We start from the raw sequence: 121896 nt of genomic DNA on the forward strand, positions 1-121896 counted from the left end.
CGCATTGACAAGTCGACGAGCATGCACCGCGGAGGACGACACCCATGAATCTTCGTCAACTCCGTAGCCCTTCCACCGGACAAGATACTGTAAGGAACCACGATGGATTCGTGAATCTAGAATCCTCTGGACCTCGTATTCCTCTTCACCTTGTACCAGAATGGGATCAGGAGTGGTAAGAACATCCCTCAGGAAAGGGTCGGAGTGGTGGGGTTTAAGCAATGACACATGGAAGACTGGATGTAGTTTCATGGTAGGTGGAAGTTTCAATCTGACCACGTTTTCGTTGATAAGCGACAATATACGAAAAGGGCCAAGGAAGAGTGAACTCAGTTTCTTTGAGGGACGGTTGGTGACAATGTTTTTTGAAGAGAGCCATACTAGATCACCAACCTTGTAAGTAGGGGAAGGTCGTCTACCAGTATCGAAAAACTTTTTCTGAGCAGATGATGCATTTTTAAGGTTATCACGTAACCTGAGGAAGAGGGCAGACATGAAAGAGTTATGGTTGGAGACGTATGGATTAGAAGAAGGAAGTCCTTGATCAGGAAATGAAGAGGGATGGAATCCAAAATTTGAGAAGAATGGAGTCATTTTGCTACTAGCGTGTACCGAGTTGTTGTATGAGAACTCTGCCATTGGTAACCACGTGATCCAATCATCTTGTAAGTGAGAGCAATAACACCGCAAGTATTGTTCAACACATTGATTAACTCTCTCTGTTTGTCCGTTGGTTTGGGGATGATAGGCTGAAGACAATTTACGTTGAATATTGAGGGAGGAACACATCTCATTCCAGAATTTGGAGGTGAACTGTGTTCCTCTGTCTGATATGATTTCTTCAGGAAGACCATGGAGTTTCACGATGTTATTGATGAATATTTTTGCAAGTTCAGATGAAGAGGGTAATTTCTTCAAAGGAATAAAATGGGACATCTTGGTGAAACGGTCTACCACTACCAGAATGGTGGTATGATGTTGCGAAGGAGGGAGTTCTACCAAGAAGTCCATTGAGATGGACTGCCAAGGTCTTTCTGGAACAGGTAGGCTTAATAATCGACCGAATGGTGGATGATGGTCAGATTTTGATCTCAGACAGGTTGGGCAGTTTTTGACATAAGATTCTATAGTTCTGTCCTGGCGAGGCCACCAGTAATATCTTTTAGACAGCTCCAGTGTTTTCCTTGTACCAGGATGACCAGCCAGAGGGGAATCATGAATCAAAGAGAGTATTTTATTCCTAAGCAAGGGAGGAATGTATAACCTGTCTTTGAAGTAGTAGATACCGTCCTTTTTTGATAGATTGCTTTGTTTGGGAAGTTCAAGATCTTCTTCCTTAAGATGTTTAATATCATCTATTAATGACGAAATAATACCTATGATTTTAGGTGGTTGAGTTTCGTTTACAGGAAGATCTTGGTGAATTCTGGACAGGGCATCTGCCTTTTTGTTTCTGGATCCAGGTCTGTAGATGATTTGAAAATTGAAACGGGAAAAGAAAAGATTCCAGCGTACTTGTCTGGCAGAGAGTGTTTTGTTGGAATGAAGATATTCAAGGTTCCTGTGGTCTGTATAAACAATTACAGGAGTGCGTGTGTCTTCAAGTATGTGACGCCAGTTTTCGAATGCAGCTTTAATACTTAATAATTCTTTTTCTCCTACAGGATAATTTCGTTCAGCAGGAGACATAGATCGTGAAAAAAAAGCTACTGGATGGAGAGGATCTTGAGGCGTTTGGTGTTGAGAGAGGACAGCCCCGATAGCTGTGTCAGAAGCATCTGTTTCCATGACGTAGAGAAAAGCAGGATTAGGTAGTTGGAGAATGGGAGCACTTGTGAATCTCCGTTTTAATTCATCAAAGGCTGCTTGAGCCTTATCGTTCCAAGCAAAGGACCGTTTACTGCTATTGAGCAGGTTGAGGGGATGAGCAACATTGGAGTAATTTTTAATGAACTTCCTATAGAAGTTGGCAAATCCCAGAAAACGTTGTAAGTCTTTAGTATTAGTAGGAGTAGACCAGTTGACAATGCAATCTAGTTTGGAGGTATCCATACTTATTGAATGAGGGGAGATAACGTATCCCAAAAAGGTGATTTCATTGACTTCAAATAAACATTTTTCTGGTTTTGCGTATAATTTGTGTGTTCTTAATCTGGATAATACCCATCTCACGTGTTTTCTGTGTTCTTCAAGGTTGTTGGAGTAGATGAGAATATCATCTAAGTAAATGATGACACAAACGTCTAGGAGATCTCGGAAGATATCGTTAATGAAATGCTGAAAGGTTGCAGGGGCGTTACAGAGCCCGAAGGGCATGACAAGATATTCGTAAAGACCATATCGGGTCCTGAACGCCGTTTTCCATTCATCATTGGCCTTGATTCTAACAAGGTTATATGCCCCACGAAGGTCAAGTTTAGTGTAGATGGTAGCTGTTCTTAATCTTTCAATCAACTCATTGATCAGGGGAAGAGGGTAACGATTCTTGATAGTTATTTTATTTAAAGACCTGTAATCGATGATTGGCCGTATAGTCTGGTCCTTGTTTCTTACAAAAAACATGCTGGAAGCGGCTGGTGAACAGGAAGGTCTAATGAACCCCTTACGGAGGTTTTCATCCAGGTATTCCTTGAGGGTTTTTAACTCTGATTCAGAGAGAGGATAAATATGTCCAAAAGGGATAGGAGCACCAGGAACAAGGTCAATCGGACAATCATAGGGTCGATGAGGAGGAAGTGTCTCTGCTTCCTTTTTACTGAACACATCAGCGAACTCCGAATAGCTGGAAGGTATAGTGGATTCCCCAGTAACTTGCAAAATGGGGATGTGTTGTAGACATGTTCCCTGGCAATATGCAGAGTTAAACGTGAGAGAGAAAGGAGCCCATGTAATATGTGGGTTGTGAGTCCGTAACCAGTCTATTCCTAATATTATTGGATAAAGAGGAGAATTTATGACATCAAAAACAAGAAATTCAGAATGGATATAATTAGTAGTAGTCCTTAAAGGGACAGTTTCAAGGCGAATGGGCCCCGAGGAGATTAAGGAGCCATCAATAACTCTGACAGAGACGGAATTACGTTTTTTAACACAAGGAATTTTATTTTTTGTAACAAAGGATGAGTCCAGGAACACCCCATTAGCACCGGAATCAATAATGGCCTCAGTCGTAATTCTTTCTTTGTCCCACTGTAATATGAGAGAAACAGAGGAGAAATGAGAGATTGGTTTAGAGGGAAGCACACTCATAACAATTGTGGTGGAACCATGCCTACCACCTCGGGGACGTTTCAATAGGGGGCAGTCTGGGACCACATGTTCTTGTGAAGCACAGTACATGCAGAGGTTCATTTGTCTTCTTCTGGTTCTCTCTTCTGGAGTAAGAGGACTTCTCACAACCCCTATTTCCATAGGTTCAGCGGGAGTTATAGGTTTCTCCGGTGCCCTTGAAGAGGTGAAGGGTTTTTTCCATAGGGAGCTAGTGAGTGATTTCTCAGCTTTTCTTTCCCTAAGTCTTCTGTCAATGCTGATTGACAGTTGGATAAGTGTATTCAGTGTAGTAGGTAGTTCAGTTCTGGAGAGCTCATCCTTGACAGCTTCAGATAACCCAATACGGAACTGGTTACGTAGAGTTATGTCATTCCACTGAGTTTCTGGTGCCCATCGTTTGAATTCAGCAATGTAATCTTCGACAGGCCTGTTTCTTTGCTGCAGTGTTCTAATGGTTAAATCTGCAGTCGCTTGTTTGTTTGGGTCTTCGTAAAGAAGAGACATGGCTTCAAAGAATTCATCCAGAGAATCCAATATGGGATCATCATTTTCAAGAAAGGAATGAGCCCAGGCCATGGGTTCACCTCTCAAAAATGAAATAACAGAACAAACTTTAGATCTTTCAGTGGGATATGATCGAGGTTTTAATGCAATCAACAACTTGCAAGAATTGATAAACTCTCGGTATTGGGACCTGTCTCCAGAGAATTTTTCGGGGTTGGAGACAGCAGGGTCACTAGCCGAGTGTGTAACTGTATGAGGAGTATGTGTTTGCAAGTCCCTTACATAAGTAAGGATTCTTTCATTGGTGATCTGTAGATCTTGCATGCCTTGAGTAAGCGTATCCACTCTTTGGTTTAGTCTGGTGATTTCAGAAGTGAGATCTGCTGTATCCATTAATTAGGCTGGATCAATCTGTAATGCTCAATTGTTGACAAGATGGAAACAACTGCAGATTTCTGAAACTGATATTGTTTATTGCTTTAAATAAAAAAGATAATCAATTTGAACTGTCTCTTTAAATCCTGGCAGGTTATAAACAGCAGCGGAGTTGAAGTTGTTTTAAGATAAGGCAATTTTAACACAACCAGCGAGAAGTTCCAAATTAGGATGCAGATGATTAATTAGTAGTTGTTGAAACAAGGTTAAGAGTTTAGGTGGAGCGGATAGCGAACCACATAGAATTAGGATGGTTATATATCCAGCTTGAGCCAATCTGGTTTACTTAACTTATGAAGGAGCGATAATCCAATTAGAGATTCCACAGAGAATCGAGGTTGCAGCAGGCAAGAGAATATCCAAAAACAGTCCGAGGTCGTAGGAGAGGAGAAGGAGGGTAAACGATTAAACAGTCCGGGTCCGATACACAGTAGAAGTAATAATAATTCAGTTTGAAGTTCGCGGGAGCTTTCGAGTTGATCCAGCACTGTGGTGTTGACGCGGTCTCTCTATGAATCCTGGGAACGACCGCGTCATAGGAGGGGGAGTGGCCGCGCTCCGAGAACCCGGAAGTCCACGGTTAGCGAATGCCGGAAGGTCTGACACATGGTTTTGGTAAGGGGAAGGTTAAGGGTAAAACCATTAGTGACAGGTGAGTGCCAACACACACACACATATATATATATATATAATGTGTGTGTGTTGGCACTCACCTGTCACTAATGGTGCTGGTATCGAGATTGACCTGCAATAAGCCGCCTCCAATATATACCAAAAATTTGAAAAATGATACTGCCCACAAACATTTATGCAAAAACAGGCAAGTATTTAATATCTGAAAATCCAATATCTGAAAACTAGCATCGGTAATAACACATATACTTCACTACATCAGAAACAAAACAAATAAAGCAAAACAATACTTAATATAAAAATAATAATCAATTATAGCATGCATGTAGATATACATATGCGTCAATGGTACAAAAAAACCTAATAGACATGCTTCCTATACCCCAAAACCACAATCCTTGTGCACAAATCTCAGTCCTAAGAGTTAATAGCCACAGTATGATGGATGGATCCACATAGGAAATCTTTTCATGGGCCAATGGCATTACTTTGTAGATACCAAGTATTGTGTACAGTAAAAAAAAATGAAGGTATAAGAAAAAAAAGGAAAATAAAAATTTGAAAAAAATGTGTAAAAAAAAAAATTCCAATATGTAAAAAAAACTATTGTATAGTAAAAGTGAATCAAAACAAAATATCTACTGCTTAGAGAAATCCTGATGGTCAGATCTCACCACTCTTGTAGGGCTTAAAAACGTCCATGGAGTCCTTTGATGTAAATGATGTGGCCACGTAAAAGATGTTTGAGGGCTTACTGATGTGGTTGAACTTTGTTGCAGTGTATCTCAGATATATGGTTCTGAGGCTGGTGCAGCTTTAGGAAACGCCGGGGTTGTGCGCTTGGGACCTCTGTCGTCCTCTTCTGAAGGGCCTTCTCACAACTTGCGTGACTGAAAGACTTTTGGTGCCAGGTGGACCAGGACGTGTTTAGAATGTCCAGCATGAGGGGGATCTATACGATATTAAGCATGTAGTTTTAATGCTGTGGCTGATCATTTTATAATAAACTAACATATGTGTGCTATGTACAACAAATAGTCAGCATGGTCATTATAATGAACAAACACTTTTCTACACATCACCAGTTACAGCATTATTATTTTGTAACCACCAATTTCTTAAATAAATACAGAGAATAAACTGTGTCTCACTGGAAGGAGATATAGAAGAATAATTGTTATAGATTCGGCTGGGTCTACAAAGTTAAGGAGATTACCAGTCTTAATCTTTTGCTATCAATGCTTTGTACCTTGTAAAACAATTAGAAATTATTTGATTGGTCTTGTATAATCAGCTACGATAAGAAGACCAAAGAATGAATCTAAGGACACAAAAAAATTCATTCTCACCACTTTGAAACATGGATCAATAACCTTATTGGAAACTTAACAAAACCTATTTTGCAGATATGGATTGATTAGCAATGTCATATCAGAAAACACACATACAAGGCTTCTTCTGTTTCTTCAATAAACTTGTGTAGGCAATCCATAAGTTGCTGAACACTGCTGATATGGATTTATTATTTAAAATATTGGTATTGTAAGCCTGAATCCAATACGGACTGCTCGTGTGCCATGGGTAATGGGATACAGCCTCTGTTAATCAGAAGGTGCATCAATCACGACCAGTCACCATGAATTATAGCATCTGCTCGGCTGATGTATAACGCATATCTACTCGTATGCAAAATATGTTGTGCTTTACAAATAAATGGATAGAATGATTGATAATGTATATCCATGAGGACGGACAGACATTAATAGTGGCTTATATGCCTATGTGCTTTATTTGTGTTCTTGAAAACCAGTTTTCCAAAATACAATAGTTCTGTATTATTTTCAAAGGAACACCAACACCATTCACCATAACCACACAACAGCCCTTTGTAGTCATTATGGTGCCAGGAGTGTACTGGTGATCTCAAAGACTAAGAAGTCAAAGAATGTAAGGATGGTTAGTTAAGTTACATGGGTCAAACCAGACATCCCCCACAACCTCCAGGTCCAAGGAGGTGCAGGGTCAAACTCACTGGCTGAGAGTGTCAGCTGACTGTATTCAGCTAATGGCCAAGCTTAAAGGAAAACTATAGTGTTAGGAATACAAAGTTGTATTCCTACCACTATAGAGCCATCTGGTCCCCCTCCCTCGCACCCTTCCTAGCACATTAAGGGTTAAAAAACCCTTTATTCACTTACCCGAATCCAGCGCCAATGTCGCTCAGCGCTGGGGGGCACTCCGCCTTCTCCGATGTCATTTAATTGGGTGAGCACTGTGCGCACATTAGGCCTTTCCCATAGAAATACCATTGCCTCAATGCTTTCTTATGAGGTTTTCTCTGACACTAGATATTCACATGCAGAGCGTGACGATGTCCAGCGTAGTTTCACAGAGTCAAACTCCGTGAAACTCTATCCACTAGAGGCAGTCTTAGTACTGCAAAGTATTACATTAATGAAGTGGTCTGGGTGCCTATAGTGTCCCTTTAACGCAACGGCAGGAGATTCCGCATGAAACTGTTAAAAGCAGCAGCAGAAACTGCACACTCATACAACTATTCATAAAAAAACAAAGGGTAAAACGTAATATATCCAATCATTCATTAATTAGTGTTCATTCATTACACACAAATAATTCTAGAATATCACTGAATAATTTGAGAAGGCTTAGGGAAGGTTTTAAATGCTGCTATTATAATCTTTCTAACTATCTTAGCATTTCAGTATAATCATTAGCAATTGCTATTAAGAGTAGAAAAAACATTAATAATCAGTAGAAGCACAGGAGCTATAGATGCATAAGCGAGTAGATTAGGATTGACAGTTAATTCATAGGACACAGAAGATAGGCACCTTGCAATCAAAACAGTTCAATAAGAAAATCACTTTGCTCACTGGCCTTTGACCAAATCAGTGAGTCATTCCTTGCTTGGGATGTACTTTTATTGGTTGCTATGTGATCACTATTTACACTAATCTATGGGACCATTGAAAGCCTATAGTAATCCTATAATTACTGCTCTCCCATATATAGAATTTACAGTAAAGTTCTATCAAGAAACAAAATGCACAAATGTAAGAAATATAGCAAGGATCCAGTCTCCACATTTTACAAAGTACTTTTGAATAAGGGAATTGGGCAATTATATTAGAAGGTCATGCTTAATTTCAAACAATTTTAATCATACATCCTGCCCTTACCTCTTGTGGCACTTTAAACTGCTCATTCAAGAATGTAAGTTAGTTTGAGCAGGGCCCTCGATACCCTCCGTTCCTGTGCATCCAGCTCGTCTTGTTGCAATCATATGTCTGTTAGTCCACCTATTGTACAGCGCTGTGGAATTTGTTGGCGATTTATAAATAATACGAATAATCAAGGGGCAGAGCAATTAACCCTTAATTCCCACATGCTATCTCAACATAAATGTGACTTCAATTCAGCCAGGACTCATCGTTGTCCTGCATCTGAATTCAGCCCGGGTTCATTGTCGTCCCAAACCTTTACATAAAATAACTTACCTGCTTTAACGTGCAGGTTGGGTGTTGCTCAAATTTAGGAAAACTGTAATTCCTGATTCCTGATCCATCTTCCAAATCCAATAGAAAACACAGTAATAGATTGTATTATAAGAGATAAGCATAGTCATGCTTATTAAATATTAATGTTATTGTGTAGAATTAGTACTTATGTCTTTATCTCCAACATCTATACATTCATATATTGTCCTACTACAAATTTGATTGCAGTAACTAAGGGCCTTTAGTTTTGTTTTTATTATGATTTATTTTTATGTTAAAGGAACACACCACTGATATTTTAAATGTATTTCATTTACAATTTAGTAGATATATACATAATGAAATCATGCATGCATTTATTTCTGCCGTTTTTCTTAGGGCTATGTCTAAAAACAGCTTACAAAAGCTGCTGATCTCATGTCTGCACCATTTTGTGTTTTTACGGCTAATGTAGGGAAGGCTAATGGAAGAGAATGAAAGGGGGGAAGCCCAACAGAAGAGGAGAAAACCTACCTGGCTGTCTGATTGCCAGACAGGGGCTTGTTTGTGCCCCTCAATATAAAAGTGCTGATATCTGTTGAAATCTGCACTTTTGTGAATTCTGACAAATGGGACGGGCTTCAGACACATAAAACACACGAGCAAGCTGAAGTGCCTTATGTGTTTGAAGTGTCCCTTTAATATATTGTAATTTACACAGTGGAACTCAAATACCGAAAATTGAAAGCACTGCTGCAAATACAAAGATTGACTAAAGACTAAGGAAGACCTCAATTAATAAAACGCATGTGTAGAAAAGCAGGCACATCGTGCAAATTTTGGACTATAAATCAGGAAGTCTTTGGAGGGTGAGCTATACCTTTGAGAAAAATCTAGACTAGATGAAATGGACTGGGCAAGAAATTAGGCTATTCTGGCTATTGCATGCATTATTTCCACTGTGTTTTTTTTATAAATGTGAGTTTCATTCTTCTAAACCTTTATAATAAACCCCTTTAAACGTTACTCTCTCTATGTACTGTATTTTCTGTCATAACTAGGAAATCCAGAGGAAGTCTATCCTACAAGTAGAGGACCAAAGACTTATAATTTAAGTTAAAGGATATAACATTATGTAACGTTTTTTTCTTTTTTCATGTGCCCCTTTATTTTTTTATATACTGTTACAAGTTAATTTAGTAGTGATCAGTTGTCCAGTTTATAATAATTTGGTGTCATAAGTACATATTAACCCAACAGTGTACAGTGTATAGTGGTGTAAGACCTACACCAACCTTAACCACAACTAATGCTAACTGTAGCCACAGTCATGTAAATTTTAGTTGAGGATTTATTTTTGTTATTCAAGCTTTATTCTGTATATATATAAAAAAAAAAGAACAAGAATATTTTAGTGATAAGTAGAGACAACAGCTATCTATCACCTGAATAACAGAAATGTGATAACCATATGTTAATATTTAAGAACATGTAAAAGCAAAGCAGCAGATTAAAGAAACTCTGCAAATGACATTGCATGATATTGTGGTTATGGTGCTGGGAGTACCCTGGCTCCACCTCCACCTCTTCACTGACCTTTAAAGGAGGTGTGCCAGGACACTCTTGGTATCATAACCAGTGGTATATTTTAGATTTGTGCTGCCCTAAGCATGACGACACTCGGACACCCCCCTTATTTAAATTTGTCCCACCCGTTCCTGTCATGGCACTGACATACACTCAGTGACAGATACAGTCATTGGCACTCACACTGTTTAACCAACACAAACTTTCACTGACAGACACACACTGGCACACCCACTCACTGACAGGCGCACACAGTCAGCTACATTGACATACACTCACTGCCAGACACACACAAACATACACTCACTAATTTGACACAATCTGACAGACACACACAATCACTTAGACCAGTGGTTCCCAACCCAGTCCTTATGTCATGCCTTAATTATGATATCCTCTTACTTCCTGGTTCCACGGAGCTTAGCCACACCTCTTTATGACACGGTCTCCCTATTTAATCTGACCGCACCAGCTGATCGACGCTGGATTAATGAACTACGTTCCGTACTCACGAACCGGCTGCAACATCGTTGTGAAAGCCCTCTGTTACCGGACCGGACTGGAAGACTTCAAGTTCCCTTCACCTTTCCTCATCCACGACTAAAGCTGAACTCTCACCATTCAGGATAAACCGCCTCTGAGGAGATCTCGGGAACCAGTGTTCTATGTGCCGGAAGCTAAGTAAAACCTCTGTGATAAGCGTTGCATCTCAAGCTGTTATTTCCTGTCTCCAAAGTCCTTCGTTAAAACAAACCCGTTACAGCTAACTCCAACTCATACTTTGTCTCAGTTAGCTGCATCTGTCTTGCTTCAGTCAAAGTCTGTGGAACAGCTATTGTAACTTCTTATCACCTAATTAATTAATACTACTAAAGAACTCTTTCTGCTTCAGTTATCGTTTACTACTTAAAGCTACAGTGCCTATAATTGTGGACTTCAGTTATCGTTTACTACTTAAAGCTACAGTGCATATAATTGTGGACTTCAGTTATCGTTTACTACTTAAAGCTACAGTGCATATAATTGTGGACTTCAGTTATCGTTTACTACTTAAAGCTACAGTACCTGTAAATTGGAATTAAAGTCAATACCTTTTACTTTTTATAATAAATATTCAAACTATAAGAAATCTGCAGTTGTGTTCCTTCATAACAAATGTTTAGACGTGACAGATTAATCCAGCCATTGTAATGGATCCAGCAGATTTCGATTCTACTATAACTACGCTGAATCAAAGAGTTGATACACTAGCCCAAGGTGTGCAAGACCTACAAGTTACTAATGAAAGAATTCTCACTTATGTCAGAGATCTACAAACTCATACTCCTCATACTGTTCTGCACTCGGCTAGTGATCCTGCTGTATGTAACCCTGAAAAGTTCTCTGGAGATCGTTCAAAATACAGGGAGTTCCTCAACACCTGCAAATTATTAATTGCTTTGAAACCTCGATCTTATCCTACAGAAAGAACTAAAGTTTGTTCGGTTATTTCCTTTCTAAGAGGTGAACCTATGCATGTACTGTGCCTCTCAAGATCATCTGGTTTCTGATTGTCCCTTATTAAAACGGACAAGGGCCGGTAGGCAAGCCTATACCTCTGCGATCTTCAGTGCACTCCCCTCAACACCGACCACTCCGTTCACACCTATATCCCTTGTAATACAGTGGGATAAGGTGAGAATTGTTACTGAAGCTATCATCGATTCAGGTGCAAATGGAGTATTGACGAAAGGAAACAATACACAATATGTAGGAAAAAAAGTGTTAGCAACCAGTGCTATAAACCACCTGAGTGGGAACCCCTTATACCACTCTAAATATCAAAATACAAATACATACAATTGGTGGAACACTTTAGGCGGATCTGTAGGAGAAATATCACATAGAGTAATATTGTAAAGGAAAAATAAAAATAGTTAAGAATCAAGAGTGAATACTCACAAACATGGAGCCAAATATAATCATAAGGCTCTCATGAATAGCGCAGGAGGACTCTTTCAGGACGTCCCCAATCCTCTTTCCTGATGTATATGGTGCAGGTGATAGATGAGAACAGACGTCTTTGTAAACGAACAATTCTTTATTTGTAAAAGCATGCACCTACATATAAGTGCTGATGCTGGTAAAATGTCTGTGGGATATCTCTATATGGGTACTGTCTGGGAGCCAGATCAGACCCAATGGTGAAAGTCCCAAACAAAAAAACAGTTTTTTTAAAAAGTCCAATGGGTCATATAGAAGTCCAAATGGTACCTTTGGTAGCTTCTGTACCAGTGCCGATACGCGTTTCGCCCCTATGGGGGCTTCCTCAGTCGGTGGTGTGGTGTTCTGATGAATCCTCTTCACTTTATAGGTCTTTTTGCCGGCGTTCATTTCCGGGTTTTCCTCTCCTTACTTCCGGGTTCTGGCGTTGTGCGCACGTGGAACGCAACATGCGTTCCAACTTGTACGTCGTGCGCTCCACTTCCGGGTCGCACAAAGTGACGTCTTAATTTTCGCGACCCTTGCGTCCCTGGAACGCACGACGTATCAACTGTGCGTTCCAGTACATGATCTTTATTTAGATGGTATAAAATACATATAGTACCATTAAGCTTCAAACGGAAAATAACAGTGAAGGGCATATATTCTTATAAATGGCAGTTCTTAATAACTGCCTCTATATATTAGAAACCATATCTACTTGATATTCATAAAATATACCCCAATCATTGCTAAATTTATACAATAACATCTGTTCACATTATAATCTTCTCATATGGGAAAATATGAATAAAATATAAATAAAATCTAAAATTTATACTATTTTAAAAAAAATATAAATAAAATCTAAAATTTATACTATTTTAAAAAAAATGACACAATTCAAAATCCGAATTAAGACCATGTGGTATTAAAGTGTTAAAATTGAAAATAAACTTCATTTCTTCCTTCCCTAGTTTATTAATATAGTCTCCACCTCTCCAATCTTTTTTCACTAATTTGAGGGGACAGAAAAAGAGGTTTTCTGGGTTTTGGTTATGATGTGTCTTGAAGTGGTTCGAGACGCTGTGAGTCTCTAATCCCTTTTTAATGTTCCTAATGTGTTCTGAAACTCTCACATTAACGCATCTGATGGTCCTTCCTATGTATATCAAATTGCACGGGCACTTCAAGAGGTATATAACCCCTTTTGAATAACAAGTCAATTGATCCTTAATGGAAAAGGTGATGTTCGTAAATTCTTTAACTTCTGTTATATGCCTTTTTACGCTCTTTGTGGTTCTGCATGCTAGGCAGGACCCGCATCCAAAAAAACCTTTTGTTTGGTTCATAAAGTGCTTGGGTGCATGGGGTTCCTTACTACTGTGTACTATGGTTCTCTTCAAATTTGTGGCCCCCCTATAAGTAATCTGAGGTTTCGTAGGTAACACTTTCTTAAGTATTGGGTCGTCTTGTAGGACGTGCCAATACTTCCTGATGGTTCTATTCACTTTTTTGCTGTTACCATTAAAATTGCATATAAACCGAGCATTCTGTGATGTTTTTTCTTTATTTTTCTTTGATTTGTAGGTTAATAGTTGTTCCCTCGGGATTTTTTTCACTTCCTCTATCGCTGTGGTCAGAAGTGAGTCATCGTATCCCTTCTCCATAAATTGGCTTTTTATCTTTCCTGCTTGATTTACAAAGTCTGTATCCTCGGTACAATTCCGTTTTATTCTTAGGAATTGACCTTTCGGAGCATTAGTTAGCCATGGTTTGTGGTGACAACTATTCTGATCAATATATCCATTGGCATCAACAGGTTTAAAAAAGTTTCTGGTCTTAATCGAATTATCTTCTATAAAGATCTGAAGATCTAAAAAATTAATACTTGTTGAACTGTGGATCGTGGTCAAGATAATTCCCCATTCGTTATCATTAAGAAAGAGTAAAAATTGTTCTAAAACTTCAATGGAACCATTCCAGATCAAGAGGATATCATCTATATACCGGCGATAGGACACCAAATTCGCCACCCATGAATGTTTCGAAAAGATATATTCTTCCTCCCAGTACGCCATAAAGAGGATATAGAGGAAGAAGAAATAGGGAACAAGGGAAAAAGAGGGAAGAAGTAAATATGGACGGCATCTTTAACCTCTCAGAACATGTATTTAACGAGGAGGAAATAAAAGTTCTGAAAAAAGGGTTAAAATTTGCCCCTAGTTGTGACTTAAATAAATTTGATTTTTTTGTTGATCTAAATAAATTTATGAGACAACTAAGTTTGAAAAAGTTTTTTTTCGGGAAGGAAGAAAACACAGTAGAAAATAAAGATACTGAATATATTCATACAGAATTAAAAGACAAATCAAAATTCTACCCCAAACACATGATCTCGGACGAAATGAGAACATTCGAGACCATGGTTATGAAGGACATTAATAAAATTAAGAAACTAAACAGATACCAACAGAATATGACTGTAAAAGAAAAAAAGATTCTAAAGAACATCCAAGACAATAAAGAGTTAATTATAAAACCAGCGGATAAGCGGGGTGGTCTGGTAGTCCTCTCCGAGACTTTGTATGTACAGGAATCGGAGAGAATCCTATCCGACACCACAACTTATCAAAAATTAACCTCAAATCCAATTAATGAAATTAAAGAACAATTTGCAAACTTCATACAGAAGGGTCTCGATAAGGGAATTTTAACTGAGAAAGAAGGCAAATACCTTTCTGTCCCGCACCCCAAAACCCCAGTTTTCTACTATCTCCCGAAAGTCCACAAGAACCCCCTACACCCCCCAGGTCGCCCAATAATATCTGGGATTGATTCTATTTCATCTAAAATCTCAGAATACATCGATACCCTGTTACAGCCCCTAGTGAGTCACACTACAGCACATTTAAAAGACACGATTCACGTCTTACAGCTCTTGAACACGATCCAATGGAAAGACCAATACCATCTAGTCACAAGTGACGTCACATCTTTATATAGTATTATTCCTCACGAGACAGGTCTTAAAGCAGTCAGGCATTTTTTAATCAAATCCCAATTTAAAGATGACCAAATAGAATATATTTTAGAAGGAATTTTATTGATCCTGACCCATAACTATTTTTGGTTCCAGGACACTTTTTATTTACAGATCAGAGGCACGGCGATGGGCACCAAATTCGCACCCAGTTACGCAAACCTCTTTATGGCGTACTGGGAGGAAGAATATATCTTTTCGAAACATTCATGGGTGGCGAATTTGGTGTCCTATCGCCGGTATATAGATGATATCCTCTTGATCTGGAATGGTTCCATTGAAGTTTTAGAACAATTTTTACTCTTTCTTAATGATAACGAATGGGGAATTATCTTGACCACGATCCACAGTTCAACAAGTATTAATTTTTTAGATCTTCAGATCTTTATAGAAGATAATTCGATTAAGACCAGAAACTTTTTTAAACCTGTTGATGCCAATGGATATATTGATCAGAATAGCTGTCACCACAAACCATGGCTAACTAATGCTCCGAAAGGTCAATTCCTAAGAATAAAACGGAATTGTACCGAGGATACAGACTTTGTAAATCAAGCAGGAAAGATAAAAAGCCAATTTATGGAGAAGGGATACGATGACTCACTTCTGACCACAGCGATAGAGGAAGTGAAAAAAATCCCGAGGGAACAACTATTAACCTACAAATCAAAGAAAAATAAAGAAAAAACATCACAGAATGCTCGGTTTATATGCAATTTTAATGGTAACAGCAAAAAAGTGAATAGAACCATCAGGAAGTATTGGCACGTCCTACAAGACGACCCAATACTTAAGAAAGTGTTACCTACGAAACCTCAGATTACTTATAGGGGGGCCACAAATTTGAAGAGAACCATAGTACACAGTAGTAAGGAACCCCATGCACCCAAGCACTTTATGAACCAAACAAAAGGTTTTTTTGGATGCGGGTCCTGCCTAGCATGCAGAACCACAAAGAGCGTAAAAAGGCATATAACAGAAGTTAAAGAATTTACGAACATCACCTTTTCCATTAAGGATCAATTGACTTGTTATTCAAAAGGGGTTATATACCTCTTGAAGTGCCCGTGCAATTTGATATACATAGGAAGGACCATCAGATGCGTTAATGTGAGAGTTTCAGAACACATTAGGAACATTAAAAAGGGATTAGAGACTCACAGCGTCTCGAACCACTTCAAGACACATCATAACCAAAACCCAGAAAACCTCTTTTTCTGTCCCCTCAAATTAGTGAAAAAAGATTGGAGAGGTGGAGACTATATTAATAAACTAGGGAAGGAAGAAATGAAGTTTATTTTCAATTTTAACACTTTAATACCACATGGTCTTAATTCGGATTTTGAATTGTGTCATTTTTTTTAAAATAGTATAAATTTTAGATTTTATTTATATTTTTTTTAAAATAGTATAAATTTTAGATTTTATTTATATTTTATTCATATTTTCCCATATGAGAAGATTATAATGTGAACAGATGTTATTGTATAAATTTAGCAATGATTGGGGTATATTTTATGAATATCAAGTAGATATGGTTTCTAATATATAGAGGCAGTTATTAAGAACTGCCATTTATAAGAATATATGCCCTTCACTGTTATTTTCCGTTTGAAGCTTAATGGTACTATATGTATTTTATACCATCTAAATAAAGATCATGTACTGGAACGCACAGTTGATACGTCGTGCGTTCCAGGGACGCAAGGGTCGCGAAAATTAAGACGTCACTTTGTGCGACCCGGAAGTGGAGCGCACGACGTACAAGTTGGAACGCATGTTGCGTTCCACGTGCGCACAACGCCAGAACCCGGAAGTAAGGAGAGGAAAACCCGGAAATGAACGCCGGCAAAAAGACCTATAAAGTGAAGAGGATTCATCAGAACACCACACCACCGACTGAGGAAGCCCCCATAGGGGCGAAACGCGTATCGGCACTGGTACAGAAGCTACCAAAGGTACCATTTGGACTTCTATATGACCCATTGGACTTTTTAAAAAAACTGTTTTTTTGTTTGGGACTTTCACCATTGGGTCTGATCTGGCTCCCAGACAGTACCCATATAGAGATATCCCACAGACATTTTACCAGCATCAGCACTTATATGTAGGTGCATGCTTTTACAAATAAAGAATTGTTCGTTTACAAAGACGTCTGTTCTCATCTATCACCTGCACCATATACATCAGGAAAGAGGATTGGGGACGTCCTGAAAGAGTCCTCCTGCGCTATTCATGAGAGCCTTATGATTATATTTGGCTCCATGTTTGTGAGTATTCACTCTTGATTCTTAACTATTTTTATTTTTCCTTTACAATATTACTCTATGTGATATTTCTCCTACAGATCCGCCTAAAGTGTTCCACCAATTGTATGTATTTGTATTTTGATATTTAGAGTGGTATAAGGGGTTCCCACTCAGGTGGTTTATAGCACTGGTTGCTAACACTTTTTTTCCCACATATTGTGTATTGTTTCCTTTCGTCATTTATTGTACATATCCCCTTACTGTACACATTGTGGGTAACACACGGGTGGTACGGCAATATGGCATTCTTAGAAAATCGAAATTACACTGTGAAAGATATAGACCATATGTTTGCTACTACTGCTGAAATAAGATCAGATGATAACTATGTAAATACAGATAAATGTAAAATTAATCTTGAGAAAGCACTAATTCGAGAAATGAAGATTCAGTGGGAAATAGCGACCCTCAAAAAATATGTCAGAGAACAAATAACCCCACGAGGGTTAAGGTTTGAGAAAGATCCAACCTTTGATAAAGAGGATCAATGTTTTATGAATGGTTGGAATAAACTGTTAGAGGGTTTCTCTTTTAGCATGATTGGATACATCGTGTCTAGAAGAGAAGAAAATCTAACACAACTAGACATAGAAATTACCACATGGAAACAGAAGTTAAGTGAAACAACCAATCCAGAAACATATAACAAATTAATAGAAGAAATCAAATCTAAAGTAGATAGAGCAGAAAAGAACACAATAGACATTAAAAAAAGGAAATATATGAGAGATATAAATGATTATAAAACCGGAAATATAAGATTTCCTAAAAAAATGCAAGGAAAGAGACAGAATAAAATGCACAATGACAGAATAGAACAAAGACAGACAAGAGAATGTCTTAGGACAAATCATTACGATAAATATCAGAGGGAGGACAATCCTCACTACAGAAGAGAGAAAAAAGATGCACCAAGAGAGAAACAAACCTTAACGGGCACATTAAGACCATATCAGACCACTAGGAGCTATAGTGATGTGGTAAAATCCCATAACCAGGAAGAAAGAGGAAGACACCCTCACAATATGGGAGAACCACGAGAACAAAGATTGACATACAGAAGAGATCAAGAAAGAAACTCCACCAGAAGAAACTACAGAGATGTATTAAACCACCACAATCCCACGATGACAACTAGGAGCCCAAAAAAGGCTGATCTAAGGAGAGAGAATGTGGGAAGAAATTCAAGAGAAAGTCCGAAAAGGAATCTGAGAAATAGTCTCACAAGAGACGGTGAAAGGGATATGAAAAGAGCAAAATCCCTTCCTAAACAGAGAACGACAAAAACTTCAACAATGGAAGAAGAAAATAGAAGATGTAGGGAACAACAAGAAACTCCTTCTACCTCTACTTCTTTTTTTCGGAAGGACCCAACAATAGGGAACCTGAAATGGCGAGAGAAACCGCAGTCGTGGGAATCTCCGGGCAAACGCCAAAGATCAACAGAACACGAAATAGAGGAAGAAGAAATAGGGAACAAGGGAAAAAGAGGGAAGAAGTAAATATGGACGGCATCTTTAACCTCTCAGAACATGTATTTAACGAGGAGGAAATAAAAGTTCTGAAAAAAGGGTTAAAATTTGCCCCTAGTTGTGACTTAAATAAATTAGATTTTTTTGTTGATCTAAATAAATTTATGAGACAACTAAGTTTGAAAAAGTTTTTTTTCGGGAAGGAAGAAAACACAGTAGAAAATAAAGATACTGAATATATTCATACAGAATTAAAAGACAAATCAAAATTCTACCCCAAACACATGATCTCGGACGAAATGAGAACATTCGAGACCATGGTTATGAAGGACATTAATAAAATTAAGAAACTAAACAGATACCAACAGAATATGACTGTAAAAGAAAAAAAGATTCTAAAGAACATCCAAGACAATAAAGAGTTAATTATAAAACCAGCGGATAAGGGGGGTGGTCTGGTAGTCCTCTCCGAGACTTTGTATGTACAGGAATCGGAGAGAATCCTATCCGACACCACAACTTATCAAAAATTAACCTCAAATCCAATTAATGAAATTAAAGAACAATTTGCAAACTTCATACAGAAGGGTCTCGATAAGGGAATTTTAACTGAGAAAGAAGGCAAATACCTTTCTGTCCCGCACCCCAAAACCCCAGTTTTCTACTATCTCCCGAAAGTCCACAAGAACCCCCTACACCCCCCAGGTCGCCCAATAATATCTGGGATTGATTCTATTTCATCTAAAATCTCAGAATACATCGATACCCTGTTACAGCCCCTAGTGAGTCACACTACAGCACATTTAAAAGACACGATTCACGTCTTACAGCTCTTGAACACGATCCAATGGAAAGACCAATACCATCTAGTCACAAGTGACGTCACATCTTTATATAGTATTATTCCTCACGAGATAGGTCTTAAAGCAGTCAGGCATTTTTTAATCAAATCCCAATTTAAAGATGACCAAATAGAATATATTTTAGCAGGAATTTTATTGATCCTGACCCATAACTATTTTTGGTTCCAGGACACTTTTTATTTACAGATCAGAGGCACGGCGATGGGCACCAAATTCGCACCCAGTTACGCAAACCTCTTTATGGCGTACTGGGAGGAAGAATATATCTTTTCGAAACATTCATGGGTGGCGAATTTGGTGTCCTATCGCCGGTATATAGATGATATCCTCTTGATCTGGAATGGTTCCATTGAAGTTTTAGAACAATTTTTACTCTTTCTTAATGATAACGAATGGGGAATTATCTTGACCACGATCCACAGTTCAACAAGTATTAATTTTTTAGATCTTCAGATCTTTATAGAAGATAATTCGATTAAGACCAGAAACTTTTTTAAACCTGTTGATGCCAATGGATATATTGATCAGAATAGTTGTCACCACAAACCATGGCTAACTAATGCTCCGAAAGGTCAATTCCTAAGAATAAAACGGAATTGTACCGAGGATACAGACTTTGTAAATCAAGCAGGAAAGATAAAAAGCCAATTTATTGAGAAGGGATACGATGACTCACTTCTGACCACAGCGATAGAGGAAGTGAAAAAAATCCCGAGGGAACAACTATTAACCTACAAATCAAAGAAAAATAAAGAAAAAACATCACAGAATGCTCGGTTTATATGCAATTTTAATGGTAACAGCAAAAAAGTGAATAGAACCATCAGGAAGTATTGGCACGTCCTACAAGACGACCCAATACTTAAGAAAGTGTTACCTACGAAACCTCAGATTACTTATAGGGGGGCCACAAATTTGAAGAGAACCATAGTACACAGTAGTAAGGAACCCCATGCACCCAAGCACTTTATGAACCAAACAAAAGGTTTTTTTGGATGCGGGTCCTGCCTAGCATGCAGAACCACAAAGAGCGTAAAAAGGCATATAACAGAAGTTAAAGAATTTACGAACATCACCTTTTCCATTAAGGATCAATTGACTTGTTATTCAAAAGGGGTTATATACCTCTTGAAGTGCCCGTGCAATTTGATATACATAGGAAGGACCATCAGATGCGTTAATGTGAGAGTTTCAGAACACATTAGGAACATTAAAAAGGGATTAGAGACTCACAGCGTCTCGAACCACTTCAAGACACATCATAACCAAAACCCAGAAAACCTCTTTTTCTGTCCCCTCAAATTAGTGAAAAAAGATTGGAGAGGTGGAGACTATATTAATAAACTAGGGAAGGAAGAAATGAAGTTTATTTTCAATTTTAACACTTTAATACCACATGGTCTTAATTCGGATTTTGAGTTGTGTCATTTTTTTTAAAATAGTATAAATTTTAGATTTTATTTATATTTTTTTTAAAATAGTATAAATTTTAGATTTTATTTATATTTTATTCATATTTTCCCATATGAGAAGATTATAATGTGAACAGATGTTATTGTATAAATTTAGCAATGATTGGGGTATATTTTATGAATATCAAGTAGATATGGTTTCTAATATATAGAGGCAGTTATTAAGAACTGCCATTTATAAGAATATATGCCCTTCACTGTTATTTTCCGTTTGAAGCTTAATGGTACTATATGTATTTTATACCATCTAAATAAAGATCATGTACTGGAACGCACAGTTGATACGTCGTGCGTTCCAGGGACGCAAGGGTCGCGAAAATTAAGACGTCACTTTGTGCGACCCGGAAGTGGAGCGCACGACGTACAAGTTGGAACGCATGTTGCGTTCCACGTGCGCACAACGCCAGAACCCGGAAGTAAGGAGAGGAAAACCCGGAAATGAACGCCGGCAAAAAGACCTATAAAGTGAAGAGGATTCATCAGAACACCACACCACCGACTGAGGAAGCCCCCATAGGGGCGAAACGCGTATCGGCACTGGTACAGAAGCTACCAAAGGTACCATTTGGACTTCTATATGACCCATTGGACTTTTTAAAAAAACTGTTTTTTTGTTTGGGACTTTCGCAAATGGAGTATTCATCGATTCAACCTTTGTAACAAAGAATAAAATTCCTTGTGTTCGAAAAACCATTTCTGTTCCTATTAAAGTGATTGACGGCTCCTTTATCTCCTCGGGACCGATTCTTCATGAAACCATCCCTCCAAAGGTAACCACCAATCATATTCATACTGAATTTCTAGTATTTGATGTTATTCCATCACCTCTCTATCCCGTTATAATAGGGATCAACTGGTTAAGGAACCACAACCCTCAAATTTCTTGGTCTCCTTTCTCTCTCACCTTTAACTCACATTATTGTAAAGAAACATGTCTACAGCAAATTCCTATTATTCAAATCTCCAAAGAACCAACCATACCTTCTTGTTATTCAGACTTTTCAGATGTCTTCAGTAAAAAAGAAGCTGAAACGCTCCCACCTCATCGTTCCTACGATTGTCCTATAGACCTCATACCTGGTGCCCCTATCGATAATTCAAAAGTCGATTGTATCATCAACTGGCCTGTTCCCTCTACAGTAAAAGAATTACAGCGATTTCTAGGGTTCGCCAACTTCTACAGAAAATTTATTAAAAACTACTCTGAGATAGCTCACCCACTCAATCAACTTAACAGTAAAAAACATCCCTTCAATTGGAATGAGAAGGCTCAAACTGCCTTCAATGAATTAAAGAGAAAGTTTACAACAGCTCCTGTTCTTCAACTTCCAAATCCTTCATATCTTTATGTCCTTGAAACGGATGCTTCGGAAATTGCAATTGGAGCTGTCCTTTCTCAACACAAAACTCCTCAAGAACCTCTTCATCCTGTCGCCTTCTTCTCACGATCATTATCTCCTGCCGAAAAGAATTATCCTACAGGAGAAAAAGAATTATTAAGTATCAAAGTGGCTTTAGAAACCTGGAGACACCTTCTTGAAGGCGCTCAGAACTCTTTAATCATTTATACTGACCATAAAAATCTCGAATATCTTCACTCCAATAAAACACTGTCTGCTCGACAAGTAAGATGGAATCTTTTTTTTTCCCGGTTCAACTTCCAAATCGTCTTTAGACCTGGGTCTAGAAACAAAAAGGCTGATGCCCTTTCCAGGATCCATCAAGACACTAAAATTGAACCTCCTTCGCCTAAAGTCATTGGAATCTTATCTTCTCTTATTGATGACATTAAAGATCTCAGTGAAGATGCTCTCGAACTTCCTAAATCAATTAAATTATCCAAGAAAAATGGTCTCTACTATTTCAAAGACCGGATTTACGTACCTCCCTCTTTCAGAATTAAAGTACTCGAATTTATTCATGATTCTCCTCTGGCAGGTCATCCAGGTATAAAAAAGACCCTTGAATTGTCTAAAAGATACTATTGGTGGCCTCGTCAAGACCAAACTATTGAATCTTATGTCAAATCTTGTTCTGTATGCCAAAGATCAAAACATGTCCATCATCAACCATTTGGTCAATTATTGAATTTACCAATTCCTGAACGACCTTGGCAATCCATTTCTATGACTTCTTAGTAGAATTACCTCCTTCTCATCATCATACCACCATTTTAGTGGTAGTAGACCGCTTCACGAAAATGTCTAATTTCATTCCTTTAAAGAAGTTACCTTCATCCTCTGAACTTTCGAAAATATTTCTTGACAACATAGTTAAACTTCATGGACTGCCAGACGAAATCATTTCAGACCGAGGAACTCAATTTACCTCCAAATTTTGGAATGCATTATGTTCCACTCTTCATATCCAACGTAAACTATCATCTGCATATCATCCTCAAACAGATGGACAAACTGAAAGAGTCAACCAATGCTTAGAACAATATCTACGATGTTATTGCTCTCACTTACAAGACGATTGGATAACTTGGTTACCTATGGCAGAATTCGCATACAATAACTCTTTTCATACCAGCAGTAAAATGACTCCATTTCTATCCAATTATGGATTTCATCCTTCCTCATTTCCTGCTCAGACAGTTTCTTCATCTAATCTCTCCGATTCGAATCAAATCTCTCATATGTCCTCTTTATTCAAGAAATTGCATGAGAATCTAGAATTGGCCTCCTCCAATCAAAAGAAGTTTTTTGATACAAAAAGACAACCTTCACCTTCTTATAAAATAGGTGATCTTGTCTGGCTTTCCTCAAAGAACATCTCTACAAATCGTCCATCAAAGAAGTTAAGTTCACTTTTTCTTGGTCCTTTTCCAATAATATCGGTTATCAACCGTAATGTTGTTAAATTGAAACTTCCACCAACTTTAAAGCTACATCCTGTTTTTCATGTGTCCTTGTTGAAGCCTCATCATCCTGACCCTTTCCAAAGAAATGTCACTACTTCTCCTGATCCCATATTGGTCCAGGGTGAAGAAGAATACGAAATTCAAAGTATACTGGATTCAAGGATCCATCGTGGCTCCTTACAATACCTCATCAGATGGAAAGGATATGGAATTGATGAAGATACATGGGAAAACTCCTCTGTCGTTCATGCTGACAAATGAATTTCCAAATTTCACAAGCGTTACCCTTCTAAGCCAAGTCAATAGCACCCAGAGGTTGCTCATTAAGGAGGGGATACTGTCATGCCTTAATTATGATATCCTCTTACTTCCTGGTTCCACGGAGCTTAGCCACACCTCTTTATGACACGGTCTCCCTATTTAATCTGACCGCACCAGCTGATCGACGCTGGATTAATGAACTACGTTCCGTACTCACGAACTGGCTGCAACATCGTTGTGAAAGCCCTCTGTTACCGGACCGGACTGGAAGACTTCAAGTTCCCTTCACCTTTCCTCATCCACGACTAAAGCTGAACTCTCACCATTCAGGATAAACCGCCTCTGAGGAGATCTCGGGAACCAGTGTTCTATGTGCCGGAAGCTAAGTAAAACCTCTGTGATAAGCGTTGCATCTCAAGCTGTTATTTCCTGTCTCCAAAGTCCTTCGTTAAAACAAACCCGTTACAGCTAACTCCAACTCATACTTTGTCTCAGTTAGCTGCATCTGTCTTGCTTCAGTCAAAGTCTGTGGAACAGCTATTGTAACTTCTTATCACCTAATTAATTAATACTACTAAAGAACTCTTTCTGCTTCAGTTATCGTTTACTACTTAAAGCTACAGTGCCTATAATTGTGGACTTCAGTTATCGTTTACTACTTAAAGCTACAGTGCATATAATTGTGGACTTCAGTTATCGTTTACTACTTAAAGCTACAGTGCATATAATTGTGGACTTCAGTTATCGTTTACTACTTAAAGCTACAGTACCTGTAAATTGGAATTAAAGTCAATACCTTTTACTTTTTATAATAAATATTCAAACTATAAGAAATCTGCAGTTGTGTTCCTTCATAACAAATGTTTAGACGTGACACCTTAAGTACACCCTTACAGTCCAGGAATTAGGGATCACCCAGATGTGTCTAGGGTGTTTTTAGAAAAGAAGAAAAAAAAACACTTTAGAAACAACAGGGTAATCCCTAAATCCTAGACTGGTACGGGGTACTTGAGGACTGGGTTGGGAACCACTGACTTAGACACACGCTGATAGACAGACACACACTCACTGACTGACAGACACTCACTGACAGACAGACATGCACTCAGTGACAGACAGATGCACATGCACTCTGATAGACAGACACACTTAGTGACAGACAAACACACATATTTACTGACAGACACACACTGACACACACTCTCTGATTTGACACTCTGACAGACACACACATTCACTGACAGACATATACATACTCACTCATAGACACACACTGACCGACACACACTCACTGACACACACACACACACGCACAGACACACTGACAGATATACACACACATTCACTGACAGACACACACATTCACAGATATACACACGCACATTCACTGACACACACGCATTTTCCCCCAACACTTACAAATTATTATTATTATTTTTTTTTATTTTAAATCAACCCAGTCTTCCTACATTTGGCAGAGCTGGGTGAATTATTTAGCTGGTGTACAGGTGTCACATCCTGTTCCAGTTGCGGATCATTTCTGGCTTTGGCTTCTGGTATCCATACAATTCTTGTTTATTTTTCTTGGTTTTTCTGGTTCTCTGTTATGTCTGGTTATGTCTGGTTTTCTTTATGCTGGGCTTTCTGGGTTCATTCCTTTATTCCGTTCCTGGGAGCCAGACTGACGTTATATTCCAGCCCCCGGCATCACTGCGGGAGCTTAGCAGAAAAAACTCACAGATAAGCGCTTCCTTGCCACTCACCTGGAATACAACTGGCCGGCTGCCTTGGGTGGGCCCACAGGTGTCGCAGCCAGCCAGCTCTTGGGCCCCCTTAAAACAAGACTGACAAGGCATTTGCCTGGGCATTTGTGGGCAGCATTTTTTTGCTGCCCCGTGGAAAGTCCTGCCCAAGGAAAATGCCTTGTTGGCCTCACAGTAATTACATCTTTGACCATAAGCACTACAGCAACAGTGGTTATTGTGTTTGTTGTATTCATTTAACAATACAGTAATGTAGCTGTGCTCTTTTGACTGCCATCTTAATGTCACCTAAAAGAACCTCAATACTTAAAATTCAGCATTTAGACAGCACCGTTTTCAATGCATACCACCCCTATGAAGACATTACCACTATTTTATTGATCATATGGTGCAAAGTCCATTGTCCATTGGTCCAAAGTCCATTGGAGTCCCTAAATAGCCTTTGTTTTTTGTGTTTAACATTGGGGAATGGCATTAAGCTCAATGGATAACCACATCTGATGTTAAAAACCTTTTTTTAACATTGGTGTATTTTTTCAAAAGTGAACTATAGATAGTATCAATACTTTATACCTGCAGGAGATTCTATCTGTCAACTGCCCTGTATCAGATTCAATCTGTTTATCTTTACTATTCCGATCTGTTCTCTTAGCTTGTTGACACTGGCAAGACTTCATTAACATTTGTCCGCTGCTTGTCAGATATGTACTGTTTTATTTATTTTTTTCTTCCCCTTTTTTTTATTGTAGATTTCCATCTTTTTCAAACCAGCTAAACTACATTGCTATTATAAAGTTCACAGCCTCGGTGCAATCCAACAAAGGACCGGTTTATTGACTCAACCAAAGATGAGCAGAAAAATAAATATATGATGTACCTTGTAAAATACTGAATAAAATAAATGAGGATCACATTGTTCCTTGTTTAAGAAATACAGTCAAAATTGGCAAATATTTGAAACACCGCAAACAATTCAAAAATATAGGTGAGAGTGCACAGATACATGCAAAAGTTATATTACCACTTTCTTGACTTATTTGAATCTAGAACAAATAGATAAAATACAGACCATAGTGTGGTATATATAAATTCAAACGTACACACAAATATTTGTTAAAGGAGCACTATAGGGTCAGGAACACAAACATGTATTCCTGACCCTATAGTGTTAAAACCACTATCTAGCCCCCTTTGCCTCCCTAAAGATAGTAAAATCTTACTTGTATTCAAGTCTGAAGCTCCTGCCTCTGCCTGTGAACTTCCTCTGACATCATTAGAAGTGGTGGCCTGATCCAATCACAATGCTTCCCCCACAGCCCTGGCCAATCAGTATCTCCTCATAGAGATGAATTGAATTAATGAATCTCTATGAGGAAAGTTCAGTGTCTGCATGCAGAGGGAGGAGATACTGAATGTTTGGATGCATTTTAGGCAGCCATGACCCAGGAAGGATCTCTAACAGCCATCTGAGGAGTGGCCAGTGAAGTTATCACTAGGCTGCAATGTAAACACTGCATTTTCTCTGAAAAGACAGTGTTTACAGCAAAAAGCCTGAGGTAATGATTCTACACACCGGAACAAATTCAATAAGCTGTAGTTGTTCTGGTGACTATAGTGTCCCTTTAAGTATCCAACACACATATCCCTGAGCCACATAGAGTTGGCTCAGACTTTAAGTCAAGGTGAGGATACAGGTTGACCTGACTTAGGAACATTCACCGACAAAATAATGAAACAATAAATAGCAAGGAGAATTTACGTTCAAAAGTATGGATGCAAAACATTAGTTTTCATCATAAAAAGTTTAAAAATTCTGTTTCAGTCAAGTACAAAAGAAAACAAGATAAGGAGAAAAATGAAACATAAAAAAAGGAAACATAAAAACAGTCAATCAATGTACAGTATGCTTTTTAATGGGCCGTGACATTTTTGTCTGGCAGTTTCCTATTATAATTTTTTCTTTCTTATTTTTGTTTATTTTTTTTTGTTTTGTTTTTTACTGATGATGGTACTTACTGGCAATGAATTTAAAATGTATGTTTTCATCCAATCTTTTTGAGTGTCTCTTTTTTTTTACTAAAACAAATGTAGATAACCACCAGATATTTCATTATGACATTTCCCATGCACTTACAGCAATATATTTTTATATTTCACCTTGACAAATAAGCACACTTTGGTAAAACAAGTCACATGTCTCTGCTAAGTATCAATCAATCAATTCTACAATGATCACCCTGCAAAGTGTATGTATTATTTATAAAGCACTGGTACCTATTAGACCAGCAGTTCTTAACCATTTTTGTCTGGGATCTAAATAAAACACAAAGCACGATGACCCATTTTATAAAATTAGTTCAATATCAGTAACCCATCCAACCATCCACTGTAGTATAATATACAAGAAACTAATTTCTGCAAAATTCCTTCATTAGACTATTCTCAGTATTAGAGGGGTCTGCAACAATTACAAAATGGATTGGAAGCAATTCCCTGAGCCCTAATGAAAATGAAATATCTGACCTAATCAATGAGAATTCAATGGAAAGGCACGGAAATGAATGGTGTGCTCTAACACAGGGAATCACTATATAAAAGCCAAACCCTAACGATTACTCCTAATCCTAATTTAACCCCAGAAGTAACCTCACCTCTATAAATGAAGAAACAAGAATCTATTTCAAACATGACATTTTACTACCATTTCCACCACTGTGAATCACTATCGCAGGGACATTCCATGGTAATTAGTTGCGCATTGGCTGTTTTCCTGGTTATTACATAAACCTATAATTATTTCAATGTTTTAACCCTATGAAAGCCAGTTCAGTGAGCAATGAATTCTGTTCACCTTTAAATGGAAGATTTGACATTTCTGTACTGTACATTATATTTTTAAAGATTTAGAAAGTATGCACAGACATTAAAAAAAAAAGCCATACTATCAAAGGAGTTCCGAGAACTGTGTTGGCAGAAGCACAGCTTGTTCCCATGCCTTGGAGAACATACTGAGCAGACAATACTAAAATATATCAGTGGCATCAAGTGAATGACAAAGACTTCCTTATTAACAGTAACACTGTTAAAAGCAGACAATTCCCTTCCTTTAGTCAGGGGCATCTTTAAAGGAGGGCAAACGGGGCAGCTGCCCGGGCCCAGTTACTCCAGGGGGCCCAAGGTAGCTGCCCCATGGGCCCCCTGCCAGCATCCAAACCCTGTGCTCTGCGGTACCTGATGTAATCAGGGGCCTGGCCCTTTAAGAGTGCTCTGGCCTGGGTCCCTTTCATGTTGCCTGCTGGGAGGAAGTGGAGAAGGCATACACAGGAGGAAGAAAGAGACTGTGGAAGTCAGACTCCCATCAGCCTTGGCCATCCATCTCCCACTGGACCCCAGTAAAGCCAACATTCTGTACCCAAAAGGTAAGGAGATAGGAGGGTGTCTAAAATATGATGTAAATTGATATATGTGTGTGTACCTGGGTCTGAGTCAGTGCATCTGGCTATATGTGTTTGTATCGGACTGTGGGTGTCTGTGTGTGGGTGTGGGTGTCTGGCTTTGTGTATGTCAGTGTGTGTACATGGCTGTGAGTGTGTGTGGCTGTATTTGTCAGTGTGTGTATCTGGCTATATGTGTCTGTGCATCTGTGTGACTGTATAACTGTGTATGTGTACTTGTGTGTGTGTGTATATATATATATATATATATATACAAATATATACATATATATATATACATACACACACACACACACACACACACGCATACACGTGTCAGTATGTGTAAGTGTGTATCTATGCGTGTGGCAATGCATTAATCACAGCATTCCAATGCCAACACTGCACACACATATGCTAACACTGCACACAAATACACTACTGCGTTCCAACAACATGCATGTGTGTCTGTGTTCCTGTGTGTTTCTAAGTGTTTGTGTGCGGTGTTGGCGTTGGAATTCTGGGATGTATGCATTGCCACATACACACAGATGCACACTTACAAAAATACACCCCTGCATGTGTACCTGTGTGTGTGTGTGTATCTGAGTACATATCGGTGTCAGTGTGTATCTCTGTGGATGTGCCAGTTTGTGTATCTGTGCTTGTGTACCAGTGTCTGTATCTGTTAGTGTGTTTGTGTGTATATGCCAGTGTGCTTGTGTTAGTATGTATTTGTGTGTCAAGTTGTATGCATGTGTCTAGGTATGTGCATGTATCATTATGTTTGTGTATGTATATCTGTGTTAGTATGTATGTGCATACATCCAGGCAATCAAACACACCGCTGCAAACACAATCATATACAAACACACCCCTAAATTCAAACTCCAAAATTGTATGCAAACAAACCCTTCACACCAATACTACACACAAATGTACATCTGCATTTAAAAGACAACACTACATCCAAACACACCCCTTTATTAAATTATATACAAACACCATCTCTACACACAAGCACACCTGCATTTAAAAGCCAACACTACATACAAACACACACCCCTACATTCAAACGCACACACTACACACGTACACCACTGCATTCCAATGGTAACTTTACACACAAATACAACCCTACATGCACACACACATACTACAGTTGCAAGAAAAAGTATGTGAACCCTTTGGAATGATATGGATTTCTGCACAAGTTGGTCATAAAATGTGATCTGATCATCATCTAAGTCACAACAATAGACAATCACAGTCTGCTTAAACTAATAACACACAAATAATGAAATGTTGCCATGTTTTTATTGAACACACCATGTAAACATTCACAGTGCAGGTGGAAAAAGTATGTGAACCCCTAGACTAATGACATCTCCAAGAGCTAATTGGAGTGAGATGTACGCCAACTGGAGTCCAATCAATGATATGAGATTGGAGGTGTTGGTTACAGCTGCCCTGCCCTATAAAAAACACACACCAGTTCTGGGTTTGCTTTTCACAAGAAGCATTGGCTGATGTGAATGATGCCTCGCACAAAAGAGCTCTCAGAAGACCTACGATTAAGAATTGTTGACTTGCATGAAGCTGGAAATGGTTATAAAAGTATCTCCAAAAGCCTTGCTGTTCATCAGTCCACGGTAGGACAAATTGTCTATAAATGGAGAAAGTTCAGCACTGCTGCTACTCTCCCTAGGAGTGCCCGTCCTGTAAAGATTACTGCAAGAGCAAAGCGCAGACTGCTCAATGAGGTGAATAAGAATCCTAGAGTGTCAGTTAAAGGCTTACAAAAGTCACTGGCAAATGCTAACATCCCTGTTAGCGAATCTACAATACGTAAAACACTAAACAAGAATGGATTTCATGTGAGGATACCACAGAGGAAGCCACTGCTGTCCAAACAAAACATTGCTGCACGTTTACAGTTTGCACAAGAGCACCTGGATGTTCCACAGCAGTACTGACAAAATATTCTGTGGACAGATGAAACCAAAGTTGAATTGTTTGGAAGAAACACACAACACTATGTGTGGCAAAAAAAGAGGCACAGCACACCAACATCAAAACCTCATCCCAACTGTGAAATATGGTGGGGGGGGGCATCATGGTTTGGGGCTGCTTTGCTGCGTCAGGGCCTGGACGGATTGCTATCATCGAAGGAATAATGAATTCCCAAGCTTATCAAGACATTTTGCAGGAGAACTTAAGGCCATCTGTCTACCAGCTGAAGCTCAACAGAAGATGGGTGTTGCAACAGGACAATGACCCAAAGCATAGAAGTAAATCAACAACAGAATGGCTTAAACAGAAGAAAATACGTCTTCTGAAGTGGCCTAGTCAGAGTCCTGACCTCAACCCGATTGAGATGCTGTGGCATGACCACAAGAAAGTGATTCACACCAGACATCCCAAGAATATTGCTGAACTGAAAAGAGGAATGGTCAAGAATTACTCCTGACCGTTGTGCAAGTCTGATCTGCAACTACAGGAAACGTTTGGTTGAAGTTATTGCTGCCAAAGGAGGTTCAACCAGTTATTAAATCCAAGGCTTCACATACGTTTTCCACCTGCACTGTGAATGTTTACATGGTGTGTTCAATAAAAACATGGCAACATTTCATTATTTGTGTGTTATTAGTTTAAGCAGACTGTGATTGTCTATTGTTGTGACTTAGATGATGATCAGATCACATTTTATGACCAATTAGTGCAGAAATCCATATCATTCCAAAGGGTTCACATACTTTTTCTTGCAACTGTATATACAAAAACATGCATTCAAATTCACAAACACTGCTCACAAATACAACCGGACAAGAATTGCCAAATGGTAGATCCCCAGCTTTCATGGTTATCTATCTTTTCTCCACTCTTGTGCTAGAAGTGAGATCCAAAAACAATTCTTGAACCAGGCACTCTCTACATTAGTTCCATCACTAGGTTGGGGTGGAGGCTGTGATTGCACGCCAGGGAGCTGGGGATTGAGTGGGGAAGAGGGCAGGGTCCAGGGGGCCCAAGCAAATGCTTGCCCAGGGTCCAATCAATATTAAAGACGGCCCTGCTTTAAGTAAGTGAACGTGTTGCAAATCTGCCGGGGTATATAATTATTACTACTGTCCACCGTTTTTACTGATCATTTGCAGCACCAACGACAACTTATGCATCAGCATGCAGTGGTTTTAAATTACCGGGTACATGCAAATAAATAAATAAAAATAATATATATAAGCAATAATAGACTGGTGTCTACCGACTAAAAATACTAATGTACTTTTTTTTTTTTGTACTAAAAATACAAATGTACACAATAAAGCATCCTGCATTAATTTGAGTAGGATCAGATATGTGCAGTGTACATAAGAGATTAGTATATTCGATTATACAGCAGACACATTTGAAATTTATTCTTGAAACAATCTGAAAACCCTAGACTCTGATTAATATATTTTTGTGAAGTGTACCATCTATATTACCTATCCACATCAAACAGAAGCACATGGCTAAATGTGTGTACCTGCTGCTAAGAGGGTATTTTAGCATACAACACAAATATATTCAAATGGCTAACAAAGTTATTGGACAGCGCGGTGTGGGAGAAAATGTTTTATATATATATTTATATTCCAGGCTGATGATTGTATTATATTTGAGAAAAAAAAGTCAAAATTTAATTACACATTTTGGTGTAAAATTTTTAATTAGCTTTTTAGTTAATAGCCCTACTAAAAGGTTACTTTATATCCATTCATATTAGAGTAGAAGAAACACTGCAAATCAAAGGTTCTGGGCTTTGGGTCAGAGCATTTTTGCCACATCAACAGAACAGAAATATTGTTTTTCTTTATAAACAAGCAGAAACGTGCTGAGGTTGCACAACTGTCTTCTTGAGCAGTGTTTTTAGCGTATCTGTAGCTTGTTCTTCCAGTTAGAATTTCAGATACTTCACTCAAATTGTGAGGACAAGGGCAGATTGTCTGTCATTATTGGTGTAAATAGTTTCTGTAAGTACCGTATATACTCGAGTATAAGCCGACCCGAATATAAACCGTGGCCCCTAATTTTACCCCAAAAAACTGGGAAAGCTTATTGACTCGAGTATAAGACTAGGGTGGGAAATGCAGCAGCTACTGGTAAATTTCAAAAAAAATTAGATCCTAAAAAAATTATATTAATTGAATATTTATTTACAGTGTGTGTATATAATGAATGCAGTGTGTGTGTATGAATGCAGTGTGTGTGTATGAATGCAGTGTGTATGAATGCAGTGTGTGTATGAGTGCAGCGTGTGTGTATATGAGTGCAGTGTGTGTATGAGTGCAGTGTGTGTGTATGAATGCAGTGTGTGTGTATGAGTGCAGTGTGTGTATGAATGCAGTGTGTGTATGAATGCAGTGTGTGAATGAATGCAGTGTGTGTATGAGTGCAGTGTGTGTATGAGTGCAGTGTGTGTATGAATGCAGTGTGTGTGTGTGTGTGTGTGTGTTGCAGAGCCTTGGTGGGGGGTGGGCAATTTTATTATTATTATTTTTTAATTATTTTTATAATTATTTTTTTATTGTTATTTTTTATTTTATTTAATTATTATTATTATTGTTTTATTAATATTTTATCATTTATATTTTATTTTTTTTCGTCCCCCCTCCCTGCTTGATACATGGCAGGGAGGGGGGACTCTCCTTCCCTGGTGGTCCAGTGGCATTGGCAGTTCAGTGGGGGGGAGGGGGGCTGGCAGAGAGTTTACTTACCTCTCCTGCAGCTCCTGTCAGCTCCCTTCTCCTCGCGCCGGTCCGTGCAGCTCCTCTGTCAGCTCACAGTGTAAGTCTCGCGAGAGCCGCACTATGACCCCGCGGCTCTCGCGAGACTTACACTGGGAGCTGACCGAGGTGCTGAACGGACCCGTGCGGAGGAGAAGGGAGCTGACAGGAGTGGCAGGAGAGGTAAGTAAATGCTCTGCAGCCCCCACAGCCCCCAGTCTGTATTATGGCAATGTAAATTGCCATAATACAGACACTGACTCGAGTTGGGGTTTTTCAGCACAAAAAATGTGATGGAAAAACTCGGCTTATACTCGAGTATATACGGTAATTCAGAGCTCTAAACAGCAAGTCTAGGGCAGGCAGTGTAAGATTGTATTTATGGCAGATGTCCAACCATCCCGAGTTTGGCGGGACAGTCCAGGTTTTCGGGTCCTGTCCCAACTTAGTTCCCGGTTGTCCAGCTTTTGGTGACAGAAGGGAACTGTCCCCAACCAGCGTAGCACACTTGTTCAGGGCATTAGGAAGCTGCAGAGAGCTATGAAACAGTGCACCATGCTGGGTTGGCCTCAGTAGGTCAGCCTGGATGATGGACAATCCCTTTCTGGTGCCCCTTCCTGATTTGCAGGATGCCAGAGTTTTGAGGAATGTTAGGGTCTATCCACAGTATGTTAGATGTTTGATGAACAGCAAATAGTGGTGAACTCAAAACCAAACTGAAATTTTCAAGCAAAAGTATCAAATTTGAGACTATAGCTGAGCTCTGGTCTTTTTCTAAGTCTTTTCTCTGATTCTCTGATTAAAATGCACTGTTTGTATAGCAGCATTTCAAATAAATATACCTTACTTATAATCGGGTGAATGCCATCTCATCTGTAAAGGCAAAATGCGTCAGGCAAATTTGCTCCTATAACAAAATAGAACATAACATAGTGTAATACAGCATATACACAACAATAAGCGCCTACATTTAGATGAACTCATAGGATTGCGGTATTTCATCGCATCATGGGTGCCTCCCCCAAAATTTTGGGGTTCTAATATATCCTCCGAATCCGCTTTATTTCTTGCCGCAACTGTATACTGTAAAAACAAGGAACTCCAGCAGGGTAGAAAGTTGACTTTATTTGAAAATTATAAAAACAGACGCATTTCCTCCCAATTCGGGACATCCACAGGGACCAATATTAAAAACTGAATAATACAAAGTGTTATGTAAAGGTATTTACTAAAATAAAAATTGTCAGGAATTTAAAGTGATTTCAAAGTGAATACAAATTTAACCACAAGGTAGCAGAACTGGAAGAATTATCTAGGTTCACTATTCTTATAATTTGACTATCTAAGTCTAAAGTTGGAAATTTCCCCACAATTCTCCACTGTGATAAATAATCATGTGAAAGTGCCAGACACCCTCAGCCTATTCCATGGAAGCCAGAAGGAGAAATCTCTGCCGGTATTTTCTGCAACTTGTCCTCAAGCTCAGCACACTGATACCGAACACTGCTAATCCTTCTGTATGAGAATGGCGTGAGAATGGTGATTGCAATGCATGCACTGTAGGTCCCCAATTCTTCTCTGTGACAATCTTTGGTTTGGACTGGAGATTATCAGTAATGATGCTCTCACAGCGGGCAGAACAGCTGCACGCGATGAGACCAGGATTCTAGCCCATAGAGCAGAACAGCTAATGGGAATGGACCTTGACATTGCTAGGAGACTGGCATAGAATTGGGGTAATGTTTGTGATTGGCTAAAATAAATTGGAGGTGGAGTTTTGGCTATAGGGGTATATATAGGGGCCATTTTAGATTTGGGACATTTTAATTAATCCTCACTTACTTGTTGTTGTCCCACCCTCCCTCCCTCTGTTTTTAGCTCCTGTTCGGGGGATGGATAGACAAGTTGGGGTGTAGGTTGTTTGTTCATCTGTATGTTAGTTTTAGTTCGCTAAGAACAGTCCGGTTTGGAATGGTATTGGTAGGTTTTGAGCTCGTTGGTAGCTCCAAACTTGGTGTGTGTAGGGTGTATCTCGGTATACCCCAACATTGTGAAACCTGGAAAATCATGCCCTTGGTGGCAATGGTTTATGTTTTATATGTTATTTATATGTTATAAGGTGGTATCAATTATTGTTGGTGTGTGTCATTGTCTGGTGTAGGAATTGTTGTTAAAGGAATTGGGGTTGATATGTAATTTTTAAGTATGTTGAAAATTGTATGTGTTTATCTTTTTACATCATTAAAGCTGTGATAATTCTTCCCAAAACAAGGTGTCTAAGTCTTCAAGGGAGTTATGGGTTATGTAAAGGTGAGTTTTATATATGTACATATTTTTATATTTGCAAAGCTGGGCTGGGCTTGATCTAAACATTAGACGCAGTATACCACCTCTTATAAAAGGTATATTAATATACAAGGTTAGACTATTTCGTTAAAGGACCACTATAGGCACCCAAACCACTTCAACTCAATGTAGTGGTCTGAGTGCCAGGTCTCCCTAGTTTTAACCCTTTGTAGAAAATGCAATAAAAATATGTATATATATAAAACTCACCGAGGGAGCCCAGTGCTGGATTAAGGTAAGTGGCTGAAGGGGTTTTAAACCCTTTAGCCCAGCGGGAGGGGGTCCCGAGGGAGGGGACAACCTATTAACCCTATAGTGCCAGGAAAACGGGTTTGTTTTCCTGGCACTATAGGATCCCTTTAAGTGATATGTAAACTCCCCTATAACTGTTTCAACAATCCCATCAGATTATAAATTTACAACCTTGCAAAGCTATTTTATTTTTTTATTTTAAAAGTGGCATAATAGCCAAGTGTTAGCAAATATCCCCCAATTGTACTTTGCTGGAAAATATATTGTCACTTTATGAGTATTAAATAATAATAATTGTAACTAATAGATCAAAATGCCCAGCAGATACATTGCCCAGTGGAATATATTCTTGAAATTGATCTCACTCAACATTGATATGCAACTTGCAAAAGCATTTAGAGGAGAAGTCATAGCAGTCATCAATTTGTCTGCCTCCTTAAATTAGTCACTGCACATAGAACATAATTAAACATTTGTCTGTTTAGTAAACAAAGCAATAATTTCAGATTATGATTCTCCACCCACAACAGAACATCTCATTCCACTGAACAAGGAATGTAACGATGTCACCGATTTATTTGATGACATTCTCAAATAAAGGTATTTCAGTTGAACCCGTCTTACTCAAAAGGTGTGGAAGGAAATGTCAGCTTGGGTTATGTAGAATATTTAATGTACAAAATATGTTACTAAAGTTGTGTACACATGCATATATTAAAGGATATACAGGGTTATTTACTAAATTGAGAATTCAAAGTGAATTTCAAATTTAAAGGACCATTATAGGCACCCAGACCACTTCAGCTCAATGAAGTGATCTGGGTGCCAGGTCCTCCAGGTTTTAACCCTGCAGCTGTAAACATAGCAGTTCCAGAGAAACTGCTATGTTTACATCGCAGGGTTGATCCAGCCTCTAGTGGATGTCTTCCTGACAGCCGCTAGAGGCGCTTCCCCGACGCTCAATGCGAAAATCGCATTGAGCACGCAGAACGTCCATAGGAAAGCATTGAGAAATGCTTTCCTATGGGTGTTTTTAATGCGCGCGCGGCTCTGGTAAAATATAGTGTTTCTAAGGGGGATCTCATTATCCACACAATATGGGTATATGGGCATGTCCACTTTCGGAACAATGAAACTACTTGCTAAGTCTACCAGTAAAAATGTGAGGAATTTAACAGCCAAGGACTTTTCAAACAACTGTGGATTTATATAAACTTTTAGTTCCTTCAAGAAGAGTACGGCTTCCAATTCTGCAAGTTGTAGAAATGGAACAAAATCAATTAGTCACAAATACAAAATGAAGAAGAGCTTTAAATCTCTAGGATTAGATTTTTTTTTTTTTTTAGAATTAGTTCATGTGAGATACTGGGCTTGCGAATGGCACCCCAATGATTCCACCGAGGCTAGAGTTTGCAACTCTGGCAGCAGAGAGGTTAAACTCTGTTGTGCACTATTTCAACGCGAAATGCTGCACATACAGACTCCAGTCACTATGACCACTTGAAATCACTTAAGTGGTGATGGTGCTTTAATTAACCATTTATTTCCAAATAACCATAATCATCCCTAAAGTGTATACTCCTGTACCCTGCACCATCAGAGAATTATATGCAACAGCATGCCTCCGAACATCTCAAATGGACAAATGGGGACACTTTAATTTTAAGGGTGGGCCTGGGCTATTCTGTGAAATTTTAGGTATCTTTCTAATAAAAATGTATGCAAAAAAAAATGTAAGTTAGACCAAGAACAATGTATTCTATTCCATAACTCCCAGTATTTCAAATGGAAAAGAGAGACACCTTAAATGGATACTATAGGCACCAAAACAATTTAAAGGGAAACTACAATGCTCCCTATAGTGCCCCCTCCAGCGCAATTGGGTGATGCTGGATGTCCTAATGCATAGCTTGAGGAAGTCCAGCGTCAATTAGGCAACCAAAAATCGCCTAACTACCCTGAAGTCCCTCTAGTGGCTGTCATGTAGACAGCCACTAGAGGTGGAGTTAACCCCTGCAGGTAATTATTGCAGTTTATTAAAAACTGCAATAATTACCATTACAGGGTTAATGAACCTGGGACACTGCACCAACACCACTTCATTGAGCTGTGTCCCTCTAAGCTGAATGTTGTGGACATGAAATATTATCCTGATTTATTTTAGTTAGTAAAATGTTAGTAAAATGTCTATTTTACGTGGGATAGATGGTTTGGATGGATGAATGGGTGGCAGAAGACTTTATTCCAGGTTGGAATGGCAGTCCTCACGGTAACAGTCATTTTCCTTTTCTTGACATGCTGCATACTACCTTGCATACAGAAATACTTACAGAAGACGGTAGGACAGACCATTGATAACGTAACTCCCACATTTTTACACCAGGACATTGATGACACAGAATGTGACACACCACACACACCCCTTCAGTCTCACCAGTTCAAACAGACAACTGCTTTCCTATAGGGATAGTCTAGGGATAGCGTCTGTCTCTACGGGCAGAAGTCTCTCGTGGGAGAAGTAGTGGGTTAGCCACTGCGGGATACCCACGGAGTGAAGCGTTCGAGGCCTGTTAAAACAGATGAGCTGCAGCCAGTTAGGGACATATTAGGGGCAGTTGTAGTTGTCTGTTTAGTAAATAGCCATTTTAAGGGGGGACTGTTGTGGACATAAAATATTATCCTGATTTCTTTTAGTTAGTAAAATGTCTATTTACTTTATAAAGCTTTGATCAGCATTTATCGTTTCACATGATTTACTTAAAATGGCCGCTAGGACCAGGGAGTTTCCCTTAGTCATCGAATAACACCCTTACTAACAAGATGGCGCTGGAATCTGGGGGAGACCCGCAAGATGCCAGTGACATCACACCCGGTAGGACAAGCAATGAATCAACCACTTAACCCCTAACCAATTATTGATGTATAAATCAATGTTATCTCTGACAATGCTTATGATGTAATTTTGCTTTATAAGGGGCATGCCACCCCCTCTAATAAAAATTCCTCAAGTTTTTCATTAACCTGAAACTTGTGTCCAGTGTGAATTACTTCAGGGAGCGTGCACACACTGTTTCTTTAATTTGGCCAGGGGCAGATACACAAAATAATCAATTTATTGATTGATTTCCACTTCACTGAATGAAGCAGTTTTGGTGTATAGATCATGCCCCTGCAGTATCACTGCTCAATTATCTACAATTTATGAGTTAAATCACTTTGTTCGTGCAGCCCTAGGCACACCTCCCTGCATGTGACTTGCACAGCCTTCCTAAACACTTCCTGTAAAGAGTCATCTAATGTTTGCACTTCCTTTATTGCACAGTCTGTTTAATTTAAAGTTTTTTATTTCCTGCTCTGTTAATAGCCGCAGGTGCCTCCTGTGTGTAATTAAGGCTCAATTTGCAGAGCAGGAGAGAAAAACTTCTAAAGCAAGTTAAAATATTTTAGGTGACTTACTAAAAAAAATGTATGCTGCTAAAATGTCATTTTGAACAAGAACAATGTATATAATTTAAACAGTCTGACTTCTAAAAACATTTATTGCCATTTAAAAACAAATTACTGTGAATATTACTGCTAAAAGCGATTTAGGATCAATAGATGGACTGTCCCTCCAAAACAGGGCCACTTGGCACGTATAAGCTGAGTACCAGGTGCTGTAATGTCACCTGCACCCTCCCTGCTGCACCATCACCACTACAATCAGCAGCAGGGGTCATGGCGCTGGAGAGTTCCTTTTATTCCCATCCAAACATTCAACTATCATTCAACTGTAAACCCCGCCCACAGCTTCCTCCTCGGTTGCTACGATACTACACACGCCCCTTTTTCCTGCAGCCCCGCCTCCCCTTGTTCTCCTTATCCAATCCGCTTCTTCCTTGCTGGCCGAGTCCCAGCCTCTTACAGGTCCTGGCAAGGTAACTGCACCGGCCGGCGCCGTGACGTCATTATTTACCCAGTAGTCTTTGTAGCGGTCCGGGCTCCTCACTCAGGCTGTGCCCGGGGTCATTCACAGTCACGGCGGCTGACAGCTCGGCACGGGATGCAGGCTGTGAGGGCTCAGGTAAGTTAATATAAACAACCTACCGGGCAGACTGTGCTCTGTGCAGAGCTCTATGACCTTATTTACAAACTGAGATAAAGTCTTCACTCATTACAAGCAGGGTCACTGGCTTTATACATAATGTCTTTATTTTATCACTGTGTGATTATCATGGAGAGCTCAATATAAACTTAGTATTATTAAATACTTGTCTACATATAATTTTATTATTACTATTCTTAAATACTCCTCTACATATAATTGTATTATTACTATTATTAAATATTTGTCTACATATAATTTGTGTTATTATTGATATGACGATAATACAAAATACTTGTCTACATGTAATTGTGTTATTGCTATTGTTATAATTATTATTGATTTGATGATGATAATACATCTTCTGTTTTGTTATGTTGCTGTTACATTTGTCTCTTGATTATCTCTGGACACATTGTAACCTCCTGACAGTCACTGCTAGTTGGGGGGCTGCAATATTTGTAAAAATAAAAATTAATGTGATAGGTTTTTTTTTTTTGGTTTTTTTTTTCGACTTATTGCTCTTTCTTTTTGTATTTTTACATGTTATGCAGTGTAAATTTAATACGCTCGTATTTTGATATTTTGTACAGAAAGAAAGGGTCAGAAAGCTACCCACAGTTTTCAGAGAATAGTCTTGCAAACCAGTGTGCAACATCTATGTATATATTTTAACAGTGCGAGGTTAATGAACACTCCTGCCAGGTGTTTCCTGGAGACCCAGTTGTAAGCTGTTTGTAGCTGGGGATTGCTGGGCGCAGCTTCCCACCTCCTCTGCTTCCTATAGCGTTCAACTGGTTGCTTGCATCATTCTATGCCCAATGTAATAGGAATGGGAAACAGCATCTGGCAGGCCTCCGGTAATAAATCAAATTTTTCTAAAATAGTTTGACAACTTACAATGGCCCTGCCACCATAACCGCTACAGTTTGTTGTAGTGATTATAGTGCTTTGAGTGTTCTTTTAAAAAGATGCCTTTTAGAAACCTGCGTGTAAAATGATACAATATTTATCATACATTTAAAGGGATTCTCCAGTGCCAGGAAAACAAACCCATTTTCCTGGCACTAGAGGATCCTGGAGTTAGAACTGCTTCAGCTACTTAGAAGAGAGAATGATGTGGAAGCTAAAAGGAAACACTCCTAGTGGGGTTAACCCACAATAAACTACCAAAGTAGTAAGAGAAAAGAACAAAGACAATTCTGAGTGCCCCGATAAAATAAAATATAACTTTTATTAATTAAAAATAAATATGTAGTTGCTGTGTACGAAATGCACAGAAATTATCAGCATAAAAATATAATAGGCTGTACAGTGCTATGTACAAACTTATATACCTAAAAATAAAATAAATAATAAATATAGTAGGAAACCCCAAAAGAAATAAATTAGAGGGCTACCTACAGAATGAGAGCCCTGGATATTGGGCTACTACCTATGAGCTGAGCACTGAGAGAAAAGTAAGTGATAATACTTAAAGATGTTATGCCATCAGGTAGTGTCTCTAGATGAGGTTGATATGAGACTGCATCTAATTATGAGAACAAAGAGGACCTGTTCAAAAGTTTTCAGTGTCCTCTGATAGGTCTGAACTGCAACAAAACAATGTTGCAGTTTGTGAAGATGACCAAACTGTAGCAAACAGTAATACTGTACAGGCTGATCTATTTATCTCGATCTAAATGTGAGTCTCTGTGCTCAGTTCCACATCTTTGCTGCTGGTTAAGAGTGCACCAACGTTATAACATGATAAACATTTAGGATGTGCAGAAGGAAATAAATGTATTTGCACAAGCAAAAGTCTACATAGGTGGTGATGTACTAAAATAAGTGCAACGCTGATATTCAATAAACTTAGTGCAAAAGATGCCGATGTGGCCATAACTGAAATATTGCCAAGGTGCCTAATTCGGCTGACCATAAATCACTAACCTGTTAAGAACACTGGGAACCAATTGGTAGGGGGCTGGAAAAGCTTGCCTATGTTAATGAAATATATAAATAGCTGACGGATCAAATATCATGCTCGCCTGCCTGCTTTTAAACAAAGAGGTGGAAGAAAGATATCAAGCAGCCTTAGCCCACCCAGTCCATAACAGGAAAGAAAACTCGGGATTCTGAAGGAAGTGTGGTGTTTACCGGTCAAAAACCCACACGTAAAGCTGTTACAGTGAATCACCGAAGACCCCTGACGCGCGCGTTTCGCCCACAACTCATCAGAGGGTAGCTTCAGCTACTTACCTGAATCCAGCGCCAATGTCCCTCGGTGCTAGGTCAGGCTCTGCCCATGCTCCTCCCCGGCCGACGTCAGTCAGTGGGGGAGACCTAATGCTCATGCGCGTCAATGGCCGTGTGCGCATTAGACTTCCCCATAGGAAAGTATTATTTAATGCTTTCCTTTGAGGAAAATCTGGCACTGGAGGTCCATGAGGAGTCCAGCATCAGATAACGGACCAAAAGTCTGTTTAGATTCTGAAAGCGCCCCCAGTGGCAGTCTGGCAGACAGCCACTGGAGGCAGACTTAAAGATGCATTGTAAACATTGCAGTTCTCTGTTTTACATTGCAGCACTAAGTGCAAAAGGGTCACAGCACCCAGACCACTTCAATGAGCTAAAGTGGTCTGGGTGCCTACAGTGTCCCTTTAATGTTCTTCCTGCATGTATTATCATTCATTGAGCTTCCTGTGTGTGCGCATGTCTTGACTCTTAAAAAAATGATTTCTCCTGCCTGTAAAAGATATTACATTGTTCTCATTTTTGGTGAAACAAATTGCATAAATACTAAAGTTCTCAGGGTTATGCACAAAACTGAGAATTTAAAGTGATTTGAAATTGAAGTATCCATATACTAAAAGCTTAGTTCAAATTTTTCCAGTTTGGCTATTTTGACCTTAAATTTGAAATCCACTATGAATTTATTTAGAATTCTCACTTTAGTGAATGTTTGTTTCACTGTGTGCAACTCCTAGGGGACTTGCTCTGGTTTTCTGTTAGTCTGTAAAGCAGCTGTGTACACCCATGAGCAGCTTCATTCACAAAAAAGCACAAATGTGATTATACAGAAAGCTAATCGAATATGCATGAAAGTATTTGTAGTAGTAAAGCATCTGTACCCATTTACCTTATTCTGTAATGTTGTACATCATAAACACTTTTTTTTTCTGGAATTTTAATGGGAAACATGAAGTTACTTTGCTTGAAGTAATTTTCCAAGTACTGTAACTGTAGCCCTCTGTAGTGGTTATGGTGCTAGGTGTTTCTTGGTGACATCCCACTGTAAGATGATAAATGACGACTTACCTGGGCCCATATCCGCATACCCTGTTTTTGTTGCCCTCCTATAGGAGAATAAAATCTCTACAAAGGTAAGCAGAACCGTGCTAATTGACTAAGCGCACCAGCTGTGTTCTCTCAGTTGGTGAGCGCAGTTGTGAATTTTCAGTGACTTTATTCTAAATAGAGACATCCCGATTCTGCACCAGAAGAGAAGATGCAGTGCTGGCACACAGGGGACCCAGGTAAGTTGTCAGACCATATTAAAATGGTTTGACTACATATCGTGGGATGGTGCCAGGGTGCTGCTGCAACCATTGTGACCACAGTGACTATGTAGTGCTTATGGATATTCTGGTATTCTTTTAAAAGCGCGTTCCTGACATTTTGCCATCTTCAATGCATATTAAGGGAAACCTCAGGAAATGACACCATTGAAAATCATCTGTAATATGTTACAATTTTTATTATGCTGTTTTTAAATGCCATTTAAATGTATGTTAGGGAACACTCCAAGCACCAAAACCACTACAGCCTGCAGTAGTTGATGTGGTGCCAAAAGTGAAAGCCATCAAACTGTTTTAGAAGGGTTTGACAACTTATCTGGGTCCCTCTGGGTGCCTTTCATTACCTCCCCTACAGCTTGAAACTCATGCATGGAGCTTCTGTGAGCTCCACCGTGTTAAGTCCTGGAATTTCATTGAAATTCAAACACCGTGCATTTTATCATCATAATGCGTTTTATCATAAATATTTTCTCATTTTGGATGGGTGACTGTAACGGATTGCCTGGCACCCTGTCTGGGTACCTTCCTTTGACGGATGCTCCTAGTGCTTCCCGAGGGCTCCAAGCACTCCACTAGACACCACGAACCGACGCAGCTTGGTTGGGGTCTCGCCGTCTTCCTCCTACTCTACCAGTAGGCAGACCTCTCCTAAATCCAGAGAGCAGGAACAGGAACAAGCTCTTACAAGAGCTTACTCTGGGGAGTATAGTGATTATAGCAATCCCCAGAGTGTAGGTAGTTCTCCAATCCCCCGAACATGAGACAAAACTTCATGAAGGGTAGAACAGGTCTGTTTTATGCAAGCCAGCACTCACAATTTATACAATTCCTCAGGCCAGAAGCACACCCCCTGGCACACAAAGGACACAAACCAATCCGAACAATACAACAATGTCCGACACTCCCACATAGAGCACACAAGCCCTCCTCTCTGCCTGTGATACAATTAACTAAGACAATGGACTAACTCTAAGCAGAAAAAACATACATTTTTACAAACCACAAAATACAACATATCCCCACACATCCCCTGATAGTGCCGATCTGGGTGAACAACATATCTAAAACTAACCCAGATTGGTTCAGGGGTCCAGGAATTTCCTGGAAGTCTTTATTTTGCCCCACTGTGCACATGGTCCCATGCCCAAAACAGTTCCATACACTCGACGGCAAAAGACTGCTGGACAATTTAAGATGGCCGCCACATGTTTTGAATCTGTTCCAGTTAAAAGCCCAAGGGGCAGAAACAGTGCCTTTGAAAAATCAAATATGCCCAAATAGTGTTTTTTAAAGGGCAATATATCCCAGGGGCCTTAGTCACAGGGCAAGAGGCTGGCAAGCAGGCCTCTCCAAATCCCAGTGATGAAGGTGCTTTCGTCACACATCTTCCCTCCCAGGGGGAGACTCACCAGGTACCTGACCTCCTGTCGGTCAGTACCTGAGTTAGTTGAGCAGCCCACCCACAACCAAGTACTGCACCTGTAGTTCTCGGGTGTCCAGCTGTGTCCTGTCTGTCCCAGGCTGCAGAGGGCACATCCGCCACCCCTGATCTGCCTTGTGATCCCAGGCATGGAGCTGTAGGTACGTGGTGGGCAGAGGCCAGCGGCGCTCTGCCCTGATGCCAACGCTTCTGGTGGGAAAACCTGTAGGCAGTCGGGCTCTGGACCAAGGAAAAGGGGATGGCAGAGGCTAACAGCGCTCTGCCCGGATGCCAACTCTTCTGCTGGAAGGGGGTCAGTGGGTATTGACGTCTCTTCCACTACCCCCAGGACTAGGTTGGGCAGCTGCTGCTGGAGAGGGGGACCGATTGTCCCCTCTCTCTGTAAAGTACACAGCTGCTGAGGAATGAGACCAGTAGTCTCCACTCCCTGTAGGACACGCTGCCGCTGGGGAGAGCGACCGACCGTCTCCTCTCCCTGTAAGATGGACTGCCGCTGGGGGAGAGCGACAGATTGTCTCCTCTCTCTGAAACGCTGCTTGGTGTTGGGTCATGGTAGCGACCATCTCCACTCCCAGTGATGCTTGCTGAGATGAGGGACCGACAGTCTCCTCTCTCTCTAAAACCGGCTGCCGCTGGGGAGAGAGACTGGTTGGTTGTCTCTTCTCCCTTTATAACACACTGCCGCTGGGGAGAGAGACCGATTGTCTCCTCTCCCTGTAACGCTGCTTGGCGCTGGAAAGTGGTAGCGACCATCTCCACTCCTAGTGATGTTTGTTGCTGCTGAGATGAGTGACCAACAATCTCCTCTCTCTGTAACTCACCCTGCCGCTGGTGAGAGAGACCGGTTGTCTCCTCTCCCTGGTAGATAAGCTGCTGCTGGGGAGTCAGACTGATTTGTCTTGACTCCTGGTAACGCTGCTTGGTGCTTAACCGCCTGCTGCTGCTGGGATGAGGGACCGACAATCTCTTCTCCCTGTAATACTGACTGCCGCTGGGGAGAGAGACCGGTTGTCTCCTCTCCCTGTGAGATGCACTGCCGCTGGGGAGGGAGACCGACCGTCTCCTCTCCTGGTAGCTCCGACTGTAGCTGGGGATCTGGGCCGCAGCCCAGAATCCCTGAAGGGCTGGTGGAGAGACCTCGGTCCCATCTCCACCTGCCATCTGGACTCCTCCGTGCTGCCGAGATCAATGTCCTCCTTCAAGGCATCCCATAGTAACCCAGGGCCATCATAATTATTCCCTTCGGGTAAGTCGTGCTCGGCCGTCCAGAGGGTATGTTTGATGGAATGCCACCATAGATCCTGGTATGCGTTGTCGAGCCAAATCTCTTTCCATACCAGGGTCTCTAGTCTTGCCCCACCCACCCATCCAGGGGCTGCTCTCCCAATAGATACATCCACATTGCCACATGCTTCTGTAGCTGCTGCTCATCACTGGGGAGGCTTTCACTTCGCCACCGCTAGGCATTTTCCAGGGCCTCATACCAGACTTCCTTTCTGTCTGCATCCCTGTAGTCCGTGGCCGCCTCCTCCTGCTCATCATGGAACGCTGTCCAGGAACCAGCTGATTCCATGCTGCTGTAGCCAGGGGCGCTGTACGAGTACTAGCGTTGCCCTAATTCTAAATCCACACGTTACCGGTGTCTCCGAGCTGCTTCTCCTCGCACTAGGACGCCATCCCATCACTGCCACCACTGTAACGGATCGCCTGGCACCCCGACTGGGTACCTTCCGTTGTCGGATGCTCCTAGTGCTTCCCGAGGGCTCCAAGCACTCCACCAGACACCATAACCACCGCAGACCCCACGAACCGCCGCAGCTTGGTTGAGGTCTCACCGTCTTCCACCCACTCTGGACCCAAGACCAGGGTCCAGCTTCCAGTAGGTAGACCTCTCGTAAATCCAGAGAGCAGGAACATGAACAAGCTCTTACCAGAGCTCAGTGATTATACCCTGGGGAGTATAGGGATTATAACAATCCCCAGAGTGTAGTTCTCCAATCCAAGAGCCAAGCCTTCATGAAGGGTAGAACAGGTCTGTTTTATGCAAGCCAGCACTCACGATTTATACAATTCCTCAGGCCAGAGGCACACCCCCTGGCACACAAAGGACACAAACCAATCGGAACAATACAACAATGTCCGACACTCCCAAATACAGCACACAAGCCCTCCCCTCTGCCTGTGATACAATTAACTAAGACAATGGACTAACTTGATTAACTCTAAGCAGAAAAAACATACATTTTTACAAACCTCAAAAAGTACCCCAAAATAAAACATATCCCCACAAAAGGTCCAAGGGGCAGAAACAGTGCCTTTAAAATCCAATATGCCCAAATAGTGTTTTTAAAGGGCAATATATCCCAGGGGCAAGAGGCTGGCAAGCATGCCTCTCCAAATCCCAGTGACGTGACATAACCTCTTGAAGGTCAAAATAGTTAAATTGGATACATTCTCTAAGTCTGCTATGTTTTCAGTTCAACTATTTTGGTCTTAAAGGGAAACTCCAGTGCCAGGAAAACAATCCGTTTTCCTGGCACTGCAGGTCCCCTCTCCCTCCCACCTCCCAATCCCCGGTTGCTGAAGGGGTGAAAACCCCTTCAGTCACTTACCAGAGGCAGCGACATGTCCTACGTCGCTGCTTCTTTTGCCGCTCCTCCTCTGCATTACGTCGGCCGGTGGGCGAGACTGATCCAGCCCGCCGGCCGGGGTGAACTAATGCGCATGCGCGGCAATGCTGCGCATGCGCTTAGAGGTCCCCATAGGAAAGCACTGAAAATGCTTTTCAATGCTTTCCTATGGGGAATTGAGTGACACTGGAGGTCCTCACACAGCGTAAGGACATCCAGCGACGCTCTAGCACTAGAGACACAGAAGTGCCCTCTAGTGGCTGTCTATTAGACCGCCACTAAAGGTGGAGTTAACCCTGCAAGGTAATTACTGCAGTTCATAAAAAAAATAAAATAAAAAAAAACTGCAATAATTACACTTGCAGGGTTAAGGGAGTGGGAGTTGGCACCCAGACCACTCCAATGGGCAGAAGTCGTCTGGGTGCCTGAAGTGTCCCTTTAAATGTGGAATTCACTTTAAATTCACCTCCAATTCTCACTTTAGTGAATAACGTTGTTATTCTGAGAGGGTTACAGGAAGTGCTTATGGTCCTTGGAGTGTTCCTTTAAAAAATTAGCAACTGAATCTGTCAGTCCAGGCATAAGTAGTGCACACATTGCATTGGAGGATTAAAAACAGAAATATTGTTTCTGAATCTCCTCCTACCGTTGCTGTTCAATGAGAGAAAAGGGTTGAAGCTATAACAATGCCTGACAGAGAGCCAAGACTGAGGTGCTGATTTCCAAAATAGTGATAAATACATTATATTGAGAGATGGCTCGCAAGATTCTTAGCCTCTCTTTGGTCTTCAAAGAGAGAGAGGATATTGATCAGCTTGCCTGAATTGTTTTAGTCAGCACACATGCAAGACAACTTTAATAGAAAACTTGTACAAAAAAGTGACCAATGCTAACTTAAACTAACAATACTGATAACTTACATTGAGCTTATAACAGATGGACACGTGTCAAAAACAAACTTTCCCAATTAGTTGTTTGTTTAAATAAGCTAGTTAGCTTTGGTTACTTTTTTTTTTTTTTTTTTTACTCTTTATTTTTCATGCGAGCAAGTAAAAGACATTCGTGTTTAGCCATGACAGCAATGACATATTACAGAATAGCATATCATAGGTAATGCATAGCGTCATGGTAATAATAAAAAGGACTGATATTTATAACAAGGGGTGTGTGTTGAGATAAGGAGGAGGGGGGGTGTATGTCAGCCAGCGCATTAGAGCTTGTTGTAGACGTGCATTGCACTCGTCTCCTGGGTCTGGAGCCTGTGAGATGCAGTTCACTATTTAGAAAGATAATAAAAAGCTGCTTTATTATCAGTGTCCTTAATTTTCAGGGTTTATTTAGATGTAAGGGTATTAACCATTTATTATATGCCCCTTAAAGAGTTGGTGATTTGTATAATAATACCCTGCTACTATCTTGATACATTGAGTGGTGATACATTGTATCTTTATATATAGACAAGCTATTGAGTTTAGTACTGCTGGAGCTCAGTTCGAGAAAGGTGACAATTATATATTTTATTTTATTTTTACTTTTTGGAGCGCTCACATTTCGGTATTATTTATTTAGATCTTTAAGTAACTGTATTTGAATGTGATGCAGCCCTCTGATGTACAATTATACAACATATGATGATTGATCTTTTAAGATTTTTTTTTATTTTTCTAAATCAGGTCCTTGTTTTTACATTATTGCTGTTCTTGATGAATAAGGTGCCACAACAGATATTTATGGTTAACTAGAAGGACAGCTGTGACCACTGAAAGTTGGTTAAGGTCGTGGCTCCGCTCTTCTCCCTGGGTCTGAAGCTAACTGTGGTTGAAGGTTAGGCGGTAGTCCTCATGTTGTTGGGGGGGAGTTTCAATGTTGCCAGCAGTGCTGGGCCTTCTTTTGCATCGGTGACCTTGTAGTATTGTCCCTCCTTCGTCACAGAAAGTGCCCCAGGTGTCCAGCTGTAAGCGATTCCTTCTGCTTGTAGTGGTTTGGTTAACAATTGCATATTTTTGCACCACAGTAGCATAGCCATGCTGAAGTCCTGAAAAAATGAGAGTTGGCATGTTTCAAATTCAAAGGTTGTTTTTCCCTTTAATGCAGCCAGCAGTCCTAGTTTGTCTGTCATCATTTGGCACCACAATTTAAGGTCTCGTGGGGCTTCGTTAGGGGCTTGTGGGGATTTAGAGATCCTGTAGACTCTGTCGAATGAGAAGGTTTTAGCCTGTCTTGTTGGCAGCACTGCCGCCGATAGGCGTCTGATAAAGTGCGGTAGTTCTTCTAGCGGTATTGACTCCTCGACCCCTCTTATCTTGATGTCATCCAGTATGTTTACTTGTCTGGCCATGGTTGCCTGAGTGGGTTGTAGTAGTCTTACGTTTCCCCCAATGTGTATAGATCCTGTCTCAGGTCTTTTACTTCTTCCTCAGTAGCTTGTGTGCGTGTGGTTCACCGCTTGCAGTTTGGTAGTTAGTGCCGCCAGATCTGCTTCCCACTTCTGACTAAGACTGTGCTGTAGGCCTGTCAGCATGGCTTGTATGTTGCTTTTTGAAGCTGGAGTGCAGTCCTGTGTGCCCTGTGGGAGCTCTTGGGTTTAAGGGCTCGGTAGGAGGCTGTCATGTGGGTCCCCATCTTCTGATGGCTGTGGGGAGGTCTGGGCCCATGGCACATTAGGCATTTGTAGTATGTGGCCTGTATCACGCTGTCTTTGGGGTGAGTGGGGGCTGTTTTTGCAAACTGTGTCCCATCTCACATTTCTGTGTGCCGGGTGTCTGGTCCTCCGGACTGAAGGTGCTCCATGGCCAGAGCCCTCCGGCGAAGTCTCCCTGCCTCAGCATCTATTATTTTGCGCCCGGGTACTGAAAGAACGGCATCTGCAGTATCCGCAAAATACTATGCAGGTGATGGCGTGTCTGGTTGCCAGTTATTCTGCAAGTAGTGCTTGATTTTTTTTAGTTTTAGGGTACAGATTCTTGAAGCTCTGAGAAATGGTGTCTGCTCCTGTGCAGTGTTAGGCCAGTGTTGGTCACTTTTTTGTACAACTTTTGTATTATGGTAGTCTTGCATATGTGCTATCTCTTTAAAAAAAAAAATAAAGATTGTCTTTTGCTCTTGATTATCTTCTTGTGGTTTGCATACTTTTGCATTTTATATTATCGAATTATACCTTGTTGGGCTTGCAGGCACTTGCCAATAAAAGCTTAGACATCTTTTACCTATACTGTACTCACACCTCACTTTATGCTGTGCATCACACAGCTGGTTAAAACAAGCTTATCACTAACATTGGTCTCACCGAGCATGGATATTTTTTTGTTTTTGAATTTCTGAGACAACTTTTGGCTCTGACACAAACTGTTTAAAATAATTAATTAATTAGATATACATAAGTCTCCCTGATCGCCATCTCATGCCGATTGCAAAGCCCAGCATCCATCTCAATCAGCAGGGGCTCATGCAGTAAGATCCTGTCAGGGTCTTTTCAGACCTGATAGGTTTCCTTTGGACTGTGTGCAGCCTGATAATTACTGCTGCTGAATGCGAACACGGAGCCACAGAGATTGAAATCCCATTTTAAAGGCTGTATGCAACACTCCCTTTCAGCGTTGCATGCAGCTTATCAGTCAGTCTAGGGCCACTAATTATGTCCCCAGCTGACCGAGGGAGCCCCAGGTATTGATTTAAACCTGGTTCTCTGTTGTGAGAAGGGATCTACTAATCAAACTTTTTAAAGACTAGCTGATCCATCTCTACAGCTTGTGAGATTTGTATAAATCCTGTGTAGTAAAAGTTACCTGCTTGTTTACATATCATTGTAACATAGCAAATCTCTGTAAAGTCAGGTGGAGTTTGACCATTCTTGTGTGTCCCATGGTCTGTCCGCAAGTCAAATGGAGGGATTCTCCATTTTTCCTGCTGTAGTGCTGATTGTATTATTTGATCATGCTTGTCTTTCTTTCTGACCGTGTAAGCACAAACGTTTTACTGCTGTTTTAGTGGTTGCTATAATTAAAGAAACACTGGCACTTTCAAAGACATTAACACTGTATGCTCAGTATCTCTTGGCATCTCATGTAAATGAATGGGGGGGAAAAAGCGGTTTTCCTGACACTATATAATCCTTGGGGGACCCCCACCCTCAGGGTCCCCCTCCCGTGGTTAAAACCCCTTCAGCAGCTTGCCTTTATCCAGCGCCGGGCTCCCTCAGCGCTGGTGACCTCTCCTCACCCGTCGACGTCCGCTTCTGAGTGGAGTGCCGCGTGCGCCTTCAAACAGTCCATAGGAAAGCATTTCTCAATGCTTTCCTATGGACGCTCTGCGCGATGGATGCAAAATTCGCACCCAGCGTCGCAGATGCGCCTCAAGTGGCTGTCAGGAAGACAGCCACTAGAGGTTAGATTAACCCTGCTATGTAAACATAGCAGTTTCTCTGAAACTGCTATGTTTACATCTGAAGAGTTAAAACCTGAGGGACCTGGCACCCAGACCACTTCATTGAGCGGAAGTGGTCTGGGTGACTATAATGTCCCTTTAACCCCTTTAAGGACCAACTTCTGGAATTAAAGGGAATCATGACATGTCACGCATGTCATGTGTCCTTAAGGGGTTAAAAATAAAAACAACAAATGGCTAACATGAATTTTAGGAAAAGTGAACAAATTCACATAAAAATTTATTGTAATGGTTTGAAGACTTATTCAAGCTTGTAAGGTGCAGTGAAAATAATCTGTGAGAACTGTAACGAAAGCATATATTTGCCGTTAAAGCCTAGAGCAGTGATATGATTGTTGACTATACCCTCAACGCCTAATGCAGATCTTTTGTACTATATCACAGCACACCCTGGGATTTTCTTGCACCCAACCCCTTATTCAGGTTTTTCATCCAACTGTCAAATTTATTTTATTTACTTTTTTAAAGGCTGTTGCTTTCTGTGACTATTTGTATTTGTTCCAACTCATCGTATGGTAAATATTCCAAATACTTATTTTTTTTTGAATTTCAAAAGAATCCATGTGATTCACAGTGAGAACTGAAATGCAAGATCTTTATGTCCAGTGTCTGTTTTCCGATCAACAGCCGTATTACTTTTCATTATCAGGACTGTAGAGGAAAAGCTGGGTCAGTTAAGCCTTATGGAAAGGCAGGTTTTACTCACAGCAGTAGAAAATGGTCCTTTACCGTGAGAGCAAGGTGTTTTTTTTGTTTGTTTATTTCTTTAGCTGATGTGATTTTACTTTACTTCTTACTTTTTTTTTTTTTTTTATATTACAGCTAATCATTCCAACAAGGGAATGGAAAATAATTATAATATAATTTTTTTTATTTTTATAATATACCAGTATGTTCTAAGCTACTGTGCTACAATATTCCCTGATCTGGTTGTTAATCTAGTATTCTATATTCCTTCAGTTCGTTTGTGACCTATGACTGAGGAAGAGAAGAAATGGAGAAGGAGGCAAGCCGTCTGGAAAGAGCTCATGTCCACAGTGTTTATGAGCAGATCGCTCCTTACTTCAATGACAAGCGCTACAAAGCTTGGCCGAAGGTACAGGAGTTTCTACTGGAGCAGGAGCCCGGGAGCCTGATTGCTGATATAGGTGAGTTCCTAAACATAATTTTAATACAAGCTATAATGTATTGCTCATATTTTCAGAAACTAAATTAAGGAAAAATGCATTAAAACAAGCTTTATTTAATGGCAGTTCCTGAATTCATTATTTAAAGCAAATATCTTTTAAAGTTACTATTATATTTTAATCACTTGTATTGTGAGTTTATTTGTAACTGTCAAAAGTACTTCTTCCACCTGCATCACTCTGGTGTGAAAAAAATGACACACAGACCACCTCTTTTTCATGTCCACTTCATTCTGTTATCAAGACTGAAACTGGATGCACTGAATTCGTGTCCATTTATTGCTTTAACACCCCACATCAATGATGGCATATGTGCACTTTATGGCTGCGTGGAATTGATGTTATCCTAGTTTTTTTACTATTCTGATTTCTGGTATCTCTGATCCGGCTTGTCTGTCTGTCTTCTGGTACTCTTGGACCTTGGCCTGTCTCTGGTTATTCTCTTGCTATTACCTCTCTGGTTGCGTTGTCAGACCAATTTAAGGACTGCTAATACACCTCTGTCCTTTTGTATCTTAGGATAGTGTGGATTCAAGTACTGCGTATTGGGATATTCAGTATCATGACAGACATATTTCAATTGCGTCTCTATGATAGATGTTTCAAATTTGGAGCATTTGTAATCTTTCGTTTCCAATTCTCAGGATGTAAAACAAAACATGCCCAATGTTCCATGTTAGTCCTTTTTACATGATTAAATGGTATTAAATCTTGACATGCAGTTTAGGCATATGATGTGTTTGTGTGTAACACACTGACATTCCAGGCTGATCCAGTTTTGGTTTATATATTGCATAGATATGGTACTGAGAAAAACATGAAAATCCACCAACTTGATAAACAATGTAAAATAAAATAAAAAAGATCTTTCCATTTTTGCAATTGCTGAAAATGACCATGGTTTAGAGCTTCTGCAATGAGCTCACCCCAAATTAGAAAGTGGCTCAATATTTTAATAGTAGCTTAGAATATCCCATAAAGCATTTCCATTTATCAGATAATGTAAATGGTGCTGTTGCCTAAGCTCCTCACAGATGCACTGCAGCTGCTATCAATTTACTGATGGCTCCCTTAACAACTGTATCAGATGGAAGAAATGTGCAAACATGGCTCAGTCTATTTTATGATGAACTGTAATGCAGCCTGTTGATGTAGATGAGACCTTGCTTGCCCCATGTATGTACACACATTTTATACTGAATGGATGGGCAGTGACGAATAGTTCACGTCATCCCGTGCTTAGTGGGCTTATGGGCTGATGTGTGCAGAGACCAGAAACCTCCTTGTATCATAAACCAGGGCTCCCAGATAGTTCCTATCCAACCATCCTAATATATTTACCTGGAGTCCCAGATCCGGGGACATACGGCAGCTGTATTTTGTAGAACAGCACAAGGGCATCATTCTAATTGCTCAAGGTGGGCAGTGGGCACTAGGACCATGCATGCAGGGAGCCAGCTAGGATACTATCTGCCTGGCTTGCTTGACGCCAGACTGACATGCCCCCTCAGTGAGCAGACACATCCACATCCCAGGCAGCCCACCCATTATGGGTGTCACCATTGACACAAGTTGCGACACTGGTAATTTCCCTTAGAACGCCCACCCGTCACATTTACATACCTCTCAATGTTAGGAAGTATGTATAAACTTTGCAATAATTATAGGTTTTGCGATAAATGAAAAATACTTCTATTAATCCACTGTTTTTAGTATATCCACCACAATTTGTAAAGCAATATATTCTAAAATTTATTTATTTATTTATTTTTTCAGTTAAAGCTTTATTTCTGTAAAATATTTTTACTGCCAAAGGCAATATTTCACTGTGTTTTTGTTGTGTAGGCTGATTAAATATTACCCTGTTCGGGGGCGCATTCCAGTGTCCATAATTTTCTTTCCTCTAAACACAGTCAAGAGAAAACCCCTAGGTCAGTTTGAGTGGTTTATTGCTTAACATAAATTTGAGTCTTTCAAGGCTCTGTGTAAGGCACTCCTTGCTCAGAATATATATTATTCCTTGTAACCACTTTTGCATATAACCAACAACTGTTAAAAATAAATATGTTGACACGTTTAATAGTGCTACGCTTTTATGGTACTTCATTAATGAAGTGCTTTTCAATTATACTCCAAGGATTAATATCCACTACCGCCACTATCAGGGCCGGACTGGGATAAAAATTCGGCCCGGGCATTTTTTTTATCACAGCGGCCCACTAAGAAGAGGGCAGGGCAGAGAGGGTGTGTTTTGTCATCACTAACGACAAACATGCCCCGTCTCAAAGTGCAGGCCAGGGCAGACCATGCGCAGAGCTCTGCTAAAGAGCTCTAACATGAGAAAAAAGCCCTGTATTTGTTCTGCACAGCGCAAGCAAATTTAACAACATGCTTGCACTGTGTTTCCTTGCAACTTGTCTCTGGTGTCTCTATAAATGGATACCAGGAGACAAAAATGCCAGGAAAGAGTATTGTGCATGTGTTTGGAGCCTGCTTGTGGGATTGTGTGTGTGTATAGAGTGAGCTGATTGTGGTGTGGTATTGTGTAATAAGGTCGGTTTTAGTCGTGTGGTGTAATGTAATGCATATGTGGCTAGGGCCTGTAAAGAATGTGTGTGTGTATAGGGGATGTAGCAAGTGTATGTATGTGTGTGTGTGTGTGTGTGTGTATAGGTGATGTAGTGTTTGTAGAGAGTGTGTGTTTAGGGGTGTAATATGTGTTTGCTTACAAGGAATCTAGTGTGTGTATGGCAGGAATGTATGTGTGTGTGTGTGTGTGTGTATATACACACATACATATATTTTTTTATATATATATATATATATATATATATATATATATATATGCATATGTTTGGAAGTATTGTGCAGCATGTGTGTATGATGGATGCTGTGTATGATGTGTGTGAGTGCTGTGTGTGATGTGTTTTGTGATAGTGCTGAGTGCGATGTGTGTGAGAGTCCTGAGTGTGATAGTGCTGGGGATGATGTGTGTGAGAGTGCTGTGTGTAAATGTTAGGGATTGTGTTTTGGGGTAAATAAACAAATAAATGTAAGTAGGCATTATGTCCCCCCCTCCCTTCTTAAGTCTGGGAGGGGGGGACCGGCACGGTGACATCATCCCTGGTGGTCCTCGTGGTGAGTGAAGGCGCTAGCCTGCGGGCTAGAGTTCACTCTCGCGAGATCCGGTCGTTGCCATGGCAACGCGCGGATCTCACTAGAGCAACCCGGGCAGCTGCAAGATAGAGCTCCGCCGGGTCCTCTCCCTCCCTCCCTTCCTCCCCAGCCGCAGGTCTATGAAAGTAGGCTGGTGAGGGAGATCTTTGATCTCCCCACCAGCCCGTCGTCGCAAACAGTGGGGCCGGCGCTTGGATAGTGCCGGCCCTGCAAAGACCGGCAGGGAAGATCCTGGGACCTTGCCCTGCCGGCCTCGACCCATGGCCACCGTGGCCCACCGGGCATTTGCCCGGTGTGCCCGATTGACAGTCTGGGCCTGGCCACTATTTTGCGGTTAGCAATATGTAACGGGGTAGCATTTTTATATTTATTTTTTTTTATTTACTGTGTGTGTGTGTGTGTGTGTGTGTGTATATATATATATATGTGTGTGTGTGTGTATATATATATATATAACAAAAGTGATTAAACTCCTAAAAATGGCAGAGAATTGAGCAGTGAGACTTCAGAGGCATGATCTATACACCAAAACTGCTTCATTAAGCCAAAGTTGTTTTGGTGACTATAGTGTCCCTTTAAAAGGTAAAAACATACCTCGCTAACAGCAGATTACGTTGCAGACCACAGGCTTTTTTTCCCCATTTGCTACTAAAAGCCTAAAAAAAAATATGTTTTCACAATCATAGTATACAATATATATATATATACATACATACATATATATATATATATATTGTATACTATGATTGTGAAAACATATTTTTTTTGAGGCTTTTAGTAGCAAATGGGGAAAAAAAGCCTGTGGTCTGCAACCTAATCTGCTGTTAGCGAGGTATGTTTGTACCTTTTAAAGGGACACTATAGTCACCAAAACAACTTTGGCTTAATGAAGCAGTTTTGGTGTATAGATCATGCCTCTGAAGTCTCACTGCTCAATTCTCTGCCATTTTTAGGAGTTTAATCACTTTTGTTTCTGTTTATGCAGCCCTAGCCGCACCTCCCCTGGGTGTGACTGACACAGCCTGCATGAAAAAGAAAATTGGTTTCATTTTCAATCAGATGTAACTTACTTTAAAAGTATTTATCTCCTGCTCAGTAAAATTAACTTTAATCCCACACAGGAGGCTTGTGCAGGGTCTAGCAAGCTATTAACAGAGCAGGTGATAAGAAATTTTAAATTAAACAGAATTTATAATAAAGGAAGTGTAAACATTAGATGACTCTTTGCAGGAAGTGTTTAGGAAGGCTGTGTAAGTCACGTGCAGGAAGGTGTAACTAGAGCTGCATAAACAAACTGATGTAACCCCTATATGGCAGAGAATTGATCAGTGAGACTACAGGGACATGATCTATACACCAAAACTACTTCATTAAGTTAAATTTGTTTTGGTGACTATAGTGTCCATTTGATTTACATCTGATTCCACACTCCTATTAATGCTCTAAAAATATGGTCTTGGGCAACACTGTAGGTCTACACATGTAGCACATTTTCACACCACTCACATATCTTTTATATCCATTCATATCCACAGATATCTGAGCTCACACAAATAGTTAGAATAGAAAAACACTTTTAATTATTCAAATAAGATCATTCTTGAAGTCAGTGGTTATAATCCTGATGGGTCTTGCTATCCATTTGTCATTAACAAAGTTTATTTGTAGTTTAATGTAGTTGTTCTGGCGAGTATAGTCAGTCCCAGATTTTACCATATTTTAGGGGGGGCAGTGGGAGGCAGGGGTGCTCGAGAATTTTTTTTTAACACTATAGGGTCAGGAATACGTTTGTGTTCGGAACCTATAGTGTTCCTTTAAATATGTTGCATACTGTTAAGCCATTTGATGCCTTCACAAAGAGGGAATTGTCTCTTTGTGAGAGCCATGTGGCGTACTGTACAGAGGACATGAAACAACATAGAATATACGGTACATAAAATTATCCTGCAATAAAACAAAAATTAAGTTCATGTCTAAGTCAAGTCAGTCTCCTGGCAGTGTTGTTACAATTTTAGATGTGTATATGTGCAGTTTAAAGGTTATTATTCTTTTAAAGTATGATAATTCATTTGATTCTTTTATTTTTATATTCCAACATGTGTCAAAAGCTTTTTCATACCTTTGTAGATATTCTAGCAGCGCTAATTTATTATCATTTCAGAACAAAACAATTGGTAATACCAATTAACTGTAATAGGATGATTTTCTCTGCCTTTTAATATGTCTACTGCAGTAGAATAATACAAGGTTAATTAACGGCTTGCTGTAATTAGATTCTCTACACAGGTAAATTACACAAAGACATGCATAGCCATCATCATTGTAACTAGTTAGTGTAAGTTTTTGTGCTTGGATTTATTTATTAGTTTGTTTTATGGCAAACTTATATATACTTGTAGTGACCTGCGGGTAACCCGACCAGTTACCACCGCTAATTCCCTTCATCAGCCGGTCAGGGACCACTAAAACTGCAACAAGACCCATTTCCTCCTCCAGTAACTGGACAAGACCTAGTTCTGGAGGTACAACACCATTTTATTGGCTACACTCAGCGTGAGAAGGGACTCCATTCTCTTTGTCCCCAAAGCCTGCCACTAAATCTCCGGGATTCCCCACACCAACCCGCCAGGGGTCTTCTTCCCAAGAGCCTCAGTGCCTGGGAGTCTAGGCGCTGGAAAAAGGGACCGTCCATTTGTCTCCCAGCCACAGAAAAGCCCACCCACCAAAACTTGAAAGTGCCCACACCAATCTCAGGGATCCTCACATCGGTCCCTCGATTGGCTAGTCTCTGTTCGCAAGGTCCTGGTGTGAAACCCAAACAATTGAAGCGTCTCCTTTCGGGATACGAATGCTTCCCCTGGATGGCGTTCGTATATACGAAATGGCGGCCACCGAGGGGAGCACTCATTAATTACTTACATTGCGGTTTCACACTTAGGATGCAAGTGAGAACGTTCTGATTAATTGGTGCAAACGTTCTAATGGGGCACTGGCGTGTCCTCGTTTGGGAAACGAACGAGTCAGGAAATGATCCACGAACGCTCCCCCCTGGCTGGCGTACTTCTGTACGAATGGAGACCGGCCAGGGGAGCGCCCATTAATTGCTTCCCTTACGGTTAGCGGTTTGATACTTATGTTGCGAGGTGTGAAGGTTCTAAACTAACATTCTAAATGGGGGTATCTGGGTGTACCCGCTCGTGAAGCGAATGAATTCCCTTCGTGGAGGCACTCCCAAACGAGGAGCTGGCACAATATACAAAAAGATGGGGAGAACACACATAATATAAAGAGAGACAATTTACGGACATGCAGCGCTCCCGCCACAATACTTGAAGCTTATAATGTCAGTACCCTGGTTTATTGGTTATCTAGAAATAGTATTTTCAAATCAACTGGTTTTGGTGGATAAGAAGATAAATTGTAACAATTTGGTTTAAATGCTAGTCTGACCTCCTGGTGGTCCTCTGATGTGAGAGTAGCATTGCCAGTCTGACTATGAAGAGAAACCTTGGGAGAGAATACAGTAATGGTCTGGCCAGTGGGAGGGAAGTAATACCAACCTTGTCATCTGGACATTCACATGAGGCTGGCAATGCAGGTCTGACCACTCAAAATAACACATGGAGGATAGCAGTGCAGGTCTTGTCTCTGAGAATTACACTGGGAGGGAGACAGTGCAATTCTGGCCACTGAGAGGAACAACGAGCAGGAAAGCGTGCCCATCTGGCAACTAAGCGGGACACCAGGAGGATGGCAATGCAGGTTTGACCTCTTGGAGAATCACCAGGAGAAAGCAATGAAATTCTGGCTGTAGGGAAACCTCGGGAGAGAATGCAATAATGTTTAGGCCATTGGGAAGTAAGCAACACCAACCTTGTAACCGGTTCAAGCACAGGGAGGGAAGCAATGCAGGTCTGGCTACAAAATACGACTCTGGGAGAAGAGCATTGGATGTCTGACCACTGAGAAAATAACCAGGAGGGCAGCAGTGAATATCTGATTCCTGGTAGAATGAGAAAATGTATTTGTAGTTTAGCATTGTAGGAAACTGGAGCATGGCAGGGATGATTTGGTCACTGAGAATTCGTGGTGGACAGGCACAAAAAAAATATGAAAATCTAGCCTGGCTGTTGCGACAGAGAAATTATCTACATATCTCAATATTATTTTATTGTTCTGTTTATATATTTGTGTGAGGATGTTCGTCTCATGAACTTTTGTCGCTTGTATTACTCTTTTCAAATCTAAAAGCAGGGTGTTAAGATAAATGAAGACATTGATGGGGATTAATGGAGACATTAAATGATTGTAAAATATATGAACTGTAATTTAAAAGTGGAAATTCAACAATGCAACAGGAAATAAATTAAAGCCTAAGCAGCCTTAATTGGTTTCATACAGGATGTACTTTCCTTGGGATCCTGATTCTAAATAAACATTAAACTCAAGGTTATTTACTAAAGTCTAAATTAGACTAATACAGTGCCACATTTCAGAAATTGAATACTTTAACTATGATTTCATTGTTGGAATATGAGGGCTCCCTTTATGCATTTTACATTTGAACATAGCTTTTATTATAATTGGCAAATTTGGTCTAAATCTTATGGTAGAAATTACTGAATTTGTAAGTTCTGTTTAATCACCATTGTATTTGAGCACTTGATTGCATATTTCCATCATTTTGGTTCTGGATGTTGGGCTCAAACAGACTGAAATCTGGTCTACATTTAATCTAATTTGGAAGATGCATTGACAAATATGGACACTGGTAAATCGTGAAAACATTGTCTAGATTAGATTATCTAAAACCACGTTACATACAGTTTATAATTCTTCTATTAGTTTAACAATTTTTCTACTTGAGCTGCTGTGGCGGGGATGTATTTTTGTCCTAGGGCAGCAGGACTGAGGGAATGCAGGATTACAGCAAACGTTCAGAGCTCGCTTGATTCCACCAGTAGTGACCAGAGACTGCAGGGTTATGCAAGACTCCTCTCCTCACCCCTGCCAAGTCTGCCAGCAGAGGTAATCTGCAGGGTAGGAGAGAGTGTGACTAATCAGTGTGTGTATGTGAATGTGTGCATAACTGCCTAAGTCTGTATGAATAATAGTGTTCCTAGCTGTTTGCTTGTGTGCGTGATGTAAACTATATGAAGAGGGCACTTATATTAGTGACTGGCTTATGGTATCCAAAATTTTACATGTAACTGAGCATTCAAACATTTGTTGTTGTGATGTCAGTGTGTTAGAGGTTTGAGGTGACCTGCAGCACACTGGATGAAAACAAGTGATCTAGTTTAACCCCTTAAGGACACATGACATGTGTGACATGTCATGATTCCCTGTTATTCCAGAAGTGTGGTCCTTTAGGGGTTAATGCATTGATAGATATAGATATAGATTAATGCATCTTGGACGTAAAAACCCAAGGGCAGAGTACAGAATATTTGATAGAGTCCTAACCTCAACATCTGAGGAAAGGGATTTAGGGGTGATTATTTCTGATGACTTAAAGTAGGCAGACAATGTAATAGAGCAGCAGGAAATGCTAGCAGAATGCTTGGTTGTTTAGGGAGGGGTATTAGCAGTAGAAAGAGGGAAGTGCTCATGCCATTGTACAGAACACTGGTGAGACCTCACTTGGAGTACTGTACACAGTACTGGAGACCATATCTTCAGAAGGATATTGATACTTTAGAGAGAGTTCAGAGAAGGGCTACTAAACTGGTTCATGGATTGCAGGATAAAACTTACCAGGAAAGGTTAAAGGATCTTAACATGTATAGCTTGGAGGAAAGACGAGACAGGGGGGATATGATAGAAACATTTAAATACATAAAGGGAATCAACACAGTAAAGGAGGAGACTATATTTAAAACGAAAAACTACCACAACAAGAGGACATGTCTTAAATTAGAGGGACATAGGTTTAAAAATATCAGGAAGTAATACTTTACTGAGAGGTTAGTGGATGCATGGAATAGCCTTCCAGCTGAAGTGGTAGAGGTTAACACAGTAAAGGAGTTTAAGCATGCATGGGATGGGCATAAGGCTATCCTAACTATAAGATAAGGCCAGGGACTAATGAAAGTATTTAGAAAATTGGGCAGACTAGATGGGCCGAATGGTTCTTATCTGCCGTCACATTCTATGTTTCTATAGAATGTCAGACTTAAATTCAAACAATTTTGTAATCGCACAAGGGGGAAAAAAACACTCAAAGCAACTAGACAACCTCTGCTTAAAGGACCACTCTAGGCACCCAGACCACTTCAGCTTAATGAGGTGGCCTGGGTGCCAGGTCCTTCTAGGGTTAACCCATTTTTTCATAAACATAGCAGTTTCAGAGAAACTGCTATGTTTATGAATGGGTTAAGCCTTCCCCCTATGTCCTCTAGTGGCTGTCTCACTGACAGCCGCTAGAGGCGCTTGCGTGATTCTCACTGTGAAAATCACAGTGAGAGCACGCAAGCGTCCATAGGAAAGCATTATGAATGCTTTCCTATGTGACCGGCTGAATGCGCGCGCAGCTCTTGCCGCGCGTGCGCATTCAGCCGACGGGGAGGAGGAGAGCAGGAGGAGATCTCTCCGCCCAGCGCTGGAAAAAGGTAAGATTTAACTACTTTCCCCTTTCCAGAGCCGGGCGGGAGGGGGTCCCTGAGGGTGGGGGCACCCTCAGGGCACTCTAGTGCCAGGAAAACGAGTGTTTTCCTGGCACTAGAGTGGTCCTTTAATGAAGCAGTTTTTGGTGTATAGATCATGCCCCTGCAGTGGCCTGTGTGACTTTTTAGTGATCCTTTAACCCCTTAAGGACCAGAGCTGTTTTAACAATTTGTGGTGTTTGTGTTTAGCTGTAATTTTCCTCTCTCTCATTTACTGTTCCCTTACAAATTATATATTGGGTTTTTTTCAGGACAAGAAGGGCTTTACATACCATTATTTGTATCATGTCATATAATTAACGTAAATAAAAATAATAAAATACCGTATATACTAACTAGAGTATAACTCGAGTTTTTCGGCACATTTTTTGTGCTGAAAAACCCCAACTCGACTTATACTCGAGGCAATGTCTGTATTATGGCAATTTACATGGCCAGAATACAGACTGGGGGCTGTGTAGGAGGGGGGCTGGCAGGAAGCTCTTACTTACCTCTCCTGCAGCTCCTGTCAGCTCCCTTCTCCTCCGCGCCGGTCCGGTCAGCTCCCTCTGCAAGTCGCTATGACCCCGCGGCTCTAGCGAGACTTACACTGTGAGCTGACAGGGGAGCTGACCGGACCGGCGCGGAGGAGGAGGGAGCTGACAGGAGCTGCAGGACAGGTAAGCGCTCTCTGCCAGCCCCCCTCCACTGAACTGCCAATGCCACTGGACCACCAGGGAGTGAGAGCCCCCTCCCTGCCATGTATCAAGCAGGGAGGGGGGACGAAAAAAAAAAAAAAAAATATATATATATATATATATATATATATATATATATATATATATATATATATATATATATATTATTATTATTATTATTATTATTATTATTATTATTATTATTTTAAAAAATATAATAAAAATGCCCACCCCCCCACCAAGGCTCTGCAATACACACACTGCATTCATACACACACACTGCATTCATTATATACACACACTGTAAATAAATATTCAATTAATATAATTTTTTTACGATCTAATGTTATTTAGAAATTTACCAGTAGCTGCTGCATTTCCCACCCTAGTCTTATACTCGAGTCAATAAGTTTTCCCAGTTTTTTGGGGGTAAAATTAGGGGCCTCGGCTTATACTCGAGTATATACGGTATGTTGACAAATGGGGAATAAAACCTTTTTTTTTTTTTTTTTACTCATCGACAAAAGCTAATGAAGCAAACTGCTAAATAGATTCAAAATGTTATCCTGAGTTTAAAAACACTCAGTATTTACATGCTTTTTTTTTTTAAATTTATTAATTTTTTGCTAGTTATAGGGCTATAAGTACAAGTAGGACATTGCTGTTTCAAAATATATATTTTTTGAAATGTATCAATAGTGACATTGTAACACTATTATCTGTCATAAATCTCTGAATCACACCCCACATATACATATATTTTTTTTTCCGTCCCTCCCCCCGTGCCGTGCGAGGGGCGGGGGGACCTATTGCCCCCCCCACCCCTGAATCGCGAGTGGGGGCCCTAAAGTAAAATCGGGGGGGGGGGGGGGGGGGGGGAGAGACCTATTGTCCTCCCCCACCCTTGAGTGTCAGCCCTAAATTAGAATATGGGGGGGACCTATTGTCCTCCCTTCTGGCCCCCACCCTGAGCGGTGGATGGGGGCCCTAAATTAGAATAAGGGGGGGGATCTACTGTCCTCCCCTCTGGCCCCCACCCCTGAGCGGTGGGTGGGGGCCCTAAATTAGAATAAGGGGGTCTATTGTCCAGCCCCCACCCCTGAGCGGCGGGTGGGGCCCTAAATTACAATAAGGGGGGACCTATTGTCCTCTCCCCTGGCCCCCACCCCTGAGCGGTGGGTGGGGGCCCTAAATTAGAATAAGGGGGGGGATCTACTGTCCTCCCCTCCGGCCCCCACCCCTGAGCGGTGGGTGGGGGCCCTGAAGTAAAATAGGGGGACCTATTGTCCTCCCCCCCCCCCCCCCGGCCCCGACCCCTGAGTGGTGAGTGGGGACCCTAAATTAGAATAAGGGGGTCTATTGTCCAGCCCCCACCCCTGAGCGGCGGGTGGGGCCCTAAATTACAATAAGGGGGGACCTATTGTCCTCTCCCCTGGCCCCCACCCCTGAGCGGTGGGTGGGGGCCCTAAATACCAATAGGGGGACACACCTATTTGTAGGGTGAGGGACGTAGGTTGGAGTTAATTTTGGGAGGATTTGGGGACCCCTAGTCACCTGGGCGGTTACATTTTTATTAAGGGCCCCCACCCGCCGCTCGGGGGGTGTGGGCCAGGAGTGAAGAACAATAGGTCCCCCCCTCCCCCTCCCCTGCCGCTCAGGGGTGGGGGCCGGGGGGGAGGCAATAGGTCCCCCTCCTTCAGTTTAAAAGCCCCTACTCGCGCGTCTCGGGAGGGGGGGACACTTTTTTTTTTTTTTTTTTTTTTTATATATATAACCGTGAGCAGCCACAGGCCCCTACTCGCAGTCCAGCGAGTATGGGCAGAATTTACTAATACTAAGTAATCTGGTAGATGGCTCCCTAATACCGTTGGAATTAGGGAGTTATCTACTAAGCGGCTGCAAGAGAAGTGCCGAAATCACGAATTTCGGAATGCCGAACTGAATATTTTCTCCATGCACATCCCTACAACACACTACCTACTACCTACCTATCGGAGTAAACTAACAAACTACTAACGCACTATTTTTTTTATTTCTTATTATATATTTATATATTTTTTACAGTCTACCTAACCCTATACTAAAATGACTAAAACTACCCAATACACAACTTTTTAACAAAAAATAACTCTTATTGGCAATAAATACAGACAGTACAAATGCACTGCTGTAACAGGATTTGGCAGGGAAGGGGTTAAAAAGGAATTGTATACATTTTTGACACTTTTTCACAGGTTCTGGAACACTCATGGCAACAAACTATAACTGATCTATGTCTCTCTCACTCTCAAAACTCTAGAGAGGAGAGAGGGGCAGAGATCACTGTCAAAGTGAGTGTTTGTAACACCCACTTTGACAGCAGCCAATAATGAACTATCGCGTGTCGCTCAGACATATTAATTGGCTGTAACTATCTGCCTCACACACACCTTTTAAGTCATGCCGGTTCAGGACCGTCATCAGTCCTCAAAGGGATGTTAATCATGACGGTGCTGAACATCGGTCCTCAAGGGGTCCTTGACCATTGAAGGAGAGGAGACCTATAACCAATATTCAGCAAGTAGCCAGAGCAATTTTCAAATTAAGTTTGTTTTCAATGATACTCTTGGTTTTGAAAGCAAAAAAAAAAACATTGGTCCATTAGAATTGGTTTACCTGTTCACTTACGTGATGGACTTTAGACCAAAAGGGGACAACTAGAGGGCTTGTTTACCACAAATGTATGTAGTCCCTTCTCTGTCCTCAAATTTTCCAACACAGGTTCAACACAACATGGATTACTACCAATATGATTGAGAGAAACCAGAGTGACATACCATCTAAAGAGAGTTTTTAAAAACTTTGTTCTGGCAAAGTGGCACAAATAATTTGTCAAAATGTTCCCAGTTATCAGCCCAGTCCTCTTTATCAAAGTCATTTCCTAGTCAGCAGTTGTTTAAGAAAGGTCCTTACAGTCTAACATTGGGGTTAAAGAGGGATATCATTCACTTGATTTTGGTTTACTTAATACAAAGTAATTCACAAAAATTAGTAGTGCTTAGAGCAGCTGTATGTATGTTTGGCTATAGGACAAAACTGCATATTTGGAGAAAATACAGCAGCTGTGCCCTGATACAACTGTGCTTGGCTGGATTCCCCTTTTGTAGTAACCTGTCTCTTGCCTGGCTCTCCTCTCCTGCAAAGCGTTGCTTCCTGTGAAAAATTTAAATCTCCTCACACTTCCAAAACCGTTGCCGTTGCCCCCATAGGCACATCCTCCATAAGGTCCAGAGCTTTGACCTCCATAATTGCCCGATTTTACTGGGCAAAAGTTAAATGACTGACTGTTGTAGTTGCCGAAATCATTATATCCTCCACCACTGCCACCTCCATTATTGTATCCATCATAGCCACCTCCCACCATAGTTGCCTTCTTTGCACCTCTATAGCCCTTACCACCTCCATAGCCACATTCACCTCCAAAATAAGGTGGGCTGCCCCCATAACCACCATCATTAAAGCCATTCTAACCATTGCATCCATCATATCTTCCACCTCTATGGCCACTGAAGTTGCCACCACCAACACGTTCTCCTCCAAAGTTTTAACTGCCTCCAAATCCACTTCTTCCACCAACCACCATGTCCTCTTTGGTTGGCTGATGCAGTTGCCATTTCTTACTTGGATAGAGCTTTCCTCACAATATCCCTTCACAATTGTGGTCAGTGATAGTATGGTATTTCTGTATGACTATTTTGTCCACTTACTCGTGATCATCAACTATAATAAAAGCGAAACCCCTTTTCTTGCCACTGCCTCTATCCATATTTAATCTCGATAACTTCAATCTTTCCATACTGCTCAAAATAACCTCTTAAGTGGTGTTCTTTAGTGCAAATACAATTTTTTTTTTTTTTAATAGTCTGGTACCTTATATACAAATTTACAGCCTAATGTAACTCCGTTTCTTTTCAAAGTCCTTTAGGAGTAGAAGACACTTCTTGTTAATCTAAATTTAATAAAAATGTGGGTTGACGGTAGATGGATGCAACTGACTATAGATATCAGTTTGTGTCTCTGTGAAAGGGGTTTCAGACAATCTTCAGTTCTTGAACTTAGTTTTGTGTAATGTGTTTTGTTGTAAGAGTACCTCCACATTGTTCATTCCTCTTTGTCTGTCTAATAGATTCTGTCTTCAATGTATTTTTTTTTTCTGTTTCAGTCCTGCCATCTACCCCACTCATCCCTAGTGCCTCCTTTCTTTGACCAAGTTCTTTTCTGTGACCATTCTCCCAATTTTCCATCATTCTATATTTGTTCTTTTCGCTTTCACTGCTTTGTGCTCCAACACAAATATTGAAAAAGCAAAGGGATGTTTAAAGTGGATCTATCACCTTCAGGGGAATTTGCAAAGATCACAATGGTGAAATTGCCACTGGGGGTTCGGTGGCCTGGTAAAGGTGAGCTTTACTAACCTGAAACTGTCCATTGTGTCCATCGCCATCCATCTGCTCATGGCACTTCAGCTGCCAGGAGGTGACGTCACTGCTGTACTCCTGCATATTTGCGAGAGTATAGCGTTGAGGTCTATGGAGGAGACCACAGGATCATCCATTGAAAAAACTGGTGACTGCTTGGGGAAATGACAGCAGTAGCTCTGACCAGTGTCAAGTGAAAGAAAAATACTAAAGCTACTTTGTCTTAGTATATCTTTTGACTGGGTTAGAATTTCAGTAAAGTTCCAACACAGTCAACCTGAGTCAGCTTTAAAAATAATTATTATCCCTCTGAAAGATACACAACTGCGAAACCGATTTAAAATGCCAATTACAGGTATTGTTTGCTATTCTTAGATCACTGAAAGCTGTTAGAAAGTTTAAGCCAGCTATTTCCAAGATTGTGTTTGTTTTTTTGTTTTTTTCTTTCTCGTTCCCAGTTACAGATAATTGCCATCTGTTTCTTTGCAAAAAGGATGTGGAAACGGAAAATATCTTCATATCAACAATAAGTCCTTCAAAGTGGGATGTGACTATTGTTTTCCACTGGCGGATTCTGCACGAAATCATGGCTATGAAGTAATGGTGTGCGATGGACTTAATCTACCTTACCGTGCCGGCTGCTTTGATGCTGCTCTTTCCATAGCAGGTAAATCCTAAAACATCCATTTGGATAACATTTCCACAAATGTCCTTTTGTAGTATCTGGACGTTAACGAAAGACTCAAAGCATATGGACAACTTGCATGCATATTACAGGGTAAGATAAGATAAGATATCCTGCTTTGTATGCAATATTGGAAGTTGTCATGTTTTATACAAATATATTTATTTTTTTTACAGGAAATTGACGTCCAAAAGTTTTTAGAAAATATTAGGTATGCCTATTTATATAGCACCAACTTATTTAGCAGCGCATTACAATGGAATAGATGTCACATGATTCAGGGTTACTCCAAAACCATTCTGGCTCTTTCTCTCCACTGCTGGTGCTTCTCTCACACAAAGCCTTCCCTTCCTCCTTCCTTCCACTTGCAGAAATTGTTTTCCCTTAGGCTAAATTCAATCAGGAGAGACATCCAGAGAAGGGTATCCATGATATCAGACATGCAGAGCAAAGCATTCTTATATATGTGCAGATCAGCACAGACTGAACTGACTGACAGGAGGGTGGAAAGTTTTGGGGGGTTTTAATCTCTGGTTTTAGAGAAATCTAGATATGTCTTGGCAATTCTGCTAGCACAATGGATAGATTACATTTGATTTCTCTATCAATTTCAGATTAAGTTGTACTTGTCATGAAAAGTAAAAGAAAATTAGGGTGTCCGCTCCAAGCTGGAATGTCCCTTTATAGAATCCCTTTTTATGTACATCTTTTGGAATGCTTTTGCTTTCTATTTAAATACTTTTAGTTGCCTGATTTGTTCTGTTATTGGTTCAGCATTGGCAGGTTACACCTATCTGTGGGGAGTGCTATTACCATCGAGGGAGGGAACACATTCTTTACTACCCTGCAGTCAAAGATTCATGGTATAGACCACCAGTCTAGTTTTATATTCCACCCAGATAGCTAAACACTAGAAACTCTTTGAGTACATGCTTTTCTGAGGTGGTATACAAGATTACTAACTTTGGACCATATCATTTAAGTTTTTATTTAAAAAATAAATAAATAAATAAAAGCATGCACTGTAGTTTAGAATGGCTATCTTGGCACATTGGTACATGTGCAAAGTAATGAAGTATTGCCTTAATACTTTGCTTCAGTGTGGTAATAGTCTACTCAGAGTATAATAGACTGCAAAAGATCAGATCAACAGATGGTTAAAGAAACTGTATGGGTAAAAAAATGCATTGCCCCAACAGTAAACCTACTGTTACTAAATGCCCCTATATAGTGTAAAATTGGATTTTCTGCTCCTTCTCTGATTTAATGTCATCCCCCCTTTGCTTTCTCCCTGCTTCCTGTATCTCAGCCAGACTGTCCACCAATGGCCATTCTCCAGGGATTCTATGAAAATCAGTAATGGCACCTCTTCACTCAGTTCAACGCATGCCCACAATGCCTGCCCAAGCCTTCTCGGGCTCCTCAGTATTCAGACACTAGAACTTCTTTTTTTTTTTTTTTTTATTAATTCTTTATTTTTGTCGTGCAAAAAAGATAACAACACGCCTGAGGTACCCCAAAGGCAATCCTCAAGCTTTTTCTGAAACATTTGAAAACAGAAGTGGGGTATGTTAATGCATGCACAATTTTATAATTATAATCACGATTTAGCTTGATATGATTATTCACGCACTGGTATTGCCTCGCTGTGAGGCTGTAGTATGATGGATGCTGCTCAGGTAAGGTGGGAAGCGCTTGGGCAGGGATACTCGTGCATAGATTGCTGGGTGTGACTGAGCTGGTTGCCCTTGCAGTTATAAAGACATCCTATATTTGCACAGGTTTAGTATATTGGCGTTTCATGTGTTACTAACGAGTGTAACTGAATATTTTAAAAAATATTTAAACAGGAGCGTAACCTCGAGTAGGGTTTTGTCTAGTATGTGCCATATGGTGAGGTAACTCGATGATAGATATAAGAACAACTGAGTTATAACTTGAACTGGCAGCGTAAATTAAACTAATCCAGATAGGGCCTACCCTGTAGTGCCAGCATCTTTCGCAGGTCAGTTGTGTCTAGTGTGGGTTGCGCGGTTGCCCTTTTCTGGACGGATTAGGTTGCCAAGCCTAATGGTAGGATAGGAGCAGTGTACTCTCATGGCTAGAGGGATACTGGGCATTGGGATCAGTAGGGTACTAGTGGGGGTCACCAATAATTAGCAAGGCACCACTAGGGTAGGCTGCGTCACCAGCAGCTAAGTGGAGTTAGACAATATTAGGTAAAGGCAGACAGCTTATAATTAACCGAACATAACTAAAAAGCGAAAACAAAACATTTACTCTGTTAGCTTTTTAACAGCAGTGTCTCTCTTAGCACCAGTAAACTGGGTTGTAACTACAAGTCTTTGCTCGAGTGTATGCGGTACTGTCAGCCAATACCTCGGCTTGGTAAAATTACATCGTCCCTTAGTGCTCTCGTGGGCGCCTGCGTGCATATTTGTTGCAATGCGATGTGCGGTTTGTGCCCGGCGTCTCGCTTGGTCTCGTCCCCTCCGTAGGGCGGTCTCACCATTCCCCAGATGTCCGGTGCCTTTTGTAGAGCTCCATCCTCTCTTCGTTTCGGAGGGGTGCTCCGTAGTTGTCCGTCGCTGGCATGAGGTCGAAGCTCTCGGGTCGTTGTTCGTGGGGTCGCTTTTCTGTGGTAGTCGGTTTCTGGAGTAGCTGTGTGGTGAGTGGGCCCTGCGGTCTCACCTCGGTGCGTGCGAGGCGGGGTGTTAGTGTTTGGGGGCCCATCCTCCCCTTCCCGCCACTTTGCTTCCCGGCCCTTTCTCCGGCTGTATGTCGGCCCGGAGGCCCGTGGTATATTACCGCTCAGGCGTCGCCGTGTAGACGGCCGGATCCACGCCATTGCTGCTTTCATGGCGAGGTAGAGGCTCTTAGAGTGGAGCTGTGTCCGTAGGCTGTGGTATAGCCGGGCAAGAAACTCCTGGGTGTGCTTGGGTGGCTGGATGAGAGTGCTTTTTGGCGTTGAGTGTGCCAGTGCCGCCCTCTTGGTTGCGTTTCCGCCATCTCGTTTTCTTACAGCATTAAGTTTGCCTGTTTAGTTCGCTTTGCAGGGGTGACCGTCCCCAGCGGGGACCGGGATGTCCCCCACCGGTCCAGAGGGGGGGGGGGGGGGTAGCAGGGCAGTAGTCAGCACTCGCTTGTGAGCAGGTATCGCGCCAAGGGGTCGGCCGTCTCCCCCAGGCCCTAATCTCCGCTCCATTGTAGGCCACGTGGCCGGTCCGTGTGCCCGTTGTGAGCAGTGAGACATGTCTGGTATCTTTGTGCTCCTCGTACAGTCCTGCTCCTCGTGTGGGTCTTTGTGTGCTGCCAGCGTGGGTATTTTTTGCAGGATGCGCCTTCGTTTGCCCGCTGAAGCAGGAGCTCTCAAGAAACACGTCCGGCCATCTTAGCTGTCAGGCCCCGCCCCCCAGACACTAGAACTTCTAAATCACACACACAAACATCTCCCCACCACATTAGATATCATACAGTGTCATATGTTTATTATAAATAAATCAATATAAAGACACAGAAAAACTTTAAAAATACATATAGAGCGCTCTCTCTCTCTCTCTCTCTCTCTCTCTCTCTCTCTCTCTCTCTCTCTCTCTCTCTCTCTCTCTCTCTCTCTCTCTCTCTCTCTCTCTCTCTCTCTCTCTCTCTCTCTCTCTCTCTCTCTCTCTCTCTCTCTCTCTCTCTCTCTCTCTGTGGGGTTGGCTGACAGGGAGTGGGGTTAACTGTGGGTATAGAGGTTGGCTGACAGGGGAGGGACTGACTGTGACTGACAGGGAAGGGGTTTAATGTTTGTTAGGAGGTTGGCTGTCAGGGAAGTGGTTAACTCTGGGTAGGGAGGCTGGCTGACCGGGGCTGAAGGATAATTTATTACTTGTATTATAGGGAGGAAGGGAGAGGAGCACATATGAGCTATAGACTTGTCTCTGTGGTGTAGTGTGTGCTGTGAGCATTCCTTGCACTAAATAAGACATGCCTCTATTTTCATTGGCTGCAAAAAGTATGTTTCTTTTTAGAGACTGGAAATCAAGAACATGCTAAAATGTGAGGGGGGTGGGAGGGGTGGCTAAGGAGCCTGGGTTACATTCTTGAAAACAACAAAACATTTTACAGCACTGCAGGAAAACTACACAAAATTGAAAGAAAATTAACTAACCACATGTAGTTTAAGCTTATTAGTTATAATTTAAGCTTAAAGGAACACAATAGTCACCTAAACAACTTTAGCTTAATGAAGCCGTTTTAGTGTATAGCTCATGCGTCTCAGGTTTTACTGCTCAATTCTCTACCATTTAGGAGTTAAATTACCTTGTTTCTGTTTGTGCAGTCCTTGCCACACCTCCCCTGGCTCTGACTGACACAGCCTGCACAAAAAAAACCTGGTTTCAGTTTCAATCACATGTAATTTATCTTCAACAATTTTATCTCTTGCTCTTTAAATTGAACTTTAATCACATACAGGAACTAGCAAGCTATTAACATAGCAGGGGATAAGAAAATCTAAATTAAACAGAACTTGTAATAAAGGAAGGATAAACATTAGATGACTCTTTACAGGAAGTGTTTAGGAAGGCTGTGCAAGTCACATGCAGGGAGGTGTGACTAGGGTTCATAAACAAAAAAAGTGATTTAACTCCTAAATGGCCGAGAATTGAGCAGTGAGACTGCAGGGGCATGATCTATACAACAAAACTGCTTCATTAAGCTAAAGTTGTTTTGGTGACCATATGTGACCATAATGTTTAGCTGCCTGGGTTGTTTAGTGGAAGTGAAGGTCTTCCATAAGAAAGCATTCCATTGGAAGATTGCACAGTGTGATTGGTGCAACTGCTACGTGTGCACCTATTTTTGCTGGACAGGTAGGGAACAATGTTGTCACTGACAATCTCCCTGCGGCGGAGCAGAGCAGTGGCGAGAGAGAATGAGCCGCTGGGTAAACTTAATTGTTCTATTTAATCTATGTACTAGGACTGTACAGTTAACATTAATTAGAGACCTTGTAAGTAATTCCTTTCTGTTTATTTCACATTCTAACCAGGGGTTAGGCCACTCTGTTCACTGTCTGTAAAGATTAATATTTGTTTAAAACAATGGATGCTTGCTTATGAAACAAGATCAAAAAGAGAGTGCATGTAAAGGTTTCTGTTCAAGGATACAAACCTTTTACGCTTCCATATTTTGCAGAACTGGTATAGTTACAGTTCTGTCTTCTGAATTTCGAGATCGATGCCAAAGCTAGTGTTTACCAGTCTGATCTAAACATGCACCTTCCTGGCTTCTAGTTGTCCTTCTTCACCAACCCACTGCCTGTCTTCTTTCTGTTTCCTTGGTTTACAAATATTTTATCTTTTTAGGAACGATTACCCACTAATGAATTACACACTACAGCACTTGAAACATTTCAATGATCAAGACTCCTATTTTGTACCACATATCTGTAGAGTTCTCACCACTGCAAGCTGCTTACAACCAGACACTCCATAAAATGGTATTTGTTCATCATCAGCTTATTTGTGAACTTTAACAAAACCCTACTTTCTATGGTCATCCTGTAAACTTTCAAGGCCTTATGGGAGTTGTAGTTCCACAACAGCTGGAGAGTAGGCTATTGGCTACCTGCCAGATAGCATTTCATGTATTCCCTAATGCTCATCACAAATTCAAATACAATTTTCAGCTCCTCCACAAATTGAATAAACTGAACGCCCATTGACAAATTTACAATTTTACTAATGTACTTGTGATGTTGATACCGGAGAAACTGACGGAAGCCAAGCACAGAGAGATGGACACAGGTTTCTTCAGGAAGGAAGAGATTCTTTATTGGATCACCGATCGGGACTCAGAGGGACTAGCATCACCAAAATACAGCAAAGTCTGAGTACTGAATACATAGAGTACATTCCTTATATAGCACTGTAGCTCCTCCCACAATTAACTACACCCACACATACCCTTAACCTATTTAATAAATAGAGTCTAAACTCATCCATCCGGTCTAACCACGTGGCTCATCTGATACAAAGGAGAGGGACGCGTAATTCCAGTTCTTACATTCCTGCACCTGGTCAGTACAGTGATAACAGTATCTTAGCTACGTGTAATTAACTAACTGATACTACAAACACATATACATACATATGCCTTGTGGCAATCTTAGCCTGCTAAACTTGTATTTTACTGGAATTACATCACATTCCCCCCTTTGATGCCTCTGATATTTCACAATTACTTGAGGCATCACTTAACCTTGGTTTGCATATACCTCAGGTTACCATGAACCAGACCAGACTTATCTTATGATGTGAATCTTTTAACACTCATCTTCCTGCATTGGTTCTCCTTGATCTAGAGCCTTATACTTATATATCGCCATTATCTGTGCAGCAGCCTTCCTCTCTGCTATACTTCCTATCAGGCTTTGCACAGACCTAACTACTAAGGGTATAAGACACGGTAGGAGTAGACACAACAGTAAAATCAGTAGGACTCCACCTACCACTGCCTTAAGCCCTCCAAACCACTCATACCAGCTACCAAACCAACTACTTGGATTGTACCCTTTCCATACCTGAGTAGGCACATGCACTAGTTTAACCATATGGCTAGTAAGCTCAGCTATTGCTTGCCCTTCGTCATCTATTTGAAGACAGCAATTGCTCAGGTTAAACTTCCCACATACACCTCCCTCTACTGCCAAAAGGTAATCCAAGGCTAATCTATTTTGGTACACTGCTGTCCTCATCCTGGTATTATGCTTCGCTAGAAGATTGAGTGCTTGTGAGGTCTCATTAGTAATAATCTCAACCACCGCCTGTAATCTTATAATACGGTTGAGCATATAAATTGGGGTTCTATAACCAAAGGTACCATCTTCTGCCCACGTGGCTGGCCCATAATAATCTATGATACGCTGGGGAGGCCATTCATTATCTTCCCAGGTGCCTATCTCTAAGGGTCCCCTTTTCTTCCTATGATTCACATCATACACTTTAACACCTAAAGTCTCACCTGTTTCAATCGGTAACAAGAAGAAGGATGGTTTGAGCATACCCAACACACATGCCCCTTCCCAGTCCTGTGGCAACTCCGAATAGGCTTTCTTACCACAGATCCAGTACAAATTTGCTGGGGCTCTCCAGGTAGATGTGATGGATAAATCAAACCACACATCCTTTAAACTGGCATATCTAGCAAACGGGTTAGATGGTTCTGAGACATTTGAAGCCGACCACCAAGTTGTATTTTTAGTATCATCATCATAAGCTTTTTGCCCTAGACAAGTTAATTCTCCTACAGAAGTATTATACATTATTCCTTTCCTTGCTATGCAAACATAACCTATGATGGAGGTCTTTAATCTCCACTCAGATTTACCTCTAACACTCAAATGATAATCGGCTTGTGTAGATATTAGTTGGTCAACTGCCTCAGAACCGGACATTACCTCCTTTGCTTCCCAAGGCCATTGGTCTCCCATGTTAGTACCTCCACACACATAGCAGTTGGTAACATTAAGACTACCGGCAATACTTTCAGCTAGGTCAATGAACAGGTTTTTAGCGTTATGGGGGATCTTATTATCTATACTCATCTCTTCATAAAAGGAATGGTATACTTGATGAGTCTGGGAGGATACCGTATCAGTCTCTATTCCTATAAACAATAATGTCCCAGGATCTAAACCCGTCCCGTATATCTGAAACCCAAATAAATTTCCATACTTATCTAGGAACTTGTCGGGGTTATTAATAAGTATATGGACTGGGTTGCATTCCATAGACTTACAATAAGGGCTAGTCGGCAACTTAGTCACTATCATGTCTTTATCTACTGTCTGTCCCCAAGTCGCCCACCCCACACAAGACCAATATGGACAAAAGTTATAGTCTTTATTGGGGCATCTAGGACTCACATATTTATTTTTACTACTGGGACAAATATATTTATCATTAGACCCATACGTCCTCTCCCATCTAAGATCCCCACATACATTCCACGGTTTTCTACCACTTGATATCGCCTTACATGCATCAAATAGCAGAACACCCGAAGAATGTACGGATTCTAACACCGTCTTATTAATTAGGGTCCCCTGAGGATCTCCATTCCTGAGAGTCAACCAAATTGTACGAGGTTGATACTCTGGACTGAAGCACTTAGGTTCTCCTACTCCTAAATGGCACACACTATAGTCTATATTTAGGTATCTACATCTTGATACCTCTCCTTTACATTCGTATTGTGAATGCCAAATTAGGGTTTGGGAAATATGGTTACCTGTTCTCGTAGTCTTAATGCATACCTCACAGCTAGGAGTGTCGGTACCTCTACCTTCCTGAATATAAAAACACATATAAATAAACACAATCAAAAGCACATCTTTCGCCGTCATCCTCAGTCTTCGTCCGTGCGATGGAACCTCAGCTTCCAGGATGTGAGGGCTGCAGGGAATGGAGTTCTGCTCGTCTTCACAGGTGTCCCTTCGAGACTTTCCTGGCTTATACACTATGTGTTGGTAAGCGGACAGGCTTTATTATGGCCTTCTCACTCACACCTGTAACAATAAAATTTGTAATCCACAATAATTCCTCGTTACTCCGACTGAGTAGTGCGTTTCAACCGGATCTTGCAGGGATTCTCTGGATCTGCTGTAATTTGCCAAGAATCGACTGCTGCTGGTTTAACCCTGGAGTGATGTATCCACGGAGTTACTTCGGCTACTTTTATCGCTGTAGGGGTAGACAAAAGAACAACATAAGGACCTCTCCACTTGGGCCCTAACGGTACATTATTCCACTCTTTAATCCACACTTGGTCTCCTGGATGATAACTATGAACAGGGGGATAAATATTCACAGGTAATCTATCTTGTACCCATTTCTGTACCTCCTCCATAGTCTTACCCAACTCTACAACCTGCTGCCGGGTAATTCCTTCTCCCAACTGACTCAAGTCCCCCCTTAAGTTACCAAGTACGGGAGGTGGTCGCCCATACATGATTTCAAAAGGAGAGAGGCCCATCCTTCTGGTAGGGGTACTGCGGATTCGCAATAAAGCTATGGGTAAGAGAACGTTCCACTTAAGTTGGGTTTCCTGACACATTTTAGCCAACTGGTTCTTTATAGTTCTATTCATTCTCTCTACCTTACCAGAACTCTGGGGTCTATATGCAGTATGAAGCCTCCACTTTATACCAAGCATATGAGTCAGTTGTTGTAGGCACTGATGAACAAAAGCTGGACCATTGTCCGATCCTATAGAACAGGGTAGTCCATATCGGGGTATTATTTCTCGTAGCAGGAATCTTACAACTTCTCCTGCTTTCTCTGTACGAGTAGGACATGCTTCTACCCAGCCTGAATAGGTGCACACAATTACCAACAGGTAACGATGTCCACCCGATTTAGGCATTACTGTAAAGTCTATTTGTAGATCGGACATGGGGAGTCCCCCCATAAACTGGACTCCTGGTGGCTTTACTGGTCCTTGTCTTGCATTATTCTTAGCACACGTTACACATCTGCGTACAATGGCCTGAGTCAAGTTGGACAATCTTGGTATGTAGAAATGTTTCCTGAGAGATTCTTCAGTACTGTCTCTCCCAGAATGTGTCCCGTTGTGATAATTTTGGACAATTTCTACCGCTAGTGATGCTGGTATGACTATTCTTCCATCTTCTAGCTGATACCACTTGTTCTCCAAATACTTTCCCGGTTCAGTCTTTAACCACTCCTCTTCTTGAGCTGTATAAACTGGAGTCCATTGGGACAGTGGAGTTGGTATAAGAGCAGCTATATGCCCCACATACTCCTGTCTTCCTGATTCAGCAGCACGCTTAGCTGCACTATCTGCCATCCGATTTCCCTTGGTTACATCACCATCTCCTCTCAGATGCGCTCGACAATGTATGATACCGACTTCTTTCGGCTCCCACACTGCTTCCAATAGTTGTAGGATTTCAGCTGCGTACTTGATTTCTTTGCCTTCTGAATTCAGTAGTCCTCTTTCTTTATACAAAGCTCCGTGGGCATGAGTGGTTAAAAACGCATACTTAGAGTCCGTATAGATATTTACTCTTAAACCTTCAGCCAATTGTAACGCTCGTGTTAGTGCTATTAATTCTGCCTTTTGTGCTGATGTTCCTTTCGCCAGTGGCCGAGCTTCTATCACCTTGTCTATTGTTGTCACTGCATATCCTGCATAGCGGATCCCTTCTTTCACATAACTACTGCCGTCGGTGTAATATTGAACATCGGGGTTCTGGATGGGAAAATCACGAAGATCTGGTCTACTTGAAAATACTTCATCCATTACTTCCAAACAATCATGTTGACTTTCAGTAGGTTGCGGCAAAAGGGTAGCTGGATTTAAGGTGTTTACAGTCTCTAAATGCACTCTTGGGTTTTCACACAACATTGCTTGATACTTGGTCATACGGCTGTTACTAAACCAATGATTTCCTTTGTAATCCAACAACGTCTGTACTGCATGTGGGACTCGTACATAAAGTTCTTGACCCAGAGTGAGTTTATCGGCTTCAGCTACTAGCAGGGCGGCTGCAGCTACGGCTCTTAGACAAGGTGGAAGTCCGCTGGCCACTGCATCCAGTTGCTTAGACATGTAGGCAACAGGTCTTTGCCATGATCCCAAGTACTGTGTCAATACTCCCACAGCCATTCTTCTTTGCTCGTGTACATATAAGTAGAATGGTCGTGTGTGATCAGGTAGACCTAATGCTGGGGCACTCATCAAAGCCTTCTTCACATCTTCAAATGCCGTTTGCTGTTCTTGGGTCCATAAGAAGGGGTCGTGCTCTGTACCTTTGATGGCTGCGTACAGAGGTTTTGCCAGTATCGCATAGCTGGGAATCCATATCCTACAGAAGCCTGCTGCCCCCAAGAATTCTCGCACTTGTCTTCTATTCTTGGGTATTGGTATTTGGCAGACAGCTTCTTTTCTCTCTGGCCCCATAATCCTTTGACCTTCAGAGATATGGAATCCCAGATACTTGACAGTTGGCAAACACAACTGAGCCTTCTTCCTGGACACCTTGTATCCTGCCTTCCAGAGAATATGTAGTAGATCGTGCGTTGCTTGCTGACATTTTTCTTTTGTAACTGCTGCTATCAACAAGTCATCTACATATTGTAACAATACACATTCTCCTGGGATAGACTCGAAATCCAGTAGATCTTGACTTAGAGCTGAACCAAATAGGGTAGGTGAATTTTTAAACCCTTGGGGCAGTCTTGTCCAAGTCATTTGGCGTTTTGAGCCCGTTACAGCGTTCTCCCATTGGAAAGCGAAAATACATTGGCTTTCTGCGGCAATTCGGAGGCAAAAGAAGGCATCTTTGAGATCTAAGACTGTGAAGTAAGTAGCCCCGCCCGGAATTAAAGCAAGCAGGTTATATGGATTGGGTACAACTGGATGTATGCTAACAACCGCATCATTGACTGCTCTTAAGTCCTGTACAGGTCGATACTCATCTGTACCGGGCTTTTGAACAGGCAGCAATGGGGTGTTCCAGGGGGAAGTACAGAATTTTAGGATACCATACCGTATGAACTTATCCAGATAGGATTGGATGTTCTTCTTAGCCTTCTGCGGAATGTGATATTGTCTTAGGCTCACTGGATAAACCCCATGTTTCAGTTCAATTTTTATTGGTGGAATATTGCGGGCCAGTCCTGGTGGGTTGTTCTCTGCCCAAACTCCTGGTATGTTAAACAATGTCTCATCACTCCTAGGGTTTTGGCTAGTCAACACTGTATAAAGTCGCCACTCTTCTTCCTTTGGTACGGATAAAGTCATAATACCTGAAGGTCCATTAAACTTTAAGGATGTTGTTCCATTTGGTAGGAACGTAATCTGCGCTTGTAATTTTGATAGCATATCACGTCCCAGCAATTGGACTGGACATTCAGGCATATAAAGGAATTGGTGTTTTACTACGTGGCCTCCCAATGTACAGAGTCGACTTTTAAGAACCGGTTTTTCAGCACTTCTTCCAGTTGCTCCTATCACAGTAATAGTCCTTCCAGATGGAGGAGCAACTAGATTAGTCACCACTGAATGTTCAGCACCAGTGTCGATCATGAACGCACTCCTTTTCCCCCCTATTGATACATCGACCATAGGCTCCGCTCGACCAAGGGGGATGGAGCCCGGTCAGTATCAATAGTCCTCCATGACAGTGTCAGCCAATCCTACAAAGTCCCTACCTTCTCTATCGCGGGACCTTTGCGCTGCTGGAATATACCTGTCTTCCCTAACACTTCCTCTGTTCCCATTACTCCCTCTATAACCATTACTCCCTCCGGGGCCTCCTCTACCTCTCGCTCTACCTCTAAAGTTTCCGTAGCCTGCCCTGGGTTGGTCTCTCTCGTACTGCTCTCTTTGCGGACATTCGTTCCTCCAATGCCCTTCTTCCTTGCAATACGCGCATTGATCCCTACTCAAAGGCTCCCTACTCCATCTATTATTGCCTCTATCTGGGCCCCGTTTATCTACGCCTGCGATCGCTACCGCTAGCATATCAGCCTTTTTACGCATCTTGCGCTCTTCCTCTTTCTTACTTTCTGTATCCCTGTTCATATAGACCTTATTTGCTACCTCCATTAGTTGGGTGATGGACATACCTGCAAACCCTTCTAACTTTTGTAGCTTGCGCTTAATATCTCCGTATGCTTGGCTGACAAAGGCGGAGTTAACCATTCGGGAATTGTCTGCGTCTTCCGGATTAAAGGGGGTATACAAGCGGTATGCCTCCAATAATCGGTCATAAAAGACACTGGGCGCTTCATCGCTTTTCTGGATCACCTCAACTGTCTTCGACATGTTAATGGCTTTCTTTCCTCCGGCTTTCATGCCAGCAATTATAGCGTCTCTATAGGCTCTGAGTTGAACCATATCAGCACCATTTACGTTCCAATCGGGATCGGTGTTGGGATAGTGTGTCGCGGCCCATGCTGCTGGATTGGCTTGGTTCAAAGCACGGGCTCTATCCTCTAATGCTTTAATGGCTGCTTGATTTATTCTTGTCCTTTCCTCATTGTTAAATAAAGTCATTAGTAACTGCTGGCAATCAGCCCATGTCGGATTATGCGTCTGTACTATTGAGGTGAACAGATCAGTCATAGCTTGTGGTTTCTCAGTATACGAGGAATTATGGGTCTTCCAGTTTAAAAGATCGGTTGTGGTAAATGGGACATATACGAAGACTGGGTCAGCGTGTGCCATTTGACCTGCGGCATCGATATAAGCTGACCCGGGATTCAGACGAAGAGGCATCTGATAGTGCTTTAATTGTTGGGCACCAGTCAACTGTCGGGTTTGGATGGGGCTACGTAGAGAGGCGTCAGTCATGGGTTCCGGTCGGGGAGAGATAGGGTATGGGGATGTGGGAGGTCGGTTTTGGGAAAAGGTCGTAAATAAAACACTTCGAGCCGAGCTAGATGAAGCTTGACCGGAAGTCTGAAGTGGCGCCAAATCAGGATATTCGTTTCTAATGGGGGTGGATTCTGGTTCCGGAAGGGGAGATTTAGTACGAGGGGGGGTGGATCCTGTACTGGAGGAGGAAGCGGAAGTGGATGAGGGTAATGAGGGGAGGGGTGCAGGACTTCCTGCGTTTGCGTCACTTCTTCTTAACGGAAAGTAAGGGGGCGGCAAAGGGATCTCGGACTCAGGGGGCGTGTCCAAAATGGGCCTAACACCAGTCCTAGTGGACGAGCAAGTCCTAGCTACCATGAGGCGACACTGCTCCTCGTGGCATGTCTGGAGCCATTTTGGCGAGTCATTTACGGCCTGTCTCCAACAGTCAATATAAGGAAACTGGCCGTAAAGTTCAGGCCTACCCGATACAGCCACGTGTAAGCGCTGTACCAGAGTTGGATCCAAACTGCCACGTGGCGGCCATGCCGCAACCAAAGTAGGCCACTCCCTAGTACACAAAGTGACCAAACGTACAGGAGACATCTTTACCCCAAAATCACAAACTTTGAATCCCTTTTTAAAATTCTTAACCATACATCCTAAGGGATCCGGAATCGTTGACTGCGACGCACCCATACTTAACAATGGAACGTCGTCGACAACGAATACTATACACGCGTACTATTCAACAGTCACACCCGTTTCCTCTGGCAACAGCACCACGTGGTACGGTTACCAAGTGAAACGTACACAATAACAATAAACACTCAGGGAATTCCCGTACACACACAGCTGTTACACCAGTCACTATATAATCAATATTATGCCCTTTGGCGTAACTATACAGTCACCCACGCTATAATTCTCTATATACGAATTACCCGTCTATAACACACCCCAGTAACATCGTCTTTTACAAATAGCGGTTACAGTACGGTTAGCATAGGTCAAAGCACAAGTTAAGGTCACAATACAATTATTAGTGGTTATGGTGTTAAACATGCAATGGACGACAATGATTAGTACTTATATACTGTGTCAGTAAATATACAGGGTTATGGTACCGTGCACTATAATACAGCAACACACTATTAACACTCTCGCTAGACGGCTGAGCTCGCGCTATCTAACAAGATATACACTTTACTAAAACAATCGTTAACACATTTACAATTCCCAACTAAACTATTGGCCAGTACCTTGAATGGACTACCTAAAACTATATACACCCGTTTTGGTTAGCCACACTGCCCAATCACCACATATATAGCGAGCTAGAGAACCGAATTTACACAGGCGCCTCTTAGTCGCACTATCAAAAGTCTAGTGGGTTCCAAATTTACACGCCTTCCCACTTAGCCCAGATAGGATGAGAACTAGCGAACCGAATTTACACAGGCGCCGCTTAGTCTCCCGGTCCCTCCGACCTAGCGAACGTAATATACACCCTAGAACGCTAGTCTAGACAAGACACCGGTGTCCGGCTAGGGCTATTTACACCAGGACCCCGCCTGACTAACCAAATCAAACGGTCTGACTAAAGAGCGTTCGATCGAGCGGTGCGCCTTCGCTCCTTCCCTCCGACAGAGGGGGCAGATACACAGATTCAAAACCCCTTTGGGCCTACCGCACAATCGGTATACCCCTAGTGGGTCCTGCCGTCTAAAACAGCAGTTGTCTTACCTCCTCGTTCCTGAACCTGAGTTCACACTCATCGACGGGGACACCCCAGCACTTCTCACGTAGAGGCCGATGATCTCCTGGACAACAGACCAGTGGCGCCGAGACGAAGGGAGGTCCACGCAGAAGTTCAGGGGTGCAGCCGTAGAGAACGTGGGCAAAGATAGACCGTCTCACGCCTCTGCCTCTCAGCTACCGTTGAACGATGAGCTTCCCGGCCAATGCACCAAATGATACCGGAGAAACTGACGGAAGCCAAGCACAGAGAGATGGACACAGGTTTCTTCAGGAAGGAAGAGATTCTTTATTGGATCACCGTTCGGGACTCAGAGGGACTAGCGTCACCAAAATACAGCAAAGTCTGAGTACTGAATACATAGAGTACATTCCTTATATAGCACTGTAGCTCCTCCCACAATTAACTACACCCACACATACCCTTAACCTATTTAATAAATAGAGTCTAAACTCATCCATCCGGTCTAACCACGTGGCTCATCTGATACAAAGGAGAGGGACGCGTAATTCCAGTTCTTACATTCCTGCACCTGGTCAGTACAGTGATAACAGTATCTTAGCTACGTGTAATTAACTAACTGATACTACAAACACATATACATACATATGCCTTGTGGCAATCTTAGCCTGCTAAACTTGTATTTTACTGGAATTACATCACAATGTGAAGAGATTTAAAGTCTGCACTGAATTATTCAAACTGTAATATCTGTTTATCCAAACTTTGTAAACTTGTTTAAAGCACTTAATTGTCACTCTAAGGTTTCCGGCAGATTAGCGTTTATACAGATTATTCATTAAAGAAAATCTGATTATCATTTTTCCATCCCTGGTTTTAACACAGATCTGTCATCCCCCTCCAAAATGAGTATTTCATAAAGCTAAAATTGACTGTGTTGAAATGTCACTGAAGCTCTAACCCAATCAAAAGATGTAAGGTATAATAGGCAATACTTTGTCTTAGCATTTGTATCCGTAAGTCAAAGCTTGACAAGTACCCCACTAGCCTTGTGACGCCTGAGGGGAAAAAGGGTCTTTCTATGGAGGCTCCCGTGATCTTGCAGGATCCTCCATAGACCTCTGAAATAGATAAAGCTCCAGGAGATGAAGAGGAGCGAATGAAAGACCATGGTGGCGGCTGAGAGGGACGGGTTCAGATAAGTATAACTCACCGGCCCTGCACCACTGTGCATCCGTACCACCAGCAGTGATGTCACAGTCGAGGATCTTGGCAAATAAAAGACCCCAGAGGGTGAGTACATTTATCGGAATAACTCCAGAAATCGCACTGAATGAATGGAAACCAGCAGCATCTTCCATTTACATGCACAAGTGTTTTGCATTAAGTTTGTTCAATAAATAATACTCTCGGTAGGATCTTCTCAAATATCTGCTCAATCTATTTTAAAGAAAAACACAAACCACTATAACCACTACAAACTGTAATTCATATTTACTATCATTTGTGCCTTAACCATCGAAAACTGAGATAAAAATAATTATTCTGCTGTGATAAATGGTATTTAACAATGCACACGGTAAACTGAAGGCTATTATAATAACTCATTACTGTGTGTTTTATTGTGTAATCAGTTGGCATGCTAAATAGTTCCAATTCATGAATATATTTTTGCAGTTATGAAATTTTGCAACTCTTTTTTTTGCCATGTATATTGACGCTAATGCTAAATAAATGCATAAAGAGTAGTATTTATTTGTTAAAGTCTGTGGGGTTGTGTGTTTTTGCGCTCTAGTAGTTCACGTTTCACGTTTTTGTTTACAGTACATGTTTTGCCTGCAGTTTTCTTTCCTCACAAGCATAGTTTGCATGCACAAAGGATGGTATTTTATCAAAGTCCTAATGTGGAAGGAGACATTCAGGTTTTCAATGTGCATTTCAGCTTTTTTTTCCCTTCAAAATTAGTTTTTCTTTATAAAAGTAATGTCCATACTTGATTCACATGCAAAATTCAGAGAAAACAAATTAACCTGAAAATTAAAGGCAGCAACTAAAACCCACAGTGGAAGTTACACAGATGTGCATCTGTCACGGTGCAAAATCACATTTTGATGCCTATAGCATACAAAGCCACTCTCTCATGGGTCTACCTCACTAAGGCCAAACACAAAATGTGCAGTGCTGGATGAGCCTTTTATACCATCTAATCATGGTTAATGCTAAAATGCAGCCTGTATCGGTAGGGCTGATATTATTAACCATAGGCTTCCAATTCCAGAGGTTGCCTGACTCTAATATCCATATTTAAAAGAAGAAAAACTACCACAACAAGAGGACATAGTCTTAAATTAGAAGGGCAAAGGTTTCAAAATAATATCAGGAAGTATTACTTTACTGAGAGGGTAGTGGATGCATGGAATAAACTTCCAGCTGAAGTGGTAGAGGTTAACAAAGTAAAGGAGTTTAAGCATGCGTGGGATAGGCATAAGACTATCCTAACTATAAGATAAGGCAAGGGACTAATGAAAGTATTTAGAAAATTGGGCAGACTAGATGGGCCGAATGGTTCTTATCTGCCGTCACATTCTATGTTTTATGGTTTTTTGGTACACACTACAAACTAACCCTAGTGAACAAGACAAGTAGCCAGAGCTAGAGAAGTATTTGATGTTGGACCAATATTCTAATAATATTGCTGTACAAGTAGTAACTCTTTTGACTAATTCCTTTTGTAAGGGTGACATTAATATGTTATACATTAATGACATTCTTTTGGAATAATATTTTGAGGTCTACTAGAACTGTCTACTACTTTCAGTATTGTACATATTTTAGCATACTATGGGAATATTTCTCATATTTATAATTCATGTGGTTATTTTTATGGGGTTTTGTTACTGCACTGTTCTCCCAGAGGTTTTAAAGGTTATATATCTAACATTTTATGCTTTACATTACGTTATTATTATTCATATTAAAACACATTTACAAATGGTTACAAATAAAGGAAACCAAATAACCAGAGGGGAAGATCTTTAATCTAATGCATTACCTATATTTAATGAATCTTAGAATTATATATAATCTACAGGCATGTGCCAGATAACCTGATGTTTCTATTTTATGAACAGTGATCCATCATTTCTCGACTAAGGAGCGTCGCATTCAAGCTATTAAAGAGATATCTCGGATTTTGAAATTTGGGGGCAAAGTGATGATTTATGTGTGGGCAAAAGAGCAGAAGAAGAGAAGATTTGAGAAGCAAGATATTCTTGTTCCATGGAATTTGGAACCAAGTGCACCAGACCTCTCCTCTGAGGACCTTGAGCAATCCATGAAACCATATCTACGGACAAATCCTATAAACAATCAATCCAACAGCACGGATACCACTATTAAAATTCACAGCAGTGAAGAACGTTGTTCCTTTATAAGCGAAAGAGAAACCAATGGCAAAACATTTGGAAACCTTTCCAAATCCAGCATTCTGTCCAGGTCCCTTGATTCAGGTTTAGATGTGGACAGTAAGCGTGACGGTAATATCCAAAAGTACCAAGGGCTATTGGGTAGGTTTTATGATTATTGCATTCAGATTACAATGTCTAAAAGTGGATCACCATTTGAGTTGTCCAAGCCTGGTAGTTTTCTAAAACAGATTGGTGACTTCTTTCCCAGACATATACAAAACTTTGATGGAACTGTTTTCAGACAAACTGAATCACCAATTCAGCCACTGCAAATTATGAGTTCCAATATTGATCACCCAACTAGAGTGGATGTAATCAAGGCATACAGTAAAGTTCCTTTACCAGATCTGGTTGATAGTCATCATAGTAAACCTCCGAAATGCACTGCAAATTATGCAGAACCTTACAAAACCGGGTCCAAAAAACAATGTGACAATGCAGACTTGGAATGCGAGGTGTTTTCAGGAAACCCCCATAAACCAGAAAGTAGTAATAATAAATGTTTTAGGTACTATCATATTTTTAAAAAGGGAGAATTAAAAGAACTTATTGAAAACTATGTTCCAGAGCTTCATGTTGTGACAGATTTCTTTGATCATTCAAATTGGTGTGTTGTTGCTGAAAAAGTTCAAATTCTGAAGCTCTGAGTCTGTCTAATCTCAATTTTTTTTTTAAAGAAACGGATTTTATTTGCAAATGGTGCTTTTTTTAATAGTATGATAAATTATTGTTTTTAATATTACAGTAAAAGGTGTACTGTTGACTTTTTTTTACTATTTAATAAAACTTTTTACATTTCACATTTTGTTTCCTAATTAAAAATTGCACAATTTTAATGGAATCCCTGTCATCTGACATGTAAAGTACAGAATCTCCAATTGTTCTGTGGAGTGATGAATCATGCTTCGCAGATTGCCAGTCTCATGGGCGAGTCTGGGTTTGGCACATGCCAGGAGAACCTTACGTTATCGGCGCCCAAGGCTCATTGATGCACAAGAGGAGCAAAGGCTAGTCTATCTGGTCTGATCACAACGAAGAGCTTTTGGTAACCCAAATTTGTTGAAAAACTTGCTGGTCATGATAGAAAGGTGTCAGAACACACGGTGCATCGCAGTATGGGACTGCATAGCTGCAGACTGGTCAGAGTGCACATGATGACTGTCACGCCAAGGGTGCATAATGCATTGTTGCACTATATTGCTGTTTAAGGTGATCTGTGTAGTGCATATATGAATTTGCTAATTTCCGCACTAGAAGGGTTTTTTCTAAGAATGTGATGGATGTCAAAAGGTTTACAACATGAATTCCTCTTTTGAAACTGTGACTTCAACCAGAGCTCCTCTGCAAGGCATGAAATGTTACACATGAATTGCCTCTGTCTATCTTCAATGTAAACTAACTGGCTGATCTACCATGTGCCTGTATCAACCCATAGATAGTGGATTTTTTTTATATGCTAAGTGACTAGTAGGAGTCAGGAGACCATTGTCTTTCAGTGTCATATCCAAATTAAACATTAATAATAACTCAGATGAATAATCACGCTTCCTTTTGTGCATATTCAAGACTGGGAAAGCACATCATACAAAAATAGTGTAAAATGACTAGCACAACTTAACCCATTTTGAAGGATTAATGAAGTCCACTATACTGTATTAGGTCCTAAGTAGGAAGTGTGACACATGTATGGAATTGAAAAATTGCAGCAAATTCATAAATGCAATAACTATTTCTGTGGCAACCACAAATAAAATAAAATCAAAAGTTTCTATTTGTGTGTTGGTCTGAAACACAAGGTAGAGGTCACTTATTATTCCTATATGGATGGTTTCCCTTCGCCTATACTACCTGTGGGAAAGCTTGGAAACTTGAGATGAATACAGGAAGTATAAATGTAATGATTGACAAATTTCTAGTGTGCTAACGAGGGGCCAATATCTATTTTTGGTCACTATAGGGACAGGAACACAAACGTGTATTCCTGACCATATAGTGTTAATAGTGTGCATAATTGTATACACCTGTGGCAATGTGCCTGATTGAAACACCTGAATTCAATAATTAACACACCTCCTATCCATCCCCTCCCTTTCCTGTCCCTCACTGACCATCTCTACATATAACACTACCCTCACCTCTGCCTTGAACGCTGCAGCCCCGCTCCAAACATGCACCTCGAGGAGGACATGCCCCCAGCCGCGGCATATTAAAACAACACGCTACCTGCAAAGATGCTCCCATTGTGCTAAACGCTCTTGGAGGAAGTCTCGCACCCAGTCAGACTTTCTCCATTATAGATTCATTTTTTGTTCCGACAGCGCAGCCCTTGCCCTCGCCAAACTGTCATACTTTTCCTCTCTCATTAGGTCATGCTCCCACAATCCCAGGTGTCTCTTTGACCCCTTTAACTCTCTTCTTCGCCCTGCAATGGCCACCCCTTAAAACAAACCTTACAGCTGAGAGCTTTGCATGCTACTTTACCAACAAGATTGAACAGCTAAGGAAAGAATTCTCTCCACCCTGCCTTTTCTCTTTCTCAACCACACATAGATCAGGGCTTTCCTACCCTTCAGACTTTCTCCCCTGCTACTGAACAAGAGATGGCTGCTCTTCTCCTTTCCTTTTGCCTGCTTGATCCTGGCCCGTATCACCTTATCAGATCTCTCTTCCCTTGTCTTGTGCCTTCCTTAACACTTCTTCTGGCATTGTCCCTGCTGACCTTTAAACATGCTACTGTAATACCTATCCTGAAAAAACATCCCTCAACCCATCCACCCCCTCTATCGTCCCATATCCCTGCTCCCCTTTTCCTGAAAGCTACTGGGAAGACTTGTCTTTACCCGTATGTCTCAATTCCAACTCTTTCCTTGACCCTCTTCAATCTGGCTTCCGCCCCCTCCACTCTACTGAGACTGCTATAATTAAAGTTACTACTGACCTAATTGCAGCTAAATCCAAAGACCATTACTCCATACGAATTCTTCTTGACCTCTCTGCTGCCTTTCACACTGTTGATCATGCTCTCCTTCTTCAAATCACTCGGTCTCTGTGAGCTTTGTCCTCTTGTGGTTTTCCTCTAATCTCTCCCAACGCTCATCCAGTGTCTCCTTTTCTAATGATACCTCATCCCTTCATCCTGTCTCAGTTGGAGTGCCCCAAGGCTCCGTCCTTGGTCCCCTTCTATTTTCTCTTTATATTGCCTCTCTTGGCAAACTTATTGCCTCATTTGGATTCCACTACCAACTGTACACTGAAGATGCCCAGTTATATCTCTCCTACCTGGACCACTCCCTTGCCATTCTGCAACGTGTCACTGCTTGCCTATCCTCTATCTCTGACTGGATGTCCTCCCGCTTTCTAAAACTAAATCTCTCTAAAACTGAACTCCTTGTCTTTCCTCTTCCCAATACTGATCCTCCTCTTTTGCTCTCCCTTGAAGTCAGTGGTATCCACATCAGTCCATCCTTGCAAGAGCGCTGTCTTGGTGTCATATTTGACTCTGGCCTCACCTTTGAGCCTCACATTCAGCATCTTACCAAATCCTGTAGATTCTATCTTAAAAACATAGCCCGCAATCATTCAAGAAGTGCCTTAAAACACATTTCTTTAGGAAAGCTTATGGCCTCCATGAGTAACTACCTCACGTACCTGTCTCTTGCTCTCTCCTCCAGCTCTGCTTCACTCCAACCTATTTGATTGCTATTTCCTGTCCTAATGTGTTTTATACTCCACTTCCTATAGACTAAGCGCGTTTGAGCAATGTCCTCTCCAACCTATCTTTCCTGTAAGTTTTTTTGTAATTGTCCTATTTATAGCTAAATTCCCCCTCTCATAATATTGTAAAGCAGTACGGAATCTGTTGGCGCTATATAAATGGTGATGATAATAATAGTGTGAGTATATATATCTGTATAAACATACAAAATGTATTTAGAGAAATGCATTTGAACTGAGCACTTAAAAAAAAAAAATTGTATTTAATAGTTTTTCACAATTATTCCCCCTAAAAAGCTGGTCTACCACCCCTTGTGCCCTGCACTGACTTCTTGCTTATGCTAGGCTATGTCCAGTCAAATGTTTCTCTTAGAGAAGCATTGTTGACACAGTAAGCACTTTTAAAAACTATAAAAATATGAAAATGTATATTGGTAAAATTGTATAACACTATTAAATTAATAAATATAAGCTCGTTTATAAATTATATAAATAAAATACTAATATGGTTCTAAAATATTTACCCAAATTTGCTTCTCAGGCCATTTAAAAAAAAAAAAACCACTAACTTCCTGTGAAGTTTTGATTTTTTTCATTCATTAACTTCATCTAATTTCACTCAGGATGCTGCCTTGCACTAGCAGGCAAGTGACAGAGCATGAGATAAGAATTTCTGCAGTGAAAACCCTGTGCTAAAATAAACAATTCTTTTCAGGAAATGTTTAGGGAGACTGTGTAAGTCACATGCAGGGGGTATAGCTAGGGATGCATAAACAAAGTGATTTAGTTTCTAAATAGCAGAGAATTGAGCAGTGGCCCTGCAGGAACATAACCTATACACCTCATCTGCTTCATTAAGCTAAAGAAATGTTGGTCCTTAGCTGGCTCTTTAACTCCTTGTTTTCAAATTACTTATGTAATCAATCATTCTGACAGAACCCTTGTTCCGAGATGGCTAATGACACTTCTTGAGGATGAGTTACACCTCAAGCAACAATGTGCATATTGTTTGTATGTGCGTTTACAGACTCCAAGCACTATGCTCACTTTAACCCACTGAAGTATGCCGATACTGGATTCTCTATGAAACGCATGGGATTGGAGGATCAAAGCGGTATCTGCGCATGCTCTGTGTGTCTGTAAACCTTCTCAGTGAGAATCATTTGATTGGATACAGATCATTAAAGGGAAACTCCAGTGCCAGAAAAACGATCCGTTTTTCTGGCACTGTAGGGTCCCTCTCCCTCCCACCCACCAATGCCCGGTTACTGAAGGGGTGAAAACCCCTTCAGTCACTTACCTGGGACAGCGGCGATGTCCCTCGCCGCTGTCTCCGCCTCCGCGACGCTCCTCCTAGTGATTACGTCGGCCGGTGGGCGAGACTAATCTCGCTCACCGGCCGAGGAGACCTAATGCGCATGCGCGGAAATTCCGCGCATGCGCATTACGTCTCCCCATAGGAAAGCATTGAAAAATCATTTCAATGCTTTCCTATGGGGTTTTGAGCGACGCTGGAGGTCCTCACACAGCGTGAGGACGTCCAGCGACGCTCTAGCACAGGAAACCTGTGCTAGAACCCAGGAAGTGACCTCTAGTGGCTGTCTAATAGACAGCCACTAGAGGTGGAGTTAACCCTGCAATGTAAATATTGCAGTTTATGAAAAACTGCAATAATTACACTTGCAGGGTTAAGGGTAGTGGGAGTTGGCACCCAGACCACTCCCATGGGCAGAAGTGGTCTGGGTGCCTGGAGTGTCCCTTTAAGGTTGGTAATCTCACTAGAGGGGATCATGCAGCAGTGTGGAATGTTTCCTAGTGCTGGAATGAAGACAAGTGTAAGGGTTCTTTTTAATGAGAGCCCCTACATATAAACTGATAAAGGAACACAGTAAATGAAAACCTATTGGGCTACAGTTTATTATTTTATTTTATTTATAATTTGTTCGTTTAAGAGAATATTCAACAACTGTAAGCTTGTCACTTAGGGATTTGTCAATCACCTTAACACATCAGGGAACTTTGTGACTGAATCCAAACATGTTTGCATACCAAATATGCACTTAAATATTTCAAAGGCTCTAAATATATTTGCTGATGTCTGCAGATTACGAAAGAACAGATACATAAATTGTTGCTAATTAGGCGTGTGACAAATGGCTTAATGCAGTTTTAGTTCTATTTAACTATTAGCATGAAGCGCCAGGTTTTCATAATGCTGAAAATGGAAAGAGTAAAATCAAAGAATGTCAATAAAAAAAAAAAAAAAAAAAATTCAAGTGGTGTATATGTATATTTTATATGTGTAAAAGAAAGTCCCAAAGATGTGTACAGAAGTCCATTACAGACCTCTATTAAAATGCCCTTATTCTTTTACCAGTATATCTATGCATTATAATACAGCAAGCACAATGTGGAGCCAGAGTTAGATTAGACATAAGGTAGCTCCTGTCCTGTCTGTGAGGGGTCTTTCCTGAGACGGACGGGAGATTAACTGGTTTCTATGCTCAATCCTGTGCCTCCTTACTACATCGACTAAGTGTTGTGGTATGTACCTCTATCAGATGCAGATCACTTAAAGAGCTCATTTGTGGTCTATTGAATCACAAGAGTGCTAACCCACCAGACCACCAGGAATTCAGACAGTACTGAAACTAATGTAGGGAGGGCCCTGGTGCAAAACAAATTATATACAGTGCAGGTATTACCCAATGGTAGATCTCAACTCTCATACAATTCCGACAATGATTTGTCAGCTGTAGATTTACCATTTGACCATCCTTGCAGGGTTGTGTGTGAACCTAGGTGTGTTTTTGTATGTAGTGTGTGTGTGAATGTTTGTGCATATAGCTGATGTTAGAATACATGTATTTATGTGTAGTTTTGATGTTTTAAATGCATTTATCGGCCTATCGAGCTATCCTCGCATTTGCGACTCTTTGGCCTAGTCTGGTTACCTTAAGAAGATGGGGAAAGCGACAGAACTCCTTGCTCAAGGAGAACTGTTTTTGAGGCATTGTGATCCTGCCCCATATACTCCTCCTCTAGACCAGTGGTGGTTATCCCAGTCTCCACTTGGTAAGTTTATCCTACCACCTATCACACATTCTTGCTTGGGCTCACTGAGTCCTTGTGGCTAAACCATGATTGCCTCCTCATCAAATCTACTGCATCATGCAGCTGAAACGGCAGTTCAGAGTACTGTAGCAACTCTTCACAAGAGAGATTTGAAGCCTTATGTCAGAGCTTTTGGCAGCACATCTATCAACGTAGCCAGGTATTTCCCTTACTAGCTACCAATCAGATTGCGGGTGCTATCTCATTCAAATGCTCTCCCACTGGGCCAGGAATCCAGATGGAAGTTACTTCATACTGCCGTCCACATCCCTGGCAAGATCTCTACTATAACGGACCGCCAAGAATGAAGAGTGGAGGGATCAGTGGGCTGTAGGTGATGCAGACCACATTTTATGCTCTTCCAGCCTGGCACACACAATGAGTCTGAGCATTGCCAAAGTAACCTGGAGGCAGTGCTCTGACTCATTCACTGAACATCAGGACCATGAAACAGTGCTTAAAGTGCTCCTAGCAGTCATTTATATAGCATATTGCCAAACTAGCAATATACTACATGATCTTACAAGGGGGAGGGTGTCATGCCCCCTTGACAAATAGAATTTCAGGGCCCGGTTGCAATAATGTTTTTGTTCCACAAACCCCAAACCACATGTTTGCACTGCAGTAACCACACTGAATGCTTATTGCTGAGAATTGGAGTGTTAATAACCTCCTGTGAAAAATGAATTTGCTTTCTAAGATGCCAGTCAGCATTTATCCTGTTAATGAGAATTGTAATGGATAGTGAAGCACTATCAGTACTTGCTGTACAAGATCTGCATTATTCAGGATCTAATATAAGGTCTCAGGAGTCATCTCAAAAGTGTGACAATTGTTAAAGGCAATGCTGGAGTTTAAATATCGATATATAGTAACCTCTCATGGAAGACTTTTCCTTAAAGGACCACTATAGTGCCAGGAAAACATACTCGTTTTCCTGGCACTATAGTGCCCTGAGGGTGCCCCCACCCGCCCGGCTCTGGAAAGGGGAAAAGGGGTAAAACTTACCTTTTTCCAGCGCTGGGCGGGGAGCTCTCTGCCTCCGATCCTCCTCCGTTCCGCCCCGTCGGCTAAATGCACACGTGCGGCAAGAGCTGCGCGCGCATTCAGCCGGTCGCATAGGAAAGCATTTACAATGCTTTCCTATGGACGCTTGCGTGCTCTCACTGTGATTTTCACAGTGAGAATCATGCAAGCGCCTCTAGGGGCTGTCAATGAGACAGCCACTAGAGGATTTGGGGGAAGGCTTAACCCATTAATAAACATAGCAGTTTCTCTGAAACTGCTATGTTTATTAAAAAAAAAAAGGGTTAACCCTAGCTGGACCTGGCACCCAGACCACTGGCTGTCCAGGTTGCAAGCTGAGAGTGCTGCAGTGAATTGTCGGTAGGTTTACAAGGTATTTTGCGCACTCTGGGGGCAAATGGGGGTGGGGGGGTGGCTTAACATATAGGATTATTCGGTTGCTTATGGAGCCATTGTTGTGAGGACATGGAAAGAGCGCAATTAGAAACTAACATATGCTGTCCTGATGGAGAGGCGGGGATCCCTAGGGCTACTCCTACTTTGGGTAGTCTCGGGGCTAATGCTCGGGGCATAGAACCTGACTAGTAGTACAACATACAAGTAGAGAGGCGGATAGCCTGGAATTTCGGAGGTGGATAATCTGTAGGAATGATATATAATTGGAGCTCTGGAAGAGGTTATTTATTATTGTATACTACTGCACGGGATCTATCATAACGCTATTTTTAGATATGCCTCTCCTATATATTAATAAGGAACTTAACTGATGTTACCATAAAAACGAAAAACCCTCGAAGGGGGACAGGTGATACAGAATGCATAACGTGAATTGCTGTATTTGCTAGAGAAGTTATATTTGTATTTAAATGTATGTTCCTGTATATTTTGGCTTCTGCGCAAGCCTACAAGTTTGTGTTACTCTTGCCTTCCCTATCAAGTGCAAAAATAAAGAATTTAAAAAAAGAAACTAAGATATGCAAAAAGGGAACAACATGAACTGCATAGGAGTAAGTAGACTTAGAACGGGTCATGTGTCTCTCCTGTTGGCTGCAACAGATGAAAGGTTTGTAAGTCCTGCTCAGCTGCTGCCGTGTCAGGTTGGTAGGGCAGTGGATTTCCGAACCTCTCCTCTTGGGACGAAGGGGGTGATTTCCGCCACAGTCCATGATGGACGAGTTGTCGCTTGTGTCGTCAGTGCTGGGAGACCAAGTGCCTGCAGGAAGGCCGGTATGTCGGATGCATGTGAGAGCTTATGTGTCTTGCCCGCCTTTTCTACCTGGAGACGAGGTGGGCCCCACTTGTAGGGGATGGCTTGTTCCTGGAGTAGCTGAGTGGCCGGACGGAGGGATTTCCGCCACAACATGGTGTGTTTCGAAAAGTCTCTGTAAAACGCCAGTTGCGCCCCCTCAAATGCTACTGTGGGGGAGCCTCTCGCAGCCCCCATGAGCATTCCCCTGTCAGAGTCCCGCACAAACTTGATCATGACATAGCTGGCTCCTTCGCGTGGCGTGGAGGCTGCTCTGGTGAGTCTGTAGCAAGAGTCTATCGTGTCCAATTTTGCCTGTCGCGGCGTCAATAGCGTGGCTGTAAGCTGTCGGCAATAGTGCGGTAGTTCAGAGCCGGTGATTGTCTCCGACACTCCTCGGAACCCTTAGGTTCCTTGCCCTATTCCGGTCCTCCATGCCAGCCAGTTGGGTTTGTTGGTCCGCATATTGCTTGCGGAGGGAGCACAGCGCCGCCCATGTCCTTGGGTTCCTGAGGTACCTGTAGTGCTTGGTTAGGTATTGCAGGCTCTGCATAGTAGCTGTCCTCGTCCGAGGATTGTGTGGTATAAGCTTCAGGCGCCATCTTGGAACTTGCAGGCTGCGAGGCTGCGAGAGAAAAGCTCCGATATCTCCGGATCCCGTGCTCGGATCTGCTTTCTGCTTTTTGCTCTTTTTCCCCATAGTGTGGGGCTGCCGTGTGTCGGCTTACTAAATTTTTACGGGGTGGTGGGGAGGTTGGTCACCTAAATAGTGTTTTAAAAACTATAGGGTAAGGAATACACGTTTGTATTCCTGACCCTAGAATGTTCCTTTCAGAGCAGCATCAAATCAAAAGTTGAGATGTAGGCTGAATTTTTGCATTAAAAAAAAGGTATAGGATCAGCGCTGAGTGATCTAGAGGGAAATAAACAAGTAGAGAGCTGCAACCTATGGGTATGAGGTTCCCTCCAACGTCCTCAGAAAAGAAATGGCAAAAACACAATAATAGGTCGCGCTATACAGGAAATATTACAATAAATAGATAAAAATATATATTTTACTCACATATGATAAAAGGACAAACAGAGAATAAAAATAGATATGTGCATAATAGTCCCAATATATAGTAAACTTCTTGTGGGTTCCAATAGGCTAATTGAGACATGATAGTGTAGTCAATGAGAGGCTGGATCTTCTATAGCTTAGGAAATCTTGACTCAATGGCGGACATGTGAATGAAAAAAACAGAGAGACTCCAATAGTGCAAACTGTGTTTGAGTAGATAGAATAAAGTGTAAGTTAGGGAGGTATTTCACTCACCTATTCAAGAGCATGTACTTGCTCAAGTGTGATTAGCATTCAGTGGCGTTGGCCCCCCACTGTCGGGATATAGGTGTAGATAATTCCTTGATATGAAAGAAAAATAGAAACCAAATATAGTGCTCACTGTATTGATAAAAGTAAGTCTGAGAAGTAGAGGGCGTACTCACATTTGAATGAGCAGGATATACTGCTCAATATGATGGCGTGGGTGGTATAATCATAAAAAACATAACAAGAACATAGTTTAGTAATTAAAAGGGTAACTGAAAGCTTTATAAATAGCTTAAAAACTAGTGTTTTACTTCCATTCATCAATAAAAACACTCGTTTTTAAGCTATTTATAAAGCTTTCAGTTACCCTTTTAATTACTAAACTATGTTCTTGTTATATTTATGTTTTTTATGTTTTTTAATATCCTTGTATTATTCTCACTGTATTGATGACGTCATTTTGGCGCCAAAATTTGAATAACCATGTATCTCCTAAGTTTATATAAGCTTATATGTACCAGGTCAATTTCTATTATTGCCAGTTGATAAAGCCCTGTGTGGCGAAACGCATTTTGGCTATTTATATATATATTTTTATTGTACTAATAAAGGAATATTGGCTTTTTTATCATTTATTTGCCATATACCTTTTATTCTATTTCATTTTACATTTCCAATTTATTTATTTATTTTTTAACCTGGTCATACGTCACTTTGGAGCTGACAATCATCCAAAGAATCCTAGGTGGGGATTATACCACCCACGCCATCATATTGAGCAGTATATCCTGCTCATTCAAATGTGAGTACGCCCTCTACTTCTCAGACTTACTTTTATCAATACAGTGAGCACTATATTTGGTTTCTATTTTTCTTTCATATCGAGGAATTATCTACACCTATATCCCGACAGTGGGGGGCCAACGCCACTGAATGCTAATCACACTTGAGCAAGTACATGCTCTTGAATAGGTGAGTGAAATACCTCCCTAACTTACACTTTATTCTATCTACTCAAACACAGTTTGCACTATTGGAGTCTCTCTGTTTTTTTCATTCACATGTCCGCCATTGAGTCAAGATTTCCTAAGCTATAGAAGATCCAGCCTCTCATTGACTACACTATCATGTCTCAATTAGCCTATTGGAACCCACAAGAAGTTTACTATATATTGGGACTATTATGCACATATCTATTTTTATTCTCTGTTTGTCCTTTTATCATATGTGAGTAAAATATATATTTTTATCTATTTATTGAATTTTTGCATTACCTGTAGAGGTGTTTATAGATAGAAATTGTAGGCTACTGCTCCATGTAAGTTCCTTTTCTTCCCAGATTCACCAAGATTCTTGATTTTGTTACTTTTGGGCAGACATGCCTAGGGATCTCAGACTGGCCAGATGTAGGCAATAAGGCAACCTTTGGCACTCCAGGTGTTGTGAACAGCATGTCCCCTGATGAGTTGCCAGTGTTATGGCTGTAAGAGCATCATGGGAGATTTAGTCCACAACATCTGCATTGCCAAAGTTTGGTAATTATTGGCCTTATAACTTTGTGTGTAATCCCTGGAAACTGCTCTGTAAAATTGGTCTGCTTATTGGCTGTGTTTGAACTTGCACGTATTTGGAAATCACACTTAGGATTTATTTCCTACAGGAATACAATTACATGGTTCGGTACATGGATCTTCATTTTGCAATATGGTTGTCCTAGAGCAGGGGTCCTCAAACTGTGGCCCTCCAGATGTTGCTGAACTACAACTCCCATGATTATCTGGCTATCGATGTAATTCAAAGAATCATGGTTCTTTGAATTACATAGATAGCCAGAGAATCACGGGATTTGTAGTTCAGCAACATCTGGAGGGCCACAGTTTGAGGACCCCTGTTCTAGACAACTGAGCTTTGATATGCTTTGTGGTAAAATTACCACCTTGTAGTAAACGATAAGGCCCAACACCCAATATTTATCCAGCTTACGAATCTATGCCTGGAAAGAATATTACAGTCGCCAGATTGAAATACAGTGTAAAGAAAATTAATAGCAGGCACCCCAACTAAGAGTTACAATGCTTGGTTTTAAGAGCAGTCCCAACCATTGTACAACTCACTTAGAATCTGTCTAATCCAAAATGCTTGCAGAACACTTTGAGTGCATTCTGCGAGCACATTGTAAATGTGAATAGCTTTTAAGTCTGTGGCTAAATTGTTACTGTCTTGATGGATCTTGTGAGCAGGGAAGCAGTTATTAAAAATCTCCTTGATGGCCTGCACTTTCCAAAAATCACAAGATGAATGTGGTACAGGACATATTAAATGGTATAATCTGATAAATAAATAAAATAATGTCATCACTCATCTATGCCAACATTTTTTTTTTTTTTTAAATGTATGTGTGTTTATACTTTCATAATGATATCTTTTAACCATATGCATATACAAGTAATAACCAAATGTTAACCTGTGGTTCAGGTCTTGTCTCCCTCTAATTATAAAGAAACGTTGTCATCCTAGAATGCTACCAGCAACTATTCAAATAATAGGCTTCGAAACGCAAAGATTCTTTAAATCTTTTAAAATTTTAAATAGCGCCTGAATGTAACTTTTATTAATACCTGAAGAAAATGGGGATAGCGATGAAAGAAATACAGAAAGATAAAATTTTTCACAAAACAAAGCCTATACTTTCTTACACCATAGTGCTAGCACCAATCATATTACAGGGTTACTACAAACACCATGACCACTGTAATGATTTGAAGGCGGTCATGGTGATAATGGTTTGTAAGTGTAGTATTCAAGTTTAGACATATTGCGATAGTTTGGCTCTGTCAAATCTGTGTGTACAATTTTTTCTGCATCAGAATACATAGCATAGCATGCAGGTAAAAGACGTCCAATGGCATCTTGGTCCCCACTTCTTGCAGCGCTAACTCCTCCCTCAGCCCTGCCTCTCTGACATCCCTTCCCTTGAAGTGAGGGTGTGTGATGTAATAGAAGGATTACATGGCCTTGGTGCTGGTATTAATTTTATTTCAGGTTTTTTTTTGGTTGGAGTATCCCTTTAATGATTATATCCTAAACAAAAAACAAACAAACAAACAAACAGTGAAGCAATAGTTGAAATTGGTGGGAAAAAGTAAATAAATCTAGAATACATCAAATGTAACAGACACCTATATTTCTGAAAGACTTGCCAGATTTTTGAATGTACCTAATTTCACTAAAAATAACCCCAATTTTACTGCAAAAAAATTGCAGCTATCAAAGCAGTCAAGCATAATAAAATATTAACACTTAAACCTGTAGATAAGAGAAGTCGTTGTAGTGATGAATATACTACTGATTATGTCCCAGCGATAGAGAGGCCGCTGTCTGAACGGAAACATACAGAGTACTCCACTGGGCATATTGCATTACAGAAGTTGTTTTGCAAGCAAAACAGGATGGTATCATTGACCAGAAACTAACTACTTTCTTAGTCAAAAGAGATCATGTTGTTCCCACCCTGTATGTGTTTCCTAAAATTCACAAATCACTAAATACTCTGCATGAAAGGTTAATGGAGGCTGGTATGGATTTCTGAATCAGTCTGTGTTTGTTAAAGTTTTGTCCATACTTAGAAGAACCAGATTGTATTTACCAATTTTTTATTAAGGTATGGGAAATCAGTAAATGAAAACTGTTTTTTTTTTTTTTTTTACATATCCAGCCTATACACTTCCGTTATTTTCTTTTCCTGGCTATTATACATGGCAGCATCACATATGGGTAAACTCCTCCTCCCAGCTGTCAGGACAGGAATAATTAAACAATTAACTTTCCAATAATAGCCCCCTCCTCTCTAGAATCCCCCCCCCCCCCCCAGTCTTGTTAAATAGCTCCAGTTGAAGAATCCAAAAGGGAGGGAGTGTGCTGCTGCTATGTATAATAGCCAGGAAAAGACAATTATGGAAACAATTTTCTATATTCCTGGCCATACATGGCAGCATCACATATGGGTATTACCCAAGCTCTGAAGAAGGGTGGGGTGTAACCAAAACAGTAAATACAGAAGTCAATATAGACTGAGGGGTCTAGAGGGTAGGGGGCTATTATTGGAAAGTTAATTGTTTTATTATTCCTGTCCTGACAGCTATGATGCTGCCATGGAGGGGAAGGAAGTGATACATCTAGGTAAATTAAAAATAGTTTTCCATGAGTTGTAATACAGTTCTCATTCATAGGTCTATTTGGACAGCCACAAAAAGTATTTGCAGGCAGAGGGTTGTAGATAATGCACCCCCCAAAATAACAGAGAAAACTAATTCCACACCTTTTCTTTGGTGGTAAATCAACTAAATTATATAATAAAGTGTTCATGTTCAATAATGAAAATATTAGGTTATTGTATTTTGTTGCAATACATATTTTTAGTGTTGGGAATTGTAGTATATGCCTACTTAAAGCGACACTATAGTCACCAAAACAACTTTAGCTTACTGAAGCAGTTTTGGTGTATAGATCATGCTTCTGCAGTCTCACAACTGAATTCTGCCATTTTGGAGTAAAAAAAAAAAAAACTGTTTATGCAGCCTTAGGCACACCTCCCTGCATGTGACTTACACAGCCTTCATGAACACTTCCTGTAAAGAGTCATCTAATGTTTAAACATCCTTTATTGCTAAATTCTGTTTATTTTAGAATTTCTTATCTATTGCTCTGTTAATAGCTAGCTAGACCCTACAAGAGCCTCCTGCTATGATTAAAGTTCAATTTACAGAGCAAAACTTAAAATTTTTCAATTAAGTTACATCTGCTTCAAAATGAAACCATTTTGTTTTCATGCAGGCTGTCAGTTACAGGCAGGGGAGGTGTAGCTAGGGCTGCATAAATAAAACCAAAATGATTTAACTCCTAAATGAGTAGAGAGCAGTGCAACTTCAGAGGCATGATCTATACACCAAAATTGCTCCTTTAAGCTGAAGTTGTTTAGGTGACTATAGCGTCCCTTTAAAACTTGATTATTTTTTTTAAACATTGTGAACTCACCCAAACCTTTACTCTGGCTAAAAAATTATGGGGAGTGTAGTTTTTGAACCATTTTAACAATTACATCCTGCAAACGGCTTGTGGGGTCTGGCTGAGCTGTATAAGAATGGTATATACTACCCCACAGCTTTGCATCTCTTGCTATAGCCTCATGTCTCTCGCCTGCCATCCTGTAGTATGGATGACCTGTCAATCCCACACTGTGCCCTTGTCATGGAAAAGTTGGTAGCCCTGAGAGATTTGCTAACTGATATTTTGGGAACCTGTGTGGATAAACTAGGGTGTTTAGCCATGTACTGCAAGTATAAAGTTAGAAAATGAGTTATCAACAGATAATTTATTCAATTTGGATATTCATATTAAATGGTTAGAATCAAGTTTTGTTTTAGTAGTAACATTATTTGGGATTAGGCAAAATTAAAGACTAACACTAATTTTATCACTCACTTTAACTCTATTATTTTTTTTTTTAACTCCCCATGATGTAGTCACGAACACTAATTACCTTGCAGGACCTTAGACAAGCTACACGAACATAGTTTCATATAGAAGAGTAGAAGTACCTCCTGGTCACTGGTTTGACAATATATTGCTGGTATTATGATTAAGAAGGTGTGTGAGTTACACAGCCAGCCTATCACTGGGCCACACGGTGCAGCAGCAACCCTTGTGCACAACACAAAATCTTGATATGAAATGTCAATTAGTATCCTCTATATATAAATCACAAGCTGTGTAGTAATTTGCTTTTACAGCTAAAACCTGCAAGAGATACACCATCTTACGTCTTATTGTAGGGTCAGTAGTGATGAGAAGGGGGAATAATTTTAATTTATTAATTCAGTGACAGTTGTATTCTCTCATACACAGATGAGTTGTTTGATATAGCAGATTTTGACAATTAAAAGATAAAGCAAAAATGGAAAGCAAACTACCCTTAACTTGATTTACACGTACATAGAAGAAATAACAGTCAACGTTTACAGAGGAGCAAGGTTTCTGTTAACTTGGTACAAAAATAATTTTCACAATAGTTTTCCACAAATAACATCAAGGGTGATATTGAAGTTAGGGTGCTGTTGATAGTCTGGCAATCCATATACTTGTCAATATGTGTCAGGTAGTAGAATGAAAGCATTTGTTGTGTAAATATTTATCTGAACTATTTATAGCACTGGCAGTAGTTCATTTATAGAGTTAAGTGGACCGGTTTTACTGCAAGTCTTCTGGAACTGAACATTTTAAATATGCTTTCACAGCAAACATTTATCCAAGAAGCCGTGATCTGTTTTAAATACATAGGTAAACTCCATAGTTGAAAATGTCACTTGTGAGATGTTAAGGCAAACTTTCATTGATATGAGTGGCAGTTTGCTGCTCCTCATATTACACCAGGGTTAAACTTTGGGTTTTTGACTCCACTACAATCCGTTTTGAGCTTGACTGATGCAATTAAATGTAAAAAAAGTGTGAAGGAATATAAGAAATCTACCAAAACATTCTGTGTATATTTAGTTTCTGCAGAGTAATGAGCAGAGAAATTCAATAAGAGTGTCCATCTGGCAGATCTTTTAGCAGCTGGTAGATGATCAGTTGCGGACTTAATTCAATCACAGCTTGCACTGTTATTTTATGAACTAAGCAAACACAAAACCAGGACAAAAACATAAAAATGGGTAATGGTAGGTTAGAACATCATAGCTTCAAGTCCATCTTCCATAAACCGCTTATAAATGGCCATAAATTTGGCAACAAAAGCTTCCAGATGATATATGGCTTTGCTTCCAAGTTGCAGTCGATGTTCATAGTAAGCGGCCATCTGCACCACCTCACCCTTCATTTGTCCATCACAGTTATTGAGCAGCTCAGAGAGCAAGGACTGAAAAACAAACAGAGCAAGTATGTGTTAGCACTGTAAAGATTACAGCAAGGTCATTAGAATTATTTCTGCATAAAAGCCCATCTACAATAATATGCTTGGACAAAAACACAACAGCAGAAGTAATTCGTCAAATGTTGGTCTTTGGTTTAACAAAACTATAAAGTTATAGTAAAGATTCATTAAGTGATTACATTGATTTTACAGTAAAATGTGTGACATGGAAATTAAGCCTTTAAGGTCAGGATTGCTTTCATACAAATCTGAGTTACAACATGTGGTCCAGAATATGTAATTATAATTGTACCTTCATTATGATCTCCGGTGGGATACAATGAGTCAAAAGTTCATAAAGACGACCACGAACCTCCAGTAACCTGATAAAAATCAAACATATTGTAAATTATGTAACATGGATTTCAAAGTGATTTTTTCATACCTGACAAAATAGTACACTTTATCACAGGGTTGCACGTGCAGACAGTTTTTTTTATTTATTTTTTTAAATGTACAAAATTCTACCCCTATATTTTAAATAGACCCAATTTTTATATTGCCAAAATTTATAATTTGCACTGAACTCCTCTTAACCCTTTAAGGACACATGACGTGACATGTCATGATTCCGCTTTATCCCAGAAGTATGGTCTTTGAGGGGTTAAAGTACTTTTTAAAGATCAAATATTCGCAATTATTAATAATTTGGTACACATGATTTCTTAACACACTGGAGTCATATGGATTATCAGCAAATATGTAATTACACAACATGATTTAGGAGAGTGTCAGTGCTTCCAGTATTTAAAGGCTCAAATACATACTGATAAAAAAAAGCAGTAGAGACAAGTCTTTCCTTTTAAAACCTCATTTTTATGGAGTGTCATCGGACTAAATCAAGGGTGTCAAACAGAACATCCCTTTTCCTAGTTCTTCAGACTACATACCGTATGGCTATGATATAATTATGGAGTTTGTACAAGAGGAGAAAATGGGAAAGTGCCACAATCCAAGGATCTATATATGCAAACTGCAAAAGAATATTACAAGATACAATAGGAATTTGTCTTCAGGATCACTACTGAGGTGATATTAAGCAAAACCTGTATAAAAAAGAGAGGTATGTCATATGTTGTCTGGCTCCAAATGTAATTGAAGGGACACAAACACAATGTATCCTTCCACATGACACCACACAATGCTTCTGAATACATTTAATAAGAGTCGTAAGGAAAGTAACAGCTAATCCTGCTATTTTAATAGCAACCTATAGATGTTTCACAGAAAAAGCCCATTAAACACTTTACAACTAATAAAGGCCAGTATCAAAAGTTACCTTTGTGGTGTTTGTTGACTGACAATAGCATTAGCAGTCTCCTTAACATAAACTTCCCAGTCTGTCTCTGGCAAGTCTTGATCTGAACTGAACGGATACCTGAAATCCACAAAAGAAAACATATTGACATTCAGTGGTACAGTAACTTTATGGTAAAGAAGCCATAACATCTGTAATAGTATGTTAAATGCATATATATATATATATATATATATATTTTACAAATGCCAGAAAGCCCCCCCCCCCCCCCAAAAAAGGGTCTAATGGAACATTGGTTGGGGGCTTGGCTCACTGTCTCTCCCCCCCCCCCCCCCCCCGACATATTGCTCAGAAATAATCTTTCCATTTTTTTTTTTTTTTTAAATCAATTTAAAGATAAATCAAGATATCCCACTATTCACAACAATATGGATGAATTAACTTTATGTAGGTATAGGCAATATTTCCAAGAATTATATTGAATAAAACAGTCTACGTTTGTGTACACAACCTCCCCATATTCACAGACAATGTATATGAGGCTCACAAGACACACAAAGCTTGGTGCATGCTTCATGTGGGAACAGACTATCAATTTCCAGAGGCAAGCTTTATGGTTTGTCCTGCTGTAGGTTTTGTTTTAAAGGACAGGATGTAATACCATTGGGAACAATGTGACTGCCAACTTACTGTTGTACTCTACAAGCCTCACACATTAGAAGTGCTTTTCTGAGGTTTCTGCCAGATTTCTCAGCAATTTTCCGTGCAAGATCCTGAGGAAGAACCAATCCTTCTTTCTTGCAAACACTGAACAATACTGTGCAAATCTGCATATTAAATGTCACAAAACAAGTAATCAATTACTCTAAGCCGTGGATAGATTTAGTATATCTCCAATTAACAGCACTATAATAAACCGATTAGACAAGATGTTAAGGTACATATTGTCCTGTTGACAAAGCATGTCAGGCTCTCAAAAAGAACAGCACAAAGAAATCCTCAAAATATTATGAGCCGCAGTTCACAGCATTTACATTTTTGAAACTGAGTGTTGGTTGAACTTTCAAATATAAAGAGTTTCTTCACCTAGAAGAAAATTCAGTCTTACATGAAAATGGTATAACTTCCATACATTACGGTGCAAGTGTGAAGTTTATATATATATGGACTAGAGATAGTGTAAGCCATTAGGTTTTTCAGTATGCTTACACACTTAGTTTGCTTTCATCCATTAAATCAGCCACATTGGAGCACACACAAATTATCTATACTTCAGCATCAAAAACTAATTTTGCTGATTATATAGACATGTGCCTTTTTGCATCTCTCAGGTGTGAAAAAAAACTATTTACAATACCAGTATGCATAAAAACAATCATACCTCTTCGGTGCTGGGAGCTGGGACACGCACTGCCAAGCATCTGCTTCGAATTGGAGCAATTACTTTTGATGTTGAATTGCAACATAAAATAAGCCTGCAGGTAGACATGTATTTTTCCATTGTTCTTCTCAATGCATGCTGAGCGTCTTTTGTAAGTTTATCAACTTCCGTTAACAAGACAACTAAAAATATAAAATAAAAAGTAATATATGCATTTTTTTAATTTATACTTTTACACCTTGTTTACAATGAGAAGTAGTAACAGGTCTTATTACTTAATACCTTCTTTTATAAATGGCTTCAGAGATACCTGCTGCTTATAAAGTTATGAGCCTCTTAGAAATTAGAACATAGGTCAAATGAATAGGTTGTATAATAAATATGCACTTTTGCACACATTGTTGCCAAGTAACCTGAGCAAATGTATCCACATACCATTTCTGAAATAGTGTTACTCACAATTTGAATACTACAAACTGCTGTTGCATTTAAATGTTGGTACAAATTAGGAGAAGCGCTATTCCATTGTATTTGTTTGATGGGAGGCTGAGGGAGTGTGTGAACTTTAACGGAAGGAAAGTGAGCAACATTATGGAAGGAGAGAGTGGCATAGCAGTCACTAGGAACATATACCGGCCAACATCAGCATGGAGAGCAAGTAAGAGCAGCGGCTAGTTAGAAAAAAAAAGAAGAAAAAAAAAAACATTGAAAGGAGAGAAACAGCATGGGCAGGGCAAATAAAATAGTATTTTGGTGCACACCTTTGAAGTCTCTCTGGGTGCTTGTCTCGAGTTGCTGTGACTGGGCAACTGTCTTCAATAGTTCTTGAATGACTACACGATCACTGTTACCAGCATCACTATATAAAAATAAAAGCAAATGCAGTGAGTGCCATTGTAATTCATACGCAACCCCACACGACAACTGCTGTGTAATCATTACAGGGATGTTTACTCAATTCAATGTAAAATTAGCCAAACTGGAAACAATCTCCAAGTCATGTATGCTACCGGTTTAAATACTTTGGCCTGAAATTTGAAATTCATTTGGAATTCTCACTTTATGAATAACCACTATTACACTCTAAATTAATATTATTAAGCCGACAAAACGTTGCCTATCACTGATTTAAGTAAATTTGAAGTAGCCAAGTAGAATCTTGTAAAACTGCTTATAGGCAGTTTGAGAATTTAAGCCTAATTCCTACACATTTACAGTTATACAAGTAGGAGCAACTTTTTATACACCTTTAAAAAAAAAAAAAAAAAAAAACCTAAAAAAACAACCCACCAATATAAAAACATGTTTGTGGGGGGGAAAATTTAAGCAGTATTCAAATTTCTTTTGCAAGTGCAGACCTTTATACACTATGTCGGAGTCTAAAAGGTACACCTCTAACACATGTACACACGTTATTGACAGTGAAGGGGTAATCCCCTGTCGTGACTTTTTCCATTGGTTGTTGTGTATTCTGCTGTGAGGGATAGGTTCCATTACCGAAAAGATCTATCACCTGGGCTTATCTTTGCAGAAAGTGTGAAAACCTCCTCCCCCTTCAAGCCATAATTGCATAGGCTAGAGGAATGAGATATATATATATATTTAATTCTGATAAGTGCGCACACATGTATACCCACCCCCATTTATCATTATTATCGCCATTTATATAGCGCCAACAGATTCCGTAGCGCTTTTATAGACATATACGTGCCCACAAAGTTTCTGGTAGAACGCCCCAACTGGATAAGGTATACAGTAGAGACATACTATTATGTTACTGTACTTCTTCCAGTTAAAGTGTTTAACCCCTTAAGGACACATGACATGTGTGACATGTCATGATTCCCTTTTATTCCAGAAGTTTGGTCCTTAAGGGGTTAATAGTGCAACAGAAACTTCTACTGCAGTGGTTCCTAACCCATGTATAAGGAACTCAAATTTGAGTCCTCAAATGATTTAATTGGGTTGGAATAGCCACATATTGGTGGTCAGAACATAGGTAATACTCATAATAGTATCAATGCTTATTACAGCAGAGAACTTATGACACTAACAGGGTAATTTACTAAAGATAGAATTTTAAAAGATTTTCAAATTCAAGGTAAAAATAGCCAAACTGGAAAACCTCTCTAAGTTGTAGATAGTTCCAGTTCAGCTACACTGGCCTTAAATTTACTGTAAAGTTATCACTTTAGTTTTTAACCCTGGATTATACTGATGTTTTACATAAATAAAATATAGAATTCCTATACTACAATCCAAGAAATTGCCACTGGGCTCATTCTATCATAGAAAGTTGTGTCACCAGGCTAGCGCCATGCATTTAAATGTAACAAATCCCTGACCAAAATAAAAGTTAAGAATCACAATTTGTATTTTTTTTTTAATGAAACGTGCAGTTATTGGGGACACATCCAGAGCACAGTTTTTAAGTGAAATATTAAATGGAAGCACAAACATTAGCACATATTACAAGACCGGTGGAGTAATTTAACGCGTCTAGGTTTTCCTTGTCAATTTCCAAGGGTGAGAGATAAAGTATCCAGGATATTCCGTTCAGCATTTAAAGATTCACCCGCCTTTCAAAGGCTGATCTCAGATGTTCTGCATCTCCCATTAGATATACCTTTGACTGTCTGCCTGCCTGAACACTGTTGATAGTGCTGTCAGTTGTGATAGCATTAGAGAATATCCTGCATCCTGTACTCAAGAATCAGATTAGCATAAAGCCTTAAAGGGAAACTGTCAAAAGGTTTTTGTTCTGCACTACTTAAATAATGCTAACATTTTGCTATGGTTTGTATTTCTTTTTAAATTATGCCAGTCTCTCCTGTTACGGACAGATTGCATTATGTAAATTGAGCTGATCCCTAGGAGCGGTTTGTGTAAGTAGAGTCCTTTAGAGGAAATCTCCAAATACAAGTGTGCTTATGTAGAATATTCTAATCAGTACAAGTTGCTACTAAACTGTAAACAGAATAAAAAGAAGCTTGGGACTAGCCCAAGTTGGTATGTTGTTAAGAATCCGTTCACCAATCAATTTACTCTTGGGTCATTATTAAAGGATTAGTCTAAGCACCAGAAGCATTCTGAGCATGGTTTTAGCTGCAATGATTTGTATAAACAGCGCCCCACCCCAAAAGATACTGCTGCTGTAAAAGACAGGCCTATAGGCTGTCAATCACATAGATCAGAAGACTTCTAGATCCAGATTGCCTGACTCAATTTAGTCCTATAGTTTGTGCATGGTGAACCTTTTTGGTCTGTCATTTTTAGTTTGCAGTGTACCAAGAAAGTTTTATTTCACTAGAGTGAATCCAGGAACATTTGACACCAAAGTGTAACATTAACTGAGGTGGAAACGTTGCTTGGTCAGGCCCCACAAACACCAGCAAAAATAATTGCTCTCTGGGATAAACTACTTATCCTACGAGTCTTTCTGGACTTCCTGATTGAAGTCTCATCCTGGTGTGTGAAGAGTGTTTTAAAATGGTATTTATAAAGCTAGAAAATAATAGAGGCTCATCCAAAAGGGAGAGACTCAATTCTGGTTTTAAATACAATGCATAGGAAAATATATATAATAATAACTAGACCATCAGCACTGAACATATAAGGACATAAAAGAATTGTCCAATTGATATATAATGCAAATACCAACAGGTGCCTTTATACCAAATGAATACACTTTATTAATGGCACTAAAAAAGACACTATCAGCTTGGAAAAAATGCATGCAATGTATCAACGTACCTATGAAGGGATAAACTGCAGCTTTAGGGATTACTTACAATATTACAGTCCCCAAGACTGCATATAAAAATATATAAAGTAAAATACTTGAAGGAAAGACAATGGGAGAAAATGTATGTACATGAATCTCCACCCTTAAGGCTCCTAATAAAGCTGCTTAAAAAGCCACCCTATGACCCCTAAATGAAAAACCTTCAATGGGTGTTCTATGCTGTCCCTAATATTGCATAGAGAGTTAGTAAGATAAGCAGCATAGATAGGAGAAATAGTAGATAGAGGGGAGAGAATGCGTACAGAAATCTCCACCCTTTAGACTTATAGTAGAACAGCTTACAAAAAATCGCCTAGTGCTAGTGCTACCTAGTGCTACCATGGTGAAAAATAATAACAAGGGCTAAAACCCGACGCGCGTTTCAGTGCTTCTAATGCACCTTCGTCAGGGGCTGAAAATACCTCCATCCATAAGCGGGTTTATAAATCCTTGATGTCCAATCAGCACAATCCCCAAATCGCCCGGTAAGCGTCCACCGGTGTGTCTAGGGGACGCAAGGTAGGCGGAGACAAGGTCAGTGTGTCAAAAGCCTCTACAGAGGTGGGCGGGGAATCTGGATGTGCATCCGGACCCACGTGGAGTAAATGGGTGGAGTCTAACGGACGTGGGAGGGCAGGGGAGGCTTCTCCCTTATTCCTTGCGTTCTAGTGGACAGTGGGCGTGAAGGGGGCGGGCAGAAATGCCGAGATACACGGCTGTTGCCGCCTAGTTACTTCTGGCAAGCAAAATGCCAGAAAATTATTAAAATCATAATTAGGTCCAAATAGTCCAGGTAGGTATTGGCATATAAACACAGAGCAAAGTATATAGGATTAAGTGGATGGGTACATAAGCATGCATTATATTATATCGGTGGATCTACTACTAGACTTGGGACTTCTTCTACTTCTAACCTTCGAAGGTTTTTCCTATATACTTTGCTCTGTGTTTATATGCCAATACCTACCTGGACTATTTGGACCTAATTATGATTTTAATAATTTTCTGGCATTTTGCTTGCCAGAAGTAACTAGGCGGCAACAGCCGTGTATCTCGGCATTTCTGCCCGCCCCCTTCACGCCCACTGTCCACTAGAACACAAGGAATAAGGGAGAAGCCTCCCCTGCCCTCCCACGTCCGTTAGACTCCACCCATTTACTCCACGTGGGTCCGGATGCACATCCAGATTCCCCGCCCACCTCTGTAGAGGCTTTTGACACACTGACGTTGTCTCCGCCTACCTTGCGTCCCCTAGACACACCGGTGGACGCTTACCGGGCGATTTGGGGATTGTGCCGATTGGACATCAAGGATTTATAAACCCACTTATGGATGGAGGTATTTTCAGCCCCTGACGAAGGTGCATTAGAAGCACTGAAACGCGCGTCGGGTTTTAGCCCTTGTTATTATTTTTTACCATGGTAGCACTAGGTATTTGATTTGATGTCTTCTTAATTTTCCAGCACTGAACTATTACCTCTGAAGGGAGATAGCCACAGACAGCTCTCATTTCGCTCTCTCTCCTGCCTGATTCCGACTAGGGACAGCACAGAACACCCTCGAAGGTGTTTGTTAGGAGCTACAGGGACATAACTTCTACCTATTATTCCCTACATCTATGCTGTTTATCCTCCAAGTTGTCTATACATACTAGGGACAGCACAGAACACCCTCGAAGGTGTTTGCTAAGAGCCATAGGGATATAATTCTTACCTACTATTTCCACTATCTATGCTCTTTATCCTCCAAGTTGTTTATTCATATCAGGGCCAGCATAGAACACCCTTTGAAGGTGTTCCAGTTAGGAGTTTATAGGGCGATTTTTTGTAAGCTGTTCTACTATAAGTCTAAAGGGTGGAGATTTCTGTACGCACTCTCTCCCCTCTATCTACTATTTCTCCTAACTCTCTATGCAATATTAGGGACAGCATAGAACACCCATTGAAGGTGTTTCATTTAGGGGTCATAGGGTGGCTTTTTAAGCAGCTTTATTAGGAGCCTTAAGGGTGGAGATTCATGTACATACATTTTCTCCCATTGTCTTTCCTTCAAGTATTTTACTTTATATATTTTTATATGCAGTCTTGGGGACTGTAATATTGTAAGTAATCCCTAAAGCTGCAGTTTATCCCTTCATAGGTACGTTGATACATTGCATGCATTTTTTCCAAGCTGATAGTGTCTTTTTTAGTGCCATTAATAAAGTGTATTCATTTGGTATAAAGGCACCTGTTGGTATTTGCATTATATATCAATTGGACAATTCTTTTATGTCCTTATATGTTCAGTGCTGATGGTCTAGTTATTATTATATATATTTTCCTATGCATTGTATTTAAAACCAGAATTGAGTCTCTCCCTTTTGGATGAGCCTCTATTATTTTCTAGCTTTATAAATACTTTATTTCGGGTACAAGCCCTTTCTTGGTGGATCTGGAACCACCATCCTGACCGTAGTGTGTCCAACATTTTCACATGTATGTGAACTGTGGACGCACTTTCATCTCCACTTATTTGTGTTTTAAAATGGGACACACTTGGCACAATAACATCTTAATCGCAATGAAGTTGTTATGGTGCGAGGCGTTCCTGGGAGCTGTCTTACCATTAACAAATGGTTTAACGCCAAAGTCTGCAAGCCACAGACACTCTCAGTCTATCAGTAGTTCTTCACTGAGAAAGGGAACTGAAAAAGATAACATACCCTTTTCTCTCCGTTTTCTCAGTGGGGAGCAAGTGATAAGCTGAGAGAGTGAGCTGAAACGTTGAGCCTTTTAGTGACACCCAGCCTATCGCACTTAGCTGCACAGGCTTGCACACTTTGGGGTTTACCCTTCAGGTAAGACCGAACCCAGGACCTCCTTCCACCATAAAAACTTCATTGCAATGAAGCTGTTAAGGTGCTTAGAGTGGTCCTCTAAAGTTGCACTTAAATGGACACTATAGTCACCTCAACATCTACAGCTTATTGTATTTGTTCTGGTAAATAGAATCATTCCCTTCAGGTTTTTTTGCAATAAACAGGTGGTGGTTTTAACATAATAGGCTCAGTAATACATATTTGTATAGTGTTCCTTTAATTTTAAAAAAAAATAGGGAGCAAGAAAGACAAATGCCAACATTATGGTGTCATACCTTGCGTTAACTTCCAGATGGTAATTACTTGCAATAGTACTAATTTCAATTTTCTTCTTTGAAGGTGTCTGTTAAAATGAAAGCATGTAATAAAAAATAAAAATGCTGGTCAATTTATCAGTAGACAGCTCTTAAGAGATACTAAATCCCAAAGTCATCGAAGAACGTCTCATTTAAAATTTACATTTTTATTATAATTTTGCTACCAGGCCACAAATCATAACAAACTTTTCTTTCTATTCACTAACATAAAAATACGAGGCACATACAATCACATCCTACCCCAGGTGCCTGCACCACTACATGGCATGCAAGTCACCTGAGCACATTAAGTACATAGCTCTATTGCCCTCTACACACTCACATCACTATACATGGGCAGAGCAGACACCTGCCCCCAAAAGATTTTGTCTTCCCCCCAGATGTCTATGATTTGTTTTTGTGAGCGTTTGTGGCCTAAACATTTGCAGAGGCCCGCAGGCTATAGTTGCTAATCACTGCACTAGAGACATGTTTTCACAAAATGTAAAGATTGTTTCCTACTAAACAGTAACAGTTTGCATTGTCTGATAAAAGGAAGAACATATGTGTACCATAACCACTATATTAAAATGGAGATTTGCCAAAGTTCTGTCTCGTGCAAACGTCACAAATCATAGTTACCGTTATAGTCTGATGGTCAATACGCAGTTTTTCAACACCAGCTCCATACAGCTCTCGTAACAAACACATAATACGTGTCTTCTTTCCTGCACCAGATGGTCCAAACACTAGAAGATGTGGGAAATCACCACAATGTACCTGCAGGTAACATATGCATTTATTTACTTAGAGCCGTGTTATGAAATTAAAATGTCTAATTCTCTTTTCAGTTATCCTTAGATTCCAGTTTAGTGAATACATCCTATTAATGCCGTGTGCAGCGTCATTTATGTATTAAAAAGCTCTAGAGGGAACGCCCAATAAAAAAAAAAGGAAAATTGCTGTGAAAAGGGACACACCAAGGATATAGAGTGCTTATAGGTTACTCAATGCTACCCTATATAACCAGGTTATAGACAAGCTTAAAATTAGATAAAATTTAACATACCATAAAAGGTACATAAGGTACCCGTTTTTGTTTTGATAATATGGCCTTAAATGGGCACCCAAAGCACCATAACCACTACAGCTCACATGCCACTGTGTGAAACCAAGAATTTTTGACTAAAACCATGGTTCTTACAATCACCCCTGCCCAGGGTACTAAAGCTGCCCTACTGCTTCTGTGTAAGGTACACTCTGTCAATCAGCATTGCCATCAGAACTCTTAGGGCCCCTTGCAAAAACATTGACCTCATGCCTCCCATTGCACATTCACCCATACACGGATACATATGCATACAGATGAGCATTCCTACTATTACACATTCCCACACACAGATAGACAGTTACATACCGAAAAGAGACATGGGCCCATCAAGTTTAGCCTCAATTCTGTTTTGGCCGTTGATCCTAAAGTCAAAAAACCTAGTTTGAAGAGCTTCCAATTTTGCAACAAACTAGGAAAAAATTCCATCTTGACCCTAGAAAGGCAGTCCAATCTTGGATCAAGAAGCCATTATCCCACAAATTAAAAATGATGTCCCTGAATATTATGTTTTAGCAAGTATTCATCTAGTTGCTGTTTGAACATATGTACAGACTTTGACAGAACCACAAATTCAGACAGAGTTCCACATCTTTATTGTTCTTACTGTAAAAAAAACAAAGTAAAAAAAACTTTGCTTTGCCTTAGACCAGGGCTTGACATATTTGATTTGAATCTTGAAGACAGCTAAAAAGAAAAAGTTAGGAGCCTGTTTTTTTGTTTTTGTTTTTGAAACCAACAAAGCTTTATTTCCAACAACATAAATAACAGATCTTAAAAGGACACTACAGCTTAATATAGTAAATCTGGTGACTATAGCCTGTCCCTGCAGGCTTTTCAATGTAAAAACAGTCTTCTCAGAGACTAGGCAGTGTTTACATTTCTGCCTGGGAACACCTCGAGAAGAAGTCAGCTAGCCACTTGAGGTGCACACTGCGCAGCACATATGTTTAGAGTTCCCCATTGATTCAATGCATCTATCTCTATGAGGATATGCTGATTGATGGTATTTTGCTTCGCATGCATAAGAGCCTAAAAATGGTTTCCTATGGGAAAGCATTGGACTGGCTGAGATTATTAAGATTGATGATCTCAGCCAAGGCGGCAGAGCCAGTCGTGGGCAGAGCATGGAAGAGTGTGAAAAGGTGAGTAAAAACACCAAACACCTTTCCCATGCGATCGGAGGGGAGCACTCACCTTAATAGTTTAACACTATAGTGTCAGCAATACATTGTATTCCCGACACTATAGTATTCCATTACTTTTACACATAAAAAGGACTAGAACCAAAACATCATTGTCATTTAACTCATGCAGATAATGAATATAATATATGTAACACATCAGATGTTTTTATGCAATGTATATTTTTTTCACTTGACTTTTTTGTGGCCATGAACATGCCTTGTATTTTTAGAATTAAAGTACCAATACTCACTGACAGACAGGATCAACACTAACAGGGTTATTTACTAAAGAGAGAGTTAAAGGGATCTCAAAAGTAAGGCCAGAGTAGCCGAACTGAAAGTACAGCTGACATGAGTTTTTTTCCCAGTTCCTCTATTTGCACCTTGAATTTAAAAGTTTCTTTGAATTCTCCCTTCAGTGACTATCCCTGACAGACTTTGCACATTTAATAGTATGACATCATGCAAGTGACATCACTGAGATAGAAGCAATTCTGCTGATGATGCAAAAAGTGAGACAAACAGTGGCTGGCTGGCAGAGTTTCATGTTAGTTATTGTCCTACAACACCTGTTTTTATTTTGTCCAACTTTATTGTTAAAGTATGCAGGTCTAGAATAATAATGAACACTAAGTGTAGTCAGGCCCTCACCATGCTATATATATTTATAGCATGTGATCTCCCTCCCCTGTAAATAATAAACACTGTCTGTAGTCAGGACTTCACCATGATAATGATATATTATATATACAGTCAGTCTGTCCCTCCCTCACCATGATAATAAATAATAATATTATATTATATATACAGTCAGTCTGTCCCTCCCTCACCATGATAATAAATAATAATATTATATTATATATACAGTCAGTCTGTCCCTCCCTCACCATGATAATAATAATAATATATTATATATACAGTCAGTCTGTCCCTCCCTCACCATGATAATAATATATTATATATAGTCTGTCTGTCTCTCCCTCACCATGATAATAATAATAAAAATAATAATATATTTTATATATATATATATATATATATATATATATATATATATATATATATATATATATATATAGTCTGTCTGTCTCTCCCTCACCATGATAATAATATTATATATACAGGTTGTCTGTCTGTCCCTCCCTCACCATGATAATAATAATATATTATATATACAGGTTCTCTCCCTCTCTCCCTCTCTCCCTCTCTCCCTCTCTCCCTCTCTCCCTCTCTCCCTCTCTCCCTCTCTCCCTCTCTCCCTCTCTCCCTCTCTCCCTCTCTCCCTCTCTCCCTCACCAGGTTACGGAGCTCTGCCGCCTGCTCTTTATGGTAGTCCAGTTTGGAGATGGAGGTCGGCCGGTATTTATCAACCCACAGACTCATGTTGCCGCTTCGCCACTCAGACACTGAGAGTTCGAAATCCCGCGCGTTCCCCCAGCGACAGGCAGCAAAACAGGGCGCCAAAACCGCTGGGTGATGCGCGCATGCGCAGTGAGTACTGCTGATCACCCAGCGGCCTGGGCGGAGTATCTGCGTTCTACAGGGCGGTGCGGAGTTCTAAACGCACGGACATAAACACATTCTGAGAAGTGTCGCCACACGAGAGAGGCACTCTCTCGTTTCATGCAAAGCACAAGAGCCTTACAGGTGCATACTGGGGGCTCCACAATCATGGCTCCTGTAATGGCTTTGGTACAGAAAGTGTCTGCATATATTGTGTTTAATACACATGTGTGTTTTTATTCGCATTGATATGCAGTAGTACCTCTCTATTCATCTGTAAGCAAATTAAAAAAATAAAATAAAAATAAAATGTCTGTGTGAGGTTTCCTTATTGCAGTTATAGTTGGCCAGGTTCTGGCTCCTCTGGTTTGCCCCCAGGTGATAGTTACCATTATGCATATAAACAAGACATAAATCAGGAAATATCATTTTATAAATTTAATCAAAAGTTCCCAATTCCAATTAAAACATTGTTCTGGAATCTTTCAATGGGTACTCTTTAGATTTTTATACAAGAATGCGCTTGTTTGTTTATTAAACCTCTGCCACTGTGTTCCCTTCTACAGGCAAGAATTGCCCATCACAGTTTTCCCTCACAAAAGTAAATTATATGTTAGTGTTTACAGTAAGTGCTGTTGAGGTGCTTACAGTAAGTTAGTAAGTAACACACTTATAATGATACCGGAGAAACTGACGGAAGCCAAGCACAGAGAGATGGACACAGGTTTCTTCAGGAAGGAAGAGATTCTTTATTCGATTCACCGACCGGGACTCAGAGGGACTAATGTCACCAAAAAACAGCAAAGTCTGAGTCCTGATCATACAGTGTAGGTCCCTTTTATAGGCATGTAGCTCCTCCCATAATCAGTTCAACCTACACATACTCTTATCTAATCAACCGAATAATGACTAAAATCCTGTTTGACCACATGGCTTGCCCAGCACAATAGAGGAGGGGAAATACTCGTATATCCTGCATTCCTACATATGCTCCTTACACTACTGATTGTATCTTAGCTACGTGTAACTGACTAACTGATACATCAACATTTGCAAGTGCACATACCACGTGGCAATCTTGTCCTAGTAAATTTATTTTTACTGAGATTTCACCACATTCCCCCCTTTGATGCTTCTGATATTTCACAATTCCAGATGCATCACTTAACCATAGTTTGCTTACACCTCAGGTTGCTATGAACCAGACCAGACTTTGCGACTCCCTAACGATATGAATCCCTCAACATTCCTCTTCCTGTACTAGTTCTCCCTGATTTAGAGCCTCATACCTAAATATGGCCATTATCTGTGCAGCAGCCTTTCTCTCTGCTATATTCTCTATAATGCTCTGCACAGACCTAACTACCAAAGGAATAAGACATGGTAGGAGAAGGCACAGCATCAAAATTAGCATGACTCCACCTACCAATGCCTTAAGTCCTCCAAACTGCTCATACCAATTCCAAACCAACTACTTGGATTATACCCTTTCCATACCTGGGTAGGCACATGCGCTAGTTTAACCATATGGCTAGTAAGCTCAGCTATTGCTTGCCCTTCATCATCTATTTGAAGACAACAATTGCTTAGGTTAAACTTCCCACATACACCTCCCTCTACTGCCAATAGGTAATCCAAGGCTAATCTATTTTGGTAAACGGCTGTCCTCATCCTAGTATTATGTTTCGCTAGGAGATTGAGCGCTTGTGATGTCTCATTGGTAATTATCTCAACCACTGCCTGTAACCTTATAATGCGGTTGAGCATATATATTGGGGTTCTATATCCGAAAGTACCATCTTCTTCCCAAGTGGCTGGCCCATAATAATCTATGATACGCTGGGGAGGCCATTCATTATCTTCCCAGGTACCTATTGTAACGGATCACCTGGCACCCCGACTGGGTACCTCCGTTGATGGATGCTCCTAGCGCTTCTTGAGGATTCCAAGCACTCTAGCCGACAACACAACCACCGCAGGACGAACCTCTCTTCCTTCCAGAGCGAAGCAGGAACGAGCTCTTAAAAGAGCTTAGGAGTGATTATAGCAAGGGAATATGCAGAGCATAGCAATCCCTTGTAGCAGATTCCCCCAATAAGAGACAGGACTCCAAATTGAGGGTGAAGTAGAACTCTCTGGCTGCTAGCTTGCAGCCCTTTTTATTAGGTGCTCCCATGAAGGGGAGGGACACACACAGTAACGTACATTAACCAATCACACAATAGTTACATCCCACACATAGCCCTCCCCTCTACCTGTAAACTAATTATCTGTACACACAGGAAAATACAATTATCCTAGGTAGGGAAAATACAGTTTTTACACAACATTCATAACTCCCAAAATATACATCACATTCGCATAAAAATACATATACACAATCAATCCATTCGGGGGAACAACATACTCAAAAATCATACGAATTGGACCAGGGGTTCAAAAGTTAGTACAAATGTGCATTTGACCTTCTGGAAGCATGGTTTTTAGAAGCTCAAACTAGTTCCCCAGAATCCTCTATCCTGGAGACAATGGAGAAGCTGATTTAATTATATCCAGGGACAAACACAGCCTCCATTAAGCACATGTTACCAGCAACCACCAAAAGACATAAAAATACATAACTCCTGTTATACTAAACAGAACCCCCACATTCAACCCATCCCCAGATGGCTTGGATCTGAGCGCTCAACATATCCAAACAGCGTTTAGATGCCACAAACACAGTTCAAACGCCATGGGGTTTAAGTTTCGTATGGGCTGATGAGAGGGCCCATAATCCTGGGGCAGCCCAATAACCCACACTATGCCCAAATACCGTGCATAAAGGGCCAAATCGCCCAG

General features: G+C 40.6%; 2 protein-coding genes and 1 pseudogene across 2 annotated transcripts; 1 reads left to right on the forward strand and 2 right to left on the reverse strand.

The window, feature by feature from the left end:
* Positions 1-40694: 40694 nt before the first annotated feature.
* Positions 40695-88996, forward strand: LOC134571253 (probable tRNA methyltransferase 9B). Its single transcript, XM_063429428.1, has 4 exons — positions 40695-40798; positions 53854-54041; positions 69550-69723; positions 87964-88996. The coding sequence occupies exons 2-4, from the start codon at positions 53888-53890 to the stop codon at positions 88944-88946; spliced, it is 1311 nt and encodes a 436-aa protein (XP_063285498.1). The 5' UTR covers positions 40695-40798; positions 53854-53887; the 3' UTR covers positions 88947-88996.
* On the reverse strand, positions 67637-69140 carry LOC134600952 (heterogeneous nuclear ribonucleoprotein A1-like; annotated as a pseudogene).
* A 15555-nt stretch (positions 88997-104551) lies between the features above and the next one.
* RFC3 (replication factor C subunit 3) lies at positions 104552-119062 on the reverse strand. The gene is made up of 9 exons (XM_063444869.1): positions 118849-119062; positions 115900-116037; positions 115237-115304; positions 109079-109176; positions 108318-108499; positions 107627-107763; positions 106958-107056; positions 105932-106001; positions 104552-105624 (listed from the first exon to the last, which is right to left on the reverse strand). Exons 1-9 carry the CDS (start codon positions 118933-118935, stop codon positions 105433-105435), a joined length of 1071 nt encoding a protein of 356 aa, XP_063300939.1. The 5' UTR covers positions 118936-119062; the 3' UTR covers positions 104552-105432.
* Positions 119063-121896: the final 2834 nt, after the last annotated feature.

Source organism: Pelobates fuscus, chromosome 1, assembly GCF_036172605.1.
Source record: "Pelobates fuscus isolate aPelFus1 chromosome 1, aPelFus1.pri, whole genome shotgun sequence".
Classification (NCBI taxonomy): Eukaryota; Metazoa; Chordata; class Amphibia; order Anura; family Pelobatidae; genus Pelobates; species Pelobates fuscus.

What these genes read in the sequence shown, in the direction of transcription:
- RFC3 (XM_063444869.1), bottom strand. Translation starts at nt 118,935, where the DNA reads ATGAGTCTGTGGGTTGATAAATACCGGCCGACCTCCATCTCCAAACTG. An exon ending in CATCTGGAAGTTAACGCAAG is followed by an intron (nt 109,177 to 115,236) that starts GTATGACACCAT and finishes ATTTTTATATAG; the next exon opens with TGATGCTGGTAACAGTGATC. An exon ending in CACCCAGAGAGACTTCAAAG is followed by an intron (nt 108,500 to 109,078) that starts GTGTGCACCAAA and finishes TTATATTTTTAG; the next exon opens with TTGTCTTGTTAACGGAAGTT.
- LOC134571253 (XM_063429428.1), top strand. Translation starts at nt 53,888, where the DNA reads ATGGAGAAGGAGGCAAGCCGTCTGGAAAGAGCTCATGTCCACAGTGTT. An exon ending in GAGCCTGATTGCTGATATAG is followed by an intron (nt 54,042 to 69,549) that starts GTGAGTTCCTAA and finishes CTTTGCAAAAAG; the next exon opens with GATGTGGAAACGGAAAATAT. An exon ending in TGCTGCTCTTTCCATAGCAG is followed by an intron (nt 69,724 to 87,963) that starts GTAAATCCTAAA and finishes TTTTATGAACAG; the next exon opens with TGATCCATCATTTCTCGACT.